This window comes from Budorcas taxicolor, chromosome 11 (genome assembly GCF_023091745.1).
Source record: "Budorcas taxicolor isolate Tak-1 chromosome 11, Takin1.1, whole genome shotgun sequence".
Classification (NCBI taxonomy): Eukaryota; Metazoa; Chordata; class Mammalia; order Artiodactyla; family Bovidae; genus Budorcas; species Budorcas taxicolor.
The window spans coordinates 64,021,779-64,124,883 of record NC_068920.1 but is presented as its reverse complement, the minus strand read 5'-3'; the positions used below and the strand labels follow the sequence as shown (position 1 = coordinate 64,124,883).

The window sequence follows — 103,105 nt, the reverse complement described above, 5'->3', positions numbered from 1 at the left end:
TTTATCATCACTAGTTTTGTCATATAATTTACATTTTTAATTAACATAGGGCCATTATTAGACTGGATCTTTGGTAACTCTTGTCATTACTGTTACTTTAGAACCTACCAAGTGGAAGACAAAGCATAAAGCCTGTGTATGTGTCTAACCCACGCCCCAACCACACACACACTGATTCCCTCTCCCTCTCCCCTGCTTCATTTTTCTCTGGCACTTTCCTCCTTCCTCCCTCCCTCTGCTGTAGCCACAGTGACCTCCTTACTGTTCCCTGATTTAGTAAACAATCTTTTCCCTTTTGCTATAGCTGTATGCTTTGTCTGGAATATTTTTCTTCAATTTTTCAATGGTTGACTCCCTCAGTGTGGACTTCCCTGATCACCCCATTTTAAATTCTATTCTTTGTAAACACTCCTAATATTCTTAAGAATATTGCTCCTTTTTTGTAATGTACTGTATAATTTATTTTTAGGTTTATTTTTTGTCATCTACCAACTAGACTATAAGGTGTCCAAAGGCAAGGATCTTTGTCTATTCCATTCCCTTTTTAAAAATCTAAAGTATAGAGCAGGTGTGAGTGCTCATTAAATTTTTTCTTGAATGACATATTCACTATCTGATGTATACTTTGCCTATTATCTTTTATTTATCTCTTTTCAACTAGAATGTTAGCTCCATGAGGGTAGAGGTTCCTGTTTTGTTCCATGCTATAACCAGCATATGAGACAATCAGACACACAGTAAGATCCTCATTAAACAATTGTCAAGTAAATGAAGGCAGTAGCATCTTTTCATTTGGGCCAGTTGTAAAATTTTTTTTCAGAGTGGAATAAGCATTAAATTTTTTATCTTGATAAAAGTAATACATTTTTTTAAAATTAGAAGAGTATAATGAAGAAAACTCCAGTACTTTGGCCATCTCATGCGAAGAGTTGACTCATTGGAAAAGACTCTGATGCTGAGATGGATTGGGGGCAGGAGGAGAAGGGGACGACAGAGGATGAGATGGCTGGATGGCATCACTGTCTCGATGGATGTGAGTCTGAGTGAACTCTGGGAGTTGGTGATAGACAGGGAGGCCTGGCGTCCTGCGATTCATGGGGTCACAAAGAGTTGGACATGACTGAGTGACTGAACTGAACTGAATGAAGAAAATAATATGTACCATAATCACACCTTGCTATACCTAGACATAATCTGTCTTGCTCAGTTTATATACTATTGATTATATTCCATCTGTATTTGGGGATATGTATGTATAAATTCATTTTTTACCAGAATGTGTCTTACTAGATAAAATTTTTGGCAGTGTAAGTTTTTATACTTAAATTTTATGGACACCTTTACACATGCTATGGTTTTTCCAGTGGTCATGTATGGATGTGAGAGTTGGATTATAAAGAAAGCTGAGCGCTGAAGAATTGATGCTTTTTAACTGTGGTGTTGGAGAAGACTCTTGAGAGTCCCTTGGACTTCAAGGAGGTCCAACCAGTCCATCCTAAAGGAGATCAGTCCTGGGTGTTCATTGGAAGGACTGATGCTAAAGCTGAAACTCCAATACTTTGGCCCACCTCATGTGAAGAGTTGACTCCTTGGAAAAGACCCTGATGCTGGGAGGGATTGGGGCAGGAAGAGAAGGGGGTGACAGAGGATGAGAGGCTGGATGGCATCACCAGCTTTATGGACATGAGTTTGAGTAAACTCCAGGAGTTGGTGATGGACAGGGAGGCCTGGTGTTCTGCAGTTCATGGGGTCGCAAAGAGACACGACTGAGCAACTGAACTGAACTGAACTTACACATATATAAACCTATACCAACAAAGTTCCATCTAGTCAAAGCTATGGTTTTTCTGGTAGTCATGTATGGATGTGAGAGTTGGACTATAAAGAAAGCTGAGTGCCAAAGAATTGTTGCTTTTGAACTGTGGTGTTGGAGAAGATTCTTGAGAGTCCCTTGGACTGCAGGGAGATCAAACCAGTCAATCTTAAAGAAAATCAGTCCTGAATATTCATTGGAAGGACTGATGCTGAAGCTCCAATACTTTGGCCACCTAATGCAAAGAGCTGACTCTTTGGAAAAGGCCCTGATGCTGCGAAAGATTGAAGGCAGGAGGAGAAGGGGATGACAGAGAATGAGATGATTGGATGGCATCACCGACTCAATGGACATGAGTTTGAGCAAGCTCCAGGAGTTGGTGATGGACAGGGAAGCCTGGCGTGCTGCAGTCCATGGGGTCACAAGAAGTTGGACACGACTGAGTGACTGAACTTACACATAATCCAGAATAGATCTATATCTTTTTAGTGTCTAGATAGTAGTGAAAATTAAAGCATTGAAAATTATTCAAAATTATATATAAGCTTATCCAAAGTATACTTGAGTTATATTCCATACTATAACTAACCCTTTAATATTTCATAAACTAAAATATAACTGCTGGAGAAATCTTAGAATTTTGGCCTAAAAAATAAATGAGAAGCAATAATTCCAGAAAATTCAAATTTTAATGGGAAACATTTTAGTTTGGAATAACAAAGGAGGAGGTTTTGCAGAGATTTATAGCTTTGCATAAAAACATAATCACTATTCCCTAGGAATGTATAATCTAGTCATAGCTAAATATATGACTACAAGGCTGTTAAGACTGTCATAAAACTGATACAAAAAGTATTTTGTTGGTTGGATTGAATTAAACTATTAAAAGAGTTCATAGGAAAGAGAAATCATTTCTGACTTGGGAAAACTTAACTTCATTCTAGTCATTCTTTTGACTTCCTTATTCTCTTCTTCAGAATTACAATTAGTATTAACATTTTCTTTCAGTTTATGAGGAGTAGTTTGACAAAATGAAATCAATTAGTATTTTATACAAAACATTAATCTAAAGGAACTGCTTCATTTCAATCTAGGTTCTTTTACCATCAAAAGTAGGTAAATATAAAGGAATAAATTATCTTTTCTCTCATAAAATACTTACTGTCTGCATGTTTTTAAGTGACTTCTGTTTCTGACGCTCTCTTTCCAACAAATCAATTTAGACATTTTCCACCTAAATAGCATTTTTTTCTGGCTTGTTTTTCAGATTGAACTCATTTGCCAGCAAAATAATATAATAGTATTGGAAGATACAGTAAAAAGGCTTGGATCTGTAAGTACATTTTTCATAAATAAATGTTAAGGAATCACTTTCATTCTGTTAGTAGGACTGCAAAAAATTATACCTGTGTTTTGGCTCTCATGTAATTTGTGAAAAATAAAAGTGTTTTGTTTTCTAAAATCAGCACTCTCCCTGGTGGACAAGGGTCCTCCCATCTGTAAGAACGAATCTGTTCTTGCTCCCTTTCCTTAGTCTGTCCTTTCTTAGAGCTGGAGAGAACTTTTGCTTGGTTTTATTAATGTCCTTAGCTGTTACTTGAGTAAAATGATGTCTGTGAGTAATTTAATTCTCAAAATGTAAGCTGTATTTGTTTACACATTAACTCTCATCCCTCTTAATAATAAATATTTTAAAGTCAAATGTTGTTACTTAGTTCTGAGTAATATGTTCTCTTTAACAATGTGAAACGAAAGTCGCTCTGTTTAGGCATTTTAATGTTGTCACTTAAAATATTTGAAACACCCTCTCTAAAAGTATGCCTGTACTTTTATCCCAATAAAGTATTGGTAAATAAATGTTGTAAAACAAATGCTTCTAAATATATTAAAGTGAATGGAAATGCACGAAAGTATATACAAACATAGAATGTCCCGCATTCATTTAATTTATTCAATTAGTTTATTTTGTTCAGTAAATTTATTAAATAATCCAACATTTAATTAATTTATTTGTTGAACAATTATTGAATAAAACTTGAAACTATAAATAGATGCTTTAATAGTAGCATACAAGTTTCTCTTAGCAAATTAATTTTATTTCTAGAACTTATAACTAGATCTCTTATAAGAAACAATTCTGGCCTCTGAAATTTTTTCTTCAAAATTATTGTGTCAACATAGGGACATTTTCAGTGAAATAAAAATATAGTACATTCAGAAATCCTGGAAAAGAAAGGCATCTAACTGCTTTTAATTTTTTTCTAACTGCTTTTTAGAAAGTATTGCTGAATTATTATTTTTTGAATTATTTCAAAATACCAAATTTATTATTTTTAAGGATCCTGTTTGCTTTCAACTTTCATTTAGAAAATGATAATATAGTTTAGCTTGAAATAATGGCCTAATTTTTTCCTCCTTGGCAAGATAATTTTAGAGACTGAAAAAGCACAAAATAAATCTCCTTCCAGACTTGATTCCTTTGTCAAAACTTTAGAAGCAGACAGAGATTACTACAAGAGTGAAGCTCAAAATTTGAGAAAGATGATCAGAAGTAGATCTAAAAGCCCACGACGCCCATCTCCATCTTCTCGGGTAGGTTTTTGGAAACTTGTAAATGTTTTGGAATTTGTTGCTGAAGCAGTGGATTTTATTTTTGATTCACCTAATCTGGAAATAATTCCTTTTAATTTGGCATGAATTGGTATCTCAAGGAAAATGGGAGATGGAGCTTTCTTTGGTGGCACCATGGACCATCAAAATTGGTCCTTTATCCCCAGCATTAGTAGTGGTTGGGGGGTAATTAGACAAATGTGGAGCAATTTGGGATGATGTTGTTTAAAAGAGAAGTGATTTTTAAATTTTTTTTTCATTATTTCATTATATAATCATGTTTGCTTAACCAGAAATTGTGTGCTGCCACCAGTAGGACATTTCTATTAGTGTGTGTGTGTGTGTGTGTGTGTGTGTGTGTGTGTGTGTGTGTTAGTTGCTCAGTTGTGTCCAACTCCTTGCAACCCCATGGACTATATTAATAACACATATCAAAGAAGAATTTCACATTAAAAAAAAATTATACTGAAGTATAGTTGATTTACAATGTTGTGTTTAATTTCAGTCTGTACAGCAAAGTAACTCAGTTATACATGCATATTTTGCTTTTCGTATTCTTTTCCATTATGGCTTATGATAGGATATTGAATGTAGTTTATCTGTGGTATATGGAAGGACCTTGTATTCAGATTTCTCATGTAATAATTATAGGGTACAAACTGTGATGTAGAGCTTCTGAAGACAACAAGAGACCGTGAAGAACTCAAATGCATGCTGGAAAAATATGAGCGTCATTTGGCAGAAATTCAGGGCAATGTCAAGGTTCTCACATCTGAGAGAGACAAGACCTTTCTTCTGTATGAGCAGGTAAGCTTACTTATACGTAAACAAGATATGTAAGTACTAGCATTCAGTTCTGCGTGCGTGTTTGTGCGTGCTCAGTCACTTCAGTTGTGTCCAACTCTTTGTGACCCTATGGACAGTAGCCCGCTAGTCTCCTCTGTCCATGGGATTCTCCAAGCAAGAATACTGGACTGGGTTGCTATTCCCTCCTCCAGGGGATCTTCCTGACCCAGGGATCGAACCCATGTCTCTTATGTCTCCTGCATTGGCAGGTGGGTTCTTTACCATTCAGTCCACCTGGGAAGCCAGCATTTAATTCCAAGAGATGGGTAAATTCTTTAAGTTCTGTGAGAATACTTAAATCTATTAATCAAATTAATCTAACATTTGAGAATTACCTTTGTTCTTATGATGTTCTTAATGAAATATGAAGTATTTGTGTATGTGTACACACACGTGTTGTCCTCTTATCCTAGAAAGATGATATACATGCATAGAAATAGCCTAATTTTTAGAATAAGAAATGAGAAAAGTAACCAGATACAGTGAGTTCATGGTGAAAAGATTTGGATTTGGAGGTTAAAAAATATTAACACATAGCTTGTGGTGTACTGTCAATCACTTTAGGAATTGTCATAAAATTTGTTTAATTTCAGAGAGTAAAATCAATTTGTTGTTTATCTGTATTTTTAGCTTACGATTGTACAACCCTTATTAAACAAATAGCTTCTTTACTCAATTAAACCCCATGTATCACCAACATAATTTTTTCAAAAATATCAAATTTTATTAAGAATTGCAGCTACTAAGTGTAAGGTTCTGGGCTTGTTACTCTAAAAGATAGAAAAAATAAGACACTGTTTCCTATGTTTGCATTCTAGGTAGGAAGAGAAGTATATTGTGTTGTATCTATTTTTTGTTATTTTAGCATAAGTAGTCTAGAAGACATTATAAGAAATAGAAGAGATAGGTATTTTTTAGTTATGGCAGTTAAGATCTTTGCTGGACTATATGGAGTTTAAGTCCTGAAGGAAAGATGGGGTTTCTCTTATCTTGAAAGGGGTAAGAAGGAACATTGAAACTAAAGGAATGACCTGAAACAAAGGGTAAAGGCAGGAAAAACAGTATGTGAATGAATCCATTTATGACTAGAACAAAAGGTGTATGTCCGTGGAGTGAGGTGGGAGCCAAGGCTTCAGAGGTGGATTGGACTAGAACAGAAGTTTTCAAACTTTTTCTGTGAAGGCCCGGGTAAAAAGCAGCCTGGGCTTTGCAGGCTATGTGACCTCTGACACAGCTGTTCAGCTCTGTTGTTGTAGTGCAACAGCCCCAGTAGATACAAACAAGAGAACGAGTTTGTTCCTGTTATTCAGTCGCTTAGTTGTGTCCAACTTTTTGCAGCCCCATGGACTGCAGCACGCCAGGCTCCCTTGTGCTTCACTATCTCCCTGAGTCTGTTCAAACTCATGTCCGTTGAATCAGTGATGCCGTTCAACCATCTCATCTTATGTTGTCCCCTTCTCCTCCTGCCTTCAATCTTTCCCAGGATCAGGGACTTTCCCAGTGAGTAGGCTCTTTGCATCAGGGGGCCAAAGTATTGGAGCTTCAGCTGCAGCATCAGTCCTTCCAATGAGTATTCAGGGTTGATTTCCTTTAGGATTTGGCTGTGTTACAGTATAATTGATTTATAGAGACACAAGTACTTGAAATTCCATAGAGTGGTGGGTGTGGGAGCCAGGTTAAACTGGAGTTAGAGAATGGATGATAAGGAACAGGCAGGGTGTACAAACCATGACACTTTAAAAAAAAACTGTCAAAGGAGAAAGAGACAGATGATGATAAACGGGACAGTAGGATTAAGTGACAGCTTTTCAAGATATGGGAGCCATGTGCATGGTTGAAGAAGTAGAGGAAGAGCCAGTGGAGAGGGTGGTATTTAAAGTGAGACAAGTAATTAAAATTGAGTTAGGGGTATCTTAAAAGACACTTCAGAAAATGAGGTCCAGGAGTCTGGTCAAGGCTTACCTATGGAAATTGGGAAGTAATATTTCTTCTTCTGAGACTTAGATACTAGCTGAATAGATAGTGAGCAAAATCGAGAGAAAGGATGATAAGGGAAGGAAGTAGCAAAGCAGGGTATGAAATCACCTGCAGATATGGAATAGACTTGGAACCCAAGGATAGTTGTTGAACAAGTGTGTGAAGCATAGGTTGGGTTATCAGTAAGGATCAGTAGGCCTTTCTGTTGGGGTGAAAGTAGTCAAGACATGGAAATGGCACATACATTTTTGTAGAGAAATACTGGAACACTATGATAATATTTATTAAGCCAGTGTTCTGCCTAAATTGTACTGATTTCAAATTTATCAGAAAATGGATGATATATATCATAGATACCTCTTAGTAAAACACTCTCTCTTGCATTAACTGCCTCCAAATTAATTTGTTTTAATTTTTGGCAAAGATAGTATAAACCAAACTTGTGTTTGTAGATATTCATTTACATTTGGGTCATCATTTGCATTTATTTGTGTAAATTCATTAACGAATTATATCATTATCCTGCTGCAAGCACATTAATTAATATAGGCTTGCATTTTATCTGGCTGGATAGAAGATAGCTGTCTTAAAGCTTGTTAAACAGAAGTCTACGTATGTATTTAAACAATAGGCACAGGAAGAAATTGCCCGACTTCGACGAGAAATGATGAAAAGCTGTAAGTCTCCTAAATCAACAACAGCACATGCTATCCTCCGGCGGGTGGAGACTGAGAGAGATGTGGCCTTCACTGACTTGCGAAGAATGACTACAGAGCGAGATAGTCTGAGGGAGAGGCTAAAGGTTTGAAAGAATTTTATCTCTATGAGGATCTGTGAAATGCAAAACAGCAACATTAAGAGGACCTTTGTTTTGTTTTTGTTTTTTAAACAGATTGCCCAAGAGACAGCGTTTAATGAGAAGGCTCACTTGGAACAAAGGATAGAGGAGCTGGAGTGTACAGTCCATAACGTAAAGAAAAGTCACTTTTGCACTTTGGGCTATAAACTGTCAGTGGCTCCCCACTTTCCCCTTTTTCTGTGTTCAGAAAAGTTGGTTTTCTCAGATAGCATTTGCAGTCCTAAAGATGTTTAAGGTGGTGTATATGCTGTAAATTATCACTCTTTCATTATTCATTTTCTTCTAAAAAATGTGAGTAAAGTCTTTTCTGTGTTAGGTTGTGTATGCTTTTTGTGTATGTTCTTTAAAGAAAAAGCATTAGGGATGCATTCTCAGTGATTTTAACACTTATTCATCTCCCTGTTTCATTAATGATAGCATTGCCAGGGACAGAGAAACTGGCTTATTCTTCCTAAAGAGTAGCTAAGATAGAGAAAATTATAACAGAATGAAAACCAATGAGAAAAATATATTTAAACTAAATTTAATTGTGAAGCATCACCTTGTTACTAGTTAAGGCTTTGAGATGCTGTCCATATATATTGGAGATATTCTGACTATATAAACAGAATTAAGGGAATTCAGCTTTCTGTTACCAACTTTAATTGACTATATTTCTAAATTCATCTGTTTTATGTTATAATGAGGTTTTTTTTTTAAAGGAATCAATAGAAGTAGACAGAAAAAAACAGTTTTTTTCATAATCCCAGTTTATATGTATAACTTGTTCATATTGAGCAACAAATAAGAAAGCTTCTTGCAAACAGGCTATGTGTGCTGTAGTCCAGCTGAACCAGATTGAAAAGGTGCATCTACTGTGACAGGCTTCATGGACAAGCTGTGTGGCAGCGTGCCCAAGTTCCTGCTCTACAGCGCCTTGTCCATGCAGCCTCCCACAGGGTTCAAGTCTAACCTGATCATCTCATATACCAGTTTCTACAAAGACAGAATGTGTCTCCTGAAAGATTACTGAGATGTTTTTAGTGATGGCAGTAACCTTGTCATTCTGCTTGTATAGCTTGATGATGAACGTATGGAACAAATGTCAAATATGACTTTGATGAAGGAAACAATAACCACTGTGGAAAAAGAAATGAAATCACTAGCAAGAAAGGCGATGGATACTGAAAGTGAACTTGGCAGACAAAAAGCAGAGAATAATTCTTTGAGGTAAAGTCAATTACCATTAAACCAATGGTTTACTATAAATAGTAGCTCTGCTTTTTGAAGGATATTTTAGGGTGATAATTAAGTTATTTGTTGACTTTAATTTTTGAAAGGATTATTATGAAACAGTAGTGGACACCTCAGCACACATTAAATGATTTCCTAAAGGTCAGTTACAGACTGACAGACTGGGAGTGCCGCACCTATAGGAATCAAGCTTCTAGTACTTTTAATCTTGTATTTGCAGGGAGCTTCAGTATTTAGCTGACATAGCTTTTACAAAGCCCTTCTGGGTAAAGAACATGTTTGACCTTGGCCTTTCACTGTTTTTAATTTACCTTATAACTTAAATTATGTCCTGGGATCTGAACAGTGTAAGAAAACACAAAGCACAGGTTTGACAATAGCTTAGAAAAGGGGTGGTTTGACATACAGTAAAAGCCATAGCAAAGAAATAAGAACATGCAACAGAGCTCCTGTGAACTGGATGCCACGTACTGTGTTTAGCTGTTCCTGTGTACTGCTCTGTAGCAGGAAATCCCAGTCAAAGCAACCCACAGGCAGTGGTGGAGGGGAACAAGTTTCTGAAGACTTCCATGTTAGCAGTTTCACTTGCACTGTCTATTGACGTGAGAAACAGAAATTCTACACATTCACTCAGGTTGAATTTCAGTGTATCTGTGAACATATGAAAAATAATAGTTCATGAGAGTGTGAAATACATTATTTAGTCTACAGATAATACTTGGTTAATATACAAATTCCCAAAGTCACCTCTTTGGTCTTTCAAGGGTCTGTGGTACATACTGATGCATTGGAATCACTTGTCAGGACAGAGAATTACTCAAATTCTTTCCCTTCATTCATTTATTTATTTTTAATTAATTTATTTGTTTTAATTGGAGGCTAATTACTTTACAATATTGTAGTAGTTTTGCCATAAATTAACATGAATTAGCCATGGGTGTACATGTGTTCCCCATCCTGAATCCCCCTCCCACCTCCCTCCCTATCCCATCCCTCAGGGTCATCCCAGTGCACCGGCCCTGAGCGCCCTGTCTCATGCATCGAACCTGGCCTGGTGATCTATTTCACGTATGGTAATATACATGTTTCAATGCTATTCTCTCAAATCATCCCACCCTTGCCTTCTCCCACAGAGTCCAAAAGTCTGTTCTTTACATCAGTGTCTCTTTTTCTGTCTTGCATACAGGGTCATCATTACCATCTTTCTAAATTTCATATGTATGCGTTAATATACTGTATTGGTGTTTTTCTTTCTGACTTACTTCACTCTGTATAATAGGCTCCAGTTTCATCCACTTTATTAGAACTGATTCAAATGCATTCTTTTTAATAGCTGAGTAATACTCCATTGTGTATATGTACCACAGCTTTCTTATCCATTCATCTGCCAGTGGGCATCTAGGTTGCTTCCATGTCCTGGCTATTGTAAACAGTGCTGTGATGAACATTGGGGTACATGTGTCTCTTTCAATTCTGGTTTCCTCGGTGTGTATGCCCAGCAATGGGATTGCTGGGTCGTATGGGAGTTCTATTTCCAGTTTTTTAAGGAATCTCCACACTGTTCTCCATAGTGGCGGTACTAGTTTGCATTCCCTCCAACAGTGTAAGAGGGTTCCCTTTTATCCACACCCTCTCCAGCATTTATTGTTTGTAGACTTTTGGATAGCAGCCATTCTGACCAGTGTGAGATGGTACCTCATTGTGGTTTTGATTTGCATTTCTCTGATAATGAGTGATGTTGAGCATCTTTTCATGTGTTTGTTAGCCATCTGTATGTCTTCTTTGAAGAAATGTTTGTTTTTTGATTGGGTCATTTATTTTTCTGGCATTGAGCTGCATGAGCTGCTTGTGTGTTTTTGAGATTAATTCTTTGTCAGTTGCTTCTTTTGCTATTATTTTCTCCCATTCTGAAGGCTGTCTTTCACTTTGCCCTTCATTTATTTTTTACTCTCTTGCTTGAAAGGATATTGCAGGTTCAGGTAAAATAAAAATAATAATAATAATAAAATAAGAACAACAAAGAAAACCTTGAAAAACAGAGAAAAAGTTTCCAAGAAATTTAAATCACCCATAATTCCATCGCCCAGGGAAAATGCAGTAAAATAGATTCGTTTTTCTAGCCAGAAGTGTTTATGTCTGTATATAAGCTTTCTATGTAATTGATATCATCCTATATTAAGTTATATATTTGGCCAATTTCACTTAATCCCATACCATAAATATTTTTGCATGTAGTTGGAAGTTCTTTGAAAGCATTTTAGTGGTTTATTAAAAATATTCTAAAAGATAAATATATAATAATTTTGAGGGCTTTGTGTACATTTGTTTTCTTCTAGTGGTATTAGTAAAGTGTAATTGACATACACATAGTAAAAATTGCACATACTTAAAGTGTTCAGTCTGGTAAGTTTTGACATTTGTTCGTACCTGTAAGGCTATCACCACACTCAAGATAGAGGCCCTGTCCATCACTCTCCAAAGTTTTCTCATGCCTGCCTATCCTCTTCCCCAGGCAACCACTGATTTGCTTTCTGTCACAGAGGTTTATTTGGATTTTCTAAAATGTTATTATATAAGTGAAATCATGCAGTGTATATTCTTTTATAGGGCTACTTTCCTCAGCATAATTGTTTCGAGATTTATCCATGTTGTCACATATAATCAGTAGTTTACTCCTTTTTATTGCTGAGTAGTATTCCATTATATGGATATACCACATAAACATTTTCGTGTTTCCAACCTGGAACTATAATGGAAACTATTATGAGCATACACATATGAGTCTCTATATGGATGTGTGCTTTTACTTCCCTTGGCTAAATACCTGAGACTAGAGTGACTGAGTTATATGATGGAGGTATGTTTAACTTCTGAAAAAACGATTAAACTGTTTTCAAAGTGGTTGTACTGTTTTATTCTACATTTTCACCAGCAGTGTATGAGTGTGCCAGTTGTTACCTATCCTCATCAATACTTTATATACAGTATCTTTCTGGTTTTAGCCCTCCTAATAGGTATATACTGTGGTTTTGATTTGCCTTCTCTAATAACTAGTGATTTTGAGCATCTGTTCATGTCATTTTGTGCCATACATATATCTTCTTTAGTGTCTGTTCCAAACTTTTGCAAACTTTTATTGAGTTATATGTACTAATAAGTTGTAAAAATCTTTTCTATATTCTGGATATAAATTCTTTGTCAGGTACAATATATGTTTGGCATATATTTTTTCCCAGTCTGTGGCTTGCCTTTTTATTTTCCTAAGCGTCTTTTAAAGAGAAAATATTTCTGATTATGTGAAACTTACTGCTTTTTAAAAATTTATTTCCAGCCCTTGTATTCTTTTAAAGAAATTGTCAAGCCTAAGGTGAAATTTTTCTGCTGGATTTTCTTTTAGCAGTTTTTAGTTTCAGTTCTTACATTTAAATCTATGATCCATTTTAAGTTAATTTTTGCATATAGTAGAAGGTGTAGTTCAAAGTTCACTTTTTTTGCATATGAATATCCAATTGTTCCAGCACCATTTGTTGAAAAGCTTTCCTTTTTTCACTAAATTGTTTGGTAGCTTTATAGAATGTCAGTTGTCCATATATGTGAAGGTCTATTTTTTGAGTATCTATTTTGTTTGGTGGATCTATTTATATGTCTTGATGCCAGTATAACATTTCCTAATTACTTTTTTTAGTCCTCAAATTACGTAGTGTTCGTCCTCTAACTTTGTTCTTTCTTAAAGTTGTTTTGGATATTCTGGTTCCTTGCATTTTTGTTTAATTTTAGAATCAGGTTCATAGTATAAACAGAAAAGCCTTGGCAGTTTGGAATTGGTGAAAAACCCCTACTCATGAACACTCTCCATTTCTTTCTTTTTTTGGCTATGCTTAATGGCTCATGGGGTCTTAGTTCCTGGACCAGGGATTGAACCTGGGCCACTACAATGAAAGCAGCAAGTCCTAACCACTGGACCATTACCAGGGAACTCCTGTCCATTTCTTTATTTAGATCTTCAATTTTTCTCATAATGTTTTATAATTTTCAGTGTATAAATCTTGTATTATTTTTGTCAATTTATCCCTAAATATTTTTTGCTTTTTGATACTGATGTAAATGGAATTTTAGAATTTTAATTTCTGACTGCTTATTGCTTATATATGAAAATACAAATTTTTAAAAATAAAACTTTGTATTATAGAACAGTTTTAGATTTACAGAAAATTTGTGAAAACAGTGCAGAGTTCCTACATACCTCACACCCAGTTTCTTCTGTTATTAACATTTTGCATTAGTATGGTTCATTTGTTAAAATTAGCTGATCAGTATTGATACACTCTAATAAGCTAAAGTCTGTAATTTATTCAGATTTCCTTAGTTTTTCCATAATGTCCTTTTTCTGATCCAGGATCCCATACAGGACACCATATTACATTTAGCTGTCTTGTCTCCTTAGGCTTCTCTTGGCTATGAAAGTCTCAGACTTTCCTTGTTTTTGATGACCTTGACAGTTTTGAGGAATACTGATCATGTATTTTGTAGAATGTCTCTCAATTGGGGTTCGTCTAATGACTTTCTCGTGGTTAGACTGGGTTATATTTTTGAGAGGTCACAGTAGTAAGGTGCCATTTTCGAGTACACAGATATTCAGATGTCATGAGTACATCTTATCAATGTGATTTATCACTGTTGATTTTGACTTCAGTTGCCTGGCTGAGGTAATGTTTGCCTTTTCCAGAATGTCATATAATTGAAATCATATAGTACATAGCCTTTTCACACTGGCTTCTTTCACTTAGTAATGTGCATTTAAGGTTCATCCATGTGCTTTTCATACCTTGATAGTTCATTTCTTATTGAATAATATTCTATCATGTATATGTACCACAGTGTGTTTATCCATTCACCTATTAAGAGTCATCTTGGTTGCTTCTAATTTTTGGCAATTGTAAATAAAGCTGCTATACACTTTCATGTGCATGTTTTTGTGTGGACAGAAGTTTTTATTTTTTTATTTAAATTTTTATTTTGGCTTCTCACAGTTTGCAGGATCTTAGTTCCCGACTAGGTGTTAAACCTGTGCCTTCAGCAGTGAAAATGTGGAGTCCTAACCACTGGGCTGCCAGAGAATCCCCAGAACAGAATTTTTTAGATCAATTCAGTAAATACCTAGGAGCACAATTGCTGAATCATATAGTAAAACTGCATTTAACTTTGTAAGAAACTACCAATTTGAAACTACTCACTTTCAAAGTGAGTATACCGTTTTGCATTTCCATGAGAAGGAATGAAGGAGACTTTCTGTCAGCATTTATTATTGTCAAATTTCTGTATTTTAGGCATTAAAGTATGTGTGTAGTGATGTCTTGTCATAATTTGCAATTCTCTAATGACAAATAATGTGGAACTTCTCATATTGTTGCTTGCCATCTGTGTATTTTTGATGAGGTGTCTATTTAGATCTTTAGCCCAGTTTTTCAATTGTTTATCCATTTAGTGTTGAACTGTAAGATTTCTTTATATATTTCGGGTCATGTTTTTATCAGATAAAGTGAAAGAAAGTGAAAGTGTTAGTCACTCTGTCGTGTCCGATTTTTGCGACCCTATGGACTGTAGCCTGCCAGGCTCCTCTGTCTATGGGATTTTCCAGGCGCGAATACTGGAGTGGGTTGCCATGCCCTCCTCCAGGAGATCTTCACTGCCCAGGGACTGAACCTGGGTCGCCTGTGTTGCAGGCAGATTCTTTTTGGTTAATTGAGGAAAGCAGGCCTGAAGAGGAGGATGTAGGGAAGCCTGCTGTCAAGAAGAGAAACAGAAACGGGACAGTGGAGACGTTCAGCGCCTCTGGCATCTGCAGCTGCAGCGGACATGGGCCAGAGCCCAAAATTTAGAAGCACACCAGATGACCTTGGGCATGCTGGTTACTTCTTAGATGTAATACTGAAGGCACAATCCATGAAAGAAATAATTGACAAACTCTACTTCATTAAAATTGAAGACTTAAGAGGCTCGATCGGGCGGAACAGAGCCAGGCAGCAAAGGGGAGCATGCCAAAGACTCTGGGCAGTGGCCCAGACGATGGAGCCCACCACCCTTCTTCTACTGACAGTTCTTCGTGTGAGGCCCTTGGCCCCCAACCAGCAGCAGCCCACAGAGGGCACGGATGGCATAGAACCCAAAGAGACAGCCCCGTTGGAGGAGACCAGCAGCAGGGGTTGAGCGGATACCCCCACCCAGATTCTGACCCAGGTACTAAGGGCCTTGCCACCCCAGGCCACCCCAGCAGGCCACCACAGAAGGTGGGGATGATGAGACCAAGCCCAGCCAAGGCCCCATGACAGCTCCCAACCTGAGCCCCAGCGCCCATGAAACTGCCCCTACTTCCAGCGGAGACTGCAGTGGTCCCTGGGACCGAGGCAGCCCACCACCCCAGAGACCTCAGCACCCATCAACAGTGGGGACCCCCCAGCCACCATACTGGAGTGATTCCAACTCAAAGGACGCCCAGAGTCACCATCTGGTATCTGCCAGTTTTTCCCACTGACCTGTATCCTACCCAGCACTTCTTTCTGCTCTTTCCCATAATTCATGACATCAAAACACTCGCTTTTCCCTCCTTTCCTTGAGACTCAGGAGGGCCAAAGCAACACCCTTTTGCTTTTTTTTTTCCTCTCTCCCCTACCAAGGGTTGAAGGAAGGGATCCATCCTTGTTGTTCAGAGGCACCGACTCCCTCCCCTAAATCAGGCTGAGAAGGAACCAGCCAGATCTTCCCTCCTCCTGGTGGTTTTTCTTTCCCACCCCAGTTTATTTTTTGTTTCCCTGCTCCTCCCTACCTCTGAAGCCATGTTATGAACTGTCCTGTGCCACCTGAGCATCCAGTAAAAAAAAATGGGGAAAAAAATTGAAGGCTTAATACTCTGCTCAACATGATATCAAGTATATGAGAAGACAAGCCACAGACTGGAAGAAAATGTTTGCTGAAGACACCTCTGATAAAGAACTGCTATCTACAACTTAACTTTAAAAAGATAACCAACTCAATTAAAAAATGGGCAGAAGAACTTAATGGATATTTTTCCAAAGAAGACATACAGATGGCTAACAGGCACATGGAAAAGTGTTCAAAAATGTTAAACATCAGAGAAATGCATATTAAAACCACAATGAGATACCACCTCACAGCTGTTAGAATGATTATCATCAGAAAGACCACAAATAACAAATGTTGGCCAGATGTGGAGAAAAGGGAACCCTTATATACTGCTGATGGGAATGGAAATTGATGTAGCCACTGTGGAAAACAGTATGGAGGTTTCTCAAAAAATTAAAAATAGGGCTACCATATGACCTAGCAATTCCACTCCTGGGTATTTATGGGAATAAAACAAAAATACTAATTTGAAAAGATACATGCAACCCAATGTACATAGAATCATTATTTACAATTGCCAATATATGGAAACAACCTAAATGTTACTCATCAACAGACAAGTGAATAAAGAAGATGGGTGTATAAATATATGTGTATATATATATATATATACACACACACATACAATGGGATACTACTCAACCATAAAAAAGAACGAAATGTTGCCATTTGCAACAACATGAATGGACATTGAGGGTATTACGCTAAGTGAAATAATTCAGATATCAGTTCAGTTCAGTCGCTCAGCCATGTCTGACTCTTCGCAACCCCATGAATCGCAGCACGCCAGGCCTCTCTGTCCATCCCCAACTCCCGGAGTTCACTCAAACTCATGTCCATCGATTTGGTGATGCCATCCAGCCATCTCATCCTCTGTCGTCCCCTTTTCCTCCTGCCCCCAATCCCTCCCAGCATCAGAGTCTTTTCCAATGAGTCAGCTCTTCACATGAGGTGGCCAAAGTATTGGAGTTTGAGCTTTAGCATCAGTCCTTCCAAAGAAATCCCAGGGCTAATCTCCTTTAGAATGGACTGGTTGGATCTCCTTGCAGTCAAAGGGACTCTCAAGAGTCTTCTCCAACACCAAAGTTCAAAACCATCAATTCTTCAGCACTCAGCTTTCTTCACAGTCCAACTCTCACATCCATACATGACCACTGGAAAAACCATAGCCTTGACTAGACGGACCTTTGTTGGCAAGGTAATGCCTTTTGAATATGCTATCTAGGTTGGTCATAACTTTCCTTCCAAGGAGTAAGTGTCTTTTAATTTCATGGCTGCAGTCACCATCTGCAGTGATTTTGGAGCCCCCCAAAATAAAGTCAGATATACATGGCATATAACCTTTAAAAATTGTGAATCACTATATTATACACGTGAAATATATAATATTATACATCAATTGTACCTTCGTAATAGATAGGTTATAGCTCAGATGGTAAAGCATCTGCCTGCAATGCAGGAGTCTCAGGTTTGATTCCTGATCTGGAAGATCCTCTGGAGAAGGAAATGGCAACCCACTACAGTATTCTTACCTGGTGAATCCCATGGACAGAGGAACTGGTGGGCTACAGTCCATGGGGTCACAAGGAGTCACACACGACTGAGAAACTAACACACACATCCAAATTATATTTAGGGCTTTTAAAAAACTCAACAATAAGAAACAACTCACTTCAGTTCAGTTCATTCACTCAGTTCGTTGTTCATCACCAATTCCTGGAGCTTGCTCAAACTCATGTCCATCGAGCTGGTGATGCCATCCAACCATCTCATCCTCTCTCATCCCCTTCTGCCTTCTATCTTTTCCAGCATCAGGGTTGTTTCCAGTGAGTCAGTTTTTTGCATCAGGTGGCCAAAGTATTGGAGTTTCAGGGTCAGCATCAGTCCTTCCAATGAATATTCAGGACTGATTTCCTTTAGGATTGCCTGGTTTGATCTCCCTGCAGTCCAAGGGACTCTCAAGAGTCTTCTCCAGTACCACAGTTCAAAAGCATCAATTCTTCGGTGCTCAGCTTTCTTTATAGTCCAGCTCTCACATCCATACGTGACTACTAGAAAACCCATAGCTTTGACTGGACAGACCTTTGTTGGCAAAGTAATGTGTCTGCTTTTCAAAATGCTGTCTAGGTTGGTCATAACTTTTTTCCAAGGAGCAAGCGTCATGAAATCTCTCACTGTTTCCATTTTTCCCCATCTATTGGTCATGAAGTGATGGGACCAGATGCCACAATCTTAGGTTTTTGAATGTTGGCTTTAAGCTAACTTTTTCACTCTGCTCTTTCACCTTCATCAAGAAGCTCTTTAGTTCTTCGCTTTCTGCCATAAGGGTAGTGTCATCTGTGTATCTGAGGTTATTGATATTTCTCCCAGCAATCATGGTTCCAGCTTGTACTTCATCCAGCCTGGTGTTTTGCATGATGTGATGTACTCATATCAGTTAAATAAGCAGGGTGACAATATACAGCCTTGACCTATTCCTCTCCCAATTTGGAGCCAGTCTGTTTCGGTTCTAACTGTTGGTTCTTGACCTGCATAAAGATTTCTCAGGAGGCAGGTCAGGTGGTCTGGTACTCCCATCTCTTTCAGAATTTTCCACAGTTTCTTGTGATCCACACAGTCAAAAGCTTTGGCGTAGTCTATAAACCAGAAATAGATGTTTTTCTGGAACTCTCTTGCTTTTTCACTGATCCAACAGATGTTGGCAATTTGATCTCTGATTCCTCTGCGTTTTCTAAATCCAACTTGAACATCTGGAAGTTCACAGTTCATGTACTGTTGAAACCTGGCTTGGAGAATTTTGAGTATTACTTTGCTGGTGTGTGAGATAAGTGCAGTTGTGCGGTAGTCTAAACATTCTTTGGGATTGGAATGAAAACTGATCTTTTCCAGTCTTGTGGCCACTGCTGAGTTTTCCAACTTTGCTGACATATTAAGTGCAGCACTTTCACAGCATCATCTTTTAGGATTTGAAATAACTCAACTGAATTCCATCACTTCAACTAGCTTTGTTTGTAGTAATGCTTCCTAAGGCCCACTTGACTTTACATTCCAGGATGTCTGGCTCTAGCTGAGTGAACACACCATCATGATTATCTGGGTCATTAACATCTTTTTTGTATAGTTCTTCTGTGTGTTCTTGCCACCTCTTTTTAATATCTTCTGCTTCTGTTAGGTCTATACCATTTCTGTCCTTTATTGAGCCCATCTTTGCATGAAATGTTCCCTTGGAATCTCTAATTTTCTTGAAGAGATTTCTAGTCTTTCCCATTCTGTTGTTTTCCTCTATTTCTTTGCATTGATCACTGAGGAAGGCTTTCTTATCTCTCCTTGCTATTCTTTGGAACTCTGCATTGAAATAGGTATATCTTTCCTTTTCTCTTTTGCCTTTAGCGTCTCCTCTTTTCTCAGCTATTTGTAAGGCATCCTTAGACAACCATTTTTGCCTTTTTGCATTTCTTTTTTCCTGGGAATGGTCTTGATCACGGCTTGCTATACAATGTCACAAACCTCAGTCCATAGTTCTTCAGGCACTCTTTCTATCAGATCTAATATCTTGAATCTATTTGTCACTTCCACCATATAATCGTAAGGGATTTGATTTAGGTCATACCTGAATGGTCTAGTGGTTTTCCCGAGTTTCTTCAATTTAAGTCTGAATTTTGCAATAAGGATTTTTTGAATTTTGCAACAACCCACTTAGAATGGGCCAAAGACCTTAACAAACATCTCATCAAAGAAGTTATAGAGATATCAAAGAAGTATATAAAAAGATGCAACACATCATATATCATCTGAGAATGCAAATTAAAACAAGATATTAAAACATAGCTATTAGAATGGCCAAAACTGGAAGCACAACAAATACTGGTAAGAATGTAGATCAACAGGAGCTGATGGGAATTAAAAGTGGTACAGTCACTTTGTAAAGCTATTTGGCAGTTTCATACAAAACTAAACATACACTTACCATATGATCCACCAATCATGCTTATTGATATTTACCCAAAGGAGTTGAAAACGTCATGTACACACAAAAACCTACACATAGTGTTTGTAGCAGCTTTAATATAATTGCCCAAATTTGGAAGCAACCAAAATCTATAATAGGACTCTGAGCTAGAGATGGCGACTGTATGTCAGATCCCATATTAATGTTATACTGAGAACCTTCACTATCTGAGTTCTGGTCAGACAAATTACCTGTCAAGACGTTTTTCCAAAATACTCTAAAAATCTATCGTTTGGTTCTGATTATGTCATTTTGTGAAGGAAGCATTCTATTCTGTGGACTGAGTTTTATAATAGGTACAGATTTCTCATTTTGAATTTGAAGTCTTAGAGTCATTCTGAGGTAGCAAAGCGTAAATTTCAGTCTCTGCTATCAAACTTGCTTATATTATTTGGTAAAATGCTGAATGAAAACTATAAAACGCCATCACTATACACTGTAGCTTGGTTTATGAGTGCTGTCATCTGTAGAATTTTCTGTTTCACTAGTGTGAGTTTCTCTGGAGAATCTACTTAATTATAAACAATTATCTATAAAAGCATTATTTTGAATGTCTCTGAGTGAGTGTTTCCTTAGAACTGGGCAAAGTGTGTACAACTGAGCACTGATGGGGAGTGCAGTCTGAGAACCAAGTGGGAATTTGTTTTGAGAATAAGACCTTAAAGAGAAATCAGGAGAATTGCACGATATGCCAGAACCCTGATTTTTAACAGCTCCTGAGGGTGCACAGAGGAGTCGGTTTTAAGCTCCAAAATCACCATTCAAAAAAAGTACATCAGGTAGTTTATAACCTAAGCCCCTTTGGTCTTTGGTATAAAAACCTCCTAAACATATCTTGACTCCAGTATTCTTGCCTGGAAAATCCCATGGACGGAGGAGCCTGGTGGGCTGCAGTCCATGGGGTCGCTGAGAGTTGGACGCGACTCAGTGACTTCACTTTCACTTTTCACTTTCATGCATTGGAGAAGGAAATGGCAACCCACTCCAGTGTTCTTGCCTGGAGAATCCCAGGGACGGAGGAGCCTGGTAGACTGCTGTCTATGGGGTCGCACAGAGTCGGACACGACTGAAGCGACTTAGCAGCAGCAGCAACAATGTAATAGGATTCATCTTTCTCCACACCCTCTCCAGCATTAATTATCTGTAGAGGTTTTGGTGATGGCCATTCTGACTGGTTTGACATGATGCCTGGTTGTAGTTTTGATTTGCATTTCTCTAATAATTAGCAGTGTTGAGCATCTTTTCATGTACCTGTTGGCCATCTGTATGTCTTCTTTAGAGGAGTGTCTATTTAGAGATTCTGCCTAGTTTTTTTTTTGCATTGTTGATGTAGAAATCTTGTCTCCCTTTAAGTCCTTTTACCCTCCCCCATTTACTAGATACAGATTTGTTTTCTGTTCTACCTATGATTTACATTCCCTTAAAGCTGGTTTTCATGTTTTTTATTGATATTTCTTTAGTGTGAGAGTTCATGTGTGATATCAGCCATTGTTTCTTTGAATATTGTGTTTGTTCTTTCCTGGAATCCCTATTAGGTGAATATTGGACCTTTTCATTCTGTTGTTTATATCTCCTAAACTTTCCTTTGTATTTGTTCTGTCTTTTTATCTGTGCTCTATTATAGATAATTTTCTCTAATCTGGCTTTTTTTCTAGCTTACTAATTGTCTCTTTAGCTGTATCTATTTTATTCTTTAACTTGTCATTTGATGTCCTTTTAAAATTTTTATTTCAATGCCTTTAGTTTAATTTCCTGAAGTTCTCTTTGGTTCTTTTTAAAATCTGCTGGCTCTTTTTATTATGAATTTGTATTACATTTTTTATGTATTAGTATTTAAAATTATTTTAAAATTTTTGTTTAATAAGGCTATAATCTGAAGTTCTTTGAGATCTAATTTAGTTTGTGTGTCTTTTGACTCCCACTAAGTTTGGGTTGTTTCTTAGTATGTTTTTAAGATTGAATTGTGAGCTCATTTTTTTAAAATTTATTTTTAATTGAAAGATAATTATAATATTGTGTTGGTTTGTGAGCTTATTTTCAACAGACCCTTGTCTGGGGTTTGGTTTGTGTCTGAGTTGAAGTCATGTCCCTCCAGAAAACTTTTATGTGTATTTCCACCAAGTTTTCTAGATTATATTACCATCCTGGAACCAGATTTTATTTTGATTTCTTGAGATTGAGATTGCCCAACGAAGATGTTTAGTTATTTTTGTTACCCTGCTTTAGCAATGTTTGGCAAGCTGACTTCCTCTAGTCTGGCCTCTCCACTAATAGTGTAGCTCTTAGTGGCTTTATGTGGGGGGATCTTATTTCTAAAACTTGTGTGGCAGACATTTCTGTGGCCTCATCTTCTGTTTCTGAGTTAAAAGACAAGACTCTAAGCTACTGAGACAGGTAAACCCCAACCATAGCTGATATGACATCAGTTCATAGACTTACTACTCTGATTTGGCACCAAGGGACTTCTCTTACAGATTGTTCTGAGTTTTGCTATACATTTTAAAGGATGCGTCTTACATCTTGTTTAGTATGTGTGTTTTGTGGTGAGAGGACTTTCAGATTATCTAGCTTCCATATTTCCAGAAATTATAGTCTGTCTACTTATTTGTTTATTGACTATGAATTGCATGAGAGCAGGGTCCCTGCCCATCTAGTTCACCATAGTGCCTGCTACATACTTAGTAAGCGTTTGTGGACTCAGTGAAATACTGTTCATTATAGATTTATTTATACTAATGAAAACCTGAAATGAACCCAAATGTCTAATATTAGGGGAGTACTTTGGAGGGAATGATGCTGAAGCTGAAGCTCCAGTACTTTGGCCACCTCATGCGAAGAGTTGACTCATTGGAAAAGACTCTGATGCTGGGAAGGATTGGGGGCAGTAGGAGAAAGGGACGACCGAGGATGAGATCGCTGGACAGCATCACGGACTCGATGGACAGGAGTCTGAGTGAACTCTGGGAGATGGTGATGAACAGGGAGGCCTGGCGTGCTGCGATTCATGGGGTCGCAAAGAGTCGGACACGACTGAGCGACTGAACTGACTGACTTAAGTAAATGGTTATATTTACTTGAAAGCAAATGGCTATTGCTCATATAAAGTTTTTCAGCAGAAAATGATAATTCGAAGGGCTAAATTATAAGACTGAAAAATGTTAAAGATTGAGTGTAGGTGAAAAACATCTGAACTCAAGTTTGAATTTAGATTATGGTAACTTTATGCAAAGCAAAAAAATACTAATGAATACTAAAGTTGTTTATGTTACAGTGGTAGATTGAGTATCCCCTTTTACCCTTTATATTTCAAACCTCCTATAGTTTGTTTTTATGATGAAAATACTAAGAACAAAAAATGTGCATTAGTTTCCTTAAAAGTTCTTAGATTTAAATACACTAAAAAGTTGATAAAACATAAAATTTCAGAATTAGTTTTATTATTAAAATGTTTACAGACTTTTATATGAAAACACAGAGAAAGATCTTTCTGATACTCAGCGACACCTTGCTAAGAAAAAATATGAGCTACAGCTTACTCAGGAGAAAATTATGTGCTTGGATGAAAAAATTGGTGAGTTTTTCCTGATGTTCCTTTTTGTTTTTTAAGTCTGGAAAAAAAACTTTTCTTCTCTTCAGTTATAACGTAGAGAAACTTAGAAATAGATCCTTAAGTTAAAAGTTTTTAGTCAAAAATCATGAGAATATGTATTTTTCTTTGATAGTAAAATATTTTACTTAAACTTAGATCCATAAATACTTAGACATGGCTTCATATTTTTCAGTGAAGGAATAGCTAAACAAAGTAACAGTACTTTGTAAATTTATGATGACCAATTTTAAATTTATAAGCTTTTATATTATGTCATGCCCATAGCTGTTGTAATGAAATGTATTACATGTTTACTATTTTTGGTAGAAAGTATACATAGATTTGGATATATCTATAGTTCATTTGAGTTTATAGAAAAAAAGTTTTTATGAAGTCTCTTATTATTGTTTCTTACCAGTGTTCTTTATGAAAATATGGTCATAACTTAATCTTCTTATAACTTTAAATTAAAATTTTGGTCAGGACAATAAAAGTGCTCATTTTAAAACTGAATAAGATTTTAAAGGTTTGCTATTATGCAGATCAAAAATATCTGACATAAGCAATTAGGTGGGGTAGGGTGCTTTTTACTGAGGTAGAAAGTGTTAAAAGAAAATATAAAAGGAGAATATTGAGGAACTCATTTTTGGATTTTAAGTTCAAGTAAAAATGTAGGGTAAGTAGGTAAATAGATAAGTTAGTATCTCAGAAGAGAAATCTAAGCTAAAGATATACATTTAGGACACATCAGCATGTAAATGATATTTTAAAACCATGAAATCACCTAGGGAAAATGTAGAGAATGAGAAGAGGATCCAGGACTGAGTAAGAAGAGCCAAAGAAGTAGGAAGAAAACCCAGAAGTGAGTGTCATTTGGGGAGGCAAGAGAGCAATATGTTTTAGAAGGGAGAATATGATCAATTGTCAGATACTTTCGAGACGCAAAATAAGATGAGAATGAAAAAAATATTGATTGGATGGACACATTGGGGGTTTTGGAAACATGAGTCCCCCAAAAGTTTGAATTGTAGTGTTAGATGTGAAAGATGGAGTAGTCTGAGGAATGATTGGGAAATGAGATGGTGGAGACAGGAGAGAACAGAAGTCAAACAGAAGTTTGGCTATTAAGAGTAGCAGAAAAATGGGGTGGTAGCACAAATGGGATGTGGGGTTGACTTTTTTTTTAAGCTAGGAGATTCTAGAACTGGCTTAGAGTGTGTTTTCTGCCAATGGGAATGAACTCAGATATCGGAACACCCCAAACAAGCAGTTTGCCTGGAAAAGAAACCGAATTCATCCTTTTTGCATACATCCATCACCCTCTGTGGCATGGAATTCTGCTCTCAGTGCTGCACTGGGTGGCCCTGGCAGTCATTTACCTAGTGGTCTAGTCACACTGAGTTTCTTTGGGTAGAGATGGTCTAGACCAGTGCTCCTCAAACTTGAGGAGAGCTAAGCTCACTGGAGCCGGGCTCCTTGGGGCAGGATATGCCAGGGCTTTTGTATCTTTCCCAGGGTGCTTGTTGAAACATAAATTGCTCTGCCCACTCAGAATTTCTAATTCAGTACGTCTAGCATGGGACCTAAGGATTTGTATTTCTCACAAGTTCCCAGGTGATGCTGATGGTTCTGGTTGAGAAACCACCATTTGAAAACCACTTTTCTGTACCAATTATACAAGACTTCAACACTGACACTGGCATTCCAGCATACTTACAAAGCAAATCAGACTTCCTGGGATGATTTTTTTCTAGGAATGTTTATAACAGTGCTGTAGAAAAAATCAGAATATTAGAAGATATTTGACTCCGATGATGACTTAACTGAATGTATTTTTAAGATCTGGTAGTTACCAATTTATATGCAACAGTGATTCGAAGCTAAAGGAAGGTGAGATTAGGAGAGAAAAAAAATCAACATTCCATGTACTTCCTCCACACACCTTCCCCTCTCCCACCACACATTCTACTTTGAGAACTTGTTATATAGAACTTTCCTTTGCTGTTCTAATTCAAATGTGTTAATTGTGCTTTTTCATTTACAAGTCATTTAGAATGATTAATCTTCATTTTTAATCACTAACAACAAAAGCCATTTTAAAATTTGGGATAGAGTATTTTATCTTTAGTCATTGAATATAATATAGGAGAATTTACTTTGAAAAGTACTTCACTCTGCTTGAACTGGAAAAAATTTTATCTTGTTTAAAACAATGCCTTTATGATTACACATTTAGATAATTTTACAAGACAAAGTATTGCCCAGCGAGAAGAAATCAGCATTCTTGGTGCAACCCTCAATGATTTGGCTAAAGAAAAGGAATGCCTGCAAGCATGTTTGGATAAAAAATCTGAGAATATTGCATCCCTTGGAGAGAGTTTGGCAATGAAAGTATGTTCTGAGAACTGTGATTTAAAAGAAATGTTTGAACTTGAATCTGAATAAAATAATAGGATTTTCCCAATTTTTTTTTCCTTAGAGAGGAGAAACTTTAAATCTAATTTTGAAATATTTCAAGATAGTCTTAGGAAATATATGTTCAAATTCACTAGCTAATATTTTTAAATAAATTTTTCTCATCAATTTCTGATCAACTTTTACTAACAATAACTAATTCAAACATCTCAGAATGTAAAGCATAATTTTAAAAAAGCAGTGAAACTGATTTCTTTTTAAAGGCACACCAGAACTTATATTTTCAAGTAGCCACCTTGGGAGGCAATATATTTCATAAATATAATGAAGTTTATATTCAAAATGAGGAGCGTGTTTCTCCATCATCTTCAGCCTTTGAGAGTAGATCGTATGGAACTGGTGAAAAAGTTGGGTGATAAACTTCATCCCACAGTTTTGTTGTTCAAACAATGACAAATAAAGGTGTTTTATTTGTCATTGAAATATTGACCCCCTTTCTAGCTCATAAACTGATTCTGAAGGCAATTCCTAAGCTGTTTTCTACAAATGTCTTAAGCAAAGGCAGCATCCCTGGCTTAGGGTCTTTCCCCTCTCTAAGGGCACTAACTGACTTAGAGGGTCTTTCCCTCTAAGGGAGCTAGTCCATTCACTCATTCACCCATCCATCTATTCAACAAATATTTATGGACATGTACCAGGTATTATGTTGGAAACTGGGGCTGAGTGGGCATACCTTCCAAAGGTCTATGGTAAAATTCAAAGCAAGATAAAGAAAGATGCTGTTATGATGGAATACGCCAAGCGCCATAATGGCACATGCATAATGTATGAGTGAAGTTTGGCAGAAACATCTGATTCAGGCCCGGGGGTGGATTAGGGGAGGAAGGAGATCTAGGAAGCCTTCCACACAGTGATGGTGCTTATACTGCCCTGAAAGATGACTAGAAATTAGCCAGGAAAAGATTTAGAGAAAGGAGTGATCCAGACAGGTAGAGCACTGTTTAGAGAAAAGGTGCTCCAAACAAGTAGAACAACTTATATGGAAGCCCAGTGGCTTTCATCAGAGAATGTGGTGAGATTTCTTGATAGTTTAGTATGTCCAGAGAATAGAGTGCAAGGAGGGGAGTATGGGGCATGAAGGGGGGTAAAAGATAAGATGGGATAGACAAGCAACAAATCAAAAATACAGGAGATGTTGAGTTTAGATACCATCATCATGGATGTAGAGGATCATTGAAATCATGTAAATGAAATGTTACAATTGGATCTTTAAAGCATTATCCTGTCACTTGCTAATCCATGTAAAAAGTGGGTTGTAGGGAAATGAGAGTAGTGACAGGACACTAGTTAGGAGTAAAGTGATAAGGACGGTATAGGAAGTGACCGTGCCCGTGAAAGAAACAGCTCTCTTTAGGAAGCAAGACTGACAGGATGTGCTTTCTGACTTAGGAGCCAAATGACTAGTTCCTGTGCGTGAAGCAGGAGACACAGGACACAGCAAGCTTAGTGAGGAAGGTTATCAGCATGCCTTTGTGACATGAGTTGACTCTTGGATTTTAAGGTGTGGAGAGAAAATTGGAGTTAACAGATTGGGATATCATGCGCATAGTTGAAGCTATCACAGTACACGAGGTAGTGAATTTTGGCTTAACTGGAAACGTCTGATTGATTAATTCACGTCTTCTACTCTGCTAACTGTACCAATGTTATCTTCTCCTTCACAAAGAATATTGAGTTGCAAGTCCATTTCAAAACTGAGTATTATATAGGATTATGAATGTAAACACATCCATCCTATGAAGCGAAAACAGTGTTACACATTCAAAAGAGGAAATGTTCTATACAGTGATATTACAGAGCTGAATTTATAATACCTTTCAGTGAATAATAGTAGTTTTATTAATCTGGAGATTACATCAGAAAAGTAATTACTATGGAAAAGTCTATATTATAGTGAATAAAGTGAATTTTGTCTGGTAATCATAGTTTTTTTAAAAGTTGTTCTACTGCTTGATACCAATTAAAGTTAGAAAATTCAATAGCAAGCTCACAGATTTTTGAATCATAAAAGTCAGAATTATTTGTATAAAATTTTAGTTTGTTTCTTTTTTCTGAGTAGATTTATGACCACCCTGTCTAGGTTGAATTTAACAATTAACTTGAATCTATGTCTCTGATTGGACAAATATATTGAGATTATACAAGGATTATCAAGTTGATAATGATATAAATTTTAAGAAATGGTACTATTAGGGTCACATTAAGAGAAAAATAGTCTAGGAGGATATGTTATTGGATTCTATACAGTAATTTTGTTTGCCCTGAATACTTTTGCAGTATTTTTAGAGAATCTTTCAAAGAATTTCTGTTGATAAAAGAGAGATCTTTTTAGGCTTATAAGCCTAGTTTAAATATTAACCAAGTAATAGCTGTCATAAATACTAGAAATTCAGTTAGCTTTTCAGAATTTATTTAGAAGTGTGTTAAGTTGTATTTCCAAAGCATTTGTAAATATTCCACAGTAAGCAGTATTTTCTCTTTGAGTTTTTCCTCCATTGACTGTGATTCTTTAAGGGGTTTAACAGTTTTGCTAATGGATATTTTAACCATACTTCAGGATCAATTATGGCCAGATATGGAATCTGTGCAACCAGAGCTAAAAATACCCTAGAGAGGAACACATGAGTAAAGGAGGAACACACACACAGAGTTGTCTCTGATGGTAGGAGCAGCACTGGTTGCGAAATGCAGGTTTAATTTTCGTCTTGTTGCTTGGTTACTAGGATTTGAAAATTTAAAAGGCAAAGTGAAATCTGGTTATTTAGTGGAAGAATAATTTGTCTACTTTTTAAGGACTTATGTTAGTGCTAAGTATCTATGTATAGTATCCATTACTAGTTCAGGATCAGCTAGTTTTTAAAGGAGGACATCTGGAAACGGTATTGATGGCATTAAGATAGTCCCCCTCATCTCAGTCTTGATTGATTCCACTAATTCTACTCCCTTTCCACACCCTTAAAAAAGAAAAATAGAAATAATTTATTTCTTACACTTTTGCTTTAGGCCTGCTTACTAGCTTACACCTAAAATCAATAGTACACTTCTATAAGTAATCCCACTGTAACAGCTTTTTCAAGGTGATGTTGATGACTGATATATATAGTGTACTTTGTCAAGGTCATTATTCTTAATAACTAAATTTAGTTTTACATGATTCACTTTCCTGGGTTTTATAACATGAAGAAGTAAATCAGTCCTATTTCCAGTAGAGAACCCAGTGCCAAATCATTGGGTTTCCTCCTAAAACAGGGTGCTTAAGGGGTTCTTCTGTTGCTGGGTCACTGCACAAAATATCTTTTAATGGTATTTGATGTGATGATCTCATTTCAATATACCTAAGTATAGTCTTTGTTTTGAGGAGCAAAATCAATTGTTTTTATCCAGTACATATACTCACATCGATAGACTAAGCATTAATTTTAAAGTGTAGCAAAGAAGAATAGAACACAACTGTTTAAAAACAACTGTAAATCAAAAAGGAGGTGGGAAATTCTTCTGATATATTCACTTTTAACAGAAATAACAGTTTAAGATAATTTTGTATTTAATACTTATATTATTTTTCAAGGAAAAGACCATTTCAGGCATGAAGAATATCATTGCTGAGATGGAACAGGCATCAAGGTAAATCACTTACTCAAGAAAGATTTGACCACTCTTTTGAGGGCAAAGTGCTGTATTAGGTACAAAGATAGAAACAAGGGGCTTAGTGCTATGTATAAGATGCTAGCTCTCTAATGTTGAAAGGAGGCCTGAGTCTGAGAGAGTAAAGGGAAGATCTGGTGTTTGCCAAAGATAGGAAAGAGAAGAGCATTCAAGATAGAAAGAATAGCAAAGAGCCACAGAAAACCACAAGTGGGGTTCAAAAGTCTCTGGAATGACAAGTAGGTGAATATGTTGGAACCCAAAGCATAAGGAGAGAAACGAAGGAGAGGCTAGGCAGGCAGGCAGAGGGCTGTGACACAGACAGATGAGCCTGTGGGCAGTGAGAAATCACTAAAGGCTGGTGAGATTCTTTTTGTCAGAGAGATTGCACAGGCTGAACAGGTGATGAGAGACTGGGCTTGGGAGGTTGAGGGACAGGGGTGTGGTGTTTGTGAGGGAAAGAATCTAGGAAAATGCCAAATGCTAGTGATGAATACTAGATATAATGAACCTACATGGAAAAAGATTTTTCTTTGAAGAGTTTCCAAGACCTTGTAGGTATGTCTAGTAAGTAGTCAAATATAAGAGTCTAGAGTGTAAGGAAGAGGCTGAGGCACGGGTGATGATTTCAGAGTTGTCTGAGTGTAGATAGGGTTGGGAGCCTCGGATATGAATAGGAACTGTCAGAGAGAAAGAAGGGCTGGCATGAGAAGAATCAGGAGGCTACGGGTTAAGCCCTGAGAACCACTCATTTTTACAAGGGCAGAGGAAGAGGAGCATCCAGCATCTAGAGGTAGGGCGATGACTTTCTTATACGTGAGCGTCAGAATTTTTGAATCTGTAACAAATTGTTGGCTACTGTGTATATTTATTTGGCATCTTTTTCATAGTGTAATGTTGGCAACACAGAGAAGCTTCAATGCACTATCTTTGCAGTATTTATTCCTGGAAATTTAAATGTGTTCAAAACTCTTTAAATGTTTTCACGCTATCTTCTGTCTCATGAAAATTTGTTATTCTGTTTCGGCAAAATGTCTCTTCTCATGTACTGCCTGATTTGTGGAATAGACAGTCTACTGAGGCCCTCATTATGTGTGAACAAGACATTTCCAGAATGCGCCGGCAGTTGGATGAGACAAATGATGAGCTGGCTCAAATAGCCAGGGAGAGGGACATCTTGGCTCATGAGAATGACAATCTCCAAGAACAGTTTGCTAAAGCTAAACAAGAAAACCAGGTATACTTGTTCCCAGAATCTTTTTCTCTGAGAAGGATATGTTTCTTCTGAGCCACAGCCCTCATTTCATTTCATAGCAAAGCTCAGGCTTTGGAACCAGCCATTTAAAAAATCTTTATTACATAGAATATGCCATGTGGTTTCTAAATGAAATTTTCAAACATACAGTTAAATATTAGAGAAAAGAGAGAACAGGGTGTAACATTTGTATTAAATCTTAGGAAGTACTTCCTCAGGGAAGGATAAATATTGGAAAAACTAGCAAATGAAGATAACCTTCACAAATGGTTAAGAAAAGAGTAGGTTTATTTGATGGACTATTAATATGAGTATATTGATCATGCCACGTTATTTGGTCCTCTTTAGAACTGTGATTCTTTTTAGGACAATTTCTCTTATAATTAGTTCCTCTCTAAGCCAGTACAGTTCAGTTTTATCAAGAGCTCTCATTATCAGTATCACTTTTAATTTTATCTTTGGAAAATTTCCCTTGAAAGCTCTCTTCCCCCATTGAGAGTCTTCAATACGGATGATTTCCTTCACGTCACTGCCGCTCGCAGTGTGCTCAGTTTGCATCATAAAAGTCTGTGTTTTTAAACTGTTAAATAATTTACATGATCAGATATAAAGATGCCAGGCTTTGTTAATTATTAAAAGTTGTGTGAAGTGTTAAAGTAGTTTGTTCAAAAGTTAATGAACACTGGGATCCTGGAACAGAAAAAGGACATTCCATAAAAATGGAAGGAATAGGAATAAAATATGGACTTCAGTTAATAATTATCAACATTGGTTCATGAATTGTGACATGTAGTATACTAATATAAGATGTTAATAATAGAGAAAACTGAGTATAGCCTATATGGGCACTTAACTTTTAAAATAAAGTTTAATTTTTAAAAGTTAATAGCAATAAAAACAAGAGATGTGAATTGATAGAATCTACTTTTGTGTGCTCTATTTATAGCTAAAGCAAATAGGCTAAAGCTAACTGTAAATAATATATATGAAAATTAGATGAAAAGCTTTCATCTTTACCATGCAGTTATATGCTGTTAACATTTTTTTAACTGATTTTCAGTGTAGTTTAAAAACTTTATTCTGTCTTTTACATGAACTTTTTAATGTAGCTGAGATAAAACCTCATACCACTTTACATTATGCTTTGTTCTACATGAGGAGACAACAGAGTGAAGTATTTAAGACTCACATGAGTGCAAGTCCCCCTCCTGGCTGTGTGATCATATCAACTGTGGAAATGGAGAGTAGACGAGAGTATGCCTAGCAAGAACTCGGAGCATCTAGCATTATCACTTGATAAATATTTTGTAACTGTTATTAGCTTACTATAACATCATAGTTGTTTGTTATACCTTAATAAACATGTTCTATAATCAGAAGAAAATTATTACCATAACAATATACAAATGTTCAAGAGTAAATATTTGGGTCATAGGGCCCAAATGTAGAATATGGACCCCTCTGTGGACTGCAGGTTGTTAAAAAACCCATATCATAAAAGATTTGGAAAACAGAAACCATAAAATAATTTCTTGCTCAATACCATGATTTTAAACAAATTGAGATGTTTTTAGTGTTTAATCCTGATTTTTTTCAAATATGCATTAACATTTTTCTCTGTTACTAAAAATTTTTCCAAAAGTTTTCATGGGTATATAATATTCTGTGTGGTTTTACCACTAGGTGGATACTGTTATTTATTGCATCATTCACCTAATGAATAAATACTGTCACATAGCAAATAATTCCTTAGTAGACATTCTTTTTCATTAGATTTTATAGATTTGCTTTCAAGTGGAATCAAACGCTTATGAGGTGTCATTTTTAAATTAAGAAACCTTCTGAGTGGACATGAGCATAGTGAATACCAATGTATCCATCTCTTACCTTTAACAAAAAGCAGCATATTTGTCTTTCTTGTTTTTATGGGCTTTTAAAAATGTCTCTTAATACATCACCAGGTAGATCACAGATTTGCTTTCCTCAAATTTACATTTATTCCAACAGTGCATAAGAATGTACATTCCTTGCCATATCTTTGATTGCTAGTAAATTTTAACTTTAAGTATTATCCATTTGTGGTTCCTTTTTTGTGAATTGTGTTTGGGTTCTTTGTCCACTTACTGTTTGGACTCCTGTGTTTTCTCACTGTCTTTATATGAGATTTATGTACTAAGTATATTAATTTTATTTATCATCTTGTAAATATTTAAATATTTATGGTGGTTTTGATGTAGAACAATTTTTAGTTTTTTGTAAAATCTGTCTTTTTCTCATAGGCACTGTCTAAAAAATTGAATGATACTCATAATGAACTTAGTGACATTAAACAGAAAGTTCAAGACACTAATCTGGAGGTTAATAAACTGAAGAATATATTAAAGTCTGAAGTACGTATTTATTTATTTTCCCTTTGGCCCAAGATAGCTGAATTTTCACGAGAGCTATTGATTGGTTGCACTCATAGGAATGGCTGCATCGAGTGCATTTCTTTAGTGCATAGCATATTCTAATGTGGACAGTTGTGTGTTAACTATATATTTAGAAGGTCACCAGTATTCAGAAAGGTAACTCAAGAATGCACCCCTTTTGTTTTGCCACTTAGCCATTTTAGATAAGTAGAACCCTCCTAACTGGATGGAGGACAAGGGGCCAGAATCAACATGGGCTCACTTATATTTGGAAATGGTAATTGACAATTACAAACCTTTGACAAAAGAGGCTTCACCTGATTTTGTAGCAAATCAGAATTGATCACTCTGTTGTGGGACCATCTATTTCTTAGGGCGAGAGGGCAATGGCTCTCTTCTCCATTTCTCTGTTAGTAACCAATCGACATAAAGCTGTAGGGCAGTTTTAAAAGATTGATATACAGTAAGTGTTATAGAAAGTTAAAGAAGGTAAAAATTGATGTGAGTAAAATCCAGTTTATGTATACTGTACCATGTACCTCCCAAGTACATACTCTGTACACAACTGTTATTTTTAGTACAGCAATAGGAAACACACATCTGATTCCTACTGGCACATTGGGAATATCTGAATCTTAAAAGCCAATACAGTAGATTAGTATGTTAACTTGTTAATCAATAGACTTGGCACAGATCCTTCATATTGGTCAAGGTACCATTAGACCACAAAGAGTCAGACACAACCGAGTGAGTTCACGTGACTTCTTCACCATTAGACCACAAGGTGGCGATATTAACTGAATTTCTACCAATCTCATGATTAATCATATTTGTGAGAACTGAAATCTTGATTTGAAAGTCTTATACAATTAGAGTTGTTGTTTATTGTAATTTTGGCAATAAATTTAGCCCAGTGTTTCTGAACTGTTTACTAACAAGAAGGAGAGAAAGAGATCTAGGGTCTTTTAATTAATTACCAGAATTATAAATAAGTTTTTAGAATGAGTTAGTTAAACCATACTATTAAAATAATTTTTTTAATATATTTTAAAAAAGTAGCTTCATGATTATTACTCAACATAGTATATTGTTTGTGGAGCTGATTGTTTTCTTTTAGAAATAAGCTCCTACTTTAGTCAGTCTATAGGGTCTAACAATGTGTTTCTTTATTGTATGTCCAGTATATACCTGAATGTATATGTATGAACAGTGTTTATCAGCATAGGTTTCATATTTTACTTCTGAGCAACTTCTGGCAAGTTGTTAGAACAGAGAGCAAAAGTGAATCAGAACAACAGCCTGTGGTGGAGAAGATTAAGGCTTGGGTTATGAATGAAAGGCAGGAACCAGATAGGAAATACCAAACCCAAAGAATTATCAGAAGTTGATGCTTAAGATATGCAAGCGGTCAGAAGCTCTGTAGTCACAGTACCACCCACAAGAGCAGCCAGAACACCGGAATACATAGATACAAAAGGTCAGGTCAAGGCAGAAACTCAGAAACCAGACCAACAAGGAGTCAGCAAGCAGATATATAGGGAAAAGAGGCAATGAGCAGTTCTATTTAAACAAAAGCAAATGTAAAAACATATTCATTGAGGTCTGGAAGATAAAAGTAAAACCATAACCTTACTAGAGTGTGTGTGACTCAGGAACCAGGGCAGATCCTGGGCCCATTCCCTTTTGTTAATTATTGATTGACCAATTTTCTAAACTGAGAGTATAGACAGGATTCCTTGAGGTTATGCTATAGATGGTCCTCTTGACAAGTAAATTCCTAGTGACCTGGCAAATAATGTTTAATTTGCATCATATGCTTAACATTTTATTCTTTTAAAGTAACACCTAAGGTTTGCTTTTTAGGAATCTGAGAACAGGCAAATGATGGACCAACTCCGAAAAGCCAATGAAGATGCTGAAAACTGGGAAAATAAGGCCCGTCAAGCAGAGGCAGATAACAATACCCTCAAATTAGAACTAATCACTGCTGAGGCAGAGGGGAACAGATTAAAAGAAAAAGTAGATGCCCTCAATAGAGAGGTCGAGCAGGTAAGGTTGGGAAAATATGCTTGTTGTACATCCTGCATCATATTTAAAGGAGTTTTGTTTGGCTTTGCATAAATTAAGTGTATAACAAACAGTTAGGTTGTCTAAGTATACTGTGAATTGTAGTCTGTTAACTGTTCTCCACACTGGTTCTCTAATCTCTTACCTAACCTGCAACTATTAATAGAATAATTTTTAGCATTTTTAAAAATTAGAAACTATTTCAAGCACACAAAAACAGTGGCCTCCCCAAAAGTAATATAAAAGGCCCACATAAGCCCATGTCCAAGGATGGAGAACGCTAACATTTTGCCATATTTGTAAAGAATATATTTATCATTTAAATAAAGTGTCTTTATTTAAAGAAACAAGACATTGCAGACCCAGCTCCGCATCCTTTTCCTCCCCCGCTCTTGTGGTTGGTGTGTAGAACTTTCTTTTTTTTTTTTTTTTTTTTTTTTTTTTTCCTCTATACAAATTTATTTTTTTTTTTTTTTTTTTTTAATTTTAAAATCTTTAATTCTTACATGTGTTCCCAAACATGAACCCCCCTCCCACCTCCCTCCCCATAACATCTCTGTGGGTCATCCCCATGCACCAGCCCCAAGCATGCTGTATCCTGCATCAGACATAGACTAGCGATTCAATTCTTACATGATAGTATACATGATAGAATGCCACTCTCCCATATCATCCCACCCTCTCCCTCTCCCTCTGAGTCCAAAAGTCCGTTATAGACAGCTGCGTCTTTTTCCTGTCTTGCATACAGGGTCGTCATTGCCATCTTTCTAAATTCCGTATATATGTGTTAGTATGCTGTATTGGTGTTTTTCTTTCTGGCTTACTTCACTCTGTATAATCGGCTCCAGTTTCGTCCATCTCATCAGAACTGATTCAAATGAATTCTTTTTAACGGCTGAGTAATACTCCATTGTGTATATGTACCACAGCTTTCTTATCCATTCATCTGCTGATGGACATCTAGGTTGTTTCCATGTCCTGGCTATTATAAACAGTGCTGCGATGAACATTGGGGTACATGTGTCTCTTTCAATTCTGGTTTCCTCGGTGTGTATGCCCAGCAGTGGGATTGCTGGGTCATAAGGGAGTTCTATTTGCAATTTTTTAAGGAATCTCCACACTGTTCTCCATAGTGGCTGTACTAGTTTGCATTCCCACCAACAGTGTAGGAGGGTTCCCTTTTCTCCACACCCTCTCCAGCATTTATTGCTTGCAGATTTTTGGATCGCAGCCATTCTGACTGGTGTGAAGTGGTACCTCATTGTGGTTTTGATTTGCATTTCTCTGATAATGAGTGATGTTGAGCATCTTTTCATGTGTTTGTTAGCCATCCGTATGTCTTCTTTGGAGATGTGTCTATTTAGTTCTTTGGCCCATTTTTTCATTGGGTCATTTATTTTTCTGGAATTGAGCTGCATAAGTTGCTTGTATATTTTTGAGATTAGTTGTTTGTCAGTTGCTTCATTTGCTATTATTTTCTCCCATTCAGAAGGCTGTCTTTTCACCTTGCTGATATTTTCCTTTGTTGTGCAGAAGCTTTTAATTTTAATTAGATCCCATTTGTTTATTTTTGCTTTTATTTCCAGAATTCTGGGGGGTGGATCATAGAGGATCCTGCTGTGATTTATGTCTGAGAGTGTTTTGCCTATGTTCTCCTCTAGGAGTTTTATAGTTTCTGGTCTTACATTTAGATCTTTAATCCATTTTGAGTTTATTTTTGTGTGTGGTGTTAGAAAGTGATCTAGTTTCATTCTTTTACAAGTGGTTGACCAGTTTTCCCAGCACCACTTGTTAAAGAGATTGTCTTTACTCCATTGTATATTCTTGCCTCCTTTGTCAAAGATAAGGTGTCCATATGTGTGTGGATTTATCTCTGGGCTTTCTATTTTGTTCCATTGATCTATATGTCTGTCTTTGTGCCAGTACCATACTGTTTTGATGACTGTGGCTTTGTAGTAGAGCCTGAAGTCAGGCAAGTTGATTCCTCCAGTTCCATTCTTCTTTCTCAAGATTGCTTTGGCAATTCGAGGTTTTTTGTATTTCCATACAAATCTTGAAATTATTTGTTCTAGTTCTGTGAAAAATATGGCTGGTAGCTTGATAGGGATTGCATTGAATTTGTAAATTGCTTTGGGTAGTATACTCATTTTCACTATATTGATTCTTCCGATCCATGAACATGGTATATTTCTCCATCTATTAGTGTCCTCTTTGATTGCTTTCATCAGTGTTTTATAGTTTTCTGTATATAGGTCTTTAGTTTCTTTGGGTAGATATATTCCTAAGTATTTTATTCTTTTCGTTGCAATGGTGAATGGAATTGTTTCCTTAATTGCTTTTTCTACTTTCTCATTATTGGTGTATAGGAATGCAAGGGATTTCTGTGTGTTGATTTTATATCCTGCAACTTTACTATATTCATTGATGAGCTCTAGTAATTTTCTGGTGGAGTCTTTAGGGTTTTCTATGTAGAGGATCATGTCATCTGCAAACAGTGAGAGTTTGACTTCTTCTTTTCCAATTTGGATTCCTTTTATTTCTTTCTCTGCTCTGATTGCTGTGGCCAAAACTTCCAGAACTATGTTGAATAGTAGCGGTGAAAGTGGACACCCTTGCCTTGTTCCTGACTTTAGGGGAAATGCTTTCAATTTTTCACCATTGAGGATAACGTTTGCTGTGGGTTTGTCATATATAGCTTTTATTATGTTGAGGTATGTTCCTTCTATTCCTGCTTTCTGGAGAGTTTTAATCATAAATGGATGTTGAATTTTGTCAAAGGCCTTCTCTGCATCTATTGAGATAATCATATGGTTTTTATTTTTCAGTTTGTTAATGTGGTGAATTACATTGATTGATTTGCGGATATTGAAGAATCCTTGCATCCCTGGGATAAAGCCCACTTGGTCATGGTGTATGATCTTTTTAATGTGTTGTTGGATTCTGATTGCTAGAATTTTGTTGAGGATTTTTGCATCTATGTTCATCAGTGATATTGGCCTGTAGTTTTCTTTTTTTGTGACATCTTTGTCAGGTTTTGGTATTAGAGTGATGGTGGCCTCATAGAATGAGTTTGGAAGTTTACCTTCCTCTGCAATTTTCTGGAAGAGTTTGAGTAGGATAGGTGTTAGCTCTTCTCGAAATTTTTGGTAGAATTCAGCTGTGAAGCCGTCTGGACCTGGGCTTTTGTTTCCTGGAAGATTTCTGATTACAGTTTCAATTTCCGTGCTTGTGATGGGTCTGTTAAGATTTTCTATTTCTTCCTGGTTCAGTTTTGGAAAATTGTACTTTTCTAAGAATTTGTCCATTTCTTCCATGTTGTCCATTTTATTGGCATACAACTGCTGATAGTAGTCTCTTATGATCCTTTGTATTTCTGTGTTGTCTGTTGTGATCTCTCCATTTTCATTTCTAATTTTATTGATTTGATTTTTCTCTCTTTGCTTCTTGATGAGTCTGGCTAATGGTTTGTCAATTTTATTTATCCTTTCAAAGAACCAGCTTTTGGCTTTGTTGATTTTTGCTATGGTCTCTTTTGTTTCTTTTGCATTTATTTCTGCCCTAATTTTTAAGATTTCTTTCCTTCTACTAACTCTGGGGTTCTCCAATTCTTCCTTTTCTAGTTGCTTTAGTTGTAGAGTTAGGTTATTTATTTGACTTTTTTCTTGTTTCTTGAGGTATGCCTGTATTGCTATGAACTTTCCTCTTAGCACTGCTTTTATAGTGTCCCACAGGTTTTGGGTTGTTGTGTTTTCATTTTCATTAGTTTCTATGCATATTTTGATTTCTTTTTTGATTTCTTCTATGATTTGTTGGTTATTCAGAAGTGTGTTGTTCAACCTCCATATGTTGGAATTTTTAGTAGTTTTTCTCCTGTAATTGAGATCTAATCTTAATGCATTATGGTCAGAAAAGATGCTTGGAATGATTTCGATTTTTTTGAATTTATCAAGTTTAGATTTATGGCCCAGGATGTGATCTATCCTGGAGAAGGTTCCATGAGCACTTGAGAAAAAGGTGAAATTCATTGTTTTGGGGTGAAATGTCCTATAGATATCAATTAGGTCTAATTGATCTAATGTATCATTTAAAGTTTGCGTTTCTTTGTTAATTTTCTGTTTAGTTGATCTGTCCATAGGTGTGAGTGGGGTATTAAAGTCTCCCACTATTATTGTGTTATTGTTGATTTCCCCTTTCATACTTGTTAGCATTTGTCTTACATATTGCGGTGCTCCTATGTTGGGTGCATATATATTTATAATTGTTATATCTTCTTCTTGGATTGATCCTTTGATCATTATGTAGTGGCCTTCTTTGTCTCTTTTCACAGCCTTTGTTTTAAAGTCTATTTTATCGGATATGAGTATTGCCACTCCTGCTTTCTTTTGGTCTCTATTTGCGTGGTATATCTTTTTCCAGCCCTTCACTTTCAGTCTGTATGTGTCCCTTGTTTTGAAGTGGGTCTCTTGTAAGCAGCATATAGAGGGGTCTTGTTTTTGTATCCATTCGGCCAGTCTTTGCCTTTTGGTTGGGGCGTTCAACCCATTTACGTTTAAGGTAATTATTGATAAGTATGATCCCGTTATCATTTACTTTATTGTTTTGGGTTCGGGTTTATACACCCTTTTCGTGTTTCCTGTCTAGAGAATATCCTTTAGAATTTGTTGGAGAGCTGGTTTGGTGGTGCTGAATTCTCTCAGCTTTTGCTTCTCTGTAAAGCTTTTGATTTCTCCTTCGTATTTGAATGAGATCCTTGCTGGGTACAGTAATCTGGGATGTAGGTTATTGTCTTTCATCACTTTAAGTATGTCTTGCCATTCCCTCCTGGCCTGAAGAGTTTCTATTGAAAGATCAGCTGTTATCCTTATGGGAATCCCCTTGTGTGTTATTTGTTGTTTTTCCCTTGCTGCTTTTAATATTTGTTCTTTGTGTTTGATCTTTGTTAATTTGATTAATATGTGTCTTGGGGTGTTTCGCCTTGGGTTTATCCTATTTGGAACTCTCTGTGTTTCTTGGACTTGGGTGATTATTTCCTTCCCCATTTTAGGGAAGTTTTCAACTATTATCTCCTCAAGGATTTTCTCATGGTCTTTCTTTCTGTCTTCTTCTTCTGGGACTCCTATAATTCGAATGTTGGAGCGTTTCATATTGTCCTGGAGGTCTCTGAGATTGTCCTCGTTTCTTTTAATTCGTTTTTCTTGTTTCCTCTCTGATTCATTTATTTCTACCATTCTATCTTCTATTTCACTAATCCTATCTTCTGCCTCCGTTATTCTACTATTTGTTGCCTCCAGAGTGTTTCTGATCTCATTTATTGCGTTATTCATTATATTTTGACTCTTTTTTATTTCATCTAGGTCCTTGTTAAACCTTTCTTGCATCTTCTCAATCCTTGTCTCTAGACTATTTATCTGTGATTCTATTTTGATTTCAAGATTTTGGATCATTTTCACTATCAATATTCGGAATTCCTTCTCAGGTAGATTCCCTACTTCTTCCTCTTTTGTTTGGTTTGGTGGGCAACTCTCCTGTTCCTTTACCTGCTGAGTATTCCTCTGTCTCTTCATCTTGGTTATATTGCTGGGTTTGGAGTGGCCTTTTTGTATTCTGGTAGTTTGTGGAGTTTTCTTTATTATGGAGCTTCCTCACTGTGGATGGGGTTCTATCAGTGGCTTGTCAAGGTTTCCTGGTTAGGGAGGCTTGTGTTGGAGTTCTGGTGGGTGGAGCTGGGTTTCTTCTCTCTGTTTTTGAAGACAATGGTCTGCTTTTCTGGTTGCCTGATGACCTCTGCCAGCCTACCGAAGTTGTTTTGTGGAGTTTGCTCGGAGTTGAAATGTTCTTTTGAGGAATTTGTGAGGGAGAAAGTGGTCTTCCCGTCCTATTCCTCCGCCATCTTTTTCAACACCCCAAACTATGTCTTCAAGTCAGTTCAGCCTTTTGGCTCAGAACCTAGTTGATAAACCAGTATGTCATGCTCCGATATTGTTCCTCTAATCTATGTAAATAACCTGGTGTGTAGAACTTTCATGTCAGTTCTATAACTTTCTTGCATACGTTTGCACTTTATCTACATACCGATCACCCACAAATGATGTATAATGTTTTGTGTGCTTTGAGTTTTGTGAGGTTTGTTGTTTTTTTAAAAAATTTATTAGGGTATAGTTGCTTAACAATGTTGTGTTGGTTTCTACTGTACAGCAAAATGAATCAGCTGTACGTATACATAGATCCCCTCTTTCCTGGATTTCCTTCCCATTCAGGTCACCACAGAGCACTGAGTAGAGTTCGCTGTGCTCTACAGTAGGTTCTCATTAGTCGTCTATTTTATACATGGTATCAGTAGTATATAAGTGCCAATCCAAATCTCCCAGGTCATCCTATCTCCCCCTTTTCCCCCTTGGTACATATGTTGTTTTCTTTACATCTGTGTCTCTGTTTCTGCTTTGTAAATAAGATTGTCTATACCAGTTTTTTTTTTCAGATGCCACATATGTATGTTAATATATATTTGTTTTTCTCTTTTTTACTTACTTTGCTCTATAATAGGCTCTAGGTTCATCCCCCTCATTAGAACTAACTCAAATGTGTTCTTCTTTATAGCTGAGTAGTATTCTGTTGTAATATATGTACCACATCTGCTTTATCCATTCCTCTGTCAATGGACATTTAGGTTGCTTCCATGTCCTGGTTACTATAAACTGTGCTGCAGTAAACTCTGGGGTGCATGTATCTTTTGGAATTAAGATTTTATCTGGATATATGCCCAGGAGTGGGATTACTGGATCATATGGTAGCTCTATTTTTAGTTTTTAAAGGGAACACCCAACCTGTTTTCCATAGTGGCTGTACCAATTTATTGAGACATTCCCACCAAAAGTGTAGGAGGGCCCCTTTTTCTCCATACTCTCTATAGCATTTATTGTTTATAGATTTTTTTGATGATGGCTATTCTGACAGATCTGAGCTGATACCTCATTGTAGTTTTGATATGCATCTCCCTAATAATTAGTGATGTTGAACATCTTTTTCACGTGCTTTTTAGCCATCTGTATGTCTTCTTTGGGAGAATGTCTATTTAGATCTTCCACCCATATTTTGATTGGGTTAATTGGCTTTTTTTAAAAAAAATATTGAGCTGCATTAACTTCTATATTTTAGAGATTAATCCTTTGTTGGTTGCTTCATTTGCAAGTATTTCCTCCCATTCTGAGGGTTGTCTTTTTGTTTTGTTCATGGTTTCTGTTGCTGTGCAAAAGCTTTTTAAGTTTATTTAGGTGCTACTTGTTTACTTTTGTTTTTATTTTCACTATTCTAGGAGGTGGATTGAAAAAGATCTTGCTGCAATTTATGTCAAAGAGTGTTCTATGTTTTCCACCAAGAGTTTTATAGTATCTGGCCTTACATTTAGGTCTTTAATCCATCTTGAGTTTACTTTTGTCTATGGTGTTAAGAAGTGTTCTAATTTCATTCTTTTACATGTAGCTGTCCAGTTTTAACTTCCTGTTTTAAATTTCATAGATTTCTTCCCTTATTTTTTTCTTTTCTTCTCCATCCTTTCAATTTGCTTCTTTTCCAGTTTCCTAAGGTGGAAGTTTAGATTATTGACTTTAGATCTTTCCTCTTTTCTAATAAATGAATTCACTGTTACAAATTTCCTTTAACTACTGCTTTCACTGCATGCCACTAATTTTGATAAGTTATATTTTACTTTAGTTAAAATATCAAAATATTTCTCTTGAAATTTCTTTTCTGAGCCATGTGTTATTTAAAACTGTGTTGTTTAATCTCCACATATTTGGGGATTTTCCAGTTACCTTTCTGTTACTGATTTCCAGTTCAATTTCACTGTGGTTGGAGAGCATACTTAATATGATTTAAATTTTTAAAAATTTGTTAGGCTGGGACTTTCCTGGCAGTCCAGTGGTTGGGACTTCACCTTCCAAAGTACAGGGAGTGTGGATTCAGTCTCTGTTCCAGGAGTTCAGATCCCACATGGCTCAGGGCCAAAATCTAAAGCATAAAAAAAGCATCAATGTTGTCACAAGTTCAATAAAGACTTTAACAATGGTCCACATCAAAGAAAATCTTTTAAAAAACTGTTAATGTATGTTTTGTAGCCCATATGTAGTCTACTTGGAGAATATTCCACATGAGCTTTAGAAGAATGTGTATTCTGCTATTGTTGAATGAAGTTTCTAGACCTGTCAGTTCCAGCGATTGGTGCTGTCCAGTTCAGCTGTGTACATACTCATTTTCTGCCTGCTAGATGCGTCAGTTACTGATAGGAGCGGTCAGTTACTGATAGGAGCCGTCGGTTACTGATAGCCCCAGCTGCAGCTGCAGCCTCGTGTGCCTCTCCTTGCCATGCTAGTGTTCCTTCCTTTACGCGTGTGGACATACTGTAGGAGCGGTCAGTTACTGATAGTCCCAGCTGTAGCTGCAGCCTGGCGTGCCTCTCCTTGCCATGCCAGCGCTCCTTCCTTTACGTGTGTTGACATATTGTGTTGTTAGATGCATACACGTTACGGGTTGTTATGTGCGGTGAATTAAGCTTTTTAATCATTATTTATTGTCTCCTCTTTATCTCTGGTAAGTGTCCTTGCTCTGAATCAGCTTTGTTTAACATTCATCTAACTACTCCAGCCTTCTTTGATTTGTGTTTGCGTCTTTATATTAAAGTGAGTTTCTTGTGAATACATGTAGTTGAGTTTTGTTTTTTCCCCATTCTGACAGCCTGTATATATAAGTCCATTCACATTTGGAATGATTATAGGTATAGTTGGGTTAATAATTATCATATTTGTGATTGTTTTCTATTATTGCCCTTGTTTTATGTTTCTTTTCTGTATTTTCCTCATTTATTGCTTTTCTGGCTTTGGTTGAGTATCTTTTATGATTATATTTTATCTTGTAAATTAACAGATCACTATACTTTTTTAAAACTTTTTAAGTAGTTAGCCTACAATTTTCAGTATACACGTATGACTAAGTCTGCATTTTTAAATAGCTCTATATGACTGCAGGAATAGTGCAGGTGTCTTTAATGTTTATTTGAAATTCCTCTCTCCCATCCTTTATAACATTACTGTCCATCATTTTACTTATCCGTGAGCTATAATCACTGAATAAACTGTTGCTGTTGTGTTGAACCCACTGTTCAACTAGTAACACTGTTATCTAGTGTTTACTAGATAACCCACTGTTATCTAGTAAATTAGTTAAAAATAAGAAAAATAAAAGATTTTATTTTACCTTCATTCATTCTGTCTCTAATGTCCTTCCTTTATTTGTGTAGATATGAGTTTCTCACATATGTTATGTTACTTATTTGAAACTCTTCAACTTTTCTTCCAAGGAAAGTCTACTAACAACACAACCCAGGGATTGAACCTGGGTCTCCTGCATTGCAGGCAGATTCTTTACTGTCTAAGCCACCAGGGAAGCCCATGACCACCATCAGTTCAGTTCAGTTCACTTCAGTCCCTCAGTCATGTCTGACTCTTTGCAGCCCCATGGACTGCAGCACGTCAGGCCTCCCTGTCCATCACCAACTCCTGGAATTGACCCAAACTTATGCCCATTGAGTCGGTGATGACATCCAAACATCTCATCCTCTGTCATCCCCTTCTCCTCCCACCTTCAATCTTTTCCAACATCAAGATCTTTTCCAGTGAGTCAGCTCTTCGCATCAGGTGGCCAAAGTATTGGAGTTTCAGTTTCAACATCAATACTTCCAATGAACACCCAGGACTGATCTCCTTTATGATGGACTGCTTGGATCTCCTCACAGTCCAAGGAACTCTCAAGAGTCTTCTCCAACACCATAGTTCAAAAGCATCAATTCTTCGGTGCTCAGCTTTCTTTAAAGTCCAACTCTCCCATCCATACATGACTACTGGAAAAACCATAGCCTTGACTAGGCGGACCTTTGTTGCCAAAGTAATATCTCTGCTTTTTAATATGCTGTCTAGGTTGGTCATAACTTTTCTTCCAAGGAGTAAGTGTCTTTTAATTTCATGGCTGCAGTCACCATCTACAGTGATTTTGGAGCCAAAATAAATAAATAAATAAAGTCTGTCACTGTTTCCACTGTTTCCCCATCTATTTCCCAGGAAGTGATGGGATCAGATGCCATGATCTTTGTTTTCTGAATGTTGAGCTTTAAGCCACCTTTTCCACTCTCTCTTTCACTTTTATCAAGAGGCTCTTTAGTTCTTCTTCACTTTCTGCCATAAGGGTAGTGTCATCTGCATATCTGAGGTTACTGATATTTCTCCCAGCAATCTTGATTCCAGCTTATGCTTCCTCCAGCCCAGTGTCTCTCATGATGTACTCTGCATATAAGTTAAATAAGCAGGGTGACAGTATACAGCCTTAACATACTTCTTTTCCTATTTGGAACCAGTCTGTTGTTCCATGTCTAGTTCTAACTGTTGCTTCCTGACCTGTGTACAGATTTCTCAGGAGGTAGGTCAGATGGTCTGATATTCCCATCTCTTTCAGAATTTTCCACAGTTTATGGTGATTCACATGGTCAAAGACTTTGGAATAGTCAATAAAGCAGAAATAGATGTCTTTTTGGAACTCTCTTGCTTTTGTGATGATCCAGATGATGTTGGCAATTTGATCTCTGGTTCCTCTGCCTTTTTCTAAAACCAGCTTGAACATCTGGAAGTTCATGGTTCATGTATTGTTGAAGCCTGGCTTGGAGAATTTGAGCATTACTTTACTAGAGTGTGAGGTGAGAGCAGTTGAGCGGTAGTTTGAGCATTCTTTGCCATTGCCTTTCTTTGGGATTGGAATGAAAACTGACCTTTTCCAGTCCTGTGGCCACTGCTGAGTTTTCCAAATTCGCTGGCATATTGAGTGCAGCACTTTCACAGCATCATCTTTTAGGACTTGAAAGGGCTCAACTGGAATTCCATCACCTCCACTAGCTTTGTTTGTAGTGATGCTTCCTAAGGCCCACTTGACTTCACATTCCAGAATGTCTGGCTCTAGGTGAGGAATCACACCATCGTGATTATCTGGGTCATGAAGCTCTTTTTTGTACAGTTCTGTGTATTCTTGCCACCTCTTTTTAATATCTTCTGGTTCTGTTAGGTCCATACCATTTCTGTCCTTTATTGAGCCCATCTTTGCACGAAACGTTCCCTTGGTATCTCTAATTTTCTTGAAGAGATCTCTAGTGTTCCCCATTCTATTGTTTTCCTCTGTTTCTTTTCACTGATCACTGAGGAAGGCTTTCTTATCTCTCCTTGCCATTCTTTGGAACTCTGCATTCAAATGAGTATATCTTTCCTTTTGTTGTTTGTTTTTTGCTTTTCTTCTTTTTCACAGCTATTTGTAAGGCCTCCTCAGACAGCCATTTTGCTTTTTTGCATTTCTTTTTCTTGGGGATGGTCTTGCTGCCTGTCTCCTATACAGTATCATGAATCTCCATCCGTAGTTCTTTAGGCACTCTATCAGATCTAGTCCCTTGAATCTATTTGTCGCTTCCACTGTATAAACGTTAGGGATTTGATTTAGGTCATACCTGAATGGTCTAGTGGTTTTCCCTACTTTCTTCAATTTAAGTCTGAATTTGGCAATTAGGTGTTCATGATCTGAGCCACAGTCAGCTCCCAGTCTTGTTTTTGCTGACTGTATAGAGCTTCTCCATCTTTGGCTGCAAAGAATATAATTAATCTGATTTCAGTGTTGACCATCTGGTGATGTCTATGTGTAGAGTCTTCGCTTGTGTTGTTGGAAGAGGGTATTTGCTATGACCAGTGTGTTCTCTTGGCAAAACCCTATTAACCTTTGCCCTGCTTCATTCTGTACTCCAAGGCCAAATTTGCCTGTTACTCCAGGTGTTTCTTGACTTCCTACTTTTACATTCCAGTCCCCTATAATAAAAAGGACATCTTTTGGGGGTGTTAGTTCTAGAAGGTCTTGTAGGTCTTCATAGAACTGCTCAACTTCAGCTTCTTCAGCGTTACTCTTCAGGGCATAGACTTGGATTACCATGATATTGAATGGTTTGCCTTGGAAACAAACAGATCATTCTGTCATTTTTGAGATTGCATCCATGTACTGCATTTCAGGCTCTTTTGTTGACTATGATGGCTACTCCATTTCTTCTAAGAGATTCCTGCTCGCAGTAGTAGATGTAACGGTCATCTGAGTTAAATTCACCCATTCCAGTCCAGTTTAGTTCGCTGATTTCCCAAAATGTTGACGTTCACCCTTGCCATCTTGTTGAGTACTTCCAATTTGCCTCGATTCATGGACCTAACATTCCAGGTTCCTGTGCAATATTGCTCTTTACAGCATCGGACCTTGCTTCCATCACCAGTCACATCCACAACTGGGTGTTGTTTTTGCTTTGGCTCCGTCTCTTCATTCTTTCTGGAGTTATTTCTCCACTGATCTCCGGTAGCATATCAGGCACCTACCAACCTGGGGAGTTCATCTTTCAGCGTCCTATCTTTTTGCCTTTTCCTACTGTTCATGGGGTTCTCAAGACAAGAATACTGAAGTGGTTTGCCATTGCTTTCTCCAGTGGACCACGTTTTGTCAGAACTCCCGTCTTAGGTGGCCCTACAAGGCATGGCTCATAGTTTCATTGAGTTAGACAAGGCTGTGGTCCATGTTATTAGATTGATTCATTTTCTGTGATTGTGATTTTCAGTCTGTCTGCCCTCTGATGGAGAAGGATAAGAGGCTTATGGAAGCTTCCTGATGGGGGAGACTGACTGAGGGGGAAACTGGGTCTTGTTCTGATGGATGGGGCCATGCTCAGTAAATCTTTAATCCAGTTTTCTGTTGATGGATGGAGCTGTGTTCCCTCCCTGCTATTTACCTGGGGAAAGCGTCTGCCTGCAATGCAGGAGACCTGGGTTTGATCCCTGGGTTGGGAAGATCCCCTGGAGAAGGAAATGGCAACCCACTCCAGTATTCTTGTCTGGAGAATTCCATGGACAGAGGAGCCTGGTGGGCTACAGTCCACGGGGTTGCAAAGAGTCGAACACGACTGAGCGACTTCACTTTCAAACTATGGTCGAGGGCTTCCCTGGTGGCTCAGAGATTAAAGCGTCTGCCTGGAATGTGGGAGACCTGGGTTCGATCCCTGGGTCAGGAAGATCCCCTGGAGAAGGAAATGGCAACCCACTCCAGTATTCTTGCCTGGAGAATCCCATGGAGGGAGGAGCCTGGTAGGGTACAGTCCATGGGGTCACAAAGAGTTGGACACGACTGAGCGACTTCACTTCACTTCAATGAAGATAATGGCGACCTCCCTCAAAAGATCCCATGCATGCACTGCTACACTCAGTGCCCCCAACCCTGTAGCAGGCCACTGCCGACCCACGCCTCCACTGGAGACTCCTGGACACCCACAGGCAAGTCCGGGGCAGGCTCCTATGGGGTCACTGCTCTTTTCTCCTGGGTCCTGGTGCACAAGGTTCTGTTGTGCCCTCCAGGAGTCTATTTCCCAGTCCTGTGTAACTTCCAGCAGCTCTATGGTGGGGTTAATGGCGACCTCCTCCAAGAGGGCTTATGCCATACCCAAGTCTGCTGCATCCAGTGCCCCTGTCCCTGCAGCAGACCACCGCTGACTGTACCTCCACAGGAGATGCTCAGACACAGTTCTGTCTCAGTCTCTGTGGGGTCCCTGGGTCCTGGTGTGCACAAGGTTTGTTTGACCCCTCTGAGTGTCACTGGTGGGAATGGGGTTTGATGCTAAACGTGAATTCGCCCCTCCTACCATCTTGCTGGGGCTTTTCCTTTGCCCTTGGATGTGGGGTATTTCCTCACAGCCACTCCAGCGCTTACCGTCTTACTGGGGTTTCACTGACCTTGGACGTGGGGTATCTCCACATGGCTGGTCCAGCGAAGCACAGTTGCCGCTCCTGACCTTGGACATGGGGTATCTGATTTGCCTAATTTGTTTTCCTTCCCAGAGATCATAGTTCTATGCTACCTTTTGTCTGTTGTCTGAAAACAGATTTTTCCCTCCTATATTTTGTTCATTTTTCTAGTTGCTTTTGGCAACAGGGTAATTCAGACCCTGTTAATCCCTCTTGTCTAGATAATAGCTGTTTTAAGGCCATGGTCTGCTAATACCATCTTTTGTCATTTTCCATCTGTTTACATCAACTAATTTTGATGCTCGTGGATCACTTTTCCTGTATCTTTACCTGTCTGATATATATATTTTTAAACTGAATGCTGGACGTTGTGGATTTTACTTTGTTGAATGTTAAATTTTGTTGTCTTCCTTTAGAGAGCGTTGGATTTGTGTTGGCAGGCTCTTAAATTACTTGAATATTAACTAATACTTTCAAGATTGTTTTTAAGCTTTGGTAGGGCAGATCTTAAGTAGCCTTTCCTGTAAGACTAGTTTAGCCTCACCCCTAAGTTGTGACCCTTCCAGATTCTCTATTAAATGCCCAGTCCAGGGTGTTCTACACTAAAGAGTTTCTTAATGAGGGTGAAAGAAGAGAGTGAAAAAGCTGACTTAAAACTCAACTTAAAAAAAACTGAGATCATGGCATCCAGTCCCATCACTTCATGACAAATAGAGGGGGAAAAAATGGAAACAATGGCAGATTTTATTTTATTTGGTTCCAAAATCACTGTGAACAGTGACTGCAGCCATGAAATTCAAAGATGCTTGCTCCTTGGAAGGAAAACTGTGACAAATCTAGACAGCACATTAAAAAGCAAAGACATCACTTTTCCAACAAAGGTCCGAATAATCAAAGCTATGGTTTTTCCTGTAGTCATGTATGGATGTGAGATGTGGACCATATAGAAGGCTGAGTGCTAAAGAACTGACGTTTTCAAACTGTTGTATTGGAGAAGACTCTTGAGAGTCCCTTGGACTGCAAGGAGATCAAAACAGTCAATCCTCAAGGTGATCGACCCTGAATATTCATTGGAAGGACTGATGGTGAAGCTCCAATACTTTGGCCACCTAATGCAAAGAGCTTACTCATTGGAAAAGACCCTGATGCTGGGAAAGGTTGGAGGCAAAAGGAGAAGAGGGTGGCAGAAGATGAGATGGTTAGATAACATCACCGACTCAACGGACATGAATCTGAGCAAACTCCAGGAGATGATAAAGGACAGGAAAGCCTGGTGTGCTATAGTCCACGGGGTCGCACAGTCGGCCACGACTTAGCAACTAAACAATGAACCACCAGGGTGTTCACTAAGAACTTTTCACTTTCACAGGCTCAAACTTTGTCCCTAGCTTTGGCGCATTTGTTACCAGCTGACCGTGACTCATTTTCCTTGTTTTTGGCATGTGAGAATTTCTCTTTCTTACCTACAAGTTCAGCTATAAATTGCAAAAATAATTTTTTATTCTATTTTATCCAGAAGATTTTCCCCTTAGCTTAATCAACAATTTTACTAGAACCTGAAACATTCCATACATTCTTTTCAAAACTGATCGCAATAACCTCCTCTGTAAGATCTTTCAGTGGAGGTAAAGACCTAGATTTTGTTGATACCTGGGTTACCAGGCTTTGTTTTGTAAGTTGTATGTGTTTTCAACTGTGTCTCTTTTCACTCTTTTCTGTGGTCTCTGAGCTCGAGACATAGGAAGGAGCCTTCTCTCTGCTCTTGCTTCACACTTGGCATCCTCCAATTTGAAAAGCCACCTTCCCCTCACACATTGTGTATCCATTTACTTTTCAAATCTCGGTTCAAGTGTCATTGACTCAGAGAAGGCTTTCCTGACTTCCCTGATTCTCTCAGTCTAGGTCCCTTCCCTGTGTTACAGTTTTTTTCTCTAGAATGTTTGCCTAATCTGTATCTACATATTCATCTTTATGATTATTTTATTGACTGTGATTCCCCCATAGTCTGGAAGCCTCATGAGAACAAAGACCATTACCATTGGCTATGCATCTAGGCACATTGTTGGAACATAGAATATACATAAAAAGTATGTATGGAATGGATGGATAGGTGGATGAGTAGGGTGGATGGATGGATAGAAGTTTGTTTGAAGAATGTGTGAGTAATTGTATGAGTGAGGAAGGAAGGAGAGGAGAAAGGAGTGTATTTTGGCCAAATAACTTATTCCAGGAGCAATTTTTTGTGTGTTGTACTTGTGAAAACACTTATAAAATCAGAAAAATTTCTTTGCTTGCCTCTTAGTTCTCTTAGCCTCATATAATAGCAAATACTTCTCTGTAGGTGGCAGTGCACTTACATAAGAACTTTTTCTGAAAAAAAAATGGGGGGATTATCTTGAATATTTGAAAGCATTTATATAACTTGAATCTCATATTACAGTGTTTAAAACATGCTCTCATTTTCTCTAATATGGATATATCCTTAATTTATAGTTATCCAGTCTATTTCCCTCAGAGGTATTAGTAAGTGTTAGAGAGTTATCAGTCCTCATTTTATGAAATTATGATCCATATCAGCATGTCATTCAAGAATGGAAAAGTAGGCATAGTGAATGAAAGAGTGGCTAATGTTTTATCTTTAATAGCAACAATATTTACATTATAGAATAATTGTAACTGTGGCAAATATAGACAGAACTACAAAGATATATATATATCTCAACTAGCTTTGGGGCTGAGACTTCTAAGTTGTTTTCTCAGTACATTAAAAAGAATGATCAGCTGACCACTTTACTCATGGATTTTGTATATGAAAATTTGAAACCGGAATTTATCTTTCCCAGAATGTTTTGTACATACTCTTACCATCTATATCAACTATAGTTCTTTATAGGGACTTCCCTGTCCTTTACCACTTCATAGAATGTCCTTTACCATTCCCTGTCTTGTGGTTAAGGCTACATGCTTCCACTGCAGGAGGTATGGGTTTGATCCCAGGTTGGGGAATTAAGATCCCACATGCTGTTTGGCAAAGCAAAAAAAAAGAGAGAGAGAGAGAGAGAGAGAGAGAGAGAGAGAGAGAGAGAGAGAGAAAGTTCCTTGTAATCTAAAAGTACTGTCATTAAAAGATTTGCCTCGCTTTGTTTTCTGTGTTGTGGGTTTTTCCCACGTTAAAAAATATATAATAATTTGTCCTTGCAGCACTTAAATGCAGAACGGTCTTACAAGTCCCAGATTGCTACTTTACATAAGTCTGTTGTAAAGATGGAAGAGGAGCTTCAGAAGGTTCAGTTTGAAAAAGTGTCTGCCCTTGCAGATTTGTCTTCTACAAGGGAACTTTGCATTAAACTTGACTCAAGCAAAGAACTTCTTAATCGACAGCTGGTTGCTAAAGATCAAGAGATAGAAATGGTACGTCATACATTTTTAAATGGTTCTTTTAATAATGCTATCACTGTAAAATTTTTGTTATTTTAGGAAAACAAACTTTTTTTTTTAAACAAAATGCTACAGCAAAGGTATGTCTTTCAACTTTAGATTTTATTTTTAAAGTCCAGGATATTAATTTCTCTTGTGTTCCAAACCATTCAAGACCATAACAGAGACTCTTCCTTTGTGTGCTCTGCATTTACTTTTAGTCAAAAGAATGATAAAACACACTGACATTTCAGTCAGCAAAGAACCACGAGGTTGAGGTTTATCTAGCTAAATTATAATTTTAATGATATTGTTTTAAGTTAAATTTACTATTTGGCTGAGTTCTTTTCAGCTGTAATTCACTTCATTTTATCTGTCGTGTGCCTCATCCTTGCCATGTGAATATAATGCTCAAAAGGTATAGTCCCCCTCCCTCAAAGACCTCCTGGTGTTGACATACAAATAATTTGGGGTGAATGTGATACTAATAAGAAATACTGAAGGTTTCAGAGAGGAAATTCCCATTGGCCTGTGGGTGTCAGAGAGGAGTTCATAAGGGTGTACTACTGAACTCAAAAGGAATGAGGGAATAGCTTAGGCAGTGGTATGGAGGTATAAATAAACTGTGGGGTGAGCAGTAAGTCATTTGCAGTGGCCAGTGTAGCATGCACAAGTGACTGAGATGCATCTGAAGAAATAGATGGGACCTGAATCCTAAAAGGATGTATGTTAAAGTTGCATAGTATAATTGAAATATCAACACATTTTGGCTATGTTTACATTTCTGTTATTATCACACTGTGTTGAACTCCTTATTTTGTAAGCCTACTCTTGTTAGGAGGATATGATGCATTCGAGAATGATGTGTCTTGTTGGCTTCTGTAAGAAGTTCCATGTAAAAACGGATACACAATTGTCCTTAGCAGCATTCTTCATAATTGCTAAAAAGTGTAAATAACTCAAATATTCCTACATCTATGCAAGGGAATATTATTTGGCAGTAGCAGTAATGAAGGATTGATAGCTGCTAAAACATGGAGAACTCTTGAAAACATTACACTAAGTGAAGCAAGTCAGTAAGACCACACACACACACACACACACAGAGTATGTTTCCATTTATGTGAAATGTTCACAATAAAGCAGATCATAGAAAATAGATGAGTTATTGCCTAGGGCTAGTGCTGGGGCAGAGGTAAGGGAGTGACTGCTAATGTGTACTGGGTTCCATTTTGGGATGATGAAAATGTTCTAACAATAAACTGTGAGAATGCGGTATGATCACATAACTCTGTTAATACTGTGTTGGCCGAAGAGTTTGAGTTTTTCCATAAGGGGTGTTACAGAAAAACTCAAACAGACTTTTTGGTCAACCCAATATACTAAAAACCATTGACTTGTACCTAATTTAAATGGGCGAGTTGTATGGTATGTGAATTACATCCCAATGAAGCTGCTGCCAAAAAAGTGATGCTCCATTTTGTATTCCGCCAGCATTGCCTATTTTAATGTTAATCAACAACGCATTAAGACATTTGCCAATTTAATAAACTGCAGCACTGGTTCAACCGAAAGAGGTTTTTCTCCTCTGAATATTCAGCAACGTCGGGAGGTATTTTTGATTGTCACACCAGGGTTGAGGGGTGCTGTAGACCTCTAGTAAGTAGAGGCCAGGGATGCCGCTCAGCATCCTGTAAGGCACAGGGCAGCTCCCTATACCAAACAATTACCCAGCACAAAAGATCAGTAGGGTCAAGGTGAAGAAATCCTGGATTACAGATACCATTTTGCTTTAAGTTATGTTTCTTTGATTATTAATACAAGATATATTATTCTCTATGTTTACTAATTAGCTGGCTATATTTTGTAAATTTTCTGTTCATATCATTAATTCATATTTCTCATGAATTAGTTTATATTCCTTTTATTAGTAAGATATTAACTATTTACTGAGTTTATTTTCATCTGGTTTTTTTCCTCATAAATTTTGGTTGTTTATAGTGACTGTAGATATGTTTATTTTTGCTATGGTCAGACATCATTTTTAATTGTATCTAGTCCAAAAAGTTGTTACCCTACCTGCCTGCCCCTGTCCTAATAATTCATTTTTATTAAACTTTCTTTTCTCAGAGTTTTTGAGATAAAGAATTTTTTTTTTTCTAAATAGTGATGTCTGGTTTCCCTCCTTTTGGAGAAGCACTTGGCTTACAGAATATATTTTAGGCTCAAGATAACCTTCAAAAAGTGAAGTATTCCATCGGACCATACAAGAGAGGGAATGTGTGATTACTCCTTATCTTTCTTAACCATGGAGTATGATGACATTCCATCAGGAAGTTAGGCATTTATAACTCACCCAACTCGGACAAAGCAGTAGTCACAGATACTACCATGTCAGTCTTGCAAAAATATATTATAAGAAATTTCAAAGCTGGACATGGAAATTGTTTGACATTTGGGATTAATAACTCTTAAATTAACAAACCTTCTGATACTATCAGAGAGTTGGGAAGTGATACTGTGTGTGTGTGCATGTATCTGCTAAGAAGGACACAATTTCAAATCTAGAAATTAAACGTAATCGTCAGTTCATAACAGAGAAATTTTATGAGTCTCTGATAATACATGAGTTAAGTGAACAAGTGGGAATAAGTATAGATATCTTCCTATCATTGTGCAGATGGAGAATGAGTTGGATTCTGCTCGTTCTGAAATAGAACTCCTCAGGAGTCAGATGACAAATGAGAGAATCTCCATGCAGAATCTAGAAGCTTTGCTGGTGGCCAATAGAGACAAGGAATATCAGTCTCAGATAGCACTTCAGGAAAAAGAATCTGAAATTCAGCTTCTCAAAGAGCACCTTTGTTTGGCAGAAAACAAAATGTGAGTTGATTAGCACATTAAGTCGAGTTTCTTAAGTTTTCAGTACTTTATAGGTTAGTGGAATTTTAAAGCTGAAATGTAGACCATTTAATGTCATAGTTTGCTATTAATTAAACTGAAGACCCAAAATGTTGTGACTTGTCTAAGATTTAGTACCTATTTCTATTATGTGTCTCTAATGCATCTAAATTTAAATGTAACCATCTTTGTGTTGATTGTTTCCAATGGAGTTTTGGGTGCAATAGAACATTTACTGGAGAAGGGAATGGCAAACCACTTCAGTATTCTTGCCTTAAGAACCCCATGAACAATAGGAAAAGGCAAAATGATAGGATACTGAAAGAGGAACTCCCCACGTCAGTAGGTACCCAGTACGCTACTGGAGATCAATGGATAAATAACTCCAGAAAGAATGAAGGGATGGAGCCAAAGCAAAAACAATACCCAGTTGTGGATGTGACGGGTGATAGAAGCAAGGTCCGATGCTGTAAAGAGCAATATTGCAGATGTAAAGAGCAATATTGCAGAGGAACCTGGAATGTTAGGTCCACGAATCAAGGCAAATTGGAAGTGGTCAAAAAGGAGATGGCAAGAGTGAACGTCGACATTCTAGGAATCAGCAAACTAAAATGGACTGGAATGGGTGAATTTAACTCAGATGACCATTATATCTACTATTGCGGGCAGGAATCCCTTAGAAGAAGTGGAGTAGCCATGCATGGTCAACAAAAGAGTCCGAAATGCAGTACTTGGATGCAATCTCAAAAATGACAGAATGATCTCTGTTCGTTTCCAAGGCAAACCATTCAATATCATGGTAATCCAAGTCTATGCCCCAGCCAGTAACACTGAAGAAGCTGAAGTTGAATGGTTCTATAAAGACCTACAAGAACTTCTAGAACTAACACCCCAAAAAGATGTCCTTTTCATTATAGGGGACTGGAATGCAAAAGTAGGAAATCAAGAAACACCTGGAATAACAGGCACATTTGGCTTGGGAATACATAATGAAGCAGGGCAAAGGCTAATAGAATTTTGCCAAGAGAACACACTGGTCATAGCAAATACCCTCTTCCAACAACACAAGAGAAGATTCTACACATGGACATCACCAGATGGTCAACACTAAAATCAGATTGATTATATTCTTTGCAGCCAAAGATGGAGAAGCTCTATACAGTCAGCAAAAACAAGACTGGGAGCTGACTGTGGCTCAGATCATGAACTCCTTATTATCAAATTCAGACTTAAATTGAAGAAAGTAGGGAAAACCACTAGACCATTCAGGTATGACCTAAATCAAATCCCTTATGATTATACAGTGGAAGTGAGAAATAGATTTTAGGGACTAGATCTAATAGACAGAATGCCTGATAAACTATGGACTGAGGTTCATGACATTGTACAGGAGACAGGGATCAAGACCATCCCCATGGAAAAGAAATGCAAAAAAGCAAAATGGCTGTCTGAGGAGGCCTTACAAATAGCTGTGAAAAGAAGAGAAGCAAAAAGCAAAGGAGAAAAGGAAAGATATAAGTATCTGAATGCAGAGTTCCAAAGAATAGCAAGAAGAGATAAGAAAGCCTTCCTCAGCGATCAGTGCAAAGAAATAGAGGAAAGGAACAGAATGGGAAAAACTAGAGATCTCTTCAAGAAAATTAGAGATACCAAGGGAACATTTCATGCAAAGGTGGGCTCCATAAAGAACAAAAATGGTATGGACCTAACAGAACCAGAAGATATTAAGAAGAGGTGGCAAGAATATACAGAAGAACTGTACAGAAAAGATCTTCATGACCCAGATAATTACGATGGTGTGATCACTCACCTAGAGCCAGACATCCTGGAATGTGAAGTCAAGTGGGCCTTAGAAAGCATCACTACGAACAAAGCTAGTGGAGGTGATGGAATTCCAGTTGAGCTGTTTCAAATCCTGAAAGATGATGCTGTGAAAGTGCTGCACTCAATATGCCAGCAAATTGGGAAAACTCAGCAGTGGCCACAGGACTGGAAAAGGTCAGTTTTCATTCCAATCCCAAAGAAAGGCAATGCCAAAGAATGCTCAAACTACTGCACAATTGCACTCATCTCACATGCTAGTAAAGTAATGCTCAAAATTCTCCAAGACAGGCTTCAGCAATACGTGAACCATGAACTTCCTGATGTTCAAGCTGGTTTTAGAAAAAGGCAGAGGAACCAGAGATCAAATTGCCAACATCCACTGGATCATGGAAAAAGCAAGAGAGTTCCAGAAAAACATCTATTTCTGCTTTATTGACTATTCCAAAGTCTTTGACTGTGTGGATCACAATAAACTGTGGAAAATTCTGAAAGAGATGGGAATACCAGACCACCTGACCTACCTCCTGAGAAATCTGTGCACAGGTCAGGAAGCAACAGTTAGAACTGGACATGGAACAACAGACTGGTTCCAGATAGGAAAAGAAGTATGTCAAGGCTGTATATTGTCACCCTGCTTATTTAACTTATATGCAGATTACATCATGAGAAACGCTGGACTGGAAGAAGCACAAGCTAGAATCAAGATTGCTGGGAGAAATATCAATAACCTCAGATATGCAGATGACACCACCCTTATGGCAGAAAGTGAAGAGGAACTAAAGAGCCTCTTGATGAAAGTGAAAGTGGAGAGTGAAAAAGTTGGCTTAAAGCTCAACATTCAGAAAACTAAGATCATGGCATCTGGTCCCATCACTTCCTGGGAAATAGATGGGGAAACAGTGGAAACAGTGGATGACTTTATTTTTTTTGGCTCCAAAATCACTGCAGATGGTGACTGCAGCCATGGAATTAAAAGACGCTTACTCCTTGGAAGAAAAGTTATGACTAACCTAGATAGCATGTTGAAAAGCAGAGACATTACTTTGGCAACAAAGGTCCGTCTAGTCAAGGCTATGGTTTTTCCAGTAGTCATGTATGGATGTGAGAGTTGGACTGTGAAGAAAGCTGAGTGCTAAAGAATTGATGCTTTTGAACTGTGGTGTTGGAGAAGACTCTTGAGAGTCCCTTGGACTGCAAGGAGATCCAATCAGTCCATTCTGAAGGAGATCAGCCCTGGGCGTTCCTTGGAAGGAATGATGCTAAAGCTGAAACTCCAATACTTTGGCCACCTCATGCAAAGAGTTGCCTCATTAGAAAAGACTCTGATGCTGGGAGGGATTGGGGGCAGGAGGAGAAAGGGGCAACAGAGGATGAGATGGCTGGATGGCATCACCGACTGGATGGACGTGAGTCTGAGTGAACTCCAGGAGATGGTGATGGACAGGGAGGCCTGGCATGCTGTGATTCATGGGGTCGCAAAGAGTCGGGCACAACTGAGCAACTGAACTGAACTGAACATATTGCCTTTGGGAAATATTATAACCAGATTAGAAAAAAAAGCAAATCTGAAACCAGAAGGATTTTTCTATTTATGGGCCTGCTTGGTATTGCTACCCAGTCTTTTCATTTGTCACATGGTATTTCCCTGTGTACTGGGTACCTGGAAGCACTACTGCATTCACTGAATGCTGGAGACTTCCCCCAGAGCACTGATTGTGACTTAAAAAAAAAAAAAAAGACTCCCTAGTACTGTTAGCACCTATTACACCACTGGAGGATTAGATGAAAATGCCTGCCTGCATATGTGTGTGCTGCGTGTGCTTAGTTGCTCAGTCAGGTCTGACTCTTTGAAACTTCATGAACTGTAGCCCACCAGGCTCCTCTGTCCATGGGGTTCCCCAGGCAAGAACACTGGAGTGGGTTGCCATTCCCTTCTCCAGGAGATCTTCCCGACCCAGGGATCAAACCCCAGTCTCCTGCAATGAAAGAGGATTCTTTACCTTCTGACCCACCAGGGAAGCCCCCCTGCCTGTATAGTAGATATTTTATCACCTTTGTCACCTGTCACAAAACCTGATGGGGACCCTTAGCCTCTGTTCTTATCCATCCCACCTGTAACACCTTTTCATCCAGCCTCAGCTCTGCCCTCCCATCTGAGTAGGGGATGTGGGGAAGGTCAGGAATCATGGTCTCAGGAATTGGCCACTTGTGGGAGCCCCTGACTGAGCACAGACTGCGAAACCAGGGCTGGTTTCCTTCAGAGACTGTTTTTACATTGTGGCAGCTGTAACTGAGTCACTCTTTCAGTCACTGCAGCTGGGCTTTGGACTGGACCTTCAGAATGATCCAGTTCTGTAGGATCATTTCCTTAGGCCACAGGTGGAAATTGCTTCAGTGAAGTATGCCGAAACTCCCACCTTAAGGGGGTACACTCTGTTTTAGACTGGCTGGGAGTAGTGTCACCTAGAACTAGTCAGCTTGATAAACTCTTGTGTTCCTAGTCTCTAGAGTTTAGCCTCCAGCAGTCCATATTGCAGTCCTGAAAGCCAGCAGAGAAGACAGAATGTTCTGGCAAGAGCGGTCACCTCTGTCATTATCTTCCTCATGGTAGTGTGCTTATCAGGGTTTTGGAGGCATTGTTTAGCCCTAAGGAAGATCCTGTTAAATTGAACAGATTTTTTGTCTTTAACAGTTGGATATATCAAATTTCATTACACCCATGTATAAGGCATTTGGTCAATTAGATATACATTTATGTACCCACTGCATATTCATCATGGTGTTAGTGAATTCCAGTGTTATATGCATTGGAATATGCACATCATACAGTGAAGTAAATTGTAAAAATGATCTGCAGTGAATTGATAATATAGGTAGATAATAGTATTACCATATCTAAAAATAGGGAAAATTAAGTTTAACTAATTGAATAGGGCTGAAGGCAATGGCACCCCACACCAGTACTCTTGCCTGGAAAATCCCATGGACAGAGGAGCCTGGTAGGCTGCCGTCCATGGGGTCATGAAGAGTTGGACACGACTGAGCGACTTCACTTTCACTTTTCACTTTCATGTATTGGAGAAGGAAATGGCACCCCACTCCAGTACTCTTGCCTGGAGAATCCCAGGGATGGGGGAGCCTGGTGGGCTGCCATCTATGGGGTCACACAGTCGGACACGACTGAAGCAACTTAGCAGCAGCAGCAGGGACAGCTTAAAGGGCTTTTAGTAGACCACTTTGCACATTTACTGCATCTAAAGTTGGCATTTTTAATTTATTTTATTTGTGTGAAATTGACCTATTTTAGATGCATCGATACATCTGTAAAAACCAGAGTGTTGCTTGGCTTCAGCTGAGAAACCATGGCCAACATGGTTTTAGGTACCCTAGGAATACTTTGGTATTCTACCTTTAATCAACCATCATTCACATTCTCTACACAGGGCCATCCAGAGTAGGGACGTGGCCCAGTTCAGGAACGTCGTGACGCAGCTGGAAGCTGACTTGGACATTACAAAGAGACAGCTAGGGACGGAGCGCTTTGAAAGGTAAGTTCAGCAGCCTGGAAAGCACTGTTTCTGGGATAACAACAGACTTTCGTTATTTCATGGTGATTAGATTTTAAAGTATGATTTAAACTGCAGTTTTACAACAGTGTTAGTAATGTTGCTGGATATACAAGTTCAATTAAAGTGTCCCTATTTTGCTTTAGGGAGAGAGCTGTGCAAGAACTCCGCCGCCAGAATTACTCAAGTAATGCTTATCATTTGAGTTCCACAATAAAGCCAAATACAAAATGTCACTCACCAGAACGTACTCACCATCGATCTCCTGACCGAGGCCTAGATCGATCATTAGAAGAGTAAGTGGTTTAAGGATCCATTCTTTGGGGAACCATATAGCAGTAAGCACTGAATATTTGAGGGAGTAAGAAAACTCAGTAACCATCTACCATTAATAGTGCTATTTAAAACATCATTACATAATTGGATATGTTGACATTTAAAAAAAGTATTTTGGTTATTAGTGTCATATAAATATGTTAAAGAAAGATGTCTATTTTATCTAAAGTTTACATAAATTATATTTTAAAAATCTGATTTTCTTTAACTTCTGTAACATACATTATTATATACTTTCATAAACAAACTATTGGTTAATTATTGTAGCACCAAAAATACGTATACTCTAAGGAAAGTAATAGGCTAATTTTTCAAAGGAGAATATTTTAGCTATATTCCTAAATGTTAGACATTTTATAAAAACATTTTTATTTAGAAATAATTTCAAACTTACAAGAAGTTAAAAATAAAACAATGCAAAGAACATCTGTACACCTTTTATCCCTACTCACTGTTATAAAACTTTTACTCCGTTTGCTTTTTCTGTGTTTATGAGGCAGTGTGAGCTGTCTCACGCATTCATACTCCTGCATTTTCTCCTCCCTGTCTTTCTCTCTTGGCATCCTCCTACCCGCCCACTCCCTGCAACAGACATTTTAAAACAATAACCAGTACCTCCAGTTGGAACCATCCTCATAGGTTTCTCCCTTGCCTCCTTCCTTTCCGTATTTGTATGACGCCCTTTTTTCTCCAGTGAGAGGCCTGGTCAACATTAAAATATTCACTCAACAACGGTAACACAGTTATTCCTTCGCTCAGTCCCAGAGTCTATCTAAAGAACTCTCAAGATTTCTTCATCTGTGTCACTACAATAAACAGGCCAACTTAGAAAAAAGTTCAAAATCTATTTACAGTTCTTCCTTCCTGTCCCATACATGACCTTTCCAAAGTCTTGAGGGCATACAGTCAAATACTGGATTCATAAATTACTTGGGATTATGTTTTTTCACTCTCACTGTGGTGATGGTATACATTTAAAATAACAGTAGATTCACTTGTTTCAATTTGCTTTCATTTTTCTTTATTATGCTGAGATGTCCTAACCAAGAAGAAGAGATGTCTTTCCATTGTTCAAATTTTGCTTTGTGTCTTTAAGGAATGACTTGTAGTTTTTCTTTATACAGGTTTTGAATATTTCTTGTAAAATTCACTCCTGAATATTTTATTACTTTTTTGTTACTATTGTAAATGGAGTTTCCTCCATATATTATGTCTTCAAATGATGCTACTTTTGCATGTTAATTTTTTAAAATGTTTTCTTGCTTTTATTTCATTAAATTTTATTAATTCTTTAGGGGTTTCTAGGTATGCTATCATGTCATCTGCAGAAAGAGATATTTATTTCTTCTTTTCCTATTTTTATCTCTTGAATTATATTCTCTGGTTAATAGCATTTGTTAGTATCATCAGAATAATGACAGATAGTTGTGGCAAAAGTGGAATTCCTGTTTTCATTCTGACCTGTAGTAGGAATGCCTCTTTTTTTTTTTTTCTTGTTAATTAAGATACTAGTTTTATGATTCAGGTTTATGTATTTTATGGTATTACGGAAATACCACTTACTCCTATTTTTTTTTCAAGATTTTTTTTATTAGGAAACAGTGTTTTTGTCAAGGATTTTTTTAGCATCTATGAAGATATGGTTTTTCTCTTTAGAATTATTAATATGTGGATATATTAATTGATTTTTCAACTACTGAACCATGTTTGAATTTCTGACATAAATGAGAAATTGGTCATAGTCTGTTATTTTCATAGTGTTTGGTAATATTTTATTTATTTTAGATTTGTATATCAATATTCATAACTGATATTGACCTGTGCTTCTTCTATTAAGTTTAGATATCAATGTTTTATCTGCTTCTAAAAAATAATTTGGAAGTTTTTGTTTACTGTAGTTTGAAACAAGTTATGCAGTTGGGGATTATCTGATTTCTGAAGAGCCTTGGCTCTTTTTTTGTGGGGTATACTTCCTTGGTAACTTTTTCTATTTCTTCTTTGGAAATTAGTCTTTTTAAGCTATATGTGTTTGTCTAAAAACTATCCAGGCTTTTAACTCTAGGTTTTCAGCTTTATTTGCATAGAAGTAACCAATGCAGTATCTTATAGACTTTTAAGTTTCTTCTGTGTCAATAGTTATATCCTGTTGCCATTTCTTATTTGTATGCTTGTGCTTCTCCCTTTTGTTTGTTGATTACCTTAGCCTGCGGTTTGTTTACTTAGTTCATCGCTTCAAAGAACCAGCATTTGATTTAATGATTTAATCTATTTTCTTTCTCTGCTTATTAATTTCTGTTTTTATTTATATTAGTTCCTTCCTTGTGCTATTTTTTCATTTACTTTGTTGATTTTTTTCCCCTAGGTTTTTGAGTTAGAAATTTAATACATTTATTACCGTTCTTTAACTTTTATCAATGTAGATATTCAGGGTTATGAATTTTTCTATGATTACTGCTTTAAATATATCCCACAGATTCTGATATATAGTGTTTTTGTAATCATTATTTTTAAGAATTTCTTTAATCTTTGTTTGTATTTTCATTTTTACCCAAGAGTTATCTGATAGAAAATCTTTTAATTTTCAGTGAGAAGTTTTTTGTTTGATTTGGTTTCATTTTTAATTCTCAGTGTTATTATGTATATTATTTGTAATATTTCTATTTTATGGAAACTACTGATGTTTTCTTTTTTAAATTTTTTTATTGATGTTTTCTTTATACTTTACTACATGTTCAAGTTTGGTGAACAGTTCATGTACACTTGAGAAGATGTATTCTTTCTTATCAGGGTATAGTGTAATATATCCAGAAGATTTACCTTTTTAATTTTACTTTGTTCTTTTATAATGTCATTTAATTTTGTTCACTTGACTTGTTTTACTAAGAATGGCATTTTTAAATTTCCTATTATTGGTATGTTTTTATTTCTTCTTATATGTCCTATAAATTTTGTTTTATATAGGTGGTTTGCTGTTTTATCTGTTGCATAGATATTCTGAATTATCATATCTTCACTGTGAATGTGGCTTTTACAAAGTGTTATTTTCTGATGCACTAAATTTTTTTGGAAGGAGGAAGGACTTGTCGTCTACTTTGTCTGGTTTTAGAGTTACAACTCCTATTTCCTTATTGGGTCCACTTGCCTGGTAAATCTTTGTCCATCTCTTTTTTTAAATCTCTGCATTTTAAATGTCTCTCTTTAGACAGTATGGATTTGAGTTTGACTTTATGAACCATTTTGAAATTCTTTTTTTTTAAGTAGGTGAGTTAAGCTCCTTAACATTATTGATATAACTGTTAAATTTGGTCTCAACTCTGTCATATTATGTTATGATAACTGTTTACTATGTGGTATTTGCTCTAATTCTTTCTCTATTTGGTTATCCTTCTTTGCTTGTAACCATTTCTTTTGATATTCAGGAAGTTTTGTGTCTTATTATAATGGTTACCTTTCTATTAATACTTTTAATAGTGTCCTTAAAGTATCCCTTTAAAAATTTTTAAGCTTTAGCTGTTCGTTTTAAATGGTACCTTTTGACTACCATCTAATATCTAGACATGGGCTTCCCTGGTGGCTCAGCAGTAAAGAATCCACCTGTGAATGCAGGAGACGCAGGTTCAATCCTGCCTAAGTCGGAAAGATCCCCTGGAGAAGGAAATGGCAGTCCACTCCAGTATTCTTGTCTGGGAAAATCTCATGAACAGAGGAGCCTGACAGGTTACAGTCCATGGGGGTCAAAAGAGTTGAACACAACTTAGCGACTGAACAACATCATCTAGACAACAGTCAATGTGCTTTATTTACTTTTCCCAACAGCTGGTCTGTTTCCTGTTACTATTGTGTTGTCTTTTCAGGTTGCCATATAAATGGAATCATGTGGTATATAGTCTGCAGTGGCTGACTTTTACCCAGCCACTGGGTAAAATATTAGATTTATATATTAAAGATTTATCCAGGTTGTTGTATATATCAGATATTACTGGATATTGCTTTTAACTGCTGAATAGTATTCCATTGTATGGCTGTAACACAGTTTTGTTTTGCTCTGTTTTACTCTTTATTTTGAAATGATTAGTCTCACAGGCAGATGCAAAAATAGTACAGAGTCCCACATATCCTCCACCAGCTTCCCCAGTGGCCATGTCTTACAATCCATGAAATTGGCATTGGTATAGCTAACTAACTAGCAGATACACCTTATTCAGTTTTTGCTAGTGTGTGTGAAGTTTTGTTCTTTTTTTTTTCTTTTTTTTTTTACATACCACACATAGAACAACACGGCAGTCAAGGTTCTGAATTGTCCCATCAGCCCCAGGGAGCTCATTCCTTCACGATACCCTTTCATGGGGACATCCTCCCGTCCTCCTCCCTGTCCCCTAGCAAACTCTACTTTCTTCTCTGTCTCTGTAATACTGTCTTTTTGAGAGTGTTGTGTAAATGGAATCACACATAGGATGTAATTTTGTGAGAGTGATTCTTCTCTCTTAGCACAATGCCCATGAGATCCATCCAGGTTGCTGTATAAAGTCAATACTTCTTTCTTTTTTATTGTTGAGTCCATATTATTGCATAATATAGATGGTTCACAGCTTCTGAAAACTGGGTGATAAAATACATTATATCTGATTTCCTTCACAGAAGCTGAGGGGAAAAAATTCCAAGTATTGCCAAAGTAACACTAGAATACATTTTTTAATATATCATAAAATCATTGAGTTAAAATATTAATCTATATAACTTTTTTCTCTCTTATAGGAATCTTTGCTATCGAGATTTCTGACACGTGGAAAGATTCTTCACATCCTTGGGAGAGGTCAAAGTTTCAAACTGATTTTTTTTTGCTATATGATTGCATTTATCTTTTGAATGCTTGACAATGTTAAATGACTTTATTAACGTTGTGCCTCTGAATCTCTGTTTTCATGTGCCATGCCATATCACAGTGATCTGAGATGACTTATAAACAAAAATGTATATGGCCCTTTCTATCCATACAGTAATAGTGAGTGTAAAATCTGCTTACTTCACTATTGACAACTGTTGTGTTAACTATCCGGAGTAAATAAAGAAGCTTATAAAAAGAGGGCAAAGTGTTTTAACAAAACTGATTTTTTTTTCTTTGTGATTTATGCTTTCATGGCTGGACAAATTGTGCCAAAAGAGGCGCAGTTTACCACTCCTGGCCTGGGACCCCATATTCCATTTTGGAGCCAACCTGACATGAACTCCAGGCCATACTTTGACTCCAAAGCAGTATAGTAGGTGTGTGTCAGGGTTTTTAAATCCTTAGTGTTGTACCATTAATTAGCATACATTTTCTACAATTGTTTACCCCTACTGTTTTTAGAAAGGTAGGTAATACTATCTCTGTCAAGAATGTAAGATTATTTTTTAAAATCTGTATTTTTCATACGTTTTCCTTTAAAATATTAAAATACTGCAATCAACTTAATTGCCATTTTATTTATTTATTTTTGCCCGTGGCAGCTGTCTATAATGTAGCGTAACAAGTTTAGTGATGTTTCCTTTTTTGCCTTAAAGTCTCCAAAATCTCTTACCTTTTCTGTCCATAGACTTCGATTTCATGTTGATATTATAGTCTGAACACTATTGTATTTTACTAATACAAGTTATTTGTACTCTTGCCATTTTAATTAAAAAAAAAAAAAGCCCTGTCATTAATAGTATTCATATGATGTAGACAGTTTCTCATTTTATATAGTCACTGCTCATTATGACTGCAGTAATGCAGGACAGTGCCCTGATTTAGGTTTTGTTTATTCGTTAGCACTCTGTTTCACCGTAAATTCATGCTATATACTCACTTTACTTTGATTTTTAAAAACCTTGAGTTTTACTCTTCTACTGCAGGACAGTCATTATAGATTGGTTTTAAAAATTGAATAATTAAAAACATGTCCTTTTATAAATGTTGTATAGAATAATATGCAAAAAGTTGTTCTTGCTAGTATTAAATAATATACCAGTGAATATGCAAAATTAACCTTTGCTAGGTAGCAAAGCACTAGGTCATCACAGCAGTCATTTTAGTCTCTCCACCTCCTAAGAGGGCTGACAAGGAGCTGAGTGTCAATCTGTTGTCTGCACTTAACACAGATTTTATGTGGAGAGGACAGTGTGAGGGATGGGGGCATGACAGAAAAAGGAAGATGTTTCCATGCTTGATGAAAAGTATACTGTACTTGACTTGTGCCATCAATTGCAGAATACTTAAAAGGAAAATTATATGGTGAGTATAAAGGGGCCAGTGCTATCCAAAGGTAGGGAAACATTAACTGTATTCCGTGTTAAAATTCAAAGAAAAGATGATTTCTTATGGTAATATTTAAAAACATTCTTTGTTTTAAATGAGATTCTAATTGCTTGAGGTAAACATATAATAGCCTATTGATATGGTAAAGATGCAATGCAAAAAATGCAATAAAATACACAATACAAAAGCTATATCAAACATATTCTTTCTTGATGACAAAGAAGTCTCCTGGAAAAGAGCTCTCAGTTTTGAAATGCCATGTTTAATACAAAACATACACTTTTGCTGAAGTCAGTTCATTCAGTCAGTTCAGTTGCTCAGTCGTGTCTGACTCTTTGCGACCCCATGAATTGTAACACACCAGGCCTCCCTGTCCATCACCAACTCCCAGAGTTCACTCAAACTCACGTCCATCGAGTCAGTGATGCCATCTTAAAAGAAGATTAAATATCTGGTCTCATAGGCACTGAGTCTGAATACGCCTAAACTCAACTCAGCAATGTTTCCTCCTATCAGTCTCTACCCTGGTTTCCCACGGTGGAATGCCGCATCAGCCAGTGTGACAGACACCTGAAAGTCCAAATGCCATCCCAGGTCACTCCCTTTCCTTCTCACTCCACACAGTCAACCTAAAGGTCACTTCCTACTTTGCAACATTAATGAAAGAAATTAAGACCTAGATAAGTGGAAAGACATCCTGCATTCATGGATCGGAAGACTTAATATCCTTAAGAAGAAATATTCCCCCAAACCTGTTATTTTTGCAGAAGTGGAAAAGCAAATCCTAAAACTCATATGGAATTGCAAGTGCTGAAGTTATAGAACCCTTTGAAGAAAATATTGAAACAAATCTTCATGACTTTGTATTTCGTGGTGGTTTCTTAAATTGATGAACAACACCAAATACAGATAAATTGGACTTAATCAGAATTAAAAAACCTTTCCATCAAAGGACAGTATCAAGAAAGTAAAAGGGAACCCAAGTAATTTGAGCAAATATTTGCAAATCATGTATCTGGTAAGGATGTCCTCTCCAAACTATATAAAGAATTTTTACAACTCAACAACAAAAGACAGGTATGCTTTCAGTCATACTTCCATCTAGTCCATTCTCCACACTAATCTAAGAGTTTAAAAGCACACATAATATCACTTCCCTCTCCACACATACATACAATGAGTACCAGATTTATCATTAGACTGTAGTCCAAGCTCTTTAACGTTTCATACAGACCTGTCTGATTTGTTGGGTTTTTTAATCTCTTCAACATCATACCTCGCCATCCCCCACTTAACATTATGTATTACAGTTTTTCTCAATTGCTTTCGGTAACAGTTTGTGCATTTTGTGCTCTTTTATCTCTTGGCCTTTGCACATGCACTCTGAATCACTCCTTTTTCTCTTTCCTATTCCCCTCCCAGCCTGGAAAATTCTTGTCTTAACACTGTGTCCTCAAAACCAAGTACAGAGCCTGGCACCGATATGTGTTTAGTCAATATTTGTTTCTAAAAGTGAAAGTCTTTATTTATTGTCTGATTTCTATGTATTATTCTATTTACTATTAATGCACTAAAGAATGCATGTGCTCCATTGCATTCTTGTTTGTGTGTCATGCCATCGGACTGTGAGCTCATAAAGGCAAGAATAATTTGATTTAGTTGTCATGGTACAAACCATGCCTGACTAAAGGTGGCTTCCAGTTAACATATGTTTACTGAAAGAGGTTGAATTTTAGGTGGTTATGGTCATAGTTCTTGAGTCCCACTGCTTGACTTTACATAACTGTGTAGTTGGGCAAGTTAGCACTTTTTGTACTTTATTTTCCATAACTGTAAAAAGTGTATTTATAATAGTACCTAATATCAGTTTTCATTCCAATCCCAAAGAAAGTCAGTGCCAAAGAATGCTCAAACTACTGCACAATTGCATTCATCTCATAAGCTAGTAAAATAATGCTCAAAATTCTCCAAGCCAGGCTTCAGCAATATGTAAACCATGAACTTCCAGATATTCAAGCTGGTTTTAGAAAAGGCAGAGGAACCAAAGATCAAATTCCCAACATCCACTGGATCATCAAAAAAGCAAGAGAATTCCAGAAAAAACATCTATTTCTGCTTTATTGACTATGCCAAAGCCTTTGACTGTGTGGATCACAATAAACTGTGGAAAATTCTGAAAGAGATGGGAATACCAGACCACCTGACCTGCCTCCTGAGAAACCTGTATGCAGGTCAGGAAGCAACAGCTAGAACTGGACATGCCACAACAGACTGGTTCCAAATAGCAAAGGAGTACATCAAGGCTGTATATTGTCACCCAGCTTATTTAACTTATATGCAGAGGACATCATGAGAAACGCTGGACTGGAAGAAGCACAAGCTGGAATCAACATTGCCGGGAGAAATATCAATAACCTCAGATATGCAGATGACACCACCCTTATGGCAGAAAGCAAAGAAGAACTAAAGAGCCCTTTGATGAAAGTGAAAGAGGAGAGTGAAAGAGGAAAGTTAGCTTAAAGCTCAACATTCAGAAAATGAAGATCATGGCATCCGGTCTCATCACTTCACAGCAAATAGATGGGGAAACAGTGTCAGAATTTATTTTTTGGGGCTCCAAAATCCCTACAGATGGTGACTGCAGCCATGAAATTAAAAGACGCTTACACCTTGGAAGGAAAGTTATAACCCACCTAGACAGCATATTCAAAAGCAGAGACATTACTTTGCCAACAAAGATCAGTCTAGTCAAGGCTATGGTTTTTCGAGTAGTCATGTATAGATGCAAGAGTTGGGCTACAAAGAAAGATGAGTGCCAAAGAATTGATGCTTTTGATCTATGGTTTTGGCGAAGACTCTTGTGAGTCCCTTGGACTGCAAGGAGATCCAACCAGTTGATCCTAAAGGAGATCGGTCCTGAGTATTCATTGGAAGGACTGATGTTGAAGCTGAAACTCCAATACTTTGGCCACCTGATGTGAAGAGCTGACTCATTTGAAAAGACCCTGATGTTGGGAAAGATTGAGGGCAGGAGGAAAATGGGATGACAGAGGATGAGATGGCTGGATGGCATCACTGACTCAATGGACATGAGTTTGGGTAAACTCCGGGAGTTGTTGATGGACGGGGAGGTCTGGCGTGCTACGGTCCATGGAGTCACAGAGTCAGACAGGACTGAGCGACTGAACTGAACTGAATATAAAAATAGAATCATGTGGTTTAACTGAGCCAATACATCCAAAGTGCTTAGTATCAGTAGAATGCCGGACATACAGTAGGTGGTCAGTTGATGTTTTTATGATGTTGTTGAATTTAAAAAGAAATCTGTAGGCCTCAGTATCAAGAGAGAAAACTTGGCTAGAAAAAGAGATTTGTTAGTCCTCAGCAGGTATGGTTCAGTTCAGTTCAGTTCATTCGCTCAGTCATGTCAGACAGGTATGGTAGTGGAGATCAAACAAATGAAAAGATATGGAAAAGGAAAAGCAGTTTAGGAAGGATAAGATTATTCATGGTTTACCAGATGGCTCGATTATAAATAGTAGGTCACAGTCTTAATAATGTAAACACTGAAATATAAATCTAGGCAAAATTACAAAATTAATTAATGAGAGGGTGAAGGAATGGGAAGGAAGCAATGTGTCATAAAGGCCTTGGAAATAAAACAAATTCTCTTTTGTAGTGGTAAGTTAATGCTAACACCTAAAACTGTAAAGCCAAGAAATAGTGATGTAAGTATATTACTTTTAAAAAGGGAAGCAGTCAGCTAAAAGAGGTAAAACTGGTTGCCTCTGGGAGGGAAAAATGCAGGGATGGAAATGAGGCTGGCTGGAGTCTCTTCTTAACCTTGGGGAACTATCTGAATCTTTTGTGATTTTGATAAAAATTAAAATACATAAATATTAAAGTTTTTGTTCTCTTTTGTTTAAGAGAGAAGGTGAGAAACAGATCAGTAGCTGGAAGGCTTTTGAAATCTTCTCTAATTCCATTAGCCCTAAATTAGTTTGCCCTTCTCTGACCTCCCATTAAAATGTTTATCTTTTAGGTATTTATCACATAATGTATCATACCTATTTGTGTACTTGTTTTCATTTTCTAATATTTGAATATTTTTGAATATTTTAAGGAAGGGAATATAGTTTCACCCATTTTAATTTTTATCCCCAGGCTTCTCCTACTCAAAACAGTCCTTTGTACATCATAGGTAGTCTTTAAATATATGTTAAATGGCTGAAATTGTATTTAGCTAGGTTCCTGCTTTGTGTACCTTTGCTTTGTTTCACCAGATATAATACTGGGATCCAGTTTTTGTGTTTTTCCATCTCTAACCATCTGAAAATGTAAGTGGGTACTTAATAAATGCTAGGATGGTTCACAGAAGCAGTATCAGAGCTCTAAATTTTGAACAAGATAAGATTAATCAGTATGCCAACACTAATTTTCCAAAAACAACCTACATTGCTCTAAAGTGCTAGAGATATAAAGTGGAACACACACCTATTATCCATTTACAGCACTTTAATTATCATTTAACATTCTTTCTGTTAATTTTACACATCATGATCTGTTTGTGGTGTTCTCTGGTGCTGAGAATATACACACTTGATTCCTGTCCCTCAAAACATTTCCTTTCAGTCAAACCTCCAGTTCCTCCAGCCCTCCTCTTTCCCTCCCTTTATCCTTCCTTTTAATGGCCTTGAATGTGAATGTGAGTGAAAGTGAAGTCGCTCAGTCGTGTCCGACTCTTTGCGACCCCATGGACTATAGCCCACCAGGCTCCTGTGTCTATGGCATCCTCCAGGCAAGAATACTGGAGTGGGTTGCCATTTCCTTCTCCAGGGGATCTTCCCGACCCAGGGATCGAACCCAGGTCTCCTGCATTACAGGCAGATGCTTTAACCGCTGATCCACCTTGAGGTATAATTCACCTGCCATACATTTCACCCATTTATAAAGGATATAGTTTGATGATTTTCAGTCTATTCATAGAGTTGTGCCACCATTGTCACAATCTAATTTTAGAAAATTTTTGTCACCCAAAAATAACACCATGCCTGTTCCCCCATTGAATTCTACACACTCAACCCCCTGCCCTAGGCAGCCTTACTAATCATCTTTCTGCTTCTCCGATTTCCCTATCATGGACATTTCACATAAAAGAAACCATATAACACGCGGTCTTTCGTGACTGGCTTCTTTCACACAGCATGTTTGTAAGGGCTTTTTGTGTTATAGCGGGTATTGGTTCTTTAATTTTTATGGCCAAAGTATGTTCCATTACATAAACATACCGTACACATTATCCATTCATGAGTTGATGAGCACTTAGATTGTTTCTACCTTTTAGCTATTATGAATAATAGAATGAACATTCATGTACGAATCTTTGTGTGAATATGTGTTTTCTAACCTCATAAGATGTCTTTCTAGGTGTCTTTCTTAGTGGTGAAGAATCCACCTGCCAGTGCAGAAGACACAGGTTTGATCCCTGGGTCTGGAAGATTCCCTGGAGTATGGAATGGCAATCCACTCTAATATTCTTGCCTGGAAAATCCCATGGACAGTGGAGCCTGGCAAGCTACAGTCCACTGGGTCATAGAGAGTTGGACACACTGAGTATACACATACAACCTCATAGGTAGGAGAGAACTTCCTAGTTCATATAGTAATTTAGGAAGAGTGACTGAACTGAACTGAATCCATTTTCCAAGCAGCTGTGCTATTTTACATTTCCATTGGCAATGTATAAGAGTTGCAGTTTCTCTGTATTCTCACCAACGCTTGTTATTATCAGCCTGTTTTTTTTTTTTTTTTTGCAATCATCGAACATTTTATTTTAAACTCTTACTTTAAATTTATTTTGTGTGTTTAGTTGTTCTCTTACCCCTGATGAAATTCAGGGCAGGTCACAAAACCGAGCATTTCAAAATTATTTTTATTTATTTTTCTTTTTTTAAAATTTATTTTAATTGGAGGTTAATTACTTTATAATATTGTATTGGTTTTGCCATACATCAACATGAATCTGCCACAGGTATACACATGTTCCCCATCCTGAACCCCCTCCCTCCTCCCTTCCCATACCATCCCTCTGGGTCATCCCAGTGCACCAGCCCCAAGCATCCAGTATCATGTATCAAACCTGGACTGGCTGGATTTGTTTCATATATGATATACATGTTTCAATGCCATTCTCCCAAATCATCCCACCTTCTCCCTCTCCCACAGAGTCCAAAAGACTGTTCTATACATCTGTGTCTCTTTGGTGTCTCACATACAGGGTTATCGTTACCATCTTTCTAAATTCCATATATATGTGTTAGTATACTGTATTGGTGTTTTTCTTTCTGGCTTACTTCATCTGTATAATAGGCTCCAGTTTCATCCACGTCATTAGAGCTGATTCAAATGTATTCTTTTTAATAGCTGAGTAATACTCCATTGTGTATAAGTACCACAGCTTTCTTATCCATTCATCTGCTGATGGACATCTAGGTTGCTTCCATTCCATATCATAAACAGTGCTGAGATGAACATTGGGGTACACATGTCTCTTTCAATTCTGGTTTCCTCGGTGTGTATGCCCAGCAGTGGGATTGCCGGGTCATATGGCAGTTCTATTTGCAGTTTTTTAAGGAATCTCCACACTGTTCTCCATAGTGGCTGTACTAGTTGGCATTCCCACCAACAGTGTAAGAGGGTTCCCTTTTCTCCACACCCTCTCCAGCATGTATTGCTTGTAGACTTTTGGATTGCAGCCATCCTGACTGGCGTGAAATGGTACCTCATTGTGGTTTTGATTTGCATTTCTCTGATAATGAGTGGTGTTGAGCATCTTTTCATGTGTTTGTTAGCCATCTGTATGTCTTCTTTGGAAAAATGTCTATTAATTCTTTGGCACATTTTTTGATTGGCTCCTTTATTTTTCTGGAATTGAGCTGCAGGAGTTGCTTGTATGTTTTTGAGATTAGTTGTTTGTCAGTTGCTTCATTTGCTATTATTTTCTCCCATTCTGAAGTCTTATCTTTTACCTTGCTTATAGTTTCCTTTGGTTTGCAGAAGCTTTTAAGTTTAATTAAGTCCCATTTGTTTATTTTTGCTTTTATTTCCAATATTCTGGGAGGTAGGTCATAGAGGATCCTGTGTGATTTATGTCGGAGAGTGTTTTGCCTATGTTCTCCTCTAGGAGTTTTATAGTTTCTGGTCTTACGTTTAGATCTTTAATCCATTTTGGTTTATTCTTGTGTGTGGTATTAGAAAATGTTCTAGTTTCATTCTTTTACAAGTGGTTGACCACTTTTCCCAGAACCACTTGTTAAAGAGATTGTCTTTAATCTATTGTATATTCTTGCCTCTTTTGTCAAAGATAAGGTGTCCATAGGTGCATGGATTTATCTCTGGGCTTTCTATTTTGTTCCATTGATCTATATTTCTGTCTTTGTGCCAGTACCATACTGTCTTGATGACTGTGGCTTTGTAGTAGAGCCTGAAGTCAGGCAGGTTGTTTCCTCCAGTTTCATTCTTCTTTCTCAAGATTGCTTTGGCTATTCGAGGTTTTTTGCATTTCCATACAAATTGTGAAATTATTTGTTCTAGCTCTGTGAAAAATACCATTGGTAGCTTGATACGGATTGCATTGAATCTATAGATTGCTTTGGATAGTATACTCATTTTCACTCTATTGAGTCTTCTGATCCATGAACGTGGTATATTTCTCCAGCCTTTATCTTTAATAGCCATTATGAAATGATATTGTTTTGACTAACATTTCCCTAATGGCTACTGACTGGTTCCAAATAGGAAAAGGAGTATGTCAAGGCTGTATATTGTCACCCAGCTTATTTAACTTCTATGCAAAGTACATCATGAGAAACGCTGGGTTGGATGAAGCACAAGCTGGAATCAAGATTGCCAGGAGAAATATCAATAACCTCAGATATGCAGATGAAACCACCCTTATGGCAGAAAGTGAAGAGGAACTAAAAAGCCTCTTGATGAAAGTGAAAGAGGAGAGGGAAAAAGTTGGCCTAAAGCTCAACATTCAGAAAACGAAGATCATGGCATCTGGTCCCATCACTTCATGGCAAATAGATGGGGAAACAGTGTCAGACTTTATTTTCTGGGGCTCCAAAATCACTGCAGATGGTGACTGCAGCCATGAAATTAAAAGATGCTTACTCTTGGAAGTAAAGTTATGACCAACCTAGATAGCATATTAAAAAGCAGAGACATTACTTTGGCAACAAAGGTCCATCTAGTCAAGGCTATGGTTTTTCCAGTGGTCATGTATGGATGTGAGAGTTAGACTGTGAAGAAAGCTGAGCACCAAAGAATTGGTGCTTTTGAACTATGGTGTTGGAGAAGACTCTTGAGAGTCTCTTGGACTGCAAGGAGATCCAACCAGTCCATTCTAAAGGAGATCAGCCCTGGGTGTTCTTTGGAAGGACTGATGCTAAAGCTGAAACTCCAGTACTTTGGCCACCTCATGCAAAGACTTGCCTCATTGGAAAAGGCTCTGATGCTGGGAGGGATTGAGGGCAGGAGGAGAAGGGGACGACAGAGGATGAGATGGCTGGATGGCATCACCAAATCAATGGACGTGAGTTTGAGTGAACTCCGAGAATTGGTGATGGACAGGGAGGCCTGGCGTGCTGCGATTCATTGGGTTGCAAAGAGTTGGACACAACTGAGCGACTGAACTGAACTGAACTGAATGGCTACTGATACTGAGTATCTTTTCTTGTGTTTATTGGTCATTTGAATGTCTTCTTTGGAGAAGTGTCTATTCAGATCCCCTGCTCACTTATTAATTAGGTTATCTTTTTATTATGTTGTAAGTTTTCTTTATGTATTCTAGATATCAGACCCTTATTAGATGTATTATTTGTAATTATTTCTCACATACTGTTGGCTCTCTTTTCACTCTCTTGATGGTATCACTTGTAGTACTAGCTTTTAATTGATCAAGTCCAATTTATCTATTTATTTCCTTTTGTTACGTGTACTTTTTGGTGTTGCATCTAAGAAGATACTGCCTGACTCAAGTCTTGAATATTGATTCCTATGTTTTCTTCTAAGAGTTTTATAGCTTCAGCTCTTGAGGTTAGTTCTATGTTGTTTTTTAGTTGCTAAGTCACATCCAACTCTTTTGCGACGTCATGGACTGTAGCCCACCAGGCTTCTCTGTCCGTGGGATTTCCCAGGCAAGAATACTGGAGTGGATTGCCATTTTCTTCTCCAGTTCTATTATTAAGTTTTTTTGTGTGGAATGTGTGTGCACATTTTTATGTGTGCACATTTTTATGTGAAGTGTGAAGAAGGCATTTAGATTCATTCTTTTGCTTGTGGATATTCAGTTGTCTGGGCAACATTCATTATAAAGACCTTTCCCCTTCAAATTGCCTCCGTATCCTGATGAAAATAAGTTAACCATAAATGTGAAGGTTTATTTTTGGACTCTTCTTTTCTGCTGACCTATTTGTCTCTCTTTATGCCAGCACCACCCTGTCTCAATTACCAATATTGAAACCAGGAAGTTTGAGTCCTACAATTTATTTATTATTTTTTTTAAGACAGCTTTAGTTACTTTAAGTTGCTTTTACTTCCATATGAATTTTAGGATCAGTTTTTCAACACCTGCAGGAAAGGGTACCTTTTGACAGGCAGTGCATTGAACTCATAGATCACTCTGGGGAATATGGCCATCTTAACAATCTTCTGACCCATTAATATGTGATATGGATACCTTTATGTTTATTTAAGTCTTCTTTAAGTCTTTCTTTTGACAGTGCTTTGCAGTTTTAAGTGCAGTCCTTTTGAAAAATTTATTCCAAATTTTTTTTGTCCAGTTTTATTGAGAAATGTGAAGAAAGCTAAGTGCCAAAGAATTGATGCTTTTGAACTGTGGTGTTGGAGAAGACCCTTGCGAGTCCCTTGGACTGCAAGGAGATCCAAGCAGTCCATTCTTAAGGAGATCAGTCCTGGGTGTTCTTTGGAAGGGCTGATGCTAAAGCTGAAACTCCAATATTTTGGCCAATTCACACGAAGATTTGACTCACTGGAAATGACTCTGATGCTTGGAGGGATTGGGGGCAGGAGGAGAAGGAGATGACTGCCAGGAGCCAGCACAGGAGATCCCACCCATGACAAGGCCATGTGAAGGAGACCTGACAAGCAAGGCTTCAGGACTCGAGGGACTCCTTGGGCCGTTCCCACCTGTGACAAGGTCATGCGGAAGAGACCTGAAGAGCAAGGTGGATCAGGACTCGAGGGACCCCCTGGACCTGTTTGAGCATCTACCCCAAAACCAGAATCTGTCTGTCTTACTATTTTATGCCTTTCACCAACTCTTCTGACATTAACAGGGGGCTATCCCTGACCACCTTTCTCTGGAAAAAATCAGCTTAGGGCTCTAGTTGATAAGTCTCCTGGGCATGAAAGGAGTATTTCAATTCAAACCCCGTGTTAGCATTCTAGCTTACTTGGCAGGTTTATCCAGACTCTTGCCACATTGTTGAGCCAATGCTTGCTGCCAAGTTTCCACATCCCTTATCCACTGTGTTCCTGGGAGTGCATAGAGTTAGGATGTAGAAAAAACAAGTAGTAGCCTTAGCATTAGCAACATTAGACTTTGAGTTAATAAGTTCTTCTTTGCTGTAACCCACTGAACCTTTGCTCCATAAAAATGTATCTCTGTACTTTAAGGGTGACGCAGGCTAAGCAATTTAAGAAAAAGCATTTCAAGGGAAAGTAAGTGTTCTAGCTGACCAACTGTTATCAAAAAGGGGTCATAAAATGTCAACAGGCCTCTGGGCCAGAAGATAATGTACAAAAAATAAGACCCTTGTTTGTGAAACGGTATGCAGGAAGAAACCTGGTATTGATAAAAGTTAATACTGATGAAATGTTGACCTGACTCTGCATGACTCTGCATTTTTCACTTTGCTCAATGTACAACTCAGGGTATAAAAGCTCCCTCTGAAAATAAAGTGATGGGCCTTGCTCACCGAAGCTTGGTCACCCCGTGTCATTCTTTCTCTCTCTCTCTCTTCGCCAACGCTGTCCATCCTGAGGGTACCCCTACCCCTGGATCCTGCTGGGGCTGGACCCTGGTAGACGACAGAGGATGAGATGGCTGGATGGCACCACCGACTTGATGGGCATGAGTTTGGGTGAACTCTGGGAGTTGGTGATGGACAGGGAGGCCTGGTGTGCTGCGTTGAACATGGGGTTGCAAAGAGTCGGACATGACTGAGCGACTGAACTGAACTGAACTGAACTGAATTGACATAATCACTGTAAAAGTTTAAGGTATACAGTGTGATGGCTTGATTTACATATATTACATATATTGTGACATAATTACCAAAATAGGCTTAGTTAACATCCCTCACTTCAGTAAAAAGAAAAAGTATCCCCCTGTGAGAACTCTTGAGATGTACTCTCTTAACAACTTTCCTATAAATCATGTAGGATTGTCGACTAAGGTCATCATGGTTGTGCATTGCATCGTTAGTGTTTATTTATCTGGTCCAACATCTGTTGGATCATCGAAAAAGCAAGAGAGTTCCAGAAAAACATCTACTTCTGCTTCCTTGACTATGCCAAAGCCTTTGACTGTGTGGGTCACAACAAACTCTGGAAAATTCTTAAAGAGATGGGAATACCAGACCACCTGACCTACCTCCTGAGAAACCTGTATTCAAGTCAAGAAGTAACAGAGCCAGACATGGGACAACAGACTGCTTCCAAATTGGAAAGGAGTACGTCAAGGCTGTATATTGTCACCCTGCTTATTTAACTTCTATGCAGAGTACATCATGAGAAATGCTGGGCTGAATGAAGCACAAGCTGGAATCAAGATTGCTGGGAGAAATATCAATAACCTCAGATACACAGATGACAGCACCCTTATGGCAGAAAGTGAAGAAGAACTAAAGAGCCCCTTGATGAAAGTGAAAGAGGAGAGTGAAAAAGTTGGCTTACAACTCAATATTCAGAAACTAAGATCATGGCATCCAGTCTCATCACTTCATGGTAAATAGATGGGGAAACAGTGACAATTTATTTTTTTTATTCTCCAAAATCATTGCAGATGGTGACTGCAACCATGAAAGAAAAAGACGCTTGCTCCTTGGAAGAAAAGCTATGACCAGCCTCGTCAACATATTGTAAAGCAGAGACATTACTTTGCCAACAAAGGTCCATATAGTCAAAGCTATGGTTTTTCCAGTAGTCATGTGAGAGTTGGACTATAAAGAAAGCTGAGCAGCGAAGAATTGGTGCTTTTGAACTCTGATGTTGGAGAAGACTCTCGAGAGTCCCTTGGACTGCAAGGAGATCAAACCAGTCAATCCTAAAGGAAATCAGTCCTGAATATTCATTGAAAAGACTGATGCTGAAGCTGAAACTCCAGTACTTTGGCTACCTGATGTGAAGAACTGACTCATTGGAAAAGACCTTGATGCTGGGAAAGATTGAAGGAAGGAAGAAAAGAGGATGACAGAGGATGAAATGGTTGGATGGCATCACCTATTCGATGGACATGAGTTTGAGTAAGCTCTGGGAGTTGGTGATGGACAGGGAGGCCTGGCCTGCTGCAGTCCATGGGGTTGCAAAGAATCAGACGCAACTGAGAGGCTGAACTGAACTGAACTAATCTGGTAGCTAGAAGTTTATACCTTTTGATTACCTTTCATCAATCCCCCCTCCCCCAACCCTAGCCTCTGGTAACTGTGAATCTGACCTCTTTTTTCTATAAATTTGTTGGGGGTGAGGATTGGAGGGTTTTTTTGTTTGTTTGTTTTGATTTTTTTAAATATTCTACATATAAGTGAGATCATTCAGCATTTGTCTTTCTCTGTCTGACTTATTTCACTTAGCACTGTGCCCTCAAGGTCCATTGTTGAAAATGGTAGAATTTGCTTATTTTTTATGATTGAATGATGTTGCATTGTATATTCATGCCACACTTCTTTATCCATCCATCCATTCATAGACACGCAGGTTGTTTCCTTGTCTTGACTATTGCAAATAATGCTTCTATGAACATGGTTCCAATATCTTTTCGAGTTAATGTTTTCATCTGGATATATATTCCCAGAAGTTGGATCTTATGGGAGTTCTATTTTTAATGATAAACCTTCAGAATATTTCAAAGTAGATTTTTTTACTTCTTCTTTTTATAAAAAGGGTATTTTGCTACATCTACTGCTTCCCTGATAGCTCAGTTGGTAGAGAATCTGCCTGCAAAGAAGGAGACCACAGTTCAATTCATGGGTTGGGAAGATTCACTGGAGAAGGGATAGGCTACCCACTCCAGTATTCTTGGGCTTCCCTTGTGGCTCAGCTGCCACCTGCAGTGTGGGAGACCTGGGTTTGATCCCTGGATTGCAAAGATCCCCTGGAGAAGGGAAAGGCTACCCACTCCAGTAGCGGTCACAGAGTCAGGCCCAACTGAGCGACTTTCAGTTTCACTAATAAAAATAGAGGAATGAAACGATGGTGAGTTTTGGCTCTTGATGAGGAGTGAAAAGTGTTAGGCCTTTGACAAGTACATGCACTCAGTTCAGTTCAGTCTCTCAGTTGTGTCTGACTCTTTGCAACCCCATGGACTGCAGCATGCCAGGCTTCCCTGTCCATCACCAACTCCCGGAGCTTACTCACTCATGTCCATTGAATTGGTGATGCCATCCAACCATCTCATCCTCTGTCATCCCCTTCTCCTGCCTTCAATCTTTCCCAGCATCAGGGTCTTTTCCAGTGAGTCAGTTCTTCACATCAGGTGGCCAAAGTACTGGAGTTTCAGCTTCAGTATCAGTCCTTCCAATGAATATTCAGGACTGATTTCCTTTAGGATTGTCTGGTTGGATCTCCGTGCAGTCCAAGGGACTCTCAAGAGTCTTCTCCAACACCACAGTTCAAAAGCATCAGTTCTTCAGCACTAGCTTTCCTTATGGTCCAACTCTCACATCTATACATGACTACTGGGAAAACCATAGCTTTGACTATATGGACCTTTGTTGGCAAAGTAATGTCTCTGCTTTTTAATATGCTGTCTAGGTTTGTCGTAGCTTTTCTTCCAAGGAGCAAGTGTTAGATGGGCACAAAAAGAAAAGAACCCAGATTCATGAATAATAGGAGTTCCTTTCCTTGAGGAGAGCTTATTATTTTACTTTCTGTTAAGGTGAGCAGAGGTGTGGCAAGGACAGTCAGACAAGGGGCTAGTGAAGCCAGTTAAAGAAGTTCTAGAGGCCCCTGATGCATGGGGAAGCTCTCCTTGTGAGAAAGGTCAGCTTTTCAGCTGGAAACACACTCTTGGTGTCCTTGCTCAGCCACTTCTCTTTCTACAAGTCTGTAATTTAATGTTGGGGAGAAGCCTATGTCTCTTTAAAAATTTAGGTATAATTGATATATAGCATTGCATTAGTTTTAGGTGTGCAATATGATGATTCATTATTTGTATACTTTGTAAAATGATTACCACAGTGAGTCTAGTTAACATCCACCACCATACGTAATTACTAAAATTTCTTATGATCAGAACTTTTAAGATTTAGTCTCTTAGCGACTTTCAAATATGCAGTCTAATATTATTAACTACAGTCACCATGCTGTACATTACACCCCCACGACTTATTTATTTTATAACTGAAAGTTTGTCCTCTTTGACCCTGTTCATTTATTTTGCCCACCCTTTCCCTTGCTCCCCACCTCTGGCAACCACCAGTCTGTTCTCTTTATCTATGAGTGCTTTTCTGTTTTGTTTTAGATTCCACATGTAAGTGAGATCATGCAGTATTTGTCTTTCTCTGATTTATTTCACTTAGCATAAGGCATCAAGGTCTATCCATATTGTTGCAAATGGCCAGATTTCCTTTTTATAGCTGAATAAGATTCCATTTTAGATATATACCACAACATCTTTATCCATTCATCCATCGGTGGACACTTAGGTTGTTTCCATATTTGGCTACTATAAATAATGCTGAAATGAACATGGGGGTTCAAGTTAGCATTTTCACCCCATTGGATAAATACCCAGAAATGGAATTGCTGAGTCATATGCTAATTCTGTTCTTAATTTTAGTATCTGCACCAATTTACATTCCCACCAACAGTACACATTCCTTCCCTTTTCTCCACATCCTCTCTAGCACTTATTGCTAGTCTGTTTGATAAAAGCTATTCTAACGAGTATGAGATGATATCCCATTGTAGTTTTGATTTGTATTTACCTGATAATTAGTGGTGCTGAGCATACTTTCATGTACTTGTTGACTATTTGTATGTCTTCTCTGGAAAAAGTGTCTATTCAGATCTGCCTTTTTTTTAATCAGTTTTTTTTTTTTTTTTTTTTTACTGTTAAGTTGTATGGGTTCTTTATGTGTTTTTCATACTGACCCTTTGTCAGACATATGATTTGCAAATATTTTTTCCCATTTGGTAGGTTGCCTTTCCATTTTGTTAATGGTTTCCTTTGCCGTGCTAAAGCTTTCTATGTTTTAAATTTCTTGTTGCTATACTTACAGGAAATTTTACATCTCATACTTGCACATTTAAGTGTAAAAAGAAGACCAAATTTCATAAAGCCTCAACAAACAAGAAAATACAAAATGTATAAATATTGCACTTTTGCCCCTCAGGAAATTAATAATTTTTATGTTTATTTTGCTTTTGGCGAAAATGTTAATTATATGCATGGTGACATGAACTGTTATCTATTAGGACAAAATACAGCATCCTGTTTCAGATTTAAGGAAAAATTCTATCTTTTGCTTGCTACTTCTTTATATGTGTTTTGTTGAACTGGACTTGAACCAGTTTTATCTCAGTAGGAAACAGACAGTACAGTAATTATTAAGGCGTTTGCATCATCTCTTAGGCTATGGCATCTGATATAATAAAGAGGTCATTTTATAATATTCTGAATTAGAAGACTTCAGACTCCTCAATAAGAAGAAATCTCTTCTGCTTCCTCAGTTTTCTTAACAGGCTATGGAATGTCAAGGATTGCTATTAGAGAGTTTCTTTAATGATATTTCCATAAAAGTCAAGGCAATTTGAAGTTAGCCTGGCTCGAGGGAAGCTAATGAACTCCGTCTGTGCTTGTCTGTAATTCAGGATAACAGCCTCTGGACTAGTGGTCTTCAACATTTTTGGCACCAGGGACAGGTTTCATGGAAGACAGTTTTTCCTCGGACCAGAGAGAGGGGTGGTTTTGGATTAACTCAAGCATGTTACATTTACAGTGCACTTTATTTCTATTATTATTACATCAGCTCCACCTCAGATCATCAGGCATTAGATCCCAGAAGTTGGGGACCCCTGCTCCAGACAAATAGACCTACACCTTGGCTCATTACTAATGAGAGTGATGGAGAGAACCAGGGATATGCCTCATGGTCATCTTGTTTCCAAAGGAAAATGTTTCTATCTGTACTTAAGTGTAAGTCTAATTTGGTGTTCACTTTCATATAGTTCTTCCTATTTTTCTTTCATTGTACTGTTGTAACATTTTTCACCAATTCAGACTCAAGTACCAGTGACTCTGATCTAGTAGTGAATGTGAAGCAAAGTGAGATGTGCAATAAATATTTGCCAAATGAACGAATGAGTGAAACCCACTTTTTACATTCATGAGGGTGAAAGTTTTGCCTCAGAACTTCCCTGTAACTCTGAGAGCTCACTGGAATTGTGCTGCAGTACAGGCAACCTTCATGCATTTCCCGAACTTCTGCCAAATGGCTGGTAAAGACTATGCTCAGCTGAGGGATTCTTTTCAACTGCATTTACATTTTTGAAACATGGCCTATTTCTCTCCACCTTTGAAAAATTTCTAGCTAAGCAAAACATAGCTTAGGTACATCTGTGTAGCTGTTGTTCAGTCACTAAGTCGTGTCTGACTCTTTGTGACTGACTAGGCTCCTCTGTCCATGGGATTTCCCAGGCAAGAGTGGAGTGGGTTGCCATTTCCTACTCCAGGGGATCTTCCCGATCCAGGGATTGAACCCGTGTCTCCTGCATTGGCAGGCGGATTCTTTATCACTGAGCCACCAGGGAAGCTCATCTAATGTAGTTACTCATTTAATACTTTCCTCAGAAAAAAGCAGACAGTGGGTCTTGGCAGAAGTGAGTGCTGGAGGCAGATCTGAAGAAGATGGTCACAGACAGGAAACAATTCAAGAACGCTTCCTTAGTGGCTCAGGGTTGTAAGATTCAGTAATCAAGCTAACCTATGATGAAACAAGTCCGTGACAATTTTCAGATCTTCTGTGCAGAAGCAGACAGTTCATCTTAGGTTTTGTAGGCACTGATGCAAGCATTTGATTGCCTCTAGTAGAAAAAAGCTATATTGAATGCCTTAAAAAAAAAAAAAAACACCTTTAGTAGCTCCACAGACAAGTGAATACTTTTATAATAAGTAATTGAAAGTTTTGGTTTTCTGTATGAACTCACACAAATTTATATAGTATGTGTCCACATAAACCCACAACTTTCAGTTTCCTCTTGCAAGAACTTTCCACTTGTTTCTGTTCTGTGTTTGGGGTTTTTGGCCATGAGGCATCTGGGATCATAGCTTCCTGAACAGGAGTCGAACCTGCATTGGAAGGCAAAGCTTTAACCCCTGGACCATCAGGGAAGTCCCCTTCCATGTGTTAAAAAGTTCTAAGCTGTGTTATGGTTAGAATTTTACACTTGGTCCATGTAAAAGAAAAAACATTTTTTTTCTTCCAGTTCTGTACCTTGATTGAATTATGGTGACTGCTATAACTGATCTTTCATTTGATTATTGCACCCCCACCCCTGGCATCTTTCAAATCCCCCTGCTTACCTACATACCTCAGTCATTTTGTGAAGTTTGAATTGTTCTGAAACAAGAGTTTTCTGCAAGTAGATCAAAGATAAATGACATCAGGTTTCACCAAGCTCCCATCTGGCAGTAGGTTAGCCTTCAAAGGTTTTGAAATAAACACCTTCACTGGGGCAAGTGGTTCATTCATACATGAAGCAAAAGGACAGTATCTCCCTTTGTAGCCGTGAATGGAAGATTTATGCAGGTTAGTTCTGATGAGAATGAATAGGAATCACCTGTTTGAGGAGTTGTCACATCATCAGAACCAAACAGGGAAGACTGTCTCTCTCTGGGTGCTTCTCTGTGCTGTTCTCTTTGTTGCTTACTGTTTCAGAACTCTCTGGGTAAAAGGGAGCAGACATCTCTGGATTCTACAGTGAGAAGTAGGACTTTTTCCTTTTCTGGCAAACAATGTCTTTGTGACCATGATCTTATAGGATCATAAGTCTAGTATCTGATAATGTCAGATATACTTAGAAAGGCTAGAAAATGTCACCTATAGCAGGGGTCCCCAACCTCTGGGATCTAATGCCTGAGGTGGAGCTGATTAATAATAATAGAAATAAAGTGCACAAGAAATGTAATGCACTTGAATCATCCCAAAACTATCCCCCGACCAACACCCCCACCCCGGTCCATGGAAAAAGTGCCTTCCATGAAACTGGTACTTGGTGCAAAAAAGATTGGGGACTCCTGAATAGGGATGAGAGAAGAAGTATTTGATTCCAATTTTCTGTATTTCATTATTAGCAAACTCTAAATTAAAATCTTAGCAATACTTCATAGAGTGCATTTTTAGCTATAAAGTATAACCATATAGAAAAGAACAATGAAAAAATACCCATAAAGTCACTGCTTGGCTGGGTCAAGATCCAGGGTGCATCAGCATCGTAGCAGTTTCTATGATGCCCTATAGCAGTCGCTCTTCCTTTCTCACGAAGTAACCAGGGTCCTGATATCTAAGACTCCTAGTTTAGTATAGCAAATTTGGAGACTTGTATAAATGGAATCCTAGTGTATGTATTATTTCCTTTTCTCCACTCAGTATTTTGTTTCTGAAATTTACTTACATTGTTAAACACAGTAATAGTTTCCATTTTTTATTTTCTTCATTGTGTATTATTCCATTGTACAAATATGACACAATTTATGCATTCTCTGGTAGAGATATATGGATTGCTTCCTGATTGGGGCTCTTAAGAATGATGCTGGGGACTAACCTGGAGATCCAATGGTCCATACTTCATTTTCCAATGCAGGGGGGGTATGGTTCGATCCCTGGTCAGGGAACTAAGATCCCACCTACCTTAAGGCCAAAAACCAAAACATAAAGCAGAAGCAATATTGTAACAAATTCAATAAAAGGCTTTAACAATAGTCCACATCGAAAAAAATCTTAGGTGTGGCACATATATACAATGGAATATTACTCAGCCATTAAAAAGAATGAAATAATGCCTTTTACAGCAACATGAAGAGTCACAGAGAGTGTCATGCTGAGTGAAGTAAGTCAGACAGAGAAGGAGAAATACCATATGACATCCCTTATATGCAAAATCTAAAAATAAATTATGCAAATGAAGTTATTTACAAAACAGAAACAGACTCATAGACTTAGAAAGTGAACTTACAGTTGCCTGAGGGGAAGGGATAGTTAGGGAGTTTGGGATGGTCATGTACACACTCCTGTATTTAAAATGGATAAACGAGGACCTACTTGGAACTCTGCTTAATGTTATTTGGCAGCCTGGATGGGAGGGGAGTTTGGGGGAGAATGGATCCATGAATGTGTGTAGCTGAGTCCCTTTGCTGTTCCCCTGAAACTGTCATGACATTGTTAATTGGGTATACCCTAGTACAAAATTAAAAATTCAAAAAAATAGCAATACAAAACAAAAAATATATATTAGAAAAAAAAAGAATGCTGCTATGTGAACAGGTATGTACATGTCTTTTGGTGCACATATGATACATTTAGAAGTGGAATTTCTGGGTTAAAGAGTATGAGTATGTTCACCTTAGTAAATAATAAGTAAAAACTTATTCAAGGTAATTGCACTAATTTACACACCCACCAACAGACCAAGGGAATTCACAGTGCTCCACAAGGTTGGTGGTATCCATCTTTTTATTTTTTGTTATGGTGGTGGGTATAAAGGGCTCCCCAGGTGGCGCTAATGGTAAAGAACACGCCTGCCAATGCAGGAGACATAAGACTCGGGTTCGATCCCTGGATCAGGAAGATCCCCTGGAGGAGGCCATGGCAACCCACTCCAGTATTCTTGCCTGGAGAATCCCATGGACAGAGGAGCCTGGTGGGCTACAGTACATGGAGTCACAGAAGGGTCAGATGAGACTGAAGCAACTTGGCAGCAACAGCAGTGGGTATAAACTGGTATCTCACTGTGGCTGTGATTCACAATTCCCTAGGGACTTAATGTGGTTGAGTCCCTTTTCAGATGCTTATACCCAACTGGTTTTACTTGCTTTTCTGTTGGGTTTTCTATCTTATTAATTTACAGTTCTATATATATTCTGGAAACAAGCCCATATATGTGTTGCAAATAACCTTCCATTAAAGCTTGGTTTTTCACTCACTTAATGGTATCTTTTAATAAACTTTAAAAAATTTTAATAATGTCCAACTTATCAATAATTTACTCTATGGATATGCATTTTTTTCTGCTCTAAGAAAATTTTTCCTACCTTAAGGTTACACTGTTGTTTCATATTTTCATCTATAAACATTATTTTCTTGTTAGTTTTAGATATCTGGAATTGACTTTTATGTAGAATTGAGGTGTAAGTATTGAGATTTTTTAAAACTTCATATAGATGTCCAATTAGCTCAGCACTGTGTGTTGAAAAGACTGTCTTTCCATTACCACCTCGTCCTCTTAAGTGCCTCAATGTATGTGTCTTTGTTTTGGGCTCTCTATACGATTCCAAGGGTCTGTTTTTCTACCTGGCAAACATCTCATCTTTATAATTATTGTATCTTTACAAAAAAGTCCTGCTACCCACTAGAGTGGGTCCTATCATATTATTGTTCTTCTTCAAAAGTATCTTGATTTTTACTTTCACATTTCCATATAATTTAAAAATCATTTCGTGACATTCCATATAAAATATGTTATGATTTTTAACCTACTACATCAAATTAGGGATACATTTGAGAGAATAGACATCTTTCTAATACTGAGTCTTCTAGTCCATGAACATATGTTCTATTTATTTATTTTCTTGGTAATATTTCATAGTTTTCTGTGTTAAGAGGTTGATACACTAATTTTTAAGTATTTGTCACTAGGTATTTGAATTTTTTGATGCATTTATACATGAGTATGTGTCATTTAAAATGTTTAATTTTTAAATTCTTGCTGACATATAAAATTCATTTGGATTTTGCATTTTGACCTTGTACTATATTTAGCAACCTTGCTTAAAGTCACTTACTCATTCTGATAATTTAGTGGTAAATTCTTTAGAACTTCATATATATTCAATCATATCATCTGTGGAAAAAAATTTTATTCTGTCACAATTCTTATACATTTAATATTTCCTGATCGAGTACATTAGCTAAGACCACCTATATGAAGCTGAATAGAAGTAATGATAATGGATGTCTTTGTCTTTATAATCACAAAGGAAAAATTTTCAGCATTTCACCATTAAGCATGATACTTTGTGGGTTAATGTCCTTTTTTTTTCTTCAAAGATACTGTTTATCAGATTAACAAAGTTAACTGTAGTTCCTAATTTAAGAGATTTAATCCTTGAATGGATGTTGAAATCTGTCAAATATTTTTCTGCATCTGTAAAAATATTTTGATTATCATATCACTTTCTCCTTTATTATGTTGATTGAATTTCAGAAGTTAATTTAACCATGCAGTCAACTTGGTTTTCACATGGAAACTTTTTTATATACAGCTAGATTTGATTTGTTAATATTTAATTTGATAAAACTGAATGAAGTTGAGTTGTGTAAAATTTGATCCTTATAATGGCCTTGTCAGATTTTAGTATTAAGATTAAGCCAGGCTCAAAGAATAAATTAGGAACTTTCAGGAAGAGATCAGAGTGAAGTGATTTCTTCCTTAACCGTTCAGTAGAATTACAGTGGTGAAGCCATCTGAGCCTATAGTTTCCATTGTGGGAAGGTTTTCAATTACAAATTCATCTTCAATAGTAATAGGACTCTTGAGATATCATTCTTCTTAAGTTGGTGTTAGATATTTGAATTCCTTTAATAGGAATTTGACCACTTAATTTAGACACATTTTTAGACATAAAATGGTTCATGTGTGCATTTGTGTGCCCAGTTGCTCAGTCATGTCTGACTTTGCGACCCCATGGACTGTAGCGTGGCAGGCTTCCCTCCCATGGGATTTTCCAGGCTGGAACACTGGAATGGGTTGCCAATTCCTCCTCCAGGGGACCTTCCCCACCCAGGGATCAAATCCACATCTCTTGTGTCTCCTACATTGGCAGGTGGAGTCTTTACTACCGCACCACCTGGGAAGCCCAATAGTCATAAAATCCTATAATCATCTCGTTAACAGGATCTACATATCCCCTTTTTCATTCCTAATATTGACTATTTTTGCCTTCTGTCATTTTTTTTCAGTGTCACCAGGAATATATCAGTTTTATTGATCTTTTCAAAGAATCAATTTTTAGCTTTGTAAATCCTTTCTACTGTGTTTTTTGTTTTCTATTTCATTAATTTCTCTTTTTTTCTATTTTCCATTTTTAGTATCATTTGCTAATATTCTGCCTAGATTTTTGAGGAGGGATGCTGAAATCAGGTTTTCGGTCTTTCTTCTTTTCTAACGTAAGTGTTTTGAACGAGTAATACTTTTCTACTAAGGCAACGTATATAGGTGCATCTTATATGTTTTGATATGTCATATTTTCATTAATGACTGGTTAAAAATAATTTCTAACTTCCATTGTGATTCCACTTTGACCCATGGATTATTTTATTTCTTAATTACCAAAGATCTAGAGGTTTTTTTTATTATACCCATTCTTTTTATTTAAAAAAGCGTTTATTTTTGGCTGTGCTGGGCTTTCGTTGCTGTGTGTGGGCTTTCCCCGGCTGCAGCAAGCAGGGGCTTCTCTCTAGCTGAGTTGTGTGGGCTTCTCATTGTGGCGGCTTCTCTTGTTGCAGAGCACAGACTCGAGGCACACGGGCTTCAGTAGCTGTGTCTTGCGAGCTCCAGAGCTTGGGCTTCAGTAGTTGTGTTGCATGGGCCCTGTTGTACGGGCTTAGTTGCATGGCAGGTGGGATCTCCCGGGACTAGTGGTGAACCCATGTGCCTGCCAGACAGGTTCTTAACCGCTGGACCAACAGGGAAGTCCCTATTATACCCGTTCTTGTGCATGGGTAGTGGCTTTGATTTGCATTTCCCCAATGAAGAATCATGTTGAACATCTTTTAATGTATTTATTAGCCATTCATATAAAGAAATGACTGTTTAAATCTTGTGCCCACTTTTAATGGGGTTACTTTTTAAGATAGTGAGTTATGAGTTCTGTTAATATTCTGCATGTAAATCTTTTATCAAATATATAATTTGCAAATATTTTGGTTGCTTTTCTATTTTTCTAAATTAATTTTTTGGGATTCTAATGTCAGTTTACTGAACAGAGGTTCTGGTGATGTCTGTGGTATGTTACGAAATTCTGAGATGAAGAGGTAGTTTTGGAAGCAAAATTCAGCTGCTTAGTGGCCAGTACTTCCTCTAGATCCTTTTATGCAATATTTATGTAATGTTTTGTATCCAGGAACTAAATAAGCCTGCTTTATATGCATTCATATAGTTCTATTAAAATATATCTGCTACAGTGGTTTCTGTACAATATGGTACAAAGAGTAAAACATAGTTTTAAATATTTTTTACATATTTACTTTTAAGTCAAATTTACTTAAAAGTAATGTATATCACTTTTTACTTTCTTGATGGTGTAGTTTGAAACATGGAAGTTTATAATTTGTGATGAATTCCAACTTCTCTTTTACCACTTGTGACTTCTGGTGTCATATTTAAGAGATCAGTTCATAAATTAAGGTCACCAAGATTTAACTGTGTTTTCTGCTAACAGTTTTACAGTTTTAGTCTTACATTATGTCTATGATTCACTCGAGGTAATTTTTGTGCATGATATGAGGAAGAATCTAAATCCATTCTTTGGCATATGAATAGCCAGTTGTTCAGCAACATGTGTTGAAAAGACTATTCTTTTCTCATTGAATCATCTCAGCATTGTTGTCAAAAATAAATTAACCATGAGTGTTTATTTCTGTACTATCAGTTCTGTTCCCTCAATATATATGCTTGTCCATTGCCAGCACCACACCGTCTTGACTTCTGTAGTTTTGTAGAAATTCAGAATGAACTTTAAAAAAACTGAGCTATGAAGTCACCTGGGTTGATATAAAATTCACAACTTTGAAATGTCTTTGGAGCATGGACTCCTGGTTGTGTTCCTTGCGCATCACGGCTCAGCTCACAGAACAGCAGATCATCTTCTGAGAGGTTCACGGGGGCTCATAACTGACCTTCATTGCGGGTTTTCTCTCCGTCATAGTCTGTTTGTGGTGAGTAAGCAGAAATGTGTTAGTTTAGTGAAGTCTGCTCTCAGGTCACAAGGGAAGACAAGCCACAGGACAATGCACCCCTTGTACCACTTTGTATGGGGCTTCCCAGGAGACACTAGTGGTGAAGAACCCACCTGCCAATGCAGGAGACGTAAGAGATGCAGTTTCGATCCCTGGATCAGGAAGATCCCCTGGAACAGGAAATGGCAACCCACTCCAGTATTCTTGCCTGGAGAATCCCATGGACAGAGGAGCCTTGTGGGCTACAGTCCATGAAGTTGAAAAGAGTCAGACATGACTGAAGCAGGCATAGAAGCAACATGGATCAAACCATAGGCAACTAGATTAAAAAATACAGTCAATAGGGGCTTTCCTGGCAATCCAGTGGTTAAAACTCTGTCCTCCCAATGCAGGGGGCACAAGTTCAATCCCTGGTCAGGGAACTAAGATCCCGCATGCTGCACAGTGCAGCCTAAAAAAAACCAAAAACAAAATACAAGTAAAATACAATCAATAAAACTTTCAAATATATATGAAATAAGTCAGATTCAAGACATGCAGAATAGCAAGAGATCGTAGAGCTGGCAGTGAAATGATGAGCAGCTGCCTAGAGTTATCATGTCAGAAAGAGGCCCTCCCATTCTTTGAAGAAAGTCTTCAGATCCACTAAGGCCTTGCAAGCCCATACATCATTCCCACTTTCCTCTTTTTCCATGGAAACAACGAAGAAATTAGTCCTCATCCTATTTTCATTCTAGACACTATTTTTAGTGTTACCATTTGCTATAGAAACACTCCATTCTTTCACCTGAATGTCATCATTTCACTGACAGAGCCACGGAAGAGCTGCTCTGGCAGTTAGCAGAAGAGGGTTGCCTTATGAACATGTTTTCGTTCTAACTCAAGCAAAAATAAGGAGCTGCCCAAACAGTGACAGTTAGAAAATCTTTCTGTAATTAAAAAAAAAAAAAAAACACCTCTATGGTGGATGAACCTAGAGCCTGTTGTACAGAGTGATGTAAGTCAAGAAAGAGAAAAACAATTACTGTATATTAATACATATATGTGCAATCTAGAAGAATGGTACTGATGAACCTACTTGCAGGGCAGGAATAGAGACGCAGACAGAGAGGACAGACTTGTGGACACAGGGGTGGAAGGAGAGGGCGGGAGGAGCTGAGAGGGGGGCACTGGCATATCTGCAGTACCGCATGTCAAGCAGCCAGCCCGTGGGACGCTGCTGTATAACACAGGGAGCTCAACTCAGCTAACAGCCTAGAGGGCTGGGGGGGAGGTTCAGAAGGGCGGAGATACATGTGTACTTAAGGTTGATTGGAGTCGTTGTATGGCAGAAACCAACACAACATTTAAAGCAATTATCCTCCAGTTATAAATTTTTAAAAATACATTAAAAACCTCCTTTACATATTTATTTATAGTTTATTTATATTTACAATCTGTCAAATAAATAAGATGCTGCTGTCAAATAGTAAGCTCCTATTAAATGAATAGGAGTGTCTCTCATTTGTCCTACCGAGAAGCTAAGCTCTCTGTCAAATTTTGCTGGTGATTTCCAGAGATTCAGGAGGCTACAGAATCAGGCAGAGGTAAGCAGATGCTGTTAACACACCTGCCTTTAGCAAAGTCCAGCCATCGGCATGTAACCCTGGGCTGTTCTCGCCCCCTACAGCATGAGGTTGAAGAGTTTGATCACTAAGATCCTGGACAGATCTCATCTTCCAAACTGGAATTCCAGTCACGTAGCACATCGTGCTGGGGAGGCAAGACCAGCCCCAGGGAAGCTTCATCTAAATGAAAGTCGTGAACTACACTGGGTACTCAGAAACACAGCAGTGTGTTCATTGGCAGGAAGGATCACTCTTATTCAGTGCCTTGCATTTATACTCCCACATTTGTTCTCCTTGCTTCTAAATTAGTCAGTGTAAAGACTTTTAAAAGATTAGCTGGTTTAAAGCCACATTTGCAAAAGGAGCTATGTGGGCCAGCACATAAATCAGATACATGCTTATTTTATTTCTCTTGGATAAAACCAAAAGAAAAGTAGTGGTTTAGACTTTTTCTTTCTAAGAGTAATTAAAGTTCTCATTGTTCTTATGGAAAATATCATTCCATATAAACACAGCATCAGCACCAGCAGGGTTTCCAAAATAATCTTCCAGATTCAACCCCAGTCCAGAAAGCTGATATCTTTGGATAAGAAATTCTTTTGGGGTTAGAGTAAGGGTTAAATATGAAAGTGCAGAATTCCATGGAAAATAACATAGCTACTGATAAAAAAAAACCAACAAAACTATGATTTTTAGAAGCTGTTACAAGAGAACACACTTTAAAAAAAAGGGAATAATTTAAAATAAATCTTATAAAATTGGGGTGAATGAAAATGGGAAGCGTTTTTGAGTTATCAGAAGATGCTGTTGTGGACATTACTGAAAGGCCTATAAATTGCTGTCTGTGTATGCTCAGTTGCTCAGTGGTGTCCGACTCTGTGACCCCATGGACTGTAGCCCACCAGGCTCCTCTGTCCATGGGATTTCTCAGGCAAGAATACTGGAGTGGGTTGCTGTTTCCTTCTCCAATAAATTGCTGACGGTATTCAAATGACTGCCCAAGGCTTCAAAATTTCAGACTGTCAGTATTCCGCATTTGCCACCTCCCCCCCAAAAAAGTGCATGGAAGAGCCTTAGTTAAGAGTCTGAAGCCTAGTTTGAATGATAACCTCCATTTAAAATATTAAGCTTGGAACTTCCCTGGTGGGCCAGTGTTAAGACTCCACACTCCCAATGCAAGGTGCTCAGGTTCAATCCGGGGTTGGGACACTAGATCCCAATTTTAAAATTTTAAAAATATTAAGCTTATGCAACTAGGCAGAGAAGGCAATGGCACCCCACTCCAGTACTCTTGCCTGGAAAATCCCATGGATGGAGCCTGGTGGGCTGCCATCTATGGGGTCGCGAAGAGTCGGACATGACTGAGCAACTTCACTTTCACTGTTCACTTTCATGCATTGGAGAAGGCAATGGCAACCCACTCCAGTGTTGTTGCCTGGAGAATCCCAGGGACGGGGGAGCCTGGTGGGCTGCCGTCTATGGGGTCGCACAGAGCCGGACAGGACTGGAGCGACTTAGCAGCAGCAGCAGCATGCAACTAGGATTCAGTCAATGCATGTCTAATGGGACCTCTTCTCTAGACTGTGCCAATGAGTAGGCGTGGAGAAACAGACTTTCCAGCAAAAAGACAAGGGGATTCTAAAATAAGTTGAGTATTAGTATCCTATTGTAGTAACAGATTGCCACAAACTTGAGAGGTTTAAACAACACAGTTCAATAACTTTACAGGTCTGGAGGGCCTTACAGGTCTGAAATCTGCTGTTGGTCTCATGAAGCTAAAAATCAAGGTGTCTGAAGGATTCTGTTCCTTCTGAATCCGGCAGGGGAGAATCCACTTCCTTGCCTTTTTCTTGAGCGTCTAGAGCCCACTTTTCATGGCTTGTGGCCCTTCCCTCCGCCTTCAAGGTCAGCACTATTGAGCTGAGACCTTCTCAGGCTGCATGCCTCTCGTCTCCACTGCCTACTTCCTTCCGTTTAGCACCCTTGAGATGATACTGGGCCCACCCAGATCATCCAGGAAAATCTCCCTGTGCTAAGGCCAGCCGGAGCAGACTTACTTCTATGCCTGGTAACTCTAATTTTCTGTGGAACAAAGAAGCAGAGCCGTTTGTTTGAAAGAGTGTGATGGGTGGTGCATGAGAGCACTAAGAGCTATTGCTCTGAAGAACAGGAGAAGCCGCTGCCCAGGGAAGAATGGAAGTACTGTTCAGTTGTGTCATTCTGACCCTACAGCCTAAGAAGCCTTCACACCCTGTGACTCAGTAGTGCCTTCGACCCATTCACAGCCATGGACCCAGGAACTCCTCTCTGGATCTCCCCTAAAGATGTAAATGCAGACAAATTATGGACAAGGCATTTGTCATAATTTTGTATTATGCTTTCAAACTGGAAAACATGCAATAGAGAGATAGTAAGATAAATGATGACATGTCTATCTAATGGATATCAGTCAGTTGTTAAAAAGTAAATTTATGAACACTTGGTGATCACATGGGAAGATACTTGTGTTATGATGCAGCTGAAAAAATGAAGACACAAAATTGTATTGTATTTGGCTTAATCTCAACTAGGCAGGAGACATCTGAGTCTGCAGGCTAACCCTAGTGTCTTTTTATAAAAAAAAATTGGAAGGAAAAACAATAAAATGCCAACAGCATTTTCAATATAAGAATTGAAGTTAAATATAAGAATCATATCTAGAATATATAAAGAATTCCTACTGCTATGGAAGTAAAAGATAGTCCAATAGAGGAGCCAAAGGCTTGAATAAGCACTTCAAAAATAGGATATCAAAACAGCCAATGACAAGATGCTCATCATTAGTTATTAGAGCAATGGAAATTAAAACCACAATGAGATAGCACTACAACACTGGAATGACTAAAATTAAAGAGATGGACACGACCGTATATGCAAGGATGTGGAGAAACTGAAACTTGTGTGCATATCATGGTCACGTGAAATGGTCCAACCACTCCAGGAAAATGTTCGGTAGTATGTACTAAAGTTCAACCTACATATGTCTCATGGTCCAGAATTCCACTCTTGGATCATAACCAGCAAAACTGAGTGCTTATGCCCACCAAAACATCTATGAGAATGTTAATAGCAGATTCGTTATAACATACCAAGCTTGAAAACAATCCAAATGCCTAAGAAGAGTAGAATGGGTAAGTTGTGGTATATCCATACAGTGGGGTACTGTGCAGCAACGCAAAAGGAATAAACTGATACAACACGGATGAATCTCACAGACATCATGGTGAATAACAGAGGCCAGATGCACAAGAAGACATGCTGTGTCAGTCTACATATACCTATTCATGAGCCTTAACACCATAGGTCCCTAATCTGTGCTAACAGAACGTGAAATAGTGGTTAGCTTAGGTGAGTACACTGACTGCAGAAGGGTACAAGGAAGCGTCCCAGGGTGCGAAGAATATTCTAGATCTTGATGAGGATGATGGCTGCATGAGAGAAATGATATGTAACTGAAAATTCAAGCTAAATACAGAGATGTGTGTCCTTTAGGTCAGTTATACCTCAGAAAATAAAAACAAGATCAAATCCTGCAAACAACAACAGCAAAAACCACTGGCAAGGTTTAGCCCACCCTGAGACTATGTATGTGAACTGTGAACTTCCAGATGTTCAAGCTGGTTTTAGAAAAGGCAGAGGAACCAGAGATCAAATTGCCAACATCCGCTGGATCATGGAAAAAGCAAGAGAGTTCCAGAAAAACATCTATTTCTGCTTTAGTGACTATGCCAAAGCCTTTAACTGTGTGGATCACAATAAACTGTGGAAAATTCTGAAAGAGATGGGAATACCAGACCTGCCTCTGGAGAAACATATATGCAAGTCAGGAAGCAACAGTTAGAACTGGATATGGAACAACAGACTGGTTCCAAATAGGAAAAGGAGTACGTCAAGGCTGTATATTGTCACCCTGCTTATTTAACTTATATGCAGAGGACATCATGAGAAACGCTGGGCTGGAAGAAACACAAGCTAGAATCAAGATTGCCGGGAGAAATATCAATAACCTCAGATACACAGATGACACCACCCTTATGGCAGAAAGTGAAGAGGAACTAAAGAACCTCTTAATGAAAGTGAAAGAGGAGAGTGAAAAAGTTGGCTTAAAGCTCAACATTCAGAAAACGAAGATCATGGCATCTGGTCCCATCACTAGATGGGGAAATAGTGGAAACAGTGTCAGACCTTATTTTGGGGGGCTCCAAAATCACTGCAGATGGTGACTGCAGCCATGAAATTAAAAGACGCTTACTCCTTGGAAGGAAAGTTATGACCAACCTAAAGAGCATATTAAGAAGCAGAGACATTACTTTGCCAACAAAGGTCCATCTAGTCAAGGCTATGGTTTTTCCAGTGGTCATGTATGGATGTGAGAGTTGGACTGTGAAGAAAGCTGAGCACCGAAGAATTGATGCTTTTGAACTATGGTGTTGGAGAAGACTCTTGCGAGTCCCTTGGACTGCAAGGAGATCCAATCAGTTCATCCTAAAGGGGATCAGCTCTGGGTGTTCATTGGAAGGAATGATGCTAAAGCTGAAACTCCAATACTTTGGCCACCTCATGTGGAAAGTTGACTCATTGGAAAAAACCCTGATGCTGGGAGGGATTGGGGGCAGGAGGAGAAGGGGACGACAGAGGATGAGATGGCTGGATGGCATCACCAACTCGATGGACATGAGTTTGGGTGAACTCTGGGAGTTGGGGATGGACAGGGAGGCCTGGCATGCTGCGATTCATGGGGTTGCAAAGAGTCGGACACGACTGAGTGACTGAACTGAACTGAACTGAGACCGTAAGATTTTATGAAACTTATCATCCATGATCAATTTCTAGCAGAAGTGTACCCTCCCAGCCCCAGCTAATGCTAAGCCAGAATTATCAAATATTCCTGCCTCACTAAACCTGAAATACCTTCCTACAGATCAATGAACTGGCCAAAAGGATAAATAGTATCTACATTAGGAAAAAAAACATTCCATCAGGGAAAAAATCAGAATTCCCTGAACTTGTTCTGAACATAAGCCCACTTGGTCTCTTAATGTGACATCTAATTTACAAAATAAAATGTTTTATATATTTACGAAAAAACATTCAGAACCACTGAAATAAAGGTGTGATTTCACAAGGCAGAGCCTTGTGACTCTTGTATTGGTCTTGAAAATAGTTAATCACTAGTTAGAGCAAAAATGCACAAATGCATGAAGCTGCTTGATTGTGTGGACAAAAATGTACCTGACTGGATATGTGGTGGCGGATGATGACATGTGAACAACAAGCAAGGAAGGAGGACAGTGAGGCAGTTCGATTCCACTTCTGTCATCCAGGCTCACCCAGGCAACGGGCTTGTTGTCATGAGAAAGTTGACATCCTTTTTGACTAGTTGGCTCCTGGCTGGTCCTTGACTCCAATCCTCATCCGCCCAGATCGGGGCGGGGGGGGGGGGGTCTGTATTTTTGGAACCCAGGAGGAAACAGGCAGAATGAGTGTCTCATGAAGACCCCAGAGCAGAAGCCTGGGGTGAAGCCGTTTCCTGCAGAAGAGTCTCTCGGTACCAGCCTGGGCTGCTGAGCCTGGTGCCTCTGGTGGACCCCCTTCTCCATCCCACCAGTGATAGCCCTCTGGTCTAAGTGATTATTCAGTAGAGAGCAGACTAGACTTAAATAATCTTTCTTTCTGAGATTCCAAAAGATGCTTCTTCCTGAGAGTGGGGAAGGGTGAATGTCCTTTTTTAAGCATTTTCAGTTTGCAGCAGTAGGTGCCATTGGTGGAAAGGTGGGCTTCCCAGGGGGCGCACTGGTAGAGAATCCTCCTGCCACTGCAGGAGACACAGGAGATGCAGGAGACACCGATTCGATCCCTGGGTCAGGAAGACCCCCTGGAGGAGGAACCTGCTCCAGTATTCTTGGCTGGAGAATCCCACAGACAGAGGAGCCTGGCGGGCTGCAGTCCACAGGGTCGCAGAGTCGGACATGACTGAACGACGGAGCACACAGCAGAAAGGCAGCCTATTCAGTGCCAGGGCTGCAGACTGTGGCTTCAAATCCTGGCTCTGCCACTTCCTTCCTGTCCGACCTTGGGCACCCACCTTCTTTCTCCACAACAGGGAGATGACGGCAATGCCTCTTCTGTAAAATAGGATAATAGTAGGTCTTGTTTGATAGAAATGCGTTCCCAAGTGAGATGCAACATAATCACTGATTGATATGGACCACTTTTGAAGTTTTTTTTTAATTGAATTTGTTACCATATTGTTTTTGTTTTATGTTTTGGCTTTTTGACTGTGAGGCGTGTGGGATCATAGCTCCCCAACCAGGGATCGAACTCAGACGCCCTTGCATTGGAAGACAGAGTCTTCACCACTGGACCACAGGGAAGTCCTGAGATAGCACAGCTTTAGCTGTTTCTTTTGCCTTATCAGTGAGGTTCTCCTTCCCCAGGAGGGAGCGTTCAGGGATAGATGAGCGAGATTTTCCTGGAGTTCCAGGAAAAAAAAAAAGAAAAACCAAAACCAACCCTCTGCTCTTTGCTTTATGGTTGTCTGTGCAAGATTTCAGAAACTACGTGGGGGCTGTTTCCTTGAAACCGTTGGCAAATGGTTACTGACATTTTAGCCTTTTCTCAACCTGGCTTCAAGGTTTGGTCCAAGAGGCATTATAGAAGAAAAGAGCTCCCTTGAAGGGCACTGGAGGAGCTCAGTGGGCTGAGGAAGGGGGAGTGCATTTTTCCTTTCAACACTTTTAAAGTTCGCTCTACCAGGACCAGATATTTTCCCATTTTTCTAACATGTTCACAAAGTTCTCCTACCCTTTCTATTTTGGGTGTTGACACCATGTTCTTTCTTAGCCTTAACTAACCACCAAGAACTTTGGGTTTTGTCCTCTCAGAACCTCTAGGAACTTTTAAGCCACCCACAGCACACACAAATAAAGCCAGAAGTTTAAGATACTACAGAAACAAATGAAATCCTTACTTAGAAAGGCAATTTTATGGAGTCAGTAAATATTTAGGAGTTACAACAAAATAAATGCGATTTTTGACAGCAAGGAGCAGAGGCTCAAGATGGGAGAGAAGAAAAGGGGGTGCAGGTTTATTTGTAGTTGTTCAGTGTAGTTTGAGGATTCTCAAAAAAGCACACACCCCCAACAGTCCTTGTCTCTTATCTTCATGAGGCACCTATCCATTGTGAATGCAGGTTATTAAATTGGGGGCTATAGACTGATTCACAATATATTTTTATTCCTTCCACACAGGAAATTTAAAGCACTTAACAGCAAAAGGGGTTTTTAAGAGAATTGCTTATTCCAAAGGGATTATACGAATTTTATTTTCATAAGTAAACTTCTCTTTATTTGTTCAAATAACTGCAATCTGTCTTTAACTTCTTTCTGTGCCCTGAGTTGCTCAATCGCTTTCAGCGCGTCCAACTCTTTATGACCCATGGGTTGTATGTAGCCCACCAGGCTCCTCTGTACATGAAATTTTCCAGGCAAGAATAGTGGAGTGGGTTACCATTTCCTCCTCCAGGGGATCGACCCGATCCAGGGACGGAACCCATGTCTCCTACATTGCAGGTGGATTCTTTACCACTGCACCACCTCAGAAGCCCCTTAACCTGCTTACCCTGCCTCTGATGCTTTTATTTGGGATTTTGCTCGAGTTAAAGCCAAGAGTGGAGAGACCCTTCCAAGCTTATCCCCAGGCTCTTTGCAGATAGCGGTACAAACACGGGCTCCTTGGGTCTTCAGTGCCCGCAGGGAAAATCCCCAAACCCACCACCTAAGATGTGGTGCAGATTCCGAGTGTGCCCATATAAAGGCGCCAACATAGTTGAAGACTCAGACGTTGGTCATCAATCGACGGGCTGCTAGCATGAGCTCTTCTAGCTGGCATGGAAGCTTCTCAAGCGTCAGCAGCAGTGGCCTCCGTTCCCTGCGGGTCACAATTAACGTGGGTCTTGGTGGCTCAGACGGTGAAGTGTCTGCCTACAATGTGGGAGACCTGGGTTCGATCCCTGGGTTGGGAAGCTCCCCTGGAGAAGGAAATGGCAACCCACTCCAGTACTCTTGCCTGGAGAATCCCATGGATGGAGGAGCCTGGTGGGCTATAGTCCATGGGGTCGCAAAGAGTCGGACACGACTGAGCGACTTCACTTCTTCCCTCCCTGCGGGTTAAGCTCCCTGCTCTGTAGGCACGTGGCCGGGGCGGGGGCGTCTGGGGCTGTGTGACTGGCAGGCCCAGGCTTCTGGGCCGGCTCTCTGGTCGCCGCTGAGCGACCGTCCGGGGTCAGCACGTTTCCTAAGACAATCTCCTTACCTGGACCGGCCGGTCTCCACAAGAAGTAAGGAGAGGCTGCGAGGCCGCAGGCAGCCTTCCCCATTTGCAGTGTCACAGCAATGAGCTCACCCCACGACAGGGCGGCAGCTTCCCTAATTAGCCTGGAGACGCTCCGGACACACAAGGTTATACAGAAAACAACTTTTACTCTTATTCAAACACACAATTCCCACTCGCGGCGCCCTCCCCCCGGCCCGTGGCCGGCTTGGCGAGGCGGGTGATGAGCATCCCAGGCCTAGCGCCGTCGGCAGCGGAGCCCTCAGGTGACCCCCGAGGACGAGGGTGCAGTCGGGGCCGCAGGGCGCGGAGCGGGGGCACCGCGTCCACGGGACCGTCGGGGTCGCCTGGGGGAGGCGGCTGGAGGGGGTACGCCAGGCCCTGAGCTCCGACAGCGCCCCCGCGCGGGCCGGCTTAGGCGGGCTCTGCGCGGGCTGGTGAGGGGGGGTCCCCGCCGGCAGCCGGGCCCGCGGGCGCCACCCCCACGAGCTCGCGGCCCAGCGCGGCCGGGCGGCGGGAGCGGCGCGCCGCGGGGGAGGTGCGCGCGGCGGGCGAGCGCGCGGAGCGAGAAGAGGGAGGGGAGCGGCGTCCGCCCCCGCCGTGCCGAGAGCCGCGGAGCCGAGCCGGCGCGCCCGGGCCGGGGAGCGCGCCCGAGGCCCCGCGAGCGCCAGCGCCGGCGCCGGGGGGTCGTGCCCGCGCCCGCGCCCGCGCCCGGGTCTCGGGGCCCCGACCCGGCGGCGGCGGCGGCGAGGCCGGGCGGCCACCTGCTGC

At 38.5% G+C, this 103,105-nt stretch overlaps 1 protein-coding gene across 1 annotated transcript; it reads left to right on the top strand.

Annotated features, from left to right (window-relative positions):
- Positions 1–4,287: 4,287 nt before the first annotated feature.
- On the top strand, positions 4,288–66,381 carry TSGA10 (testis specific 10). Its single transcript, XM_052649264.1, has 16 exons — positions 4,288–4,405; positions 5,075–5,230; positions 7,878–8,048; positions 8,139–8,216; positions 9,163–9,314; positions 23,724–23,839; positions 26,094–26,248; positions 29,901–29,956; positions 31,046–31,214; positions 33,512–33,622; positions 35,507–35,692; positions 52,759–52,968; positions 55,655–55,857; positions 61,143–61,247; positions 61,412–61,561; positions 66,357–66,381. Exons 1-16 carry the CDS (start codon positions 4,355–4,357, stop codon positions 66,379–66,381), a joined length of 2,094 nt encoding a protein of 697 aa, XP_052505224.1. The 5' UTR covers positions 4,288–4,354.
- The last annotated feature ends 36,724 nt before the right edge of the window (positions 66,382–103,105 follow it).

What these genes read in the sequence shown, in the direction of transcription:
- TSGA10 (XM_052649264.1), top strand. Translation starts at nt 4,355, where the DNA reads ATGATCAGAAGTAGATCTAAAAGCCCACGACGCCCATCTCCATCTTCT. An exon ending in GTCTGAGGGAGAGGCTAAAG is followed by an intron (nt 8,049 to 8,138) that starts GTTTGAAAGAAT and finishes TTTTTTAAACAG; the next exon opens with ATTGCCCAAGAGACAGCGTT. An exon ending in GCAGAGAATAATTCTTTGAG is followed by an intron (nt 9,315 to 23,723) that starts GTAAAGTCAATT and finishes AAATGTTTACAG; the next exon opens with ACTTTTATATGAAAACACAG.